This window comes from Choloepus didactylus, chromosome 22, assembly GCF_015220235.1.
Source record: "Choloepus didactylus isolate mChoDid1 chromosome 22, mChoDid1.pri, whole genome shotgun sequence".
NCBI classification, from domain to species: domain Eukaryota; kingdom Metazoa; phylum Chordata; class Mammalia; order Pilosa; family Megalonychidae; genus Choloepus; species Choloepus didactylus.
In genome coordinates this window covers 44488170-44632051 of record NC_051328.1, presented here as the reverse complement: position 1 = coordinate 44632051, position 143882 = coordinate 44488170, and the positions used below count along the sequence as shown (strand labels likewise).

The 143882-nt window shown below is 48.1% G+C and overlaps 4 protein-coding genes and 1 pseudogene across 6 annotated transcripts; 3 read left to right on the top strand and 2 right to left on the bottom strand.

Moving 5' to 3' along the window:
• Positions 1-43688: 43688 nt before the first annotated feature.
• LOC119518677 (5-hydroxyisourate hydrolase-like) lies at positions 43689-46502 on the top strand. 2 transcript variants are annotated; one of them, XM_037815972.1, is made up of 4 exons: positions 43703-43896; positions 44342-44481; positions 45700-45835; positions 46260-46502. In XM_037815972.1, the coding sequence occupies exons 1-4, from the start codon at positions 43837-43839 to the stop codon at positions 46347-46349; spliced, it is 426 nt and encodes a 141-aa protein (XP_037671900.1). In that variant the 5' UTR covers positions 43703-43836; the 3' UTR covers positions 46350-46502. The 2 variants fall into 2 exon arrangements, with proteins under 2 accessions (XP_037671899.1, XP_037671900.1); XM_037815971.1 differs by having other exon boundaries at positions 43689-43896; positions 45700-46502.
• On the bottom strand, positions 45557-81554 carry GAS8 (growth arrest specific 8). The gene is given in 11 exon segments (XM_037815973.1): positions 45557-46945; positions 48514-48579; positions 52306-52515; positions 74990-75076; positions 75395-75562; positions 75962-76099; positions 76101-76169; positions 78278-78484; positions 79042-79239; positions 81292-81378; positions 81536-81554. Coding segments are annotated over 10 exon segments (1308 nt in total). The 5' UTR covers positions 81307-81378; positions 81536-81554; the 3' UTR covers positions 45557-46795.
• Positions 81555-97164: 15610 nt separating this feature from the next.
• DBNDD1 (dysbindin domain containing 1) lies at positions 97165-105368 on the top strand. 2 transcript variants are annotated; one of them, XM_037816001.1, is made up of 4 exons: positions 97165-97258; positions 103071-103211; positions 103484-103624; positions 104377-105368. In XM_037816001.1, exons 3-4 carry the CDS (start codon positions 103552-103554, stop codon positions 104532-104534), a joined length of 231 nt encoding a protein of 76 aa, XP_037671929.1. In that variant the 5' UTR covers positions 97165-97258; positions 103071-103211; positions 103484-103551; the 3' UTR covers positions 104535-105368. The 2 variants fall into 2 exon arrangements, with proteins under 2 accessions (XP_037671929.1, XP_037671928.1); XM_037816000.1 differs by lacking the exon at positions 97165-97258 and adding an exon at positions 97502-97631.
• Positions 105369-114876: 9508 nt separating this feature from the next.
• LOC119518594 lies at positions 114877-140505 on the bottom strand (annotated as a pseudogene).
• On the top strand, positions 140070-142650 carry CENPBD1 (CENPB DNA-binding domain containing 1). Its single transcript, XM_037816223.1, is given in 2 exon segments — positions 140070-141083; positions 141086-142650. Coding segments are annotated over 2 exon segments (567 nt in total). The 5' UTR covers positions 140070-140605; the 3' UTR covers positions 141175-142650.
• The last annotated feature ends 1232 nt before the right edge of the window (positions 142651-143882 follow it).

Genomic DNA, 143882 nt, shown 5'->3' with positions numbered 1-143882 from the left:
ATCTCCCTGTGCAGGCCGTGGAGCTAGCCTCACTGGCCATGGGGACCAACACCCACTAACGAAGCTGATCTTGCTGTCTCTGAGAAAAACATTGCTTCACCCAGTGCCTGTTTGAGTCATGCTTTTGTTGGCGACCTCGACACCTGCAAACCGTGAAGTGGGTTGGGACCCTCAGATGGCTGCTCCTGGTGGCAGGCATCAGTGTGCTCTTTGCTGCCCTCCATGCAGTGAGACCCTCCCCTGGAGGTGATAACAGGTGGTTCTTTCTCTTAACAGTCATGCTGTAGAATTCTTTTTAACTATCGTTGGATTCTATTAGTATTTTCTTGAGGATTTTTGCATACATGTTCATGGGAGCTATTGGTCTGTACTTTCCTTCCTTGTGATGTCTTTATTTGGTTTTGGTATTAGGGTAATGCTGGCCTCATAGAATGAGTTAAGAAGTATTCCCTCTGCACAAAGCATTTTTAGGGCAGTGAAATTATTCTGTATGATATTGCAATGGTGGGTGCAGGACACTATGCGTTAGTCAAAACCCATAGAACTGTACAACATAAAGAGTGAGCCCTAATGTGAACTGTGACTTTAGTTAATAATGTGTCAATATTGGTCCATCAACTATAACAAATGTACACTAATGCAAGATGTTAATAATAGGAGAAATGGGGGGGTAACGACACAGGAAATCCCTGTACTTAGGGTGAATTTTTCTGTAAACCTAAAACCACTCTAAAAGATAAAGTCTATTTTAAAAACTAAATGGGTTTTAGGCTAGGAAACTAGAGTGAGGAGCTCAGGGCAGGGGTAGACAGAGGAGAGCTCAGCCAGGGGCAGCAGGCAGTAACAGAGCACTAGAATTGTTGGCAGCCTCCATCTTTTCACTTATTACTCACCTTTTAATTTTTTTTTATCTCAGGACACTGCCCCAGACAATCCTGTAAAAATGGGGTGGAGAATCACTGTGCAGGTATACACTAAACTAAGTTCTGGGTGACTTCCTTAATCTTATTTTTCCTACTGTCATGTATTTTCTTGTTTACTTTTTCATTTGTGATGCTTTCACCTTTCAGATTATGAGTATTCATGGAGTAATATATTCATATTTTTCTGTTGGGGCCTAGTTTTGGTTTTTGAAATTTTACTCTACTGTGGTGGCAATTTCAAGAGAACACTGTCATCACTAACTAGCACACATTTTTTCTTTCATATCTATACATGCGCACAATTCATTTATCTCCCATGTGGAATACTTTCAACATACCATCTTCTTTTAAAGAAATGCTCTATCACTGCTTCATGTGTGCTGTTTTCTGCCTGTTTGAGAAGCTGGACACTTTCCTAAGAGCTCCAAGGTTGGGAGCCCTTCCACACGCTAAGGGCTAGGTCAGATTATGGGTCATTTCCCTGTCCTGTTCTTCCTATGGGCAGATGTGTCGATTTGGATGTATTATGTCCCCCAAAAGCCATGTTCTTTCATGCAATCTTGTGGGGGCAGACATACTAGTGCTGATTAGGCTGGAATCTTTGGATTAGGTTGTTTCCATGGATATGTGACCCACCCAACTGTGGTAATATCTTTGATTAGATTATTTCCATGGAGGTGTGACCCACCCATTCAGTGTGGGTCTGGCTTAGTTTACTTCACCCCATAAGAGCTCAGACAGAAGGAGCTCAGTATTGAAGCCGAGAGAGACATTTTGGAGATGGCCATTGAAAGCAGACTTTTGCTAGCCCAGAGTTGGCTCCAGAGAAGCTAAGAGAGATGAAGCCCAGGGTTTGCCCTGGCATGTACTAAGACAGGACTCCCAGGTGTTTGGAGAGAAACATCCTGGGAGAAAAACCAAGAATGCACAGGAGCTGACAGAAGAGCGGAACACAACCCAGGTTCAGAAGACACCAGCCATGTGCCGTCCCAGCCAACAGAGGTTTTCCAGATGCCATCAGCCATCCTTCAGTGAAGATACCCTATTGCTGATGCCTTCCCTTGGACACTTTATGGCCTTAGGATTGTAACTTTGTAACCAAATAAGCCCCCTTTATAAAAGCCAATCCATTTCTGCAATTTTACATTCCAGCAGCATTAGCAAACTGGAAGAGCAGAGAATTTCAATTTTCTAATTAACTTTTTCTTGTATTTTCTTAGTGTTTTCCCTTTTTGCCCCCAGCTTGTAAATATGCCATCTGGATCCCTTGTCATATTCCTTTATTCTTCCTTCCTTTCTTTCTGTACCAATTTTAGTCTTTTATTCATACATTTACTGTAGGAATATAAGTATATGATTATTGCAACTAATTTCCATTTTTGTTTCTCAGTTTTTTGCATGTACATTCATATACTCAATTTCCATATTGTGTATGTGCTACTTCCAAAAGAGCATTTGAACCGAGCACTTATTTCGTTATCCTTGAAAGTTGACTGTTCTTTGGTCCCCAAGCAAATGGGAAGCACTAGGTCAGGAATGGAAGGAGTGGAGGGCAGGGACGCAAACACCACACAGACAGGCACCGAGGCAAGGGCACGCACCTTGCAAACGTTCATTTGAGGGCAGACTCCATCCTTCACTCCCGCTCACGGCCAAGCACGGTTTGGGGTGTGTTTCCTGATCCTGGTCTACCAAATGTGAGAAACAAGCACTATTCCTAAAAAGGAATAAATGCTCACCCAATTGTGGAGAAGAAAAGAAAAATGTGGTGGGCTGGTGCACAGAACAATAGACCCAGCAGTATTTATTCCCTAAACCTAACCGCAAGTCCCTCCCCTGTCTCTTCAGTGGCTGATACTTCAGAGGTTACTTTCTATTCCACAAGCCTAACTAGCCCACCCAAATTGGAAACATTTGAAACAAGTCTCCACCCCTCTTTCCTTTGTTCTTTAACTGCAGAGCCAGTCTGAGCTAGTTTGGTAACAACTTATGAAGCTATTTTAGGAACCTCTACCCTCCCCCCCCCCCAGTCTCCACCTTGCAGGGACAGTGGGCGGATAAACAGGAGGACCAGCCCTGATTATAGCTTGGCTTCTTGGCCCTCTGTCATTCCCCTGAGCTGCCCCCACCCTGTGTGAAAGCTCAACTTAATCTAATTCTCACAACTTCCCCCTTTTTCTTTTAAACTCTTTTTAGCTTTCACATTTTAGTCTCTCAAACCTCCGAAGAGCTTTCTCACATTCCTCGTCATAAAGATCCTCCTCCTTGAAGGGGTACAAATTGTTTTGCGTGTATTGAACCAGCATTTCTTTGGTTAGGGCCATCTCAGTAAATCTTGGAGTCAATCCCCGTAAGCATGGGATGATGTAGTACCTAACTGTTGTGAGTACTTCAGCTACAATGATAAGAGAGGTTAAGATGGACAATGTCACCCCTTTCCACTATCCAAACCAGCTTTCCAACCATCAGTAAGGGGATTATTAAAATCTGAGTTCTCTGTTAGACCTTGCAAAGCTTTGGTGATGGTTCCATCAGGTGCTGTATTATTTGGGATAAATGTACAACTACCGCCAATCATTACATAAACACCTCCTTTTTTAGCAAGCATCATGTCTAAGGCTATTCTATTTTCCCATGCCATTTGGCTAGTAGCATCTTGCTGCTTTGTGATGCCCTTAACTGCATCCTTGGTGTAATTGATAAAAGTTTTGTGGGTTATAATATATGTAATTAATTCAGTCTACATTCTTATTAATCATGACCCACAAGAAAAAAAATGACCCAAATCCTGCAGCTACTGATTTTTAGCCTTAAACTTATTTGGGATTCTCCGTGGAACTCCTATACTGTCTAAATAGGTTCGGTCACTGAAAGGACCAGGTAAGTTTTTTTCCTCCCTTTTCTCTCAGGTTTTCACATCCTCCCCTTTCTCAAATGCCAGGGTGAATGGGATGGCCAGTTGAACAGGGTGAAGTGGTCCCTTTCCACTTTTCAGGTAACACTGGTTGGAGGATGCCCTTCCCGCAGTACCACCAAAGGTCTGCTCGGGGTGTGGTTAGACTGGAAAAACTGCCAGCACTATCCTCAGTCACATCCCACACTTGGGTACACGAGGCCATGGTCCTGAGATCCTGGAGCCCCTCAACCCATCCAGAGAGACAGGCAGAGTGGTTTCCTGGACCAAGATGAGGAGCTAGCCTGGCCCTTGGTGTTTCCTCTCCTGATTGGAGGGAAAAGGGAGGACAACGTACTGCAGTTTTCACCAGGAGTAGTGTTCCAGAAAAGGAGAACCACACACTTGAACGCCTTTTCATGCTTTTGCACACCAAAGGGAAAGGGCACGATCCGAGCAGTGGTCAGCCCGTTGCACAAGCTTAGCAGTTACTTTTGTCTAGGCTCTGGACTGTATATTTAATCCATTCTACCTAGGCATTTGCATCTCTGTACCCTGTTTCTATTTCTATGGTTTGCTTTAAGTTTTCTGCTTTGATTATTCTAATTACCTTGGAATCATTCTGAACTGGGGAACCGGCCTCCGATTTGACTCCCTCCAGTGTTACTGAAAGGCTAACTGAAGAGAATGTTGTTAATGACAAGTTTAATAGAGGGGAAAGGACTCATAGATGGAATCTCCCCAGAGGATCTCTACCAGTAACCTCTACCCCTATGCCATATACCCCACCTGCTCCCCCACTGGTATTGGGTCATTTATCAGCTCCTTTAATAGTTATTACCACTGGGTTGCATTGAAGATTCCTGCAATTTGGTGGGGTATTACCTTTATAAAAGGTTATTTTATCCTTTAATTTCCAGTGGGTTGGGTGGATCCAACTCCTATCTACAGTCCGTCCCTTGTACTGGGTAGTCCACCATACATTAGCCCAAGAGAGGCAAGGGGAGACTCGGCTGAAAACATTCCTTACCGGCTCCAGGCATAGGTATTTATCCTTCCCACTCAGCCACCGCTGGTGCTCCAAATTCCCACATTCCACTACCTGACATGTGTCAAACTGCACTGTTTGAAACTCTAAGCCCTCGGTTATATTTCTTACTAGTTTGACAGAACTCGTTGCATTCTGAACTGGGAACAGTATGGCTAGCATAATTATCCCCAGTCCTAGTCTGAGCTTTAAGCTACCCATTCTTCAGTTTTCTAAAGCACCTGACCAAGTGGTATGGAGACACAGGGCTTGACCGGCCCCCCACCTTTTCCGATATTCCCTCCCAGCTATTGTCTTTTTACAGTGACCCTTAAGGGATCTGAGGTTGGAGTTATTTTCCAAGATTTGGGCGGAGTTGCTGGGTACTTAACATCTGGTTCAGATACTGATCCCTTCACTCAGGTGTAGTGAGTCTGGCCTTTCTCTGCCATCCAGACTGCTGTTTCAGTTGTTAACAAAACCTGATAAGGTCCCTCCCAGGCTGGTTGAAGTCTGGACTCCTTCCACGACTTGATGAGGACCCAGCTGCCAGGTTGGTGTCGATGGACAGCACACCCAAGGGGCGGAGTCTGGGCCAGCAAACGAGGGTGCCTGAGGGATGACAGAGTAGGAGACAAAGCCAGTACATAATTCTTAAGGAAGAGTTCCTTTGAATCTAAGGAATGGAGATCTCTAGTTTTAGCTGCCCACTAGGGGCATCTCAGTGTAATCAACTTGAATACTCCGAAATGGCCTGAGGCCTGGTTCCCTTCCCCCATGTACTTGTTTCCTTAGGACTTTCTTATTAACCCTTTGGCAAATTATACAGCATTTACATATTTGTTTAGCTACAGTATAAAGGCCCACATATCCAAAATGCTTAAGAAACAGATCACACATGATCTGTACTCCCCAATGACTCCCCTGGTGTAAAACTGCTAACGCCTCCCTCAGGTAAAGACACCCCTGAACTCATTTACATGAAGTGCAGCAAGAATTTACCAACATTTAAGGCTATTTACTGTTAAGAATGGAGCAATTAGACTAAAGGACAACAATAATTCAGAATAACCCAGGATTAATGAACAAGGCTCATCATTCCCGAACACCCACTGAAAATCCAGTCTTCAATACACCCAGTTCAGTGATGCCTGAATATACTTGATTCACATATATGTACACCTTGAACACACACACAAGATTTGCTGCCAGAAGAGTAATAACCCACTCTTCAGGGGGAGGAGGACAAGCCTTGGTGCGTGGCATTTGACAATATATGTGGTGTCTCTATTCCCACCAGAGCCAATTTCTGTTGGGGACGATTAAGGTAGCATGTATAAAATCCACCCTCAGCGATGCCGGAGATATGCAACATGACCACTAGGGCTGATGCAATAGCGGCTTAAGTTGCCCTCAGCCTTCTACGGAAGTGATAGCCGTTTGCGCCTAAGATTCACATCTAGAGTGCTAGCTTTACTACCTGCCTTCTATCCCAGCAACAGTAGCCACCAATCCTGTGCTAGCCTTACATCTGCCATCCGCCCTAGCAACAGCAGCAGCCAATCCTAGGCCGCCACCCATTCGTACTAGCCACTCCCTCTACCTTAGGGTATATATACCCTGCCTCTTCAATAAAGTTTTGCAGCTTGATCAGAAACCTGTCTTGCTGTCATTCCTCGTGTCTCTTGTCCCATACCATTCCTCCCTCACAGGACTCCGAGCTTCCGTTGAACGTCCCGCCGGCCGGGACAAACTGGCGCCCAACGTGGGGCTCGGAATTCTGTGAGAGACGGAACGCCGCACTCAAGGAGAGAGGTACCTCACACTCACCGCACCCGGGATCGCCGCGAATAAACTCGGTCGTGAGACAAATCCGTTCAGCAGTCAAAGAAAGAAAGAAAACCACACCAGGGATCACCGCGGGGAAGCGCGCTCGCGAGACAGATCCGTTCACCAGTTGATCAGTGTCGGCGAAAGGAACGAAGAAGAAGAAAAGAAAGCAACAAAAGGTAAGCCCCCCCACCCTTATCATGGGACAAGGAATTTCCCAACACGAATTGTATGTTAGTCAAGTTAAGCAATCACTCAAGGCACGAGGAACACGAGTTAAGAAAAAAGATCTCACGCGCTTTTTTAATTTTCTGTTACAAACCTGCCCTTGGTTCCCTCAAGAAGGTACTATAGATCACCAGTGCTGGCTAAGAGTTGGAGATTGTTTAAAAGATTATTTTCGAACGTTTGGTCCTGAAAAGGTCCCGGTTACTGCCTTTTCTTATTGGAACCTAATTAATGAAATTCTAAAAGTCCACTCTTCAGCTCCAGACGTTCAAAACCTCTGTAAATTAGGAGAGGAAGCTTTGAGAGAGCACTCTCGCCCTGCTTCAGCATGCGGCTCAGTAATTATTAACATGCCTGAATATTCTTTAAACGAAAATTCTGACAGGGATAGGCAAAATACCCCAACCAGTCAAGTCAGTTTGTCGCCCGATCAGCACGAAATCGACCCAAAGGCTAAAATTTCTCCCTCTTTGGAGGAACCAGAGGTTAAAATTTCTCCCTCTTTAGAAAATAACTCCCTTCCTCCGTTTCGGCCACCCCCTTATGCACCCGATTTTTTCAAACCATATTCTCATTTTTATCCAGTCATGCCCTTATCTCAGTTTCACGCTTTAGAAGAAGCCACAGAAAATCTCCGGCTACACGCCGATAATTTTAGAGAAACTTTTAAACAGGAGCGGCAGCATACCGCCGATCTGCTCGCCGACCTCCGGTCGGCAACTCAAAGCATTGCAGCCCTTTCGCTTCCAGAAAATGCCCGCTCATCGCGCCTCCATTGTACTCGCCGCGCCTATGCTTTTCCGGTTACGCGTAGTCAGACTCGAGATTCTCAAAATGGCGTCGCCGGCTCCCAAAATGGCGCTGCCGGTTCTCAACATGGTGTCGCGGGCTCCAAAAATGGCGATTCTGGTAGCGATAGCGAAGAGAGTAATAAATCAGATTCCCCCGACTCTAGCGAAGGAGAGCAGGAGGAAGCTAGTTCCACCTCAACAGCTAAATATAAAAAACTTAGTCTAACATATCTAGAGAAATTAAAAAAGGCAGTGAGTGATTATGGCGCTACCGCCCCCTTCACGCTCGCCCTGCTGGAGAGCCTTAGTGAAAAGGAACTTATTCCTAACGATTGGTTCCAGCTAGCCAGAGCTGCCTTGTCTGGCGGTGATTTCCTGTTATGGAAATCCGATTATGAGGAGCATTGTAAAAAATATGCCACCCGCAATGCCCGTAAGGCCACTTCTAAAACTTGGACCTTAAATAAATTTTTAGGTCAAAGTCCCTACCATCAAAGTGATAAGCAGGCTCAATTCCCCCTTACCCACTATCAACCAACCCCTATTACCGTCCTCTATTTGTCCCCGCTGTAAAAGAGGGTTTCACTGGGTGTCTGAATGCCATTCTCAGACAGACATAAATGGCCAACCCCTTACGCCTAGGCCTCAGGGAAACTTCCAATGGGGCCGGCCCCACAGACAATGGGCCTGGATATACTGGAAAAAATTTTCAAACCTTCTGTCAACAATTACAAATTAAGCATATCACGGGAATACCGTATAACCCCCAGGGGCAAGGAATGGTAGAACGAGCACATCGCACCTTAAAAAATGCCCTGTGCCGCTTAGCCGAAAGCACTCTCAATCTCACCAAACAACGACCTCGAGACCTTTTACATCATGCTCTTTTTGTTCTTAACTTCCTAACTCTGGATGATGAAGGACAATCTGCAGCTGACAGACATTGGCATCCCAAAACGCAAACGCAACAAGCCACTGTTATGTGGCGTGACCCCTTAACGTCAGAATGGAATGGGCCTGACCCCGTGATTATTTGGGGACGAGGCTCTGCTTGCATATACGATCAACAGAGGGAAGGTCCTCGCTGGCTTCCAGAACGGCTGATAAAACATATTAATTCTTCATTGCCGAAACAAACCCCTGAGACACTTCCCTCCCCTCCTCTTAATAATAACCTTTCCAGGGTAGAAGCCTCTCCCTGAGAAAAATGTCTTTCTTTTCTCTTCCAGCGCATCAATAACTCCTGCTATAACCCATCCGGAGACAACCAGTCCGCACACAACCGGAAGTGGAAAGAAGTCCTGCTTACAGGTTTATTCCATAACTAATCACATGAATTACCACTTGAATTACTATTGGCTTTTTTTAATTGGTCTTCTGGCTTTGCTGTTTGCAGCCGGATTAGCAACCGTTGCCCCGAAAGATTGGAATCCGTTAGAAAGATCCCTGCTTGCTATAGCATATTTGTGCGTTGTAGGGTGTATTACTTTGCTAGCTTGTCTCCCTTAACAGGGAAGAACCTATAGCCTCTATTAGTATGGCTTTCTTATGCCTACTGCCATTTAAAGTTGCCGCCTTATATTTTCTCCTGCAAAGTGTGCATGCCACCTTCGGCAACTCCAACCCCCATCAGCCTTGGAAATGGACCTTAGCACGATGGGAAGATTCCACAGTTATACAAACCCAAATTACAGCAGGACGCCCCTCCTTCCTTGTTTATGCCAGTGATCTAATTAAGTGTTCAGACGGCACACCATGCCTTAACAAAGCCCAATATTACATGTGCCCGGCCTCCAACCCCAGAAAACAATATTGTAATACTCCCAACCAGTACTATTGTGCATATTGGGGATGTGAAACATTAGCTACTAATTGGAAACCTTCCGCCCCTGATCACTACCTAACTTTAAAATGGTCCCCCCTTGGCTGCACACTCGGTAAACGCACCACCTTATCTACATTTGGTGACTCGAATTGTGAAAAATTAAATCTCACCGTACAACTCCCCACTGATAACTCTTGGTTAAACGGTCGGACATGGGGCTTTCGAATCTACTTATTTTCATCAACCGACCCAGGAAGCCTTATTCTAATAAAGAAGGAAACAGTACAGCAAAAACCTTCTGCCATTGGACCAAATGTAGTGCTCGCGCCTCCAGCTACCCCTCCTATCCCGAGCACGCCAAGCAAAAATCTTTCCAAAATTCACCCCACTACTCCCCCTTTTATTAGCATCCCAATATTGTCGTCCTCAAGCCCGTCCATATCATTTGACAGCCCGCTTTGGCCACTACTCCAAGCCACCTTTTTCTCTCTAAACTCCTCCCAGCCTAATTTTACTCATAGTTGTTGGCTGTGTTTCTCTGCCAAGCCTCCTTATTATGATGCTATAGCTCTTAATGTTACATTTAATACTTCTAATGAAGACAATCCTTCCCAATGCCCTTGGAATGCAAGAAAAATCGGTCTCACTATGCAATCCGTTCTTCACTCTGGGCATTGTATTGGTAATATTTCTGCCTCCTTAAAAACAGTCTGTGCACAGTCGTCCTTTCCATCGCCTGGTAAATTCTATATCCCCCCAACAGGGGCAAAATGGCTGTGCTCTTCCACGGGGCTTACTCCTTGTGTATCAGCAAAAGCCCTAATTGAAACAGGGGAAATGTGCCTCTTAGTGGCTGTGTTACCCCATGTCCTCCTTCATACAGAGGAAGACCTTTATCACCACTTAGTCGCGCAATCTCCAGCCACGCTGAGAAAGAAAAGAGAACTTGTTACGGTTGTTACTATTGCTTCTCTTTTAGGTATTACTGGCCTAGGCACCAGAATTGCCTCTATCGTTCTCCAAAACCAAGGCTTCTCCCACCTAAGAGCTGCTATAGATGAAGATTTAGCCCGCATTGAAATCTCCATTACCCATCTTGAAAAATCCCTTACGTCCCTATCGGAGGTTGTTCTCCAAAACAGGAGAGGCTTAGATCTGCTTTTCCTTAAGCAAGGAGGGCTTTGTGCTGCGCTGGGCGAGGAATGTTGCTTTTACGCTGACCATTCTGGCATAGCTAAGGATTCCATGACCAAACTTAGGGAAGGAATTGAAAATCGCAAACGTGAGCGAGAAACCCAAGGGGGTATCTCCTGGGGGCTTAATGGAATCCTCCCTTACCTCCCTCCTATACTAGGCCCCTTAGTAACCATAATCCTTATAATATCTTTTGCTCCTTGGGCCATAAAAAGAATAATACAGCTAGTTAAGGATCAGATTGACTCTGCCCTAAGCAAGCCTATTCAAGTGCATTATCACCGGCTTCACCTCGCTGACCAGGGTTTGGATCCAGATCATCTGACTGCTACCCACCCTTACGGGTAAGAAACCCCCTCCTACGGGAGCAGCATATAACTCAAAAATATGCTTCTAGCATATGCTATGATTGGTACCGCTGGGTGCGAGGCAAAGCACTGCAAAGGAGGGCCAAAGCAACTAAAGGCCATTTTCGAGCTCCTTGAGAAATATGCCTCATTTGCATAGGGGTTTTGCTCTGCCAAAAACTCCCCTCCCCAGAAAAACAGAGCCACAAACAACTTGGGGAATGAGGCCTCTATTTCCCCCAGCAGGTTAATGCCAAAAGAGTGCTTGATCAGCATTCTTCCTCCATCCTTTTGAAAAACAAAGGGAGGAGATGTTGGGGACGATTAAGGTAGCATGTATAAAATCCACCCTCAGCGATGCCGGAGATATGCAACATGGCCGCTAGGGCTGATGCAATAGCGGCTTAAGTTGCCCTCAGCCTTCTATGGAAATGATAGCCGTTTGCGCCTAAGATTCACATCTAGAGTGCTAGCTTTACTACCTGCCTTCTATCCCAGCAACAGTAGCCACCAATCCTGTGCTAGCCTTACATCTGCCATCCGCCCTAGCAACAGCAGCAGCCAATCCTAGGCCGCCACCCATTCGTACTAGCCACTCCCTCTACCTTAGGGTATATATACCCTGCCTCTTCAATAAAGTTTTGCAGCTTGATCAGAAACCTGTCTTGCTGTCATTCCTCGTGTCTCTTGTCCCATACCATTCCTCCCTCACAGGACTCCGAGCTTCCGTTGAACGTCCCGCCGGCCGGGACAAATTTCAAGCTAGCAACCTGGCATCACCAAAAGCAGAGCTGGGAAGAGATAAGCACCATTCACTGTCCCAAGTTTGTTTGATGCAGCTTCAGTGAACCTCAACCCCTTTTACAGAAACATGTGCATACAATCCACTTGCACTCTGATTATGAACCTTCTGCTTTTGCCCAAAATACATCAGCAAAACCATACTACAAATCACAAGAACACACAGCCCCTTATATATTTGGAACAGACAGACATACAACTTACAAGTACTCAAACCACGTCTACCTAAGGGAAAACACTGCACACGGTAAAATTCGTATATACACACCCATAACCATAAAAAACCACACATTATGCCTGTTTACAAGCATGTACAGCCAGTTTCTTTCATACTTTTAAGAGTTGTCTCATTCTCCACACTATTGTGAACCTGCACACAATTGCCCAGCTTTAGAGTACACACAAACCAGTATACGCTACAAAGACACAAAGAAGTATCTCCAGTCTACTATAGGTGAGTACACAGGAAATCTCTAAGTCCCAAACCATACACTGACGAACTCCCACAGCTTTAAAGACTCCTACATAATCATATCACATGCTTATATTACATACAAATATAATTATCCCACATCCCTGTGTAAATACACAACCCAAACTTCCATTAGATACACGAATCTTCAACTCTCAGAATGCATATGCTAAAACATGCAAATGTCTCCGCCAAAACCTATCCAGCCCCACATCACTTACGTATTCAGATAGAGACTCACACAAACCCCATGCCACAGAATCCTTAAATCTGAACATATATAACACCCCACCAAACCCAGAAATTTCCTTAGTTCCCTTTTTGTCCACAGAAGAAGCAAGCCAATCATGGCCTGAATTCCTTCCAGACAAATCCCCCCTCTTTCTTTCTAACTGGCCCCAACTACTTCTCTATCTCGCCCCTGACTGGCTCCTCCCTGCTTCACCCCTAATCTCTCCTTGACCATGAGGTCAACTGTGCTCATCATGACCTTGGCTTTCTGCTTCTGGTTTTTCTCCTTCTCACAAACTTTCTGAGACTCTCAGTAACTCCTCCAATGGCTTATTCAGCCATCCGTCCATTTTCTGGCTGTTTTTCTGAATATCAGGCCAAGATCCCTTTACATAGCTGACCTTTAGCATTCCCTGGGCCACAGGATCATCAGGGTCCATCCCTGAGTATTCCCTCACCTGGTCCCTCAAACTTTGCAAGTAGGCTGAGGGGGGGTCTCATCTGTTTCCTGATTTACCTCAAAGGCCTTACTTAGGCTCTGGGATTTGGGTTGTGAGAAACAAGCACTATTGCTAAAAAGGAATAAACGCTCACCCAATTGTGCAGAAGAAAAGAATTTATTCATGATCTTGCAAGAATGGGTGCCCAACCCAAATGTGGGGGGGTTAGTGCACAGAACAACAGACCCAGCAGTATTAGACCCTATGCCTAACCGCAAGTCCCTCCCCTGTCTCTCCAGTCGCTGATACTTCAGAGGTTACTTTCTATTCCACAAGCCTAACTAGCCCAGGCAAATTTGAAACATTTGAAACAAGTCTCCACCCCTCTTTCCTTTGTTCTTTAACTGCAGAGCCAGTCTGAGCTAGTTTGGTAACAACTTATGAAGCTATTTTAGGAACCTCTACCCCCCCCCCCAGTCTCCACCTTGCAGGGACAGTGGGCGGATAAACAGGAGGACCAGCCCTGATTATAGCTTGGCTTCTTGACCCTCTGCCATTCCCCTGAGCTGCCCCCACCCTGTGTGAAAGCTAAACTTTATCTAATTCTCACACAAAGCCAAGTCAGTTCTATCATTACTGAGATTCCTGGTTTCGTTTTGGTCATTTTCTTGATTTTCCCTTTTGCCTGTTCTGCCTGTGCCGTTTTCCCGAGCGCTCTCCCTGGAGGGAGAAATCTGACTCCAGCTCTGGGAAAGGTGAAGAGGAAGGCGGCTCAGCCACGATAAGGCCTGGCAGCGAGTCTGCCCTCCGACCGAGGCAGAAGGTCACGAACGCGCGGACGCCACAAGGAAAACGTTCCCGACGTCCGCCCCGCGGCACGCAGCTGAGGCGACGCCCGGGAAGCCAACCCAAACCCTGAGCGCCCAGAGACGCTGCCACTCACTCCGGACGGCGAGCGTCACACGTCACGCGTAGCGTCGCCCGCGCGCCCAGGGGCGGGGACCAGCGCCGGAGAGGCGGAGCTCTGGGATGTGTAGTCAGAGACAGAGGCATCGCGACCCAGAAGCGGATCCCCGGGGGGCCCGTGGGAGATGCAAAGCCGCATGCGCGCGCTGGGCCTCACGGGGACTCTGGGTAATGCAGTCCCGGCGCAGGCCTCGCCGCGGAGGCCTCTGGGATGTGTAGTCAGAGACAAGGTACGTGGCGATTCAGCAGCTCTTGCGTTCTTCCAGTGATACACCCTGCAAATTCCCCGAGTTTTGGAAAACTTTCAGTCCGAGCTCAAAGCTGATCACGTGCAAGAAGATCCGCACAGGTGCAAAACTTTCCGAATGCAGTAAGTGTGTGAGAGCGTCCCAGCAACGCTTAACTCTCCTTGTTCCGAGGGAATTCATGCAGAACAGCCGTGTGCGTGCCCTCAGTGTCAGCCGTGCTTCAGGCTGCGTGCACATCCCGGTGGACGTCAGAAAACCCACACTGGGGAGAAGCCTCGAGTGTGAGAAAAGTATCTAACAGAACTCTGACTATAAAAATTATGTATTTGTGTCTTGTGAGTGGCAGAAGCGTCAACATCAGCTGGAGAGCGTACTTGTGCGTGCACGCAAATAAAACCTAGTCGGGGGAAAGACCTTGCAAGTATCTGGAAGGATAAAGCGTCTGTCGATGATCAGCTCTCGTGGTTCACCAGGGAACTCACATAAGTGAAAACCCTGTAAGTATAAATACCTGGAGTCTGAAAAACGCTCTCTTAGAAGCTCCTACCTTATAGGGCCGGGAAGAACTCACCCTGCAGAGGATTGTGTTCCAATGCGAGATCTAATTGTGGATGAGAATTCGTGCACATATAATGCGTGTGAGAAGAGCTGTTCTCATAGTTAGGTGACCCATATGGAGGACACGACTTTAAATGGACTCAGTGTGGAAACCGTTTGTTAGAAGCTCATTCTGGGAGTTGCTAGGGCAGGTTAGAGAAGGCCTGATGGTTAATTTAGGGAAAGATGCTTTTTTATCTGAACTACTTAATGATTGCTTTACTTCCATTATTTTTTAACTTGCCTTATTACTTTAAATTTTTTTTTAAGTTCAGAAATCCAATAAAGGCAAGGACTGTAACCTTGTGGCATGTGTAACTGTTGGGGGAAAGCAGTACATTGACTTTGCTTCTGTTTGTTTTTTTAACTGGACTATGATGGAGACTAGTGTGTTGATAGTAGTTTGGGCAGTTTTTGCTGGTAGCAAAAAGAACTAAGAAGCTGGGTTTAGTCATCCTAAATCAAAACTCTCCCAGTAGTTTCCCCTTTGCAGGGTCAACCTCATAAAGATGCAGAATATTCAGCTTTTACTTCGTGCGAGTTGAGATATACCCTCAAAATCTCTCCTTTTCTCTAAAATATCCTTCAGATCATCCCTGGTGTTTGAATTTTCAGGCTTAGAGAGTCATTTCAACTGAGAAATGCAAATTCCAGTATAATATTTAACAATGCTGCTAGTATCTATACTTTCATTACTTCACTTACCATGTCTATTTCATTGATGATACTTTCAGTCAGTTTCTTGCAAAATGGTTAAAGTCTGAAAGGAAAAGACAGAGTGGGCATAGAGTAAAGGCCACACAATGGGGCAGAGTTGATGGAGGAGCTGGACTTTTTTGGATTTTGAGTATCCTGACCCTATTCCATTATCCTACTGTTTATAGCAAATCAAGCTCCATAATGATACACCTTGCATTTATTTCAGCTCTGCCAAGGGAAGATAGGATACCTTTTATTCCAAGGAAAAGATTGCAATCACCACAATGTAGGGTATATACTTGGCTTGGAATGCTAGAAGGGACAAGAAGTTGGCAGACTAATCTGTTGTTTAAGGTTAAACATTTATCTCCAACTTAACAGGATAACTGTGACTGTGTTTAACATTGTCTAGAAATACTGTGACTAATTCAGGAATCTGTAACTGGACACTTCTGGGTTTTTTTTTTTCCTCTCAGATTAAGAGACATTTAGTAAAAATACTTCAGATTCCTGCAGTTTGGGTACTCTGCAAACTGATGAATGAATATTTGTTGCTCGTCTGAGTCCTCTGATTTTGGTATACTTATCTTAACAGACCCCAGAGCTTCAAAGAGCATTTGCTTTGGATTCTTGGAATTGGCCAACAGCTACATTCTGCCATGATGATCATGATCTTAGGGCCAGTGGATATAGCTCATAGTGATAATAGGGAATCCAATTCTAGGATGTTTTCCTTTTTTCTTTTAGAAAACAGATCCTGGAATTTTGGTTGGTCTAATATGTTTTGGTACTATTTGTAAATACCTCTTGTACCTTGCAAAATTGCCCAACATGATAAAACACACAAGACATATTTGGTTTTCTTTGGTGAACATCATGTCTATCACTAGTGTATGTTTGACAATTGTAATACTTATAGAATTGGGGATCTAGCAGGGTGATGATGGAAATTAGTCCTTATGGCTAATTGTTAGATTTTATAGGGAACTTGGAGAAGGGGACATCACAGGATAGTGTCTCTCCATACTGCTGTCATATATCACCTGATGTTTTCTGTTCTGATGGTGAAAAACCAGTTACTCCTGATATAGAAGCATATTTAACAGAACTTTTACCTAAAAACACTCAAGTACAATTTCCAAATGGTAAAAAGTGGAGAGTCCTTGCTATAATAACTGGGACAGATGTTTCATACCCTGCAAGTCCCATGTTAGAAAATTACACTGAAGGAGAAGCTAAACAGTTTAAAGAACTGAATATTTTTCAAGAAAGCAGAAAGGTGTCTCAACCTTCTTAGATATAGATAACATTTAATCACCTGGTCCTCTGTGAAAATAGGATGGGCTGCAGCTGCTACTTTAATCACAGATAAGTCATAAATAATGCAGCAAGGTTGAATACAGTCCCAATCAAATGTATGTTTATCAATATGATGTAATGGCTAAACCAATCAATAGGATAAAATAAGAAAAACTATATTAACAAGATAGAGACACGTAAGATTACTATTAATTTTTTCTAATTTTTATTCAAGTAAATTATGTGATATTGCTATTACAGAACTCACAGCCTAATTAGTAAAAATAGAGTTTTACAAGCATTCAAGGCTAAGTCTTAGATAATGCTGTGGAACCCTTCTTTGATCTTGAACCATTTGTGTTCATGAAGCATCATCTAATGTAAAAATAGAACATGATTTGATTGAATGTAACTCAAAAATGCTGTAAATTCTCTGTAACTCAAATAAGGGGGAGCTCTCTGATCTCATTTCCAGCTGTGTCTGCAGGAGCCGGGGCTCCCAGGCTTGGTAATATGTGAATTAATTCTTACATTGTAAACTTGTTCCTTTTACCTTAAGTGCTCCTTTAGTAGAAAAGTGTTAAAGGTGAATTCTTGTCCTGAGGGCTCTTTACTTTTAAACTATTGTCTGGGTTTCAAAATGGCTTTCTCGGGTGTGGGGCAAGATGCAGAGTGGTGAGGGGTAGGTTTTAGTTTCTCCTCCAGGGCAGTAGGTAGAAAGTCAGGAACTGCGTGGACCGGACACTGCAGAGCAATTTGACTTTGGGCACACTTCATACAACACTCACAAACACGTGGAGCAGCTGAGACCAGCGAAATCTGTAAGATCTCGTGGCCAGGGGACCCGCGCCCCTGCCTGCCAGGCTCAGTCCTGTGGGAGGAGGGGCCGTCAGCGCTGGGAATGAGGAGGGAGAACTACAGTTGTGGCTCTTATTGAAACCTCAGGCTGCTGATCAAAACTCCAAACATAGACGGAGACCAGACACTGGAGAATCTGGGAGCAGTCAGCCTGGGGAGAGGAGATAGGGCTAGCAAAAACAGCAGTCAATCAATCAATCAATAAATAAATACAGAGACTTTTTGGAGTTCTGGTGAACATAGAATGGAGAAGAGCAGGGCTCAAACAGTCAGGCTCATATGCAAATCCAGAGGGTGAGTTTGCTTGTCTGAAGAGCTGGTTTCTCTGCTTTCCTGATTGTTCCTTAATGGCCCTAACCTCCTTGTCTCTTAGCATTTCAATAGCTCATTAGATCTGCAAGGAGGGCCCTTCTTTTTTTTTTTTTTCCTTTTTTTCTTTTTTATCTTTTTCTGTTTTTCTAAAACAATTACTCTAAGAAGCCCATTACAGAAAGCCTCAAAAACTGGCAATTTGGTCACAGACAAGAGCAGACTAAGAGAGCTCTGAGACACAAAGCAATAAGTCCAGTGGCTGGGAAAATTCACTAAACACAACTTCCCAAGAAAAGGGGGGTGTCCCCTTACAGCCATCTTCCCAGTGGGCTGGGAACGCTCCTACCCAGAGCCAGCACCACAGCCCAGAGCTGCCCCAAACAACCCAGTGTGATGGGACGTGTTTCCAACAACACACACACACACACACAACAATATCGGGGATGAACAATAGCTTTTCCTACACCCTCAGCCAATTGTCCCAGAGCTGAGAAGGTGGAGCTATGTGAAAAGGGGGAAATTAGCATGCCCCATTCAGCCATCCTTTCAGCAGACTGGGAACGCCCCTACACGGCCCTGCAGCCCAGAACCTCCCTTGGGGGACAGCGCTCACCTGTGACGTAGCACAGTCGTCCCTCAGCAGAGGACCTGGGAGTGCATGGCTTGGGAGAGGGACCCACTTGCAAGTCCCAGGGACCATATGCCAATACCAAGGACTTGTGGGTCAACAGCAGAGACAAACTGTGGCAAGACCGAACTGAAGGATTAGACTATTGCACAAGCTTTAAATCTCCAGGAACACCTGGGAGATTTGATTATTAAAGCCGCCCCCCTTCCCTAGCCGATCAGACACATGCCCCACATTCAGGGCGGGCAACACCAACTACGCACGCAAACTTGGTGCAACAATTGGACCCCACAAGACTCACACCCCCACTCACCACAAAGACAAAGTGGGGGAGAACTGGCTGGAGGGAAATAGGTGGCTTGTGGACGCCACCTACTGGTTAGTTAGAGAAAGTGTATGCCACCACACTGTAGATCTGACAAATTAGAGATAAGGGTTTGAATCAGTCTACATATTCTAAAAGAACCCTATCTAGTTAAGCAAATGTGAAGAGGCCAAAAACAACAGAAAATTTTAAAGCATATGATAAAACCAGATGATATGGATAACCCAAACCCAAACACCCAAATCAAAAGATCAGAGGAGACACAGTACTTGGAGCAATTAATCAAAGAACTGAAGACAAACAATGAGAGCATGGCACAGGATATAAAGGACATGAAGAAGACCCTAGAAGAGCATAAAGAAGAAATTGAGAGGTCAGGCAAGATGGCGGCATAGAGAGGAGTGGAAGCTAAGTAGTCCCCCTGGAACAACTACAGAAAACCAGAAACAACTAATAAATAATCCAGAATAACTGCGGGGGGACAAACAAGAACATCCACTCATCATTCACCAACCTGAATTGGGAGGAATGCCCGAGAACACAGCATAAAATCTGTAAGTAAAACCTGCGGAACCAGGTCGGGAGACCCCCTCCCACATAGCCCGAGCTGCGGAGCCGCATGGTGCCACAGAGAAGCTCTCTCCCAGCAAGCGAATACAGTTCAGCTGAGCTCCAACTGGGGTTTTAAGTAGCGAGTGTGAACTGCTCACTACAGGTACGCATCCCCAAAAAACAGACAGAGGCTTTGGGTGACGACTGACCTGGGAGAGCCGGAGGGTTGCCTTGGACTGGGTCTGAAGGGGACTATCTGTTTCTTTTTTGGCTCAGTGGAGAAAGCCCCAGTCATTTTCAGTTTCCAGGGCTGTGACTCTGGGAAGGGTGGAGACACCACAAGCAGAGAGCGAGACCATTGAAATGCTAATGACCTCCACCTGAGGGGTCTGTCTTCTCTAGGAGGAAAGGGGTGGGGCCATTTCCATTCAGAACCAGACCCCAGAGCCTGGGAGAACACGGCCATACCTCCTCACTCCAGTCAAGAATTATAGGCTAACAGGCATCACCTGCTGGGCAGAAAAGCAGTGACCCGAGGTATCAAAGGGTGGAGCAATTTTCTAAGACACACCCACAGGGAAACCAGATACTGAATATTTCTTCCCTCTGGGACCTGAGCCTGTTCTGGTCTGAGAAAACCCGATTTGGATAACCAAGGAAACCATGCCTAGACAACAGAAAATTACAACCTACACTAAGAAAAACAAAGTTATGGCCCAGTCAAAGGAACAAACGTACACTTCAACTGAGATACAGGAATTTAAACAACTAATGCTAAATCAATTCAAAAAGTTTAGAGAAGATATTGCAAAAGAGATAGAGGCTGTAAAGGAAGCACTGGACATGTATACGGCAGAAATCAAAAGTTCAAAAAACCTACTAGTAGAATCTATGGAAATGAAAGGCACAACACAAGAGATGAAAGACGCAATGGAAACATACAACAGCAGATCTCAAGAGGCAGAAGAAAACACTCAGGAACTGGAGAACAAAACACCTGAAAGCCTACATGCAAAGGAGCAGATGGAGAAAAGAATGAAAAAATGTGAGCAACGTCTCCGGGAACTCAAGGATGAAACAAAGTACAATAATGTACGTATCATTGGTGTCCCAGAAGGAGAAGAGAAGGGAAAGGGGGCAGAAGCAATAATAGAGGAAATAATTAATGAAAATTTCCCATCTCTTATGAAAGACATAAAATGACAGATCCAAGAAGCGCAGCTTACTCCAAACAGAAGAGATATGAAGAGGCCCATGCCAAGACACTTAATAATCAGATTATCAAATGTCAAAGACAAAGAGAATCCTGAAAGCAGCAAGAGAAAAGCGATCCATTACATACAAAGGAAGCTTAATAAGACTATGTGTGGATCTCTCAGCAGAAACCATGGAGGCAAGAAGGAAGTGGTGTGATATATTTAAGATGCTGAAAGAGAAAAATCACCAACCAAGAATCCTGTATCCAGCAAAGCTGTCCTTCAAATATGAGGGAGAGCTCAAAATATTTTCTGACAAACAGACAATGAGAGACTTTGTGAACAAGACACCTGCCCTACAGGAAATACTAAAGGGAGCACTACAGGGTGATAGAAGACAGGAGTGTGTGGTTTGGAACACAATTTTGTGAGATGGTAGCACAACAATGTAAGTACACTGAACAAAGGTAACTATGAATATGGTTGAGAGAGAAAGATGGGGAGCATGTGAGACACCACAAGAAAGGAGGAAAGATAATGACTGGGACTGTGTAACTTGGTGAAATCTAGAGTGTTCAACAATTGTGATAAAATGTACAAATATGTTCTTTTACGAGGGAGAACAAGCAAATGTCAACCTTGCAAGGTGTTAAAAATGGGGAGGCATTGGGGGAGGGATGCAATCAGCATAAACTAGAGACTGTAACTAATAGAATCATTGTATTATGCTTCCTTTAATGTAACAAAGGTGATATACCAAGGTGAATGCAGATAAGAGGGGGGGATAGGGGAGGCATGTTAGACACGACATTGGTGGTATTGTCTGATTCTTTATTCTACTTTGATTTAAGGTTATTTTTCCTTTTGCTGCTTCCTAGCTGTCATTTTTTTTTTTGTTTCCTCTTTCTTTTGCCTCTCTACCTTCTTTGACTCTCCCTCATGCCTTGTGGAAGAAATGTAGATGCTCTTGCTTAGTATGAGCAGAATGTTCAATTAGGATGAACTTAAATTTTGGAAATGAACAGGGGTGTTGGTAGCAAGATGTGAGAATAACTAACAGCGCCGAATGGTGTGTGAATGAGGTGGAAAGGGGAAGCTCAGAGTCTCATATGTCACCAGAAGGAAAGTTGGAGGTCAAAAGATGGAAATGTATAAAACTGAATCCTATGGTGGGCAATGTCCATGATCAACTGTACATGAACCAGAACAGATGTATGACAATACAATTAGAAGTTAATAATAGAGGGGCATATAGGGAAGAACTATATACCTATTACAAACTATATACTACAGTTAGTAGTATTTCAACATTTTTTCATAAACAGTAACAAACGTACTATATCAATACTAGGAGTCAACAATTGAGGGGGGTTGGTTAGGGATAGGGGAGGTTTAGAGTTTCCTTTTCTTTTTTTCTTTTTTCATCTTTCACTTCATTTCTTGTCTGGAGTAATGAAAAGTTTCTAAAAATTGAACAAAAATTAAGTGTGATGGATGCACAGCTGTATAAGGGTACCCAGGGGCAAGCGATTGTACACTTTGGATCTTTGGATAATTGTATGGTATCTGAACAATCTCAATAAAAATGGAAAAAAAAAGAAGAAATTGAAAGAGTAAATTAAAAAATAGACAATCTTATGGAAATAAAAGAAGCTATTGACTAAATTAAAAAGATTCTGGATACTCATAGTATAAGACTAGAGAAACTGAACAGTGAATCAGTGACCCAGAGGATGACAGAATGGAAAATGAAAGAACAAAAGAAATAATGGGGGAAAAAAGCAAAAAAAAATTGAAGTGGACCTTAGGGATATGATAGATAAAATAAAATGTCCAAATATAAGACTCATGGGTGTTAACAGAAAGGGACAAGAAGGGTAAAGATCTAGAAACAGTATTCAAAGAAATTGTTGGGAAAAACTTCCCAAATCTTCTAAACACCATAAATACACGAATCATAAATGCCCATGAACTCCAAATAGAATAAATCCAAATAAACCTACTCCAAGACATATTCTGATCAGACTGTCAAATATGGAAGAGAAGGTGCAAGTTCTGAAAACAGCAAGAGAAAAGCAATTCACCACATACAAAGAAAACAGCATAAGACTAAGTAGTGACTACTCAGCAGCCACCATGGAGGCGAGAAGGCAGTGGCATGACATATTTAAATTTCTGAGAGAGAAAAATTTCCAACCAAGAATTCTTTATCCAGCAGAGCTCTCCTTCAAATTTCAGGGAGAACAAATTTTTCACAAACAAATGCTGAGAGAATTTGCTAACAAGAGACCTGCCCTACTTGAGATACTAATGGGAGCCCTACCAACAGAGAAACAAAGAAAGGACAGAGAGAGATGGAGAAAAGTTCAGTACTAAAGAGAGTCAGTATGGGTACATTAAAGGACATTAAGAGAGAGAGGGAAAAATATATCTGACAAACATAAACCAAAGGATAAGATAGCTGATTCAAGAAATGTCTTCACATTTAATAATGTTGAATCTAAATGGATTAAACTCCCCAATTAAAAGATATAGATTGGCAGAATGGGTCAAAAAAAAATGAACCATCAATATGTTGCATATAAGAGACTCATCTTAGACACAGGGACACAAAGAAATTGAAAGTGAAAGGATGGAAAAAATATTTCATGCAAGCTACAGCCAAAAGAAAGCAGGAGTAGCAATATTAATCTCAGATAAAATAGGCTCTAAAAGCAAGGATGTTATGAGAGACAAAGAAAGCCACTACATACTAATAAAAGGGGCAATTCAACAAGAAGAAATAACAATCACAAATGTTTATGCACACAATCAAAGTGCCCCAAAATACATGAGACAAACACTGGCAAAACTAAAGGATGCAATAGATGGTTCCACAATAATTGTGGGAGACTTCAACACATCACTCTCTCCTATAGATAGATCAACCAGACAGAAGACCAATAAGGAAATTGAAAACCTAAACAATCTGATAAATGAATTGGATTTAACAGACATATATAGAACATTACATCCCAAATCACCAGGATACACATTCTTCTCTAGTGCTCATGGAACTTTCTCCAGAATAGATCATATGCTGGGACATAAAACAAGCCTCAATAAATTTAAAATCATTGAAATTATTCAAAGCACATTCTCTGATCACAATGGAATACAATTAGAAGTCAATAACCATCAGAGACTTGGAAAATTCACAAACACCTGGAGGTTAAACAACACACTCATAAACAATCAGTGGGTTAAAGAAGAAATAGGAAGAGAATTTACTAAATATATAGAGATGAATGAAAATGAGAACACGACATACCAAAACCTATGGGATGCAGCAAAAGTGGTACTGAGGGAGAAATTTATAGCACTAAACACATACATTAAAAAGGAAGAAAGAGCTAAAATCAAAGAACTAATAGATCAACTGAAGAAGCTAGAAAATGAACAGCAAACCAATCCTAAACCAAGTAGAAAAAAAAAGAAATAACAAGGATTAAAGCAGAAATAAATGACAAAGAGAAGAAATAACAATCAAGAGAATAAATAACACCAAAAGTTGGTTCTTTGAGAAGATTGACAAGATTGACAAGCCCCTAGCTAGACTGACAAAATCAAAAAGAGAGAAGACCCAAATGAAAAAAATAATGAATGAGAAAGGTAACATTACTGTGGATCCCAAAGAAATTAAAAAAATTATAAGAGGATACTATGAACAACCATATGCCAACAAACTGGATAATGTAGAAGAAATGGACAATTTCCTGGAAACATATGAACAACCTAGACTGACCAGAGAAGAAACAGAAGACCTCAACCAACCAATCACAAGCAAAGAGATCCAATCAGTCATCAAAAAGCTTCCCACAAATAAATGCCCAGGGCCAGATGGATTCACAGAGGAATTCTACCAAACTTTCCAAAAAGAACTGACACCAAGCTTACTTAAACTCTTTCAAAACATTGAAGAAAATGGAACACTACCTAACTTGTTTTATGAAGCTAACATGAATCTAATAACAAAACCAGGCAAAGATGCTATAAAAAAGGAAAACTATAGGCCTATCTCCCTAATGAATATAGATGCAAAAATTCTCAACAAAATACTTGCAAATCGAATTCAAAGACACATTAAAAATATCATACACCATGACCAAGTGGGATTCATTCCAGGCATGCAAGGATGGTTCAACATAAGAAAATCAATGTATTACAACACATTAACAAATCAGAAGGGAAAAATCAAAGGATCATCTCAATATTTGCTGAAAAAGCATTTGACAAAATCCAACATTGCTTTTTGATAAAAACACTTCAAAAGGTAGGAATTAAAGGAAATTTCCTCAATATGATAAAGAGCACAATGAAAAACCCACAGCCAGCATAGTACTCAATGGTGAGAGACTGAAAGCCTTCCCTGTAAAATCAGGAACAAGACAAGGATTCCCGCTGTCACCACTGTTATTCAACATTGTGCTGGAAGTGCTAGCCTGGGCAATCTGGCAAGACAAACAAATAAAAGGCATCCAAATTGGAAAGGAAGAAGTAAAACTATCATTGTTTGCAGATGATATGATCTTATATCTGGAAAACCCTGAGAAATTGATGATACAGCTACTAGAGCTAATAAACAAATTTAGCAAATTAGCAGGATACAAGGTTAATGCACATAAGTCAGTAGTATTTCTATATGCTAGAAATGAAAAAAATTGAAGAGACACTCAAGAAAAAGATACCATTTTCAATAGCAACTAAAAAAATCAAGTACCTAGGAATAAACTTAACCAAAGATGTAAAAGACCTATACAAAGAAAACTATATAATTTTACTAAAAGAAATAGAAGGGGACCTTAAAAGATGCAAAAAAATTCCATGTTCATGGATAGGAAGGCTAAATGTCATTAAGATGTCAATTCTACCCAAACTCATCTACAGATTCAATGGAATCTGAATCAAAATTCCAACAACCTACTTTGCAGACTTGGAAAAGCTAGTTATCAAATTTATTTGGAAAGAGAAGATGCCTCAAATTGCTAAAAAACACTCTAAAAAAGAAAAACAGTGGGAGGACTTACACTCCCTGACTTTGAATCTTATTATAAAGCCACAGTTGTCAAAACAGCATGGTACTGGCAGAAAGATGGACATATCGATCAATGGAATTGAATTGAGAATTCAGAGACAGACCCCCAGATCTATGGCCAGTTACTGATCTTTGATAATGCTCCCAAAGCCACTGAACTGGGACTTAAAAGTCTTTTCAACAAATGGGACTGGGAGAGTTGGATATCCATATCCAAAAGAATGAAAAAGGACCCTTACCTCACACCCTACACAAAAATTAACTCAAAGTGGATCAAAGATCTCAATATAAAAGACAGTACCATAAAACTGCTAGAAGATAGAGAGAACCTAAGGTGGCTGCTAGGAGAGACGGCAAAAAAACACCTCCGTGAAAAATACTAGATAAAAGCCAGAAAGTGACCCAGAACACCAGTTCCAGTGATGCACCAGCTGGACAAGGTCTGCTAAATCCACAGGGACCTTGCATTTGGTGAAACCGGGAGTCTGCATTCTGAAACAAATGAATAAGCTGCTGAATATTTGGCAGCCAAGCTGTGGTGTGGGGAAACTGAGGGTTGGCATTTGGAGGTGGACTAGTTCTTTAAAAAAAAAAAAAAAAAAAAAACCCAAAAGCAGCTGCAGATATGGCAGTGAGAACCACACAGTGAAGCGTGGCAGAACAGGCTGTGCAAATGCCTTAATATCTGGCATGGAAGATAGCCTTTCACACACCCGCTGCTAATTGTCTTGGAGTGAGGAAGGCAGAGGTTAGACGAAAGGGGAAAAAACACTCCCCTTACAGCCATCTTCCTGGTGGGCTGAGAATGCTCCTGCCTGGCACCGGAGCCACAGCCCAGAGCTGCGCCAAAAAACCCAGTGTGACAGGAAGTGTTTCCAGCTACACATGTACATGCCACAATATCGGGTGTGGACAATAGCCTTTCATGTACCCACAGCTAATTGTCCCAGAGCTGGGAAGGTGGAGCTGTGTGAAAAGGGGGAAATTAACATGCCCCATTCAGCCATCTTTACAGCAGGCTGGGAACGCCCCTACACAGCCCAGCAGCCCAGAACTTCCCTTGAGGGACGGCGCACACTTGTGACGTAGCACAACTTTCCCTCAGCAGAGGCCCTAGAAGGGCATGGCTTGGAAGAGGGACCCACTCAGAAATCCCAGGGACCTACGCCAATACCAAGGACTTGTGGGTCAGCAGCAGAGACAATCTGAGGTGAGACTGAAATGAAGGTTTAGACTCTTGCAACAGCCTTAAATCTCCAGGAACACCTGGGAGGTTTGATTGTTAAAACTGCCCTGTCTCCCTAACCACTCAGACACACGCCCCTCATTCAGGGCGGACAGCACCAACAACACACCCAAACTTGGTGCACCAATTGGACCCCACAAGAACCAGACCCCCACACACCACAAAGACAAAGTTGAGGAGAATTGACTTGAGGGGAATAATGACTCGTGGACGCCACCTGCTGGTTAGTTAAAGTGTACGCCACCAAGCTGTAGACCTGACAAATTAGAGATTGGTGTCTGAATAATCCTTCATATCCTAAAAGAACTCTATCAAGTAAAGCAAATGCCAAAAGGCCAAAAACTACAGAAAATTTTAAAACATATGATAAAACCAGATGATATGGATAACCCAAACCCAAACACCCAAATCAAAAGATCAGAGGAGACACAGTACTTGGAGCAATTAAAGAACTAAATACAAACAATGAGAGCATGGCACAGGATATAAAGGACATGAGAAGAGCATAGCACAGGGTATAAAGAACATGAAGAAGACCCCAGAAGAGCATAAAGATGAAATTGCAAGAGTAAATTAAAAAATAGATGATCTTATGGAAATAAAAGAAACTGTTGACCAAATTAAAAAGATTAGGGATACTCATAGTACAAGACTAGTGGAAACTGAACAACAAATCAGTGATCTCGAGGGTCACAGAACAGAAAATGAAAGAACAAAAGAAAGAATGGGGAAAAAATTGAAAAAATCAGAACAGACCTCAGGTATATGATAGATAAAATAAAACATCCAAATATAAGACTCATTGGTGTCCCAGAAGGGGATGAGAAGGGTAAAGGTCTAGAAAGAGTATCCAAAGAAATTGTTGGGGAAAACTTCCCAAACCTTCTACACAATATAAATACACAAAGCATAAATGCCCAGCCAACTCTAAATAGAATAAATGCAAATAAACCCACTCCAAGATGTATTCTGATCAGACTGTCAAATACTGAAGAGAAGGAGAAACTTCTGAAAGCAGCAAGAGAAAAGAAATTCACCACATACAAAGAAAACAATACAAGACTAAGCAGTGACTACTCAGTGGCCACCACGGAGGTGAGAAGGCAATGGCGTGACATATTTAAAATTCTGAGAGAGAAAAATTTCCAACCAAGAATATTTTATCCAGCAAAGCTCTCCTTCAAATTTGAGGGAGAGCTTAAATTTTTCACAAACAAATGCTGAGAGATTTTGCTAATAAAAGTCCTGCCCTACTTGAGATACTAAAGGGAGCCCTATCAACAGAGAAACAAAGAAAGGAGAGAGAGAGAGAGAGAGAGAGAGAGAGAGAGAGAGAGATGGAGAAAGGTTCAGTACTAAAAAGATTCAATATTGGTTCACTAAAGGACATTAAGAGAGAGAGGGAAAAAATATATCTGACAAACATAAACCAAAGGGTAGGATGGCTGATTCAAGAAATGCCTTCACAGTAATAATGTTGAATGTAAATGGATTAAACTCCCCAATTAAAAGATATAGATTGGCAGAATGGATCAAAAAATATGAACCATCAATATGTTGCATACAAGAGACTCATCTTAGACACAGGGACACAAAGTAATTGAAAATGAAAGGATGGAAAAAATATTTCATGCAAGCTACAGGCAAAAGAAAGCAGGAGTAGCAATATTAATCTCAGATAAAATAGACTCTAAAAGCAAGGATGTTAGGAGAGACAAAGAAGGCCACTACATACTAATAAAAGGGGCAATTCAACAAGAAGAAATAACAATCATAAATGTTTATGCACACAATCATGGTGTCACAAAATACATGAGACAAACACTGGCAAAACTAAAGGATGCAATAGATGTTTCCACAATAATTGTGGGCGACTTCAACACATCACTCTCTCCTACAGATAGATCAACCAGACAGAAGACCAATAAGGAAATTGAAACCCTAAACACTCTGATAAATGAATTGAATTTAACAGACATATATAGAACACCACATCCCAAATCACCAGGATACACATTCTTCTCTAGTGCTCATGGAACTTTCTCCAGAATAGACCATATGCTGGGACATGAAACGAGCCTCAATAAATTTAAAATAATTGAAATTATTCAAAGCACATTCTCTGACCACAATGGAGTACAATTAGAAGTCAATAACCATCAGAGACTTAGAAAATTCACAAACACCTGGAGGTTAAACAACACACTCCTAAAATAAATGGTTTGTAATGTAGAATGTAGGAGAACTAGCAATAGAGAGCAATTAATGAAGGGGGAATGATAACCCAATAAGAACAGATAAGCTATCGTGGGTAAATTTAACATTCTGGGAATGCCCAGGAATGACTATGGTTTGTAAATTTCTGATGGGTTTGGTAGGAACAAGTTCACAGAAATGTTGCTATATTAGGTTATTTTCTTAGGATAGAGAAAGAACATGTTGGAAGTAAAGTAGTTATTTTAGGTTAGTTGTCTTTTTCTTACTCCCATGTTATGGTTTGTTTGAAATGTTTTTTTTTGTGTGTGTGTGTATCTTTAAAATTTTTTTATATAGTTAATTTTTTTAAAAAGAGTTAATTAAGAGTTAATGACAATCAATGCAATATATGATACTGCAATGGATGTAAGCATGGAGGAGAAAAGCTCAAAGGGGGCATAAGGAAAAATTGGAATATAGAATTTAAGCTTTATATCCATATTAATTTTCTTGAATTAACTGCAGTTAATGACGTAAGTGAATATCCTTGTTCATAGGAAATGTACATGGAAGTGTTATGAGTTCAAGGAGTATGATGTATGCAACCTGCTCTCAAATGTTCAGAAGATGATAAATGGTTGGATAGATCATCGATAGAAAGATAATAGATATAGTTGAAAGAAAGAGAGAGGGGATGGAGGGAGAGAGGAAGAAAGGAAGGAAGGAAGAAAGGAAGGAAGGAAGGAAGGAAAGAAGGAAGGAAGGAAAGAGAAAGAAACATACTGGAAAGGTAGCAAAATGTAAAATTGGTAGATACTGATATCTGGGGGTGGGGGTGGTAGAGTTCTCTGTATGGGGTTTGTATTGTGTTTGCAACTGTCCTGTATGTTTGAAATTATTTCAAAATAAAAATTTAAAAAAAAGATAATGCAGGGAAACATCTTCAAGACCTTGTATTAGGTGGCCACTTCCTAGACCTTACACCCAAAGCACAAGCAACAAAAGAAAAAATAGATAAATGGGAACTCCCCAAACTTAGAAGTTTCTGTACCTCAAAGGAATTTGTCAAAAAGGTGAAGAGGCAGCCAACTCAGTGGGAAAAAATTTTTGGAAACCATGTATCTGACAAAAGACTGATATCTTGCATATATAAAGAAATTGTACAATTCAATGACAATAGTACAGACAGCCTAATTATAAAATGGGCAAAAGAGGAAAACAAATGGCCAAGAAACACGTGAAGAAATCTTCAGTTTCACTAGCTATTAGAGAGATGCAAATTAAAAACACAATGAGATACCATCTCACACCAATTAGAATGGCTGCCATTAAACAAATAGGAAACTACAAATGCTGGAGAGGATGTGGAGAAATTGGAACTCTTATTCATTGTTGGTGGGACTGTATAATGGTTCAGCCACTCTGGAAGTCAGTCTGACACTTCCTTAGAAAACTAGATATAGAGCTACCTTTCAATCCAGCGATTGCACTTCTCGGTATATACCCAGAAGATCTAAAAGCAGTGACGCGAACAGATATCTGCACACCAATGTTCATAGCAGCATTATTCACAATTGCCAAGAGATGGAAACAACCCAAATGTCCTTCAACAGATGCGTGGATAATTAAAGTGTAGTATATACACATGACGGAATACTACACGGCAGTAAGAAGGAACGGTCTCGTGAAACAGATGACAACATGGATGAAACTTGAGGATATAATGCTGAGTGAAATAAGCCAGGCACAAAAAGAGCAATATTATATGCTACCACTAATGTGAACATTGAAAAATGTAAAACAAATGGTTTATAATGTAGAATGTAGGGGAACTAGCGATAGAGAGCAATTAAGGAAGGGGATATGACAACCCAATAAGAACAGATAAGCTATCGTGGGTAAATTTAACATTCTGGGAATGTCCAGGAATGACTATGGTCTGTTCATTTCTGATGGGTATTGTAGGAACAAGTTCACAGAAATGTTGCTATATTAGGTAACTTTCTTGGGGTAGAGTAGGAACATGTTGGAAGTAAAGTAGTTATCTTAGGTTAGTTGTCTGTTTCTTACTCCCTTGTTATGGTTTGTTTGAAAAATTTTTTATTGTATGTTTTTTTAATTTTTTTTAATATAGTTGATTTAAAAAAAAAAGTGTTAATTAAAAAAAAGAAAACAATGAAAAAATATGCAGAGCCCCCTTGAGGAGCTGGTGGAGAATGCAGGGGTATTGGGCTTCCCCACCTGGATGGTTGCTGATGTGCTCACAGACATAAGGGACTGGTGGTTTGATGGGCTGAACCCTCTACCACAGAACTTGCCCTTGGCAAGACTGTTGCTGCAAAAGAGAGGTTTGGCTTTCCTGTAATTGTGCCTAAGAGCCTCCTCCCGAATGCCTCTTTGTTGCTCAGATGTGGCCTCTCTCTCTAGCTAAGCCAACTTGGCAGGTGAAATCACTGCCCTCCCCCCTACATGGGCTCTGACACCCAGGGGAGTGAATCTCCCTGGCAAAGTGGAATATGACTCCCGGGGAGGAATCTAGACCCGGCATCCTGGGATGGAGAACATCTTCTAGACCAAAAAGGGGGATGTGAAAGGAAATGAAATAAGCTGCAGTGGCAGAGAGATTCCAAAAGGAGCCGAGAGGTCACTCTGGTGGGCACTCTTACACACAATATAGACAACCCTTTTTAGTTTCTAATGAATTGGAATAGCTAGCAGTAAATACCTGAAACTATCAAACTACAACCCAGAACCCTTGAATCTTGAAGATGGTTGTATAAAAATGTAGCTTATGAGGGGTGACAATGTGATTGGAAAAGCCATATGGACCACACTCCACTTTGTCTCGTTTATGGATGAATGAGTAGAAAAGTAGGGGAAGAAAAAAAAAAAAGCACCCAATGTTGTTTTTTACTTTAATTGTTCTTTTTCACTTTAATTTTTATTCTTAACATTTTTGTGTGTGTGGTAATGAAAATGTCAAAAATTAATTTTAATGATGAACACACAACTATATAATGGTACTGTAAACAACTGAATGTACGCTTTGTTTTGTATGACTTCATGATATGTGAATACATCTCAATAAACATGAATTTAAAAAAATCTATTGTCTGTCCCTATACTCGTAATTGAGTGGGAAGTTGCTTGAAAGAAGCCCAAACCCACTAAATCACGACCTGATTAGGCTCAGGCCTTTTCTAACAGATCACAGGTTTGAAGTGTAAGGAGTTGAACCTGTGACAGGGACAAATCTTGGGATAATTAGCAGGGCAAAGGCCCTTCATTCAGGTGATCTTAGTGGTGATCATCTCTAGTCTCTAAGTTAAGGATGGACCATCCCTCGAAGAGAAAACTTTGAGGGTGTGAAACAGATCTGAGAGCTTTTAACCTGGAGAAAAAAGGCACTGGTATTATTCAGATAGCAGATCCCGAGGCTGGACCTAAGCAATGAGTATACTTAGGTGGAATTATTTTTCCATCTTTTCTGTATGTTTGAAAATTGTCCAAATAAAAAGGTGTGGGAGGTATCCTCAGCTCTAATTGTGCCCCTACCTATTTAAAGGCTGCTGTGGGCTGCTTCATGCCCCCGACAAAGACGTTCAAGTTCTCGCCCTGGTCCTGTGGCCATGAACTCATTTGTAAATCGGATCTTTGACAATGGTATTAATTAAGATGCTGCGAACTGAATCAGGGTGGGTCTTAATCAGCAGGACTGGAGTCCTAGTGAGCGGTGAAATCTGGACACAGTAGAGGGAGGAGGAGGCAGGTGGCCCTGTGACAAGGCAGATACTGAGTCACGTGTGATGGTGAGCCCCCCCCCCAGAGCCCTGCAGATCTTGGGGACAGCCTCACCCAGCCAATGCCTAGTGTGTGGACTTCCAGGCTCAAGACTGAGATAGTAGGTTCCTGTGGCTCCAGCCAGCCAGCAGGTGGTGTTTGTCACAGCAGTGCCAGCCAGCCAAGACAGACCGAATGCCCTCCATGGACAGCCCATCGACCTCTCCACCTCCCCGCATGCCCGACCTGCTGGCCTTGCATCCAGAGATGGTTGGATTTAAGGTCTTGGAGGAGCTGCCCCCCACCTGGAGCCACGCTCTCCTTCCCGTGGCCTGGCCACGTCCTCTCCCTCAGCACATGCCATCTCTGTCCCTCCAGTCTAGACTGGGTTCCCCGGACACATAAGCTCCTGGGCTGGCAAAATGTCTGTCTTTGGAAAGCTACAGGGGGGCCATGCAATAGTGCTCAAAAAAAAGTTGAACAAATGAATGAATGAAATTCCCCAGTTCCCAGTGCAGAGACCAGAGCTGGGTCTTGAGAAGACAGGGTTGGTGTGGGCAAGGAAGAGAAGTAGGGATCTTCATTACCCTCACCAGCTGCTGGGCAGAGGCTGCATGGAAATCTGGAAAACAGAGACTAGGTTTCAGGGTCACAGCCTGGTCCGGGCAGAATGTTCTTGGACAAGAAGGGAGCAAGTTTCTCTAAAGGAAATTTAATCTTCTTCTAAATAGAGTTGCTTCATCCATTCTGTGCTGGTTTGGGGCTATGTACCCTAGAAAAGGCCACGTTCTTTTAATCCACTCCCATGGGGGCAGACCTGCTGTGGGTGGGACCTTTTAATTAAGTTGTTTTTCTGAGAAGTGACCCACACCATTCAAGTTGGGTCTTAATCCTCTTACTAGAGCCCTTTATGAGAGGGTAAAAGAAAGCCCAGATTGTTTAGAGAGATGTCCCTGCAGAAGCTAAGAGAGGGCCCACAGAAACTGAAAGAGTCACTGAAGCCAGAACCTGAAAGAAACGAAACACAGGAGACAAGGACCAGTGGACATTGCTATGTGCCTTCCCCCACGTGACAGATGTGCCCCAGATGCTGGCAGCCTTTGCTCAGAGAAGATATCGTCCTGTTGATGCCTTCAATGGGACATTTCCATGGCCTTAGAGCTGTAAATTTGTATACTGATAAATCCCCATTGTAAAAGCCAACCCATTTCTGGTATGTTGCATTCTGGCATCTTTAGCAAACGGAAACACCTTAATTCATCAGTCTGTATTTTATCGGACACCAACTGCGTGGTCTGGTTACAGAAGCAAGATTCCCTATCCTGCTCTGTGGGGGGAAAGGTTGGCTTTGCCCAAAGGAAGGTTTGGCCTTTGCCCTCAGCCCCTGGGAGGTCATTCCAAGCCTCTGGAATGTCCTGCCTAAGACAGTGTCCGTTTACCAAGGGGCCTCGGGCCAGGCCAGCGGGTCTCTGTTAACAATGTGATTTACAGTGGGGGGCTTTGGGCCATGGACCATCAGCTTGACCTCTGGAGGGGCTGGAGACCAAGGACACCCAGTGAAACTGGGCACTGAGTTTTGGGGGCACCTCCATGGTTGGCAATATTCCACACCTGCTGTCACACATCGATGCTGAGGATAAGCTCTGTCCACGACTGGAAACCCACACCTGGCCTATCCTGGACCCTGCCCTATGTGCCTTTTCCTGTTGCAGACTTCAATTTGCATATATGTGTTGGGAAAAGCTGGAACCATGAATGCAGCAGCTCTGCTGAGTTCTGAGAGCCCTTCTAGTGAATTACTGAACCTGAGTGTTCCTCTTTGTTAATGCTGCCATTACGCGAAATTCCAGAAATGGATTGGCTTTTATAAAGTGGGTTTATTTGGTCTTCACAGTCTGAAGGCCATGAAAATGTCCAAATTAAGGCATCAACAAGCCTATATCTTCACCAAAGGAAGGCCAATGGTGTCCAGAAAACCTCTGTTGGCTGGGAAGGCACGTGGCTGGCATCTGCTGATCACAAGTTGTGTTCCAGCTCCTCTCTCAGCTCTTGTTTATTCTTCTAAATGTTGCTCTTGGGGCATTTTATCCTCTCTTAGCTTCTCTGGAGAAACTCAGGGCTAGCATTTCCAAAGCGTCAGTAAAAGTCTGCTTTCAATGGCCATCTTCAAAATGTCTCTCTAAGCTACTCTCCAAACTGTCCCTCTCAGCTGTTCTGAGGTTCTTCTGTAGTGAGCCCTTTATAGGACTTCAGTGATTAAATCAAGACCCACCTGAGAGCAGAGGGTCCATATCTCCACGGAAATCATTTCATCAAATGAAACACTCAGTCAAAGGATTCCAACCTGATCAACATTAACACGTCTGCCCCCACAAGATTGCATTAAAGAACATGGCATTTTGGGGGAAATAATACATCCAAACCGGCACACTGAGGATGGTCTTGGGGACCCCTGAACTTTGCACACCCCCTTTTCCTTGCTGGGCTAGAGCTCAACCGCCTGGTCGCCATGAGCCCTAAGCCCCCTCCCACCCATCCTAAATTCATGGAGCGTGAAGCCAGGGGCAGGGCAGCCAGCCAGACTTGAAGAAGAAACCTAACCTGCTGCAGCTGCCGGTGCGTGCACAGTTCAGCGGAAGAGCTGGTGCAGGGGCTGGGCTGTGACTTGGCTCTTTCAGGGGCACAGGACCTCTTGTCAGTCACCTCGCATACCACTTCCAAACTGCACCCCCGAGCCCCTCTGACCTCAGTAACCTCTGAGTGCGGCGAGTGTCACTGGCACAAAGGCCCCACATCCTGGCACTGTTTGTGCCCGTTAGACTCACCGACATCAGCTCTACTTGGCCAAAATGCCAGCATGCTCCCCTTCACACCACGAGGGTCACAGGAGTCAAAGCAGCCCACGAAGGCCCCTGTCTTTTTGCGGGAGATGCTGAAATATTCACAGACAAAATATCTAAAGAGAATTACAAAAAAAAAAAAATCAGCCTTGAGTTGTCAATTATTGGATCTGGGTGAAGAGTATATTCTTGCTACTTTTGTATAGGTGTGAAATTTTCCATAATAAGATTTTTTTTTTTTTAATCCTGCGTAGCTCTCAGCTTCTTCTCTCAACCTCGTCTTGTTCCACTTTCTCCTCCTGCAATCTTCCCTCCACCTATAAACACACTCCTGCTCGGCGGTGACTAGCGAGGTCCCTGGAGCCCGTGACCTACAGCTGCGCCCTCCAGACCCCTCTCTGGGGAGCCCCACTTCCCGGACTGTGACCCTGGTGCTGCAGCCCACGTGCACAGCTGGGCCAGACTTCAGGGCCCTCCTGGGGTCTCTGAAAACTCACCCATCACCAGCTGCTTTCATTGCCAGCCTCAGAGCGTGAGGCCCCCCCTCCTTGCTCGGGGCACAGCTGCCACAGGGGTGTGTCCCATCCAGGGCTGCCCTGGCCTGACCCCCATCCACGCCAAGGAAAGGGGGCCCCACCAAGTAACTCAGCTCAGAGCCCAGGGCCCAGAGCTGCTTTGCCTGAAAGGAGGGGGCATGGGAACCAGGAGGCGACAGAAACTGAGCATCTTCTTTTCCTTTTCAGTCTGCACTGCTTTTTCTTTTTATTAATTTGTTTTTATTTTTCCACGTGCAATGTGACATTTTAAATGGGAAGATTTTGTTTAAGTCATTGAACACGGGAATCACCCCTTCCCCACTCGGAGACTCCACATGACTCCAGAACCCCCACGGGGGTCCAAGCTGGGAGGAAGGTGGAGTCTGGGTGCAGGGGAGGAGGGGAATCTCAGGTGGGAGGGAGGTGTCTGCTGATCAGCAACACAGGCCTTCAGTGGGGGGGTGGGCGAGGTGAACACGGGCCCAGCCCTGCCTGGGGCTAGGGTCTGGGATAGTGGGCAGGACAGCAGGGCTGGGTGCAACAATGAGAAAAAGAACAATAACAGAAAGAAAACAAAAGGAAACACTGATCCATCAAAGAGCCTCATCTTACCCCAAATTTACAGTCCCTAAGGCACAGGGAGGTTAGGTTACATGTCCTCTCCAGGCAGACCTGAGGCCATATCTGCCCACAGACATTTATGGGGTTGAACTGAATACCTTCATAGCAATTGAGGGAGGAGAGCTGCTTCCAGAAGCTTCTCTTTCAGCAAAGAAAGGATGAAATGCAGATCTCAAGAATCACCCACAATAAAGCCTTTTCTTGCCATGTGACAAGCAGCATTTTCCAAAAGGAACAAGACGGAGGTCACAGGTCCAGGGTCAAGGAAGCTGAGGGGGTGGGAGCCAGTTCTAGGAGCAGAGGAAGGTCTCTTTATCCCACAAAATCCTCACCACAGTCCTGGGAGGCAAAGTTGTTCCAGTTTGCTAATGCTGCCAGAATGCAAAATACTGGAAGTGGACTGGCTTTTATAAGGGGGTTTATTTGGTTACAAAGTTACAGTCTTAAGGCCATAAATTGTCCAAGGTAAGGCAGCAACAACAGGTACCTTCGCGGGAGAATGGCCGACAGCGTGCGAAAACCTGTCAGCTGGGAAGGCACTGGCTGGTGTCTGCTTGCTCCCAGATTGCGTTTCAAAATGGCGTTCTCCAAAATGTCAGCTTCCAAAGGCTGTCTTCCAAAATTTCTGTTTTAGTTGCAGCTCTGAGGTCCTTCTATTTGTGAGTTTTTATAAGACTCCAGTGAACCAATCCAGGTCTTCCCTGAATGGACGGTGCCACACCTCCATGGAAACATTCAATCAGAGGTCACATCCCAACCAAAGGCGTCACTCACAGTTGGGTGGGTCACAGCTCCATGGAAACAAACTGATCCCAATATCCCACGAGATTGGATTAAAAGATCATGGCTTTTCTTGGAGGACATAATACATCCAAACTGGCACAGAAGTCAAAAGAGCAAGTCATTCCCTCGGGTGTGGCCCAGGGGATGCAGCAAGGCAGTGGGGAAGGGGCACAGGGAGGTGTCACCACAAGTGGTTTGAAGCCTGTGAGACTCAAGGCCAGCCAGGGCCACTGAGGAGGATGGCCTGGGGCACCATCCCACCAGCTGCTGGCTGGGCCAGAGGGAGGCTCCAGGGGGCTCGGGGGAGACTTTGGTGGGCTTAGGGGGGCTTGGGGAAGGCTGGGTGGAGGCTCGGAGGAGGCTCAAGGGGCTCCAGAGGGGCTTGAGGGGTTCCAGGGGGGCTTGGGGGGTGCTCTGGGGAGGTTCAGGGAGGTTAGGGGAGTTCGGGGGGGGGCTGGGCAGTCAGGAGGCTTGGGCAGGGCTCGGGGGGCAGTTGCTTGGCAGGGCCTGCGGCAGCCAGGATCCCATTTGAAGAGGCTCACAGGGTAAGTGCAGCCACGTCTTTCCCGGGGTGGCTGACACTGAGAAGCAGCAGCTGAGGCCACTAGTCCTGTCCGCAGATGTTCTGTGACACCAGCTGGGCCCCCACGAGGCCTTCCCACCACTCCCTCAGCTCCCCCGGTGGTCTCACTGCTGCTAGGAAGGGGGAAAGAGGCTGTAAGTGTGCTCACCCGCTGCCTTCCTGCAGCTGAGCCCCCACTTTCTGCTCTGCCTGCTGCCCAGGCAAGGACACTGCCAGCTTGCTCAGGAGCCAAAGCCAGGTGGAGAAAGCCTTGCTGGGGCTGGGCTGGCTTGTCCTTGAACTCCAGCTCTGCCCTGTCAGCCATCCATGGCACCAGGAAGCGTCTTCAAAAATCCGACTCCACACGAGAAGCCAAGTATGTGGGGGCCATAAGGTCCCGCAACCTCATCAGGGGGCATTTACTTGGAGGATCTGAGAGCAGGGACATGAATAGACATTTGCACACTGGTGTTTGTGGAGGCAGTATTCATGATCTGCAATGGGTGGAGGTGGCCTAAGGGTACACTGACTGAGGAACAGAATGGTGAACTGTGGTGTGTGCACACAATGGAATATTGAGCAACTACGAGAAGGAGTGAAGCTGTGAGGCATGCAAAGAGGTGAATGGATCCTATAGACAGCATTTTTAGTGAACTGCGCCAGAAACCAAGGCAAACACTATAATACCTCACCAACACGGACTAACCACAGTGTGTAAACTCAGAATTGAATCTTAGAGCACAGCCTATCAGGGGAAAGCCAGATGAGTGAGTTCTCGGCCGTGGGGCAGACCCTGCCCATCCCATGGTCCCATCTGAAAAGCGGGTCACAGGCAGCAGGTGCCTGAGATGCTGCAGAGGGACAAGGGGGGCAGGACCAGGAGAGCTTGGAGGGAACGGAATGCAGCAGAGCCCTGGCGCGGGTTTCGCCCGCTGGAGAAGGGAGGCTTCTCCGAGGAGCCGGGGGAGTCTTGGCCACGCCCTTGAGGACCTGCACTCTCCTGAGCAGCAGGACGGTGGGGCTGACGGCCCCTCCCGCCTCTGCTCCCCTTCCTGCTTTCCCAGTTGCTCCTTCACGCCGAGTCATCGATCAGGGGTGCTGTGTGGGACCCCAAAGAGAAGGGATGGCAGTGACGGAGCAGGACAACGAGCCCAAATTCACCCAGGAGGTCTCTGAGGGTCCGGGACGGAAGGAGCCTACCAGGTTACCTACAAAGATGGATTAGCAAGAGGTGGAGGTAGAATCCGGGAAATACGGAGCCTCCGGGAAGCTCACGGAGGGGCCTCAGCATGAAGTGGCCCCCGGGGTTCTGGGGCGGGGGTTGGTCACTCCCACAGGTGGACCAAGTCTCCACATGGAGGTTTGCATAAAGCTTTTAAATTTGTTTGGTTTTGAGCAACAGATGCCCTCTGGGGCTTGCTCAAGTAGGTTGGGAGTGGGGAGGACCCCAAAACAGGACCCCACAGAGCTGGACCAACAGGAAACATAATGCAAGAGGGTCCTTCCGGGCCCAAGGAAACCTGAGGGGTCGGTCCATACTCTGCTGTGATGGCAGCACCTCCTCGTCCCCCAGGCTGCCCCCGGCTGCCTTCTCCCAGGGAGGGGATGCAGCCGCGTGTGGCTGTCTGCACGGCTGTCCATGCGGCTGTCCGTGCGGCCGTCCCCAGCCACCCTCCTGGAAGCACCTGCTAGCATTGTGGGTGTCTGCACACGCTCCCTGACAGTTTGGAATGGACGTCGAGGCCCCAATTCTCTGGTGCTGAAAATAAGATAAAACTGGAAATTACAAGTCTCAGAGGCAGACGACAGCCATCGCTTACAGTGTCCTCAGCCAAGACCCTTCCCTGCCTCAGGGCAACAAATTTGCCATTGCTGGGACACAGGGTCATCAGTGTGCTCACCTCCGGGCTGGACCGAAAGGCCAGGGATCAGGAGGGCCCAGAAAGTGGTGCAGTCAACTGTGTCCCTCCTGCTAAGGCACCAACCAGCTCGGGGGTGACCACCTACAAGCCGGTGCTGAGCCCTTCCTGTCCCCGGAGTAAATCAGAAATTGCCAAACACAAGACTCCTTATTTAACTGGCAAAACAAACGGCTCTGTCTGCTGCAGAATGAGCATCCTGTGGTGAAAATAGAAGCACCTTGGCCATACCTGTCTCCCCTGTAAGTGCAGAACAGATAATTAAGGGCACGAGGACCCCACGGGTCCACAGGCGCTGGGACTGAGGATGCACTGGCCAGGTCACTCTGGGAGGCGATGGTCTGAGCTTCTCGAGGATCTGTGGAGGGCGGTGGGATGAGCTGCGCAGGGGCCCTGAGGACAACCATTTTACAGGCGACCGTCCTCTCGGAAGCCTGTGGGATTCGTCACGCTTGCTTTGGGGCTGGTCTTGGGCGGAAGAGCAAAACTTTCTCTGTACTCACCAGCCCCCGCAGCCACTGCCTCGTTGCAGAGCGCCCCGGCTACACCCCGAAGGCCAGCCTGCCGACCCCCAAGGCCATCATCAGTCACGGGCAGCAGTGCCCTCCCTCCCCACTGTAGCCGGGGAAGTCCCTGGAGCAGCTCAGCGTCACGAGGGCTGGGAAGCAGGCTCTGGTGGTCCCAGGACCCAACACTGCACTTGTCTCTCTCTCCCCCTCCTTCTCTCTCTCCCCCACTCTCTATCTCTCTCCCTCTGCTCTGCGTGTGCCTCTCCCCTCCCTCCCTTCTCCCCTTCTCTCTCCCATCCCTACAGGTGCTTGGTTTTCAATCTGCCACGTAACACTCCCTGCCCCTCCGTGCATATCTGTTTATTCATATGTCCATCCAACAAATATTTACTGAGCACCTAGTGTGTGCCAGGCCCTGTTCTAGACTCGGGGGCAGAACAGTGATCAAAAAGACAACACCCGTGTCCTCAGAGCGCTCACGGTCTGTGGGGGCCAAATGTGATTAGGAGGAGACCCAGACCCTCGGCGCAGCTCCCCAGCCTCAGCCCCGACCTGTCCCCCCCACAGCCTGCCCCTCGCTGCACCCCAGCTCCGCTGCCTCCTTGTAGAGCCAGCAGCTCCCCAGAGACCCCACCCCTCCCCGCGTCTCAGCACCAATGTCCACGCTCTGAAATCCCCACTAACCTGTTCCCTTCTCAGCACTTGGCGACCATCAGAGAAAATCTGTGTTAGTTTGGGTCTGAGTCAAAAGCACGATGGGAAGTGGGTCCTGAAGGAAACAATGACAACCCCCTGCCACTCACACTCTCTCCCCACCCAGGGGGCCCTCCTGGGGGTTGAAGGGTGCCACCAAAAAAAAGGTTTGTTTTGTGAGTTTACTCATGACATTTGAGATTTTTTTAAAAGCTGATTCATCAGCTAGATATCCCAAATGGCCACAGTATGATAAGCCCAAGTCAAAAGTAGTCCTGAAAACCCTGAAGAATACCCAGGTCCCTGTCTCAGACTCTATAAAAGTTTCACTCACTAAGTTTATTCTTCAGAAAGTTAAATCCTCCAGAGAACTCCCATGCCAGCTAAGTCCCAAAACCCAGAGGCAACAGCCTCTTCAAGAACATCCACTAGATGTGTCTCCCTTTCTCATAACGTGGACACCCCTTTTCAACATGAATAAGTTAGGGTGGCCACTGCCTAGACATCCCCAAAGATCAGGAAAGTGATTAAACTAGAGGAAGGAGTAAGAACAGACCAGAAGAATTTAACAAAGGATTATGAATACTGAATCTCTAAATAATTTTCTTTTTCCTAGTTGCTAGGGCATCAGAATAGCTAGAAGGTAAGAAGTGAAATGGTGGAAATGTAACCTGTTACATTCTTTTAAATTTGCTCTCAAATTACTTGTTAAATTGCACTTGGAAAGTTATCACCTCTATGTACATATGTCATATTTCATGAAAAAAAAAAAGCAAAAAAAGTGATTCAAGCCCATGTTCAAAAAAAATTCTAACAAATAGTTCAAAGGGTTAAAGAGAAAAAATAAATTTCCCTTCCACCTACCCAACCAACCCCATCCACAACTTCTTATCTCAGGAGGGGGCACTGCCACCTGGTCACCTCTCCCCCCAGAGAATATTCAGTCCGTGACTGTCCTGGGCCTTGGTTCCCCGGCCTGAAGAAGGGGATAATAATGATGACGACCACGTTGTAAGCTGTGGCAAGGGTAAGACAAGCGGATCTCGGTGACCTTGTGGGAGCTGCAAATCAACGTGCAAGCGGGAAGGCAGGCGCGTTCCCCTTTGAGGCTGATCTCCACGTGACTAGGCCTCACCCTTTTTAACCGCCTGGGGACCTCCTTTATCTAGTTGGTCCCCGGAGGGGACAGCCTGCTGGTTTCAGGCCTCTTGGGTCCACCGGCTTTGTCCTACCTGCTGCAGCTCTGTGGGCTTATGTCCTGGAAACAGAAATTGTATCAAACATTATGTGTGTTTTAACCCTGGGTAGATACTACTCACTTTGACACTTCCAACCTTGCTGAGAGTTGCTTACGCTCAAATCACTAGAACACGCATTTTAGCAAGAAGAACAGCTCTCCCAGGGCGAGACCACCAGGCAACAAGCACTGCGGCGCCTGCCTGTCCAGAGCCACATCTGGAGAACCCGGGCTTTGATTGATACAGGAACAGCACACGGGCTGTTCTGCGTGCACGCGGACCCGAGGCTAAGGCAACCCGCGGCTTCTCCACCCGCTGCAGCAGCTGAGGGGGGGCGGGTAGAGCAGCTGCGCCTGAAGCCAGCTCAGCAATCGGGAGTCGTTCCCGCCGGCATGTTGCAGACGGAGAAACTGAGGCGGGGGGCAGTCAGGACCCAGGCCTTCCCGGCCCCTGAGGGGCTTCCCGGCTCTGGGTCTCCGGAGCCACCCGCTGCGCGCCGCGCGCCCCTCGCGCCCCAGGCCCCGCCCCCTGCCCCGCCCCCGGCTCTTCCTGTTCCTGCCTCCGTCCCCTGGCCCGCCCCTCCCCGCCCGTTCCTGCTCCCGCCCCAGGCCCCGCCCCCTGGCCGCTCCGCCCCCGCCCCTGTCCCTCCCGTTCCTGGCCCCGCCCCGCCCCAGGCCCCGCCCCCGCACTGCCCTCGGCCCCGCCCCTACCCCTCCCGTTCCTGGCCCCGCCCCGCCCCCGCCCCCGGCTCATCCTGTTCCTGTCCCCGCCCCTACCCCTCCCGTGCATGGCCACGCCCCTGGTCACGCCCTCCGAGCCCCTCCCGCCCCCGGCCCCTCCCGTTCCCGGCCCCGCAGGTAGCGCCTCCACTTCCAGCAGCGGAGGAGCCGCGCGGAGCCCCGCAGGTGTGTGCGCCCCGTCTGCCCCCCGGGCGCCCGCCTTTGGGCGAAGACCGCCAGGCCCCTCCTGTGGGCGCCGAGGCGGGGCCGCCTCAGGGGTGGCGGCGGGGCGGGGCTGGGGGCCGCCCCCGCCCACCCACCGTGGCCGTGTTAGCCTTCCGGGCCCCCGGCCGGGAGATGCCCGGGTCGCGGGGAAGGACCTGACCGGGTGTTCGCAGCCCGCCCTGGGGGCCGGGGCAGAGGTGGAGGCGGCCAGGCATGGGCTCAGGGGCTGCCCAGCGACTGCGTGTGCTGCAGCTGCACCTGGGGAGCCCGCAGGTGTGGGCTGTGGGGTCCCTGCCCCCGGACCCCGGCCCTGCGGCGGTGCCTGCGGCGGGGGTGCGGGGGGGGGGGGGTCCAAGCTGCCTCCGAACGGGGATGCAGAGAGCCCCGGGAGAACAGGAGGCCTGTTTTGCGTAGGGCAGTGGCTTTCAGCCACTCCTGGTGGAGGGGAGATGGGCCCCCAGCAGGGCTGGGAGGTACTTGGGGGACCCAGCCAGCGGCTGTTTACAAACCGGGTGGCTAAACTTCAACATTAACAGAACTGGCGGCCGCCTTGGACTGACTCAGCAGTCCTGGCGGTCCCTGTGCCCCTTCGGCCAAGGGTCAAAGTTTGAGTTCCGCCTGGTCTCCACTGCGGGGGCTGTGGGCTCTGGTGTCTGCGCCTGCGAGGCTGGCCTGGTGGGACCCGAGCTTGCCCACCCGTCTGTGTCTCCTGGCCCAGGGCCGTGGCATGGAGCTGGGGAGCAGCCCGCTGACCACACATGTGCTGGACACAGCCTCAGGGCTGCCAGCTCGTGGCCTCTGCCTCTGTCTGTCCAGGCTCGAGGAGCACGGCCAGCAATGGACCGAGCTGAGGAAAAGGTACGAGAGCCCTGCGTCCCAGCCCTGGGGTGTGCAGAGGGTGGGAGGGTGACCGCTGCCCCCACCTTGTGCTCCCCCCCAGGGCTGCTGCATGGCATCTCTTGTCAGCACCTGCCATAGGCTGGGCTGGGCAGCACTGGGGGTCTCTGTCCTTCCCTGCCAGGCCCACACCTGTGAGGAGCTGGGTCAGTTAGGGCCCAAGGCAGGATTTAAAAGGTGCCAGCACTTTCTGTCCTTTTATTCTTACAACCTGGAGAGGGTGGACACCTGAGCCCCCTTTACAGATGGGGAGACCGAGGCACCAAGGGACAAGATAAAGCTGGGACTCTGAGGCAGATCTGATGCCAGAACCCCCCTCTTGAGCCCCTGAGCACACGGAGCCCAGCCCTCACCCCACCAGTACCCTCAGCCGCCCAGGTGAGGGTCTGCCCCAAGGTCCTTCTGGCTGCCTCTGCCCTGCTGGGTCCCTCTGCCACCCGGGTCAGGAGCCCAAGAGTGCTCCAGGCACCACTGGAAGGCGAGCAGGGCCTTTGTGGGGCGGGGGGGCTGAGCCCCAAGTGCAGGCCTGGCAGGTTCTCGCTCTCTCTCCCCCCCAGCCCTTCTCAAAAGCAGGGGTCCTGGCCCCACCCCCACTGGTCAAGCTGGCGTTGGAACCTCGTGCCACAGGACAGACTCCCCTAGGACATGGTCTGGTGGGGGTCCCGGGCACATCCCCAAACCCCACGCCTGCCAACTACTTTTCCACCTGAGACATCACAGCCCAAACTGGCACTTTCCTGTTACCGGTGGGAACGAGACCTGAGGTTCCCAGGGGGACTGAGGGGGTCGTGGGCCCCCAGGGGTCTGGCCAGGGCTCCTGGCTGTGGGCACCACGTGTGGGAGCCATGTCCAGGCAGCTAATGACCAGGGAGCCACACACACGTAAGCAAAGATGCAGCTTATAAAATAATAGAGGTCTAATCCACTTCATGCCAACAAAAGTTTCTAAATAAACAGATTCTTGTGCTTAGAGAAATCTGGATAATATGGACCAAATATGGTGATTATTGCTAGTGGTGTAGATTACAGGAGACGATTTTCTTTCTGCTTCTCTGTATTAGTGACTTCTCTAATATTAAAGACAAGTGCAGAGGTGTTGCCGGCTCCCTGGAAACATGGGCCTGAGGGTGCTGGGGAGGCGGAGAGCCCTCGCCGACCGCACCCTCCACCCTCTCTCAGCTACACCGACCCGGACGGACGCTGCCCCGGGCTCCTGGCGGCAGGCCAGATGAAGGCAGGCACCTACAAGCTGTGCTTTGACACCCAGGGCTACTGGAGCAAGAGGGGCCAGGAGAGCTTCTACCCGTATGTGGAGGTGAGGGCGCCGGCGGCTGCGGGCAGAACCGTGACTCAGCCCCGGGCGTGGCCCTGCCAGCAGCCAGACCTGTGCACTGGGCACAGGGCGCCTGCCGCCTCCCCCAGGGTGTGGCCAGACTTCACGACGACACGCCCGCCCCTGGCCTGCCTTTGGGAGGGCAGCTCCCCTTTACAGAGAAGCTTTCGTCTGAGCCAAGGCTCCAGCTCACCCCGAGGGTGGCCCTTCTGGAGCCGCCATCCAAGCCCCCGGCCTTTCTCGGGCCGTGGTGCCCAGGGGACACATCTGGACCTAATCCCTGCCACCCCTCCCATCCTCAGCCCCTACTGAGTACCACCTGGGCCAGGGGGCTTCTGCCCAGAGTTCATGACCCGCCAGGCCCCTCCCTGCCTTCCGCTGCCTTCTCTGTCTGCCCCTCTCCCAGGTCGTTTTCACCATCACTAACGAGACCCAGAAGTTCCACGTGCCGCTGCTGCTGAGCCCGTGGTCCTACACCACGTACCGGGGGAGCTAGAGGCCAGCAGGAGCCGTCTGTCCCTGCCACCAAGGCACTCAGTAGAGCGGGTTTCCTGTCGGCGGGTGTTTGCTTTCGCTTCTGGAGAGCTCTGGGGCCTCCTCCCAGCCCTTGGGGTTTCCAGGGCGTCAATAAAGTCAGCTGACACCTGGAGTTGCTCTTCTCACTGGGGCAGTGGAGGCTCTGCCCCAGCCTTCCTGGTGCTGCTGGCCCTGAGGAGGGCGGCTCTGGGGGTGCACACTGGACGTGCCCCAGGGGAGTGGCAGCTCACAGAGGTGGGAATGGCCCGGGGGCTTCTCCACGCGACAGGAGACAGGCAGGAGACAGGCAGGAGACAGGCCAAGGGAAAAGCTTTCATTTGCTGAAGCTGCCAATCTAAAAACCAAAACCTCTGTCCTTGGTGTGTGAAAGGGGGAGCCATCCAGAGAGAGGGGTCCTGGGCGCGGCTACGTGGGGGTGGCCACGAGACCGGCAGGGCCCTGCCCCAGCGTCTGCCTGATCACAGCCGTCTCCAGAGGCTTGAAGCCCACGTTGTCCAGGGGGACCCCGAAGGCCAGGAGCTTCGCCTCGTACGTGCGCAGGAGGTCGTTGTGTGCCTGCAGAGACAGGGAGTGTCAGGCCATGGGCCCGCGGTGCCCACTTGTGCCCACTTGTGCCCAGCTCTGCAGGAACCCCAATGGGACAGGTCCTCAGTCAGCCATGCATGTAAAAGCACTCCACTCACTGCACCCTGATACTACTCCCAGGGAACTGAGGGGCACAGTTTTGAAGGTCACCTCTTATGCTCTGCCCAGTTCCAGGGACAGTGCCAGCGGCCAGGGGGACAACAGGGCTGGACCCCAAGGCTGGCACCCGGCCAGGCCCTGTGCCAAGCGGGCACCAGGCCTGTACCCACGATGGGAGAAGCTGCCATTTCTCCTGCTTCTTGGCAGCTTCCCCCAGGCCCTGTTCCCCAGGTGACGGCTGTGGCCTGCGTGGTGGGCAGGCTGCCCCCTGCTTTCGCCCCATCCCCCCTACCTGCCCCTCCCACCCTGGGGCCGGGCTCTGCAGCCGGGGGACTGACCACAGAGGCCGCTCTGCCCTGTCCTCTCATGTGGAGGGTGATGTTTTGAAGGCCACAGGTGGGTGCACAGGGGTGGTGAGTGGACCCCACGCAGTGCTTAGGGCAGCCTGCCTCAGCTTGATGGACGGCCGCAGTCACCAGGGGAGAGCGGGAGTCGCAGGCCCAGCAGGAATCAGGCCGGCCTGGCCCTTCCCTTCCCTGGGGCCCCCGCCCCCCTGAGCTGTTTCCCCGAGGGGCTGCACAGTAAGGGACGGCCCTGGTTTCATGCATCTATGTATTGAGGAGGTGCTGGAAGCATCTAAAGGAACAGCCCAGACGGACGTGGCTGGGGGAGGTCCGGCCTTGGGTTTGGGGTGGAGGTGGCCACGGATCGGGCAGCAGAGGCCAGAACGTGATGAGCCGGCAGCCGCGACGCCCACCCATGGTGAGAGGCCTCGGTCCCCAGGGCAGCCGCTGTGGTCGGGGGTCATTTCCTGAGCGAGGTCTGGGGACAGCAGGGGGGCTGAGACCAGAGCACTCGGCACAGAGAGGGTTAGCTTCAGGCGGGGTCTGTGCAGCTGTCATCAGATTTGCAAAAAGCCCATAAGCCAAAACGGTGATGCTCCCCTGCTTGGAAGGTCCTGGGCGTCGGGTGGGGAGGGCTTGGGGGCACTCCTGGACTGAGGCTGAGTGAGAAAACCATGTTTCCTGGCCGAGCAACATCCCACAGGACCACCTGGGCGTCTGTGTGCTGCGGCCTCACTATGGGGGTGCAGGGCTGCCCTGAGGACCCACCGAACCCCACGAAACCCAACGCAGACCTGGGGGGTGGGCACGGCTGACAGGGTGAGCCTCAGGGATGGCATGGAGACAGAACAGGTCTCTGCCGTCCGGGGGACCCCGTGGGTGTGATGCCAGGAGGAGCTGGACCTGGGCCCAGCTGCTCACGCAGCCCCTCCTCATCCCCAGCTGGGGACACCGCCCCTCAGATCGACCAAACGTGGGGTCCCAGGAGAGTGGGCCCCGAGGCAGAGGGCTGGGCTGGTGGAACCAGTGGGGGTACAGGCGGTGAGGGGGTGGGCGCCCGGGACGAGGGCAGCAGGTGGGGGGGCTCAGCCTCACCTTGCAGACCCGGGCCAGCTCGTACTGCAGGTCCTTGATGGCACTGTTTTTCGATTCCAGGATGTCCTGGGACAGAAAGGCGGGTGTGAGGGTTGTGGCCTTTTGGCCAAGGCAGTGACTCAGTCAAGGGACAGCGGCTTAGCCGCAAGACAAGGTCTCACAGGACAGCCGGAGGAGAGGCCAGCACCGAGCTGACGCCAGCCAGGAGGTGGCCACAAGCCCCGGGGAAGCTACTGGGACTGGCGTCAGAGTCACTGGCCTGGGGGCCCCACCACGGGCCAGCCTTGCACCCGGGGGCCCCGCAGTCCTTGGGCCAGTGTGACTCAGCCCACGTCAGGAGCACCCAACACATCCTTTCTGGAAAGACCCCAAGCTCCAGAAGAAAAATCTTCCCTTCCATCAAATGCCATATTTGAAAACAAATACAAAAAACAAGCAAACCAAGGTCTATGCAGAGCTGCTCTGTGGACAAGGAAGAAATGACAAACAGAAAGAGCATCTTTGTATGAGGAAAAACAAAAACTTCCGCACGTTAAAAACTCCTACGACCCAACTTGGCAGGTGATCTTGCTGCCCTCCACCTACGTGGGACCTGACTCCCAGGGGTGTAAATCTCCCTGACAACGCAGGATATGACTCCCAGGTATGAATCTGGACCTGGCATCATGGAATTGAGAACATCTTGACCAAAAGGGGGATGCGAAATGAAATGAAATAAAGCTTCAGTGGCTGAGAGATTTCAAATGGAGTCGAGAGGTCACTCTGGTGGACACTCTGATGCACTATATAGATAACCTTTTTTAGGTTTTAATGTATTGGAATAGCTAGAATCAAATACCTAGAACTATCAAACTCCAACCCAGTAGCCTTGACTCTTGAAGACGATTTCATAACAATGTAGCTTACAAGGGGTGACAGTGTGATTGTGAAAGCCTTGTGGGTCACACTCCCTTTACCCAGTGTATGGATGGATGAGTAGAAAAATGGGGAAAAATTTAAATGAAAAATAGGGTGGGAGGGGGGGATGATTTGGGTGTTCTTTTTTACTTTTATGTTTTATTCTTATTCTTTCTGGTATAAGGAAAATGTTCAAAAATAGACTGGGGTGATGAATGCACGCTATATGATGGTACTGTGAACAGCTGATTGCATACCATGGATGACTGTATGGTATGTGAATGTATCTCAATAAAAATGAATTTAATTGAAAAAAAAAAAAAAACCTGTATGACCCTTGCTGGAGAGGAGGGAGGGTGCTGGTTAGAGGGTAACTTGGTCTAGCCTGACACGAGGCAATTCGGAAAGAGCTCTCCACGCCGAGCTGTGCAGCCCCCGACTCATAAAGCTACTTCCCTTCCAGGAGCCTAGCACGACATGAAGCAGACCATGGGGACAGGCTGCAGCTGTTCTTAGCTAGTCAAGACTAGAGACAAACCAAATGCCTTCCACAGCTGCAGGGGGGAAGGAGGCTGCTCTGTGTTCCAACAGGGATCAGGAGAAGCGGGCAAGAGAAGTGTGTGTAATATGCCACCTTATTGTTTAAAAAGGCAGCAGGTGTGCACCTGCTCGTGCAGAAACCAGAGGGGAGAAGCCACAGCCAGGCAGGATGGGAGGATTTTTTAATTCAGTGGGTGAATTATTTATTCAAAATACTGCATTTTTTTTTAAATCTTGAAAATTAAAAAGCAAACAAAAAACAGAAAAATCCTTGCACAAAAGAGGGCTGGCGACCACAAAGACACAGAATGTCCCCAAACACACCAAATCGGCAGCAGGAACTGCAGCGCACACCTCTGGTGAAGTCGGCCAAGCCTGCCCTCACACCTTCCTGGCAATTTCCTTTTTCCTCTTTATATTTTCCTGTGGTTTTAAACGTCCCTCAATAGCCATTTTTACCTTTTAACCTGGAGTTTTAATGGCCACATTCACTCTTTAAAGAACATTTTCTAATGCAGCTATTACTTCTGTAATCAAATAAAAATGATGAGTTTCCGTTTTTTGTTTTTGGGGGGAGGTTTTAAGAAGGGATAATCCACAGAGCCAGGGGCTGTGGGAGGCCCCCCTCTGGCTGCCATGAGTACCGAGCGGCTCCGCTCCAGGCCTAGCAGCGAGTGACACGAAGATGCACCTCCAGGTCCAGGGCAGACTCCCGGGGGTGTGTGTGTGGCAGGACCACCGCTGCCACTGGCTGAGACACTGTGGGGCCACACTGCCCCCAGCCCTGCACTCCTCCTCTTTGGCGGAGCTCTCCACAGCTCCAAACTCATAGCACAATGGGCAGAGCCTTCCAGAACCCTGCCCAGCTGGTGTCTCCCTCACTCAGGCTCAGCCCTCATCCAACGAAACACATGTGCTCCTAGCACAAGTTATATAGATGGACAGGCCGACAGGCTGTGGATGGTTGGGTGGACAAGTAGACAGGCAAATGGGTGGTGGATGGACAGGCAAATGGATAACTGGGTGGATAGGCAGGTGGACAAATGGACAAGTGGATGGACGGGCGGACAGCAGGTGGACGGGAGGATGGAGCAAGCCAGTCTGGAAGGTTTTTTGTTTGTTTGTAATCATGTTTTTCACTGTGGAACAGACATATATACATGGAAGTGAAATTAGGTGACCTAAAAAGGCGATCCTTCTGAGCCAGGCATCTGCATGAACAGAGGGGATTTAAGGTCATGCCTTTCTACTCAGCTGAACTGTGTTGAGAAATCACCTCAAAATGCTGTCCATGATATTTCTCAGGATAAAATACACCTCCACAGATAGTGAGGAAGCTTCAAACTGGACACAGAGCCTCCCTCTCTCTGCAAAGGATGAGCACAGCAGAAGCAGCAGGGCAAGTCGGGCACCCCCCACCCACGCCCCGGTGGGGTCTGTCCCTGTGCACAGCCCCCCTTGCTGGGCCTTCTGTAGGGGCGTCAAGACCAGCTGCTTCCAAGTTGAGGCAGGCGCCTCGTGCCTCTGTCTCCACCCCCCAAGGGAGCCAGTGCAGCCCCTGCCCCATCCCAGGGCTCGCCCAGAACCCCTTGCCAGGCGCTTGCCACGCCTCCAGCTCCCAAAGCTTGAGAAACAGGTAAGATGTGGTGGGGGGCACAGTGGATTGATGGTGCTCCCAGCTGACCCAGGGCAGAGGCCTGGCCTGGCCTGCTCCCCGCCAGCACCAGCACTTGGGGGAGCACCGTGGGACCTGGGGTGCAGCAAGGAACAAATGCTCTGGGCTCTGCTCAGATGCCAGCCCCAGGGATGCCTTCGCAGGCACCCAGTGCCAAGCTGGGTGAGGCTGGGGGCATCCAGCACCCCTGCAGAGGCCCCCTGCACTGTGGCTGACTGTGCCCTAAACCAGCACATCTTAGAGCCGCCTCAGAGCTGGTCTCAGACCCAGATGGAAGGTGCTGGTGCTGCCCAGGCAGAGCGCTCAGGGGACACGGCCTCCACCCCTGCTTCTGGGCCAGGTCTCTCAGATGACCACAAGCTCAGGACCCAGAGGGCAGCATCTGCTGCCCCAACCCCATGCCACCTGCTGACTGGAGGGCTGGAGGGCCCGCTGCGTCTGCCCCATGCCCGGCCCAGCCCCGAGCTGAGAAAGTAGCAGCCGATGCCTGGCCATGAGCCCTGAAGCAGGAAGGGGCCACATGCAGAAGGGGCAGCACACAGCGCTCAGGCCACGGCTGACCCCTGAAAGCCCATCCTAAGGCCATGTGAAGGGTCTCGGTCACGCAAACCCACCCTGCTAGTAAGACATGATGCCAGGGGCGGGACGGAGGGTGTCAACGGTGAGGGAGCAGGACCCACCTCAAGCTTACGGGACACAACGGTGAGGGCCCCGGCATCCAGGCTGGAGGCGGCCAGCACCTCGCTGAGCTGCGCCTCCTTCTTCTCCACCGCAGAGCTCAGCGCCTGCAGCTTGCGCTCCAGGACCAGGTTCTTGAAGCCAGTCTTCTGCTGTACCTCGTGGATGGCCGCCGTGAACTTCTGGTAGAGCTCATCCCGCTCCTGCTGCACCTGCAGGTACAGGAGGGGCTCCAATCGGACTTGTGGCTCCCACCCCTGCAGGGGGGTCAGCCAGCCATGCCCCAGTGAGGCTTGAGGGCTCTGGAGGGCAAGTTCCTGAGGGCCCTGAGACCTGGGCTCCCAGGCCAGAGATGCAGGACTTTAGTCTCCAGATCCCACAAGCTAGATCCACAGTGCATCCTGCGGCGGTATTCCCTTCTCCTACCTCTTAAAACGCATTAACTGCACATTTTTAAAAGTTAAAAAACTTTGTTGAAGCGTATGACGAGGCGAGCACCCCCTTAACCCCACTTCCCAGAGGCCACTGCAATGAACATTCGACGTGACTCCTTCCAGAATGTTCTCTACACAGGAAGACGCTGCCCAATTCCACAGATGCACCCACACCGGCCTCCCACTGACAGACGCACAAATGAAAGAGCACTGAGGAGTCACCGTGGATGGGTCATGAACCATATTCAGAGTCGAGAAATGCGGCAGAGGATGTGCCTCCCGTGCACGCCTGCTTCTCGCTCCGCTTTTCTCTCCCCACACACACGACGGGATCTCACTGGTTCCTGCCAGCCTGGCATGTCTCCCAACCTTGCCCCCTCTTGCCCCCTCTGTCTGTCATCTATCCAGGGCCCATGGCCGACAGCTGGGAGGTCCGGCAGGTTCATGCCTCGTCCACAGCGTCTCTGATGGTGACAGGCTGTTCCTGAGCAGCTCGTTAGGACAAATACAGCTCTTGCGGCACCATGCCACAGGCGTTCATTAAGCTCTGCACTCCATACGAAGAGGATCTCGCAGGACGGGCTGTGCAGGCCCCTGGAGACAGCTGCCACTCACAGGGGTCTCAGAAATGCATGTAAAATATTTTACACCCACCCAATCACATCAGCACAGGGTTAAATTGGTGAGATTGGGGCTGGCAAGGCAGGGCCTCTCTTGGCCGGAGGAAAATTCGGAGCAGTCTCTGGGCAGACTCTGAACCCAACAATGACTTCACTAAAACAGATACAGCTGTTCAAAGACAAATTTAAAAGGATATTTGTAGGCTTCTGGGAAGACGGCAGATAAGGGGAGACAGAGCGGAATTCTCCTCCGTGAAATACCCTAGATAAAGGATAGAAAGCGCTCCAGAACAGCAGTTTCAGGGTCCCACTGGCTGGCAGGGACTTCTACACCACATAGTGAGTGTGCACTTGGAGAAACCAAGAGGCTGTGTTTGGAGCGGTGAGCGCTTAGCCCAGAACGCCACTAGGGAATGGGTGGCTGCAGCTGGTTGACAGCTCAGAGGGGAGCAGCCTCCACGCCCTGGGCACCCTCCTCAGCACCTGGTGTGGGTGATAACCCTTTACAGATGCACGGACAAGAGCCCCTGTGCCAGGGACTGGCAGTTGGAGCAGGCAGATAAACGTGGAAGGGGCAGCTCTCCACGCTCCGTGCAGCCCTCTTTGCAGGTGGCTGGGAGATGACCCTTCGCAACCCTACAGCCGAGAGCTTCCTTGAAGGAATTCGGGATGCAGGGGGCTTGTGACGGCACCCACTCTTCCTCCTCGGAGGCCCATGGTGTGCACAGCCTAGAGGCTGGGGTGCCGCATGGAAGTGCCAGAAGCCCTCCCCCAATCCCGGAGACTCATGGGTGCCCGGCAGACAGGGACTGTGGGGTATTTAAGCTGGAAGGTGAGACACACAGCTTTGCAGCCCCAGGGCACTCCACCCACAGCCCCGGGAATGGCCGGGATCACTGTTTCCAGGAGCAGACTCCCTGACAAACTGCACAGGGCACACCCCCACCCACAGGGCTGGCAGTCTGCAGAGCACACGGAAAACTGGTGCACTCATTGGACCCCCACGTGGTTGGGGCCCCCACTCAGTACATACACAAAGTTGGGGAGAACTGGCTTTAGGGTAAGAGGCGGCTCGGGAGCACCATTTGCTGATAGGTCAGAAAAGTGCACTCAACCAAGTTGTAGCTCTGCCAAATTACAGATAAATGTTCAAATACTCCTGCATATCCTAAAAGAACCCTAATCAAGATAAGCAAATGCCAAGAGGCCAAAACAACAGAAAATCATAAAGCACATGAAGAAACCAGAAGATATGGATAACCCATACGTCCACATTAAAAATCCAGAGGAGAACAGATCTTGAAGCAATCAATCAACGAAGTTCACACAAACATCAATGTCATGGCTCAGGATATAAAGAACATGAAGAAGACCCCGGGAGAGCATAAAGAAGAATTTGCAAGAGTAAATTTTAAAAATAGTGGATCTTATGGAAATCAAAGATCCTGTTGATCAAATTAAAAATATTCTTGAGACACATAATACCAGATTTGAAGAAGTAGAGGAATGAGTTAGCAAACTCGAGGACAGACTGATGTACTTTTGAAAGCACAAAAGAAAAAACGGTGAAAAATACAGAAAAATTTGAAATGGAGCTCAGGGAAATGATGGACACCATGAAGCGCACAAATCCAAGAGTCACTGGTGTTCCAGAAGGAGAAGAGTAAACAGGGCTAGGAAGAGTGTTTCAAGACATAGCTGGGGAAAACTTCCCAACCCTTCTAAACAACATAAATATGCAAATAAAAGATACTCAATGAATTCCAAATAGAATAAATGCAAATAAACCCACTCCAAGACTGTCAAATGCTGAAGAGATGGAGCAAGTTTTGAAAGCAGCGAGAGAAAAGCGATTCACCACATACAAGGGAAACAAGACATAAGATGAAGTACTGGCTGCTCAGTGGGCACCATGGAGGCAAGAAGGCAGTGGTGTGACATATTTAAAATTCAGAAAGAGAAAAATTGCCAGCCAAGAATTCTTTATCCAGCAAAGCTCTCCTTCAAACTTGAGGGAGAGCTTAAAATTTTCACAAACAAATGCTGAGAGAGAATTTGTTAACAAGAGACCTGCCCTACAAGAGATACTAAAAGGGACCCTACCAGCAGAGAAACAAAGAAAAGCGAGAGAGGCCTGGAGAAGGGCACAGAACTGAAGAGTCTTAGTAATGGAAAAACTTAAAAGGAAAAAAAGAGAGGGAAAAAATAGATCTGACAACTAAAAACCAAAGGATAAGGTGGCTGATTCAAGAACTGCTTTCACAGGATAACATCCCTACTGAGGAATGTGATGACGAGGACGTGGACTCACCATGCTGTTCTCATAGACCGCCTGATGTTTTCTTTTCTGATGGTGAAGAACCAGTTACTCCTTCTGATATAGAAGCATATTTAACAGAACTTTTACCTAAAAACACTCAAGTACAATTTCCAAACGACAAAAGTGGAGAGGCCTTACTATAATAACTGGGATAGATGATTCATACCCTTCAAATCCCATATTAGAAAATTATACTGAAGGAGAAACAACAGTTAAAAAAGCTGTGAATATTTTCAAGAAAGCAGAAAGGCCCTCTCAGCCTTCTTAGATATAGATAACATGTAATCACCTAGTCCTCTGTGAAAACAGGATGGGCTACAGCTGTTACTTTAATCATAGATAAATCATAAGTAATGTAGCAAGGTTGAATACAGTCCTAATCAAATGTATGTTTATCAATATGATGTAATGGTTAAACTAATCCTAAAATAAAATAAAAAAACTATATGAACAAGTAAGAGACAAGTAATAGAAATCTCTTTTCTAATTTTCAGACTTCATGTAAGAAAAGGATGTTATATTGCTCTTACACAGGTCATAACTTAATTAGTAAAAATATTATCGGTAGAGTTTTACAGGCATTCAAGGCTAAGTCTCTGATGATGTGGACACCCTCCTTTGACCTTGAACCACGCATGGATCAAGACGCTTCGCTTCATGAGTCATTCATGTTCATGAAGCATCATTTAATGTAAAAATAGAATATGACTTAATTAAAGTCACTCTAAATCAAGATGCTACAAATTCTCTGTAACTGAGACAAGGGGGAGCTCTCTGATCTCATGTCCAGCTGCGTCTGGAGGACTGAGGGCTCCCAGGCTTGGTAATGTATCAGTTAATTTTTACATTGTGAACTTGTTCCTTTTACCTTAAATGCTCCTTTATAATGTGTTGGGGAACCTAAGATGGTGGCTAGGTGAGACGGGGCAAAAAAAAAACACCTCCATGAAAAATGCTAGATAAAAGCCAGAAAGTGATCCAGAACACCAGTTTCAGCAATGCACAAGCCGGACAAGGTCTGCTAAATCCACAGGGACCATGCATTTGGTGAAATCGGGAGTCTCCATTCTGAAACGAGTGAGTAAGCCGGCGGAAAGTCCGGCAGCCGTGCTGCGGTGTGGGAAAACCATGGGTTGGCGTTTGGAGACTGACTAGTTTTTTTTTTTTTTAAAAAAAAAGAAACAAATAAACCAGGAGCGGCTGCAGATACAGCAGTGAGAACCGCACAGTGAAGCACGGCAGGAGCAGGCTGTAGGCAACGCCTCGGTGTCTGGTGTGGAGGATAGCCCTCCCCACACATGCTCCTGATTGTCTCAGGGCCAGGGGGATAGAGGGCAGCCAAAAGGAGAAAGAAACCATGCTCCTTGCAGATATCTCCCCGGCGGGCTGGGGACGCTCCTGTCGGGCCGGACCCACAGTCCAGAGCCACGCCAAGAGTGTTTCCCACAGTGCCACGCACAAGCCACAGCATCGGCCGTGGACAGTGGCCTTTAGTGCACACACAGCTAACTGTCCTGGAGCTGGGAAGGCAGAGCTGTGCGAAAAGGGGGAAATTAACATGCCCCATTCAACCATCTTCATAGCAGGCTGGGAATGCCCCTGCACGGCCCAGCGGCCCAGGGCTTCCCTGGAGGCCGGCGCGCACTTGTGACGTGGCACAGCCTTCCCTCAGCAGAGGTCCTGGAAGAGCACAGCTGGGATAGGGGACCCACTCGGAAATCCCAGGGACCCTATACCAATACCAAGGACTTGTGGATCAGCGGCAGAGACAATCTGTGGCAACAATGATATGAAGGCTTAGACTCTTGCAATAGCCTTAAATCTCCAGGAACACCTGGGAGGTTTGATTATTAAAGCTGCCCTGTCTCCCTAACCACCCAGACACACGCCCCACATTCAGGGTGGACAGCACCAACAACACACCCAAACAGTGCACCAGTTGAACCCCACAAGAACCAGATCCCCACACACCACAAAGACAAAGTCAGGGAGAACTGACTTTAGGGGAATAGATGACTTGTGGACGCCACCTGCTGGTTAGTTAGAGAAAGTGTACGCCACCAAGCTGTAGATCTGACAAATTAGATATCAGTATTATATCCAGAAAGAACCCTATCAAGTAAATCAAATGCCTAGAGGCCAAAAACAACAGAAAATCTTAAAGCATATGATAAAACCAGACGATATGGAGAACCCAAACCCAAACATCCAAATCAAAAGATCAGAAGAGACATAGTACTTGGCACAATTAATCAAAGGTCTAAAATCAAACAACGAGAGCATGGCACAAGACATAAAGGACATGAAGAAGAGCATGGCACAGGATATAAAGGACATAAAGAAGACCCTAGAAGAGCATAAAGAAGAAACTGCAAGAGTAAATAAAAAAATAGAAGATCTTATGGAAATAAAAGAAACTGTTGACCAAATTAAAAAGACTCTGGATACTCATAATACAAGATAAGAGGAAGTTGAACAACGACTCAGCGTCCTCAACGACCACAGAATGGAAAATGAAAAAACAAAAGAAAGAATGGGGAAAAAAATAAAAAAAAACAAAATGGAACTCAGGGATACGACAGATAAAATAAAATGTCCAAATTTAAGACTCATTGGTGTCCCAGAAGGGGAAGAGAAGGGTAAAGGTCTTGAAAGAGTATTCAAAGAAATTGTTGGGGAAAACTTCCCAACCCTTCTACACAATATAAATACACAAAGCATAAATGCCCAGTGAACTCCAAATAGAATAAATCCAAATAAACCTAATCCAAGACATATTCTGATCAGACTGTCAAATACTGAAGAGAAGGAGCAAGTTCTGAAAGCAGCAAGAGAAAAGCAATTCACCACATACAAAGGAAACAACATAAGACTAAGTAGTGACTACTCAGCGGCCACCATGGAAGCGAGAAAGCAGTGAAATGGCATATTTAAAATTCTGAGAGAGAAAAATTTACAACCAAGAATACTTTATCCAGCAAAAGTCTCCTTCAAATTTGAGGGAGAGCTTACATTTTTCATAGACAAACAAATGCTGAGAGATTTTGCTAATAAAAGACCTGCCATACTTCAGAAACTAAAGGGAACCCTACTGACAGAGAAACAAAGAAAGGAGAGAGAGATATAGAAAAATTTAACAGACATATATAAAATATTACATCCCAAATCATCAGGACACACATTTTTCTCTAGTGATCACGGATCTTTCTCCAGAATAGACCATATGCTGGGACATAAAACAAGCCTCAATAAATTAAAAAAAAAAAAACAATTGAATATATTCAAAGCACATTCTCTGACCACAACGGAATACAAATAGAAGTCAATAATTTTTGATTTGTAACTCCACTATTTACTTCCTACAGGATATAAAATACATAAACTCTAATGACAAATCAGTGGCTTTGGACTCAATGTATAATAGGTAATTTCTGACAAGAGCTACATAAAGGTGGCGGAATGGAGGAGTATAGGAACATAGTTTATGTGTCTTATTGAAGTTAAGTTGGTATCAAAGAAAAACAAGATTGTTATAGATTTAAGAGGTTAAATTTAAGCCCCACAGTAAATACAAAGAAATTATCAGAGCGTATGACCATAGATATGAAAAGTAGAGTATGGGTTACAAGAAGTGCCGGAAGTTAAGAAATGAGTGTAGGGTTGCTGTTTGGGGTGAAGGGAAATTTCTAGTAATGGATGGTGGGAAGGTGATAACATTACAACATTCTAAATGTGATTAATCCACTAATGGAATGCTAGGGAGGGGTTGGAATGGGAAGATTTAGGCTGTATATGTTTCCACAATTGAAAAAAAAGAAAAAGACAGCCTAAATAGGCAATGACAATTAAATGCCAAGGATGATCCTGGATGGGATCGGAGGATGGAGGAGAGGAGGCTCAAAGGGACACAGGTGGGACATAAGGGGAAAAAAAAGTAAATATAGAATGTAAGCTTTGTATCAATGTTGAATTTCTTGAATTTCTTAGCTGTGCTTAATAGCAATGCATAAAAGAATGTTCTTGTTCATGGGAAATGTATATGTGAATTATATTGTTTGTTCAAGGATGTGTGCAGCTTGCTCTCATATGTTCAGAAGACAGAGCAATAGATGACGGATGATAATAGGGAGGGAGGGGGGGAAAGAAAGAAACGGTGGTGTGACAGGATGTTAAAGTTGGTGGATCAGGGTATCAGGGGAGGGGTGTCAGGGTGTGCTGGAGTTCTGTGTATGGGTTTTGTATTGTTTTTGCAACTGTTCCTGTAACTTTGAATTTATTGCAAAAAAAAAAAAAAGTGTTGAAGCTGAATTCTTCTCTTGACTGCTATTTACTTCTAAAGTATTGTCTGTCCTTATACTCTTAATTGAGTGGGAGGTTACTTGATGAAGCCCAAACTCACTGAATCACAACCTGATTAGGCTCAGGCCTTTTCTAACGGAGATCACAGGTTTGTTTGGAGACAAACCTGTGACACTGCCTTCACAGTAATAACATTGAATGTGAATGGATTAAACTCCACAATTAAAAGATACAGGCTGGCAGAATGGATTAAAAAATATGAATCATCAATATGCTGTTTAGAAGAGACTCATCTTAGACCCAGCGACACAAGGGATTGAAAGTGAAAGGATGGAAAAAAATATTCCATGCAAGCTATAGCCGAAAGAAAGCAGGGGTAGCAATACTAATTTCAGATAAAATAGACTTTAAATGTAAGGATGGCATACGAGACAAAGAAGGAAACTATATGCTAATAAAAGCAACAATACACCAAGAAGGAATAACAATCATAAATGTTTCTGCACCCAATCAAGGTGTTCCAAAGTACATGAGACAAACACTGGCAAAACTGAAGGAAGAAATAATGTTTCCACAATAATCATGGGAGACTTCAATACACCACTCTCTTCTATAGAGAGATCAGCCAGACAGAGGACCAATAAGGAAACTGAGAACCTAAACAATGTGATAAATGAATTAGACTTAACAGACATATATAGAGCATTACATCCCAAACCACAATACACATTCTTCTCTAGTGCTCATGAACTTTCTCCAGGATAGATCATATGCTGGGGCATAAAACAAGCCTCAATAAATTTAAAAGATTGAAATTATTCAAAGCACACTGACCACAATGGAATGCAACTAGAAGTAAATAACCATCAAAAATATAGAACATTCATAAATATCTGGAGGTTAAACAACACACTCCTAAACAATCAGTGGGTCAAAGAAGAAAATGCAAGAGAAATTGCTAAATATCTAGACCCGAATGAAAATGAGAACACAACATATGAAAACTTATGGGATGCAGCGAAGGTGGCAATTTATAGCTCTAAGTGCATACGTTAAAAAGGAAGAAATTGATAGCTCTAAGTGCATACATTAAGAAGGAAGAAAGAGCCAAAATCAAAGAACTAATGGAACAACTGAAGAAGCTAGAAAATGAACAGCAAACTAACCCTAAAGGAAATAGAAGAAAAGAAATAAGAAGGATTAAAGCAGAAATAAATGATCTGGAGAACAAAAAAACAATAGAGAGAATACATAAAACCAGAAGTTGTTTCTTTGAAAAGATTGACAAGATTGACAAACCTTTAGCTAGACTGACAAAGTCAAAAAGAGAGAAGACCTAAATAAACAAAATAATAAATGAGAGGACATTACTGTGGCTCCTGAAGAAATTAAAAGAATCATCAGAGGGTACCATGAGCAACTGTACACCAACAAACTAGATAATTTAGAGGAAATGGATACTTTCCTGGAAACACATGAACAACCTAGACTGACCAGAGAAGAAACAGAAGACCTCAACAAACCAATCACAAGCAAAGAGATCCAATCAGTCATGAAAAAGCTTCCCACAAATAAAAGTCCAGGGCCAGACAGCTTCACAGGGGAATTCTACCAAACTTTCCAAAAAGAACTGACACCATTCTGACGCAAACTCTTTCAAAACATTAAAGAAAATGGAAAACTACCTAACCAATTTTATGAAGCCCACATCACTCTAATTACAAAACCAGATAAAGAAGCTACAAGAAAGGAAAACTACAGGACAATCGCCCTAATGAATATTTATGCAAAAATTCTCAACAAAATACTTGCAAATCGAATCCAAAGACTCATTTAAAAAAATCATACACCATGACCAAGTAGGGTTCATCCCAGGCATGCAAGGGTGGTTAAACTTAAGAAAATCAATCAATATATTACAACACTTTAACAAATCAGAAGGGAAAAATCAAATGATCATCTCAATAGATGCTGAAAAAGCATTTGACAAAATTCAGCATACTTTTTTTGATAAAAACACTTCAAAAGGTAGGAATTGAAGGAAACTTCCTCAATATGATAAAGGGCATATATGAAAAACACATAGCCAGCATAGTACTCAATAGTGAAAGACTGAAAGCCTTCCCTCTAAGATCATCACCACTATTCAACATTATGCTAGAAGTTCTAGCCAGAGCAATCCAGCAAGACAAACAAATAGAAGGCATCCAAATTGGAAAGGAAGAAGTAAAACTGTCATTATTTGCAGATGATATGATCTTATATTTGGAAAACCCTGAGAAACTGACAATACAGTTATTTGAGCTAATAAACAAATTCAGCAAAGTAACGGGATACAAGATTAATGCACATAAATCAGTAATGTTCCTATACACAAGAAATGACCTAACTGAAGAGACACTCAAGAAAAAGATTCCGTTTACAATAGCAACTAAAAAAAATCAAGTACCTGGGAATAAACTTAACCAAGGATGTAAGAGACCTCTACACAGAAAATTACATAACTTTACTAAAAGAAATAAAAAGGGACCTAAAGAGATTGAAAGATATGGATAGGAAGACTAAACATTGTCAAGATGTCAGTCCTACCCAAAATGATCTACAGAATCAATGCAATTCCAATAAAAATTCCAACAACCTACTTTGCAGCACTGGAAAAGCTAGTTATCAAATTTATTTTCAAGGGAAAGGGTCTTGAATTGCTAAAAACATTCTAAAAAAGAAAAATGAAGTGGGAGGACTTACACTTCCTGACTTTGAAGCCTACTATAAAGCCACTGGTTATAAAAGCATGATATTGCCATAAAGATAGACTTATTGGTCAATGGAATCAAATTGAGAATTTGGAAATAGACCCCCAGATCTATGGTCGACTGATCTTTGTTAAGGCCCCACAACCCACTGAACTGGGAAATAACAGTCTCTTCAACAAATGGGGCTGGGAGAACTGGATATCCATATTCAAAAGAATGAAAGAGGACCCCTACCTCACATGCTATACAAAAACTCACTCAAAGTGGATCAAAGGGGAGGCTGGGCAAGATGGCGGAGTGGTGAGGAGCAGAATTTCGTCTCTCCCCTAGAGCAGCTGGCAATTACCCAAGAACTATATGAAACAGTGTTTTCGGGGTCTCCAGTAACCAGTCACACATTGGACACAAGTTTGGAATTAGAGGAAAAACTGAGATCACAGCAAACTTTGTAAGTTCCCCGGATCAGGGGTCTGGCGCCCCTCCCCACCCAGACCTCACAGACTGTCTTGCTGCCGGCTCCCTTAAAGGGGGGAAAAAAAAAACAAAAAACAGCAATCTGCTGAGGGCAAGAAGGGAGGCTCAACCCAGCCTCAACTGCAGAATTAATTAACAAATTAATTAACTAACTTTGGGAGCTGGGGTGCTAAAGAAGGGCTGGGTTCCGAGGAGTGGGGGGACGTAAAAGCGGGCACCCATTCCCAGACTCCAAAAAAGCCATTTTTTTTTCCCCTACATTTTGTCCTTTCTGGTTTCTCACTGATCCCTTATCTTTTTGCATTTCAATAGCCCCCGGCAGGGGTGGAACTGAAGCGGTTGGAGAGTAATTATCAGACAATAGCCCAAAGCATATCTTTAAATGCTCTATTCTGACACTGACAAAACTTCCAGGCTGGGGAAAGACTTTTAAAAGAGACTTTTTTTTTTTTTTCCCCTTTTTGCTTTTTCTTGATTTCTTTTCTACTTTTTTTTTTTTTTTAAATCTAAAAGTAATATATGTGGTTATTTTCTATCGGAAAGCCCAGGTTGGGGGACTGTGCTGGGCTTGGGGGAGACAGAGTACCCACAGTGTCTTTGAATTCCGTATTCACTACTGAAGGCCTCCACCCCGTCTTTAATTGGCAACTCAGGCTGACCAAGGAATCTACCTGGAGAGGCCCCGAAGAGGAGAGAGGAGAAGGGAATAGTGCCTCTGAGAGACAACTGGAGTTCTGAGGATTGGGAGAGTGGAGGGAGGTCCAGCTCAACTGGCAATCCTCCTTTTGGGAACTCAGACCCCAGGGGCTGGAATTCAGATTCCGGCTTCAGTCAGCCACGCCCCTGACAGGATCAGAGTCACCAGAAGAACTAAAGTCTCCACACCTTACACTGGTGGGGGAGCTGCAGGCTGGCCAGCGCCACCTGCTGGACAGGAGAGGAAAAGCACCAATTCTAAAGGCCTCATAGGAGAATCTCATTCTCAGGAAAACTCCATACCCTCCCAATGAGACCTGGGCCTCACTAGACTGGGAAAATCTGACTAGGGTCGACCATATCTGAGGAGACCCACTCACAAAAAGGTTACATAGAGGCAGAGCAAGAAACAGAAAAAAACAAGAGGGGAAAAATTCTGATCAACTAAATAGAACCTAAGTTAGAGGTCCAGAATAAGTTGAACTGAATAACAGAGGCCAGAGAACAAAGCCAACCAACAAGAAAACCACTAGGTAAAAGACAGAAAACAAGCTCCAAAATAAACTAATCAAGAAAATCAGATGCCTAGACAACTTAAGATAACAAGCCATACCAGGAAACATGAAAAAATGGACCAGCCAAAGGAACAAACTAATAGCTCAGCTGAGACACAGGAGTGGAGGCAACTAATGCTAAATAAATTTGATGAAATGAAGGAAGATATAGCAAAAGAGCTGAAGGATATAAAGAAGACACTGGCTGACCATAAAGAAGAATTCATAAACTTAAAAAACAAATGGCAGAACTCATGGGAATGAAGGCCACAATGGAGGAGATGAAAAACACAATGGAGGGACACAACAGTAGATTTGAACAGGCAGAAGAAAGGATCAGTGAACTGGAAGACAGGTCATTCGAATTCATACACACAAAAGAACAGATGGTGAAAAAAAATGGAAAAATATGAGCAGGGTCTTAGGGAGCTGAGTGACAACATGAAACGCACAAATATACGTGTTATGGGTATCCCAGAAGGAGAAGAGAGGGGAAAAGGGGCAGAAAGAGTAATAGAAGACATATTCACTGAAAATTTCCCAACTCTTATAAAAGACAGAAAATTAGAGATTCAAGAAGTACAACGTACCCCAAATAGAATAGATCCCAATAGACCTACTCCAAGACACTTACTGGTCAGATTGTCCAATGTCAAAGACAAAGAGAGAATTCTGAAAGCAGCAAGAGAAAAGCAATCCATCACATACAAGGGAAGGTCAATAAGACTATGTACAGATTTCTCTGCAGAAACCATGGAGGCAAGAACACAGTGGCATGATATATTTAAGATACTGGAAGAGAAAAACTGCCAACCAAGAATTCTATATCCAGAAAAACTTTCCTTCAAAAATGAGGGAGAGATTAAAACAGTTTCAGACAAACAGACACTGAGAGAGTTTGTGAATGAGAAACCGGCACTACAAGAAATACTAAAGGGAGTGCTACAGGCTGATAGGAAAAGACAGGAGAGAGAGAGTTGGAGAAGAGTGCACAAATGAAGATTATCAGGAAAGGTAAAAGGAGAGGAAAAAATAAGATATGACATACAAATTCCAAAAAACAAAATGGTAGTAGAAAGTACTGCCCTTACAGTAATAACACTAAATGTAAATGGATTAAACTCCCCAATAAAAAGACACAGACTGGCAGAATGGATTAAAAAACAGGACCCATCTATATGCTGTCTACAAGAAACTCACTTTAGACACATAGACTGAAAGTGAAAGGTTGGAAAAAGATATTTCATACAAACAACAACCAGAAAAAAGCGGGAGTAGCTATATTAATATCAGACAAGTTAGACTTCAAAAGCAAAACAATTAAAAGAGACAAAGAAGGACACTATATATTAATAAAAGGGTCAATTCATCAAGAAAACATAACAGTCATAAATATTTATGCACCAAACCAGAATGCCCCAAAATTCATGAGGCAAACACTGCGATCACTGAAAGAAGAAATAGATACCTCTACAATAATAGTTGGAGACTTCAATACACCACTCTCATCAATGGATAGAACATCTAGATAGAGGATCACTAAAGAAACAGAGATGTTGAATTGTATGATAAACGAACTAGACTTGACAGACATTTATAGAACACTACATCCAACAACAGCAGGATACACTTTTTTCTCAAGTGCTCATGGAACATTCTCTAGGATAGACCACATGTTGGGTCACAAAGCAAGTCTCAACAAATTTAAAAATATTGATATTAAACAAAACACTTTCTCAGACCACAATGGAATGAAGTTGGAAATAAATAAAAGGCAGAAGGTCATAAAATTCACAAACATATGGAGGCTAAACAACACCCTCTTAGAAAACCAGTGGGTAAAGGAAGAAATTACAAGAGAAATTAGTAAATACCTTGAGGCTAATGACAATGAAAACACAACTTATCAAAACTTATGGGATGCAGCAAAGGCGGTGCTGAGAGGGAAATTTATTGCCCTAAATGCCTATATTAAAAGAGAAGAGAGAGCAAAAATGGAAGAGTTAACTGCTCACCTGGAGGAATTAGAGAAAGAACAGCAAACTCACCCCAAAGCAAGCAGAAGGGAAGAAATAACAAAGATTAGAGCAGAAATAAATGCAACTGAGAACAGGAAAACAATAGAGAGAATCAACAAAGCCAGAAGTTGGTTCTTTGAGAAAATCAATAAAATCAATGGACCACTGGCTAGGCTAACAAAAATAAAGAGAGCAGATGCAAATAAATGCAATCAGAAATGGGAAAGGAAATATAACTACCGACCCTGCAGAAATTAAGGAGATACTGAGAAGATACTATGAGCAACTATATGCTAATAAACTAGACAACTTAGATGAAATGGACAACTTCCTAGAAAAGCATAAACAACCAACATTAACTCAAGAAGAAATAGATGACCTCAACAAACCAATCACAAGTAAAGAGATTGAGTCAGTCATCAAAAAGCTCCCAAAAAGGAAAAGCCCAGGACCAGATGGTTTCACGTGTGAATTCTACCAAGCATTCAAGAACGAATTAGTACCAATCCTGCTCAATCTCTTCAAAAAAATTGAAGAAGAGGGAAAGCTACCTAACTCTTTCTATGAAGCCATCATCACCCTAATACCAAAACCAGGCAAAGATACTACAAAAAAAAGAAAATTATAGACGAATTTCTTTAATGAATATAGACGCAAAAATCCTCAACAAAATACTCGCAAATCGAATCCAGCAGCACATTAAAAGAATTATACACCATGACCAGGTGGGATTTATTCCAGGTATGCAAGGCTGGTTCAACACAAGAAAATCAATTAATGTAATACACCACATCAATAAATCAAAGCAGAAAAACCACATGATCATCTCAATTGATGCAGAAAAGGCATTTGACAAAATTCAACATCCTTTCCTGATGAAAACACTTCAAAGGATAGGAATAGAAGGGAACTTTTTCAATATGATAAAGGCAATATATGAAAAACCCACAGCTAACATCACACTCAATGGGGAGAGACTGAAAGCTTTTCCTCTAAGATCAGGAACAAGACAGGGATGCCCACTATCACCATTGTTATTCAACATTGTGCTGGAAGTTCTAGCTAGAGCAATTAGGCAAGAAAAAGAAATAAAAGGCATCCAAATTGGAGAGGAAGAAGTAAAACTTTCACTATTTGCAGATGACATGATTCTATATGTAGGAAATCCAGAAAAATCTACAGCAAAGCTACTAGAACTAGTCAATGAATACAGCAAAGTAGCAGGCTACAAGATCAACACGCAAAAATCTGTAGTGTTCCTATACACAAGTAATGTGCAACAAGAGGAGGAAATCAAGAAAAAAATCCCATTTACAATAGCAACCAAAAGAATCAAGTATTTAGGAATAAACTTAACCAAGGACACAAAAGACCTTTACATAGAAACCTATAAGAAACTGCTAAAAGAAATTGAACAAGACCTGAAAAAATGGAAGAACATACCATGTTCATGGATTTGAAGACTAAATATAGTTAAGATGGCAATTTTACCTAAACTGATTTACAGATTCAATGCAATACCAATTCAAATCCCAACAACTTACTTTACAGAAATAGAAAAACCAATAACTAAATTTATTTGGAAGGGTAAGGTGCCCCGAATAGCCAAAAATGTCTTGAGAAAGAGGAAAGAAGTGGGAAGTCTCACACTACCTGACTCTGAAGCATATTACAAAGCTACAGTGCTCAAAACAGCATGGTACTGGCGTAAGGACAGATATACTGATCAATGGAATCGAACTGAGTGTTCAGAAGTAGACCCTTACATCTATGGACAACTGATCTTTGATAAGGCAGTGAAGCCGAAGCAACTGGGAAAGAGCAGCCTGTTCAATAAATGGTGTTTGGAGAACTGGATATCCATTTCCAAAAGAATGAAAGAGGATGTCCATCTCACACCTTATACCAAAATTAACTCAAAGTGGATCAAAGACCTAAACATTAGCACCAAGACCATAAAACTCTTAGAAGAAAATGCAGGGCAATATCTTAAAGATCTTGTGAAAGGAGGTGGTTTCTTACACCTCACACCCAAGGCACAAGCAACCAAAGAACAAATAGACAAATGGGATCTCCTCAAAATTAAACACTTTTGTACATCAAAGGACTTTGTTAGAAAAGTAAAAAGGCAACCTACACAATGGGAGATGATATTTGGAAACCACATATCAGATAAGGGTTTAATATCCCAAAAATATAAAGGAATCCTGCATCTCAATAACAGAAAGACAAACAATCCAATTAAAAAATGGGCAAAAGACATGAACAGACATTTTTCTGAAGAGGAAATACAAATGGCTCAAAAGCATATGAAAAAATGCTCAACTTCACTGGCTATTAAGGAAATGCAAATCAAAACCACAATGAGATATCATCTCACGCCTACCAGAATGGCCATTATCCAAAAAACAGAAAATGACAAGTGCTGGAGAGGATGTGGAGAAAGAGGCACACTTATTCATTGTTGGTGGGAATGCAGAATGGTGCAACCACTCTGGAAGACAGTATGGAGGTTCCTCAGGAAGCTAAATATAGATTTGCCATATGACCCAGCTATTCCATTGCTGGGTATATACTCAGAGGAACTGAAACTTAAGACACAGACATTTGTAAACCAATGTTTATTGCAACATTATTCACAATTGCCAAGAGATGGAAACAGCCCAAATGTCCATCAAAGGATGAGTGGATAAACAAACTGTGGTATATACACATGATGGAATATTATGCAGCTGTAAGACAGAACAAAGACATCGATCATGTAATAATGTGGATGAACCTTGAGGACATTATGTTGAGTAAAGTTAGCCAGAAACAAAAGGACAGATTCTGTATGGTCTCACTAATATGAACAGACATTAATGAACAAACTTTGGGAGTTAAAAGCTGACAACACAGGCGACCAGGAGATAGAAAGAGGGCAGAGATCAGCCATTTGATGCTGAAGGACTACAGAATGTTTAGGATTGATTGCATAGATCCAGAAATAGATAGCATAATACTGTGTGATGGCAGCACGGTATTGTAAGTACACTGAACAAAGATGTCTGTGAGTAAAGCTGAAAGAGGTGGGATAGGAGAATGTATGACACCAGACATAAAGATAGATGATAAAGACTGGGACTGTATAACGTGGCAAAAACTGGAGTGGCCAATGACTGTTACTAAATATACAAATATAAAAATGTTTTTGCATGTGGGAAAGCAAATGAATGTCAACCATGCAGAAATTTGAAAAAGGGATAGTATTCAGGAAAAAACATAATCAAAGCAAACTGGAGTCTATGGTCAACAGTAACATTGTAATATACCTCCATTAAATGTAACAAAGGCAATATGCCAATGCTAAATGTATATGAGAGGGGGATATAGGGGAGTAATATGGGATTCTTGATAGTGGTGTTATTTGCTGTCCTTAGTAGTATATTGTATTGTATGACATGTTATTTTTCTTTTTATCATTTTTTATTGCTAAAAAAAAAAAACAATTTTTCTTGTAGTAATCAGTATGTTCAAGTGCTGATTGTGGTGATAAATGTACAACTTTATGATGATACCATGAACAACTGATTGTACACTGTGGATAAATGTATGGTATATGAATATAACTATAAAATTTTCGGAAAATATATATATAGGAGTAAAAGTGTTGGAGAAAACATGGTGAGAGGGATGATGCCTCACCAATATGGACTAACTACAATGTGTAAACTCAGAATTGAATCTTAGAACATAGCCTAACGTGGACACAATAATTGTAATAGTCCCTAGATTGTAAGCTCTTACAGCAGTTAACTCTATCCCTGAAGTGTAAGGCCTGTCTCTAAACTTTGAGATGCTGATCCCCTAGCGTATAACCTGATTGGTCTCTGGAACAATGCATATCTCTGAGACACCTGAAACTCAGAGCTAGAGCTCGGCAGCTATGAATGTCAGTATTAGTGCATACAGCCACTGTCAAAAAAAAAAAAAAAAAAAAAAAAAAAGCTGAAAAAGAGCCCAGACTTCAATTAGTGATATGAATGAAGCAGGTCTGGTTAAGACCAGGGCAAGCCAGGCTAAAGGATAAAGGTTGAAACTGATTGTGTTTTAAAACTTCAAATTTCATATGAGACCAAGGGAATAGATATCTATTTGGTACAGGATCTAAATTTTCTAAATGGTACAACTCTACAGTCGATTTGTTCAAACACCACAACTGCATGGAACTTTGAATAGGAAGTGAGATACGGTAGGTTAGTATAGGCTGGAGTGAAATAGTGACACATCCTAGAGTAATTTGGGCAGATAATAAAAAATATATTTACAGCCTCCCCCCTCCCCAGCCCCGAGGATCTGGGGGAAGGTGCAGATGTATTGGACATCCTCACCTGGACTGGTGTTGATGTTGTCACAAACATTGGGACTGGCGGTTTGATGTGCTGAGCCCTCGAGCATGGGACTTGCCCTTATGAAGCTCATTACCACAAAGGAGAGTCTAAAGTTGTATGTAATGGTGCCTAAGAGTCTCCCCCTGAGTACCTCTTTGTTGCTCAGATGTGGCCCTCTCTCTCTAACTGAGCCATCTCAACAGGTGAACTTGCTGCCCTCCCCGCTACGTGGGACCCGACTCCCAGGGGGTGTAAATCTCCCTGGCAACGCAGAGTATGACTCCCGGGGATGAATGTGGACCCGGCATCGTGGGACTGAGAGTATCTTCTTGACCAAAAAGGGGATGCAAAATGAGACGAAATAGTTTCAGTGGCTGAGAGATTTCAAATGGAGTCGAGAGGTCACTCTGGTGGACATTCTTATGCACTATATAGATAACACCTCTTAGGCTTTAATGTATTGGAATAGCTAGAAGTAAATACTTGAAACTACCAAACTCCAACCCAGCAGTCTGGACTCCTGAAGACAATTATATAATAATGTAGATTACAAGGGGTGACAGTGTGATTGTGAAGACCTTGTGGATCACACCCCCTTTATCTAGTGTATGGATGAGTGCAGGAATGGGGATAAAAACTAAAGGACAAATGGGGTGGGATGGGGGGATGATTTGGGTGTTTTTTTTTTCACTTTTATTTTTTATTCTTGTTCTGGTTCTTTCTGATGTAAGGAAAATGTTCAGAGATAGATTGTGGTGATGAACGCATAACTATGTTATACTGTGGACAGTGGATTGTATATCATGGATGATTGTATGGTGTGTGAATGTACTTCAATAAAACTGAATTTAATAAAAAAAAAATAAAAGTGGATCAAAGACCTCAATATAAGAGACAGTACCATAAAACTCCTGGAAGATAATGTGGGGAAACATCTTCAAGACCTAGTATTAGGTCATTTCTTAGACCTTTCACCTAAAGCACAAACAACAAAAGAAAAACATAGATCAATAGGAACTCCTCAAAATCAAAAGCTTCTGTACCTCCAAGGAATTTGTCAAAAAGGTAAAGAGGAATCCAATACAGTGGGAGAAAATATTTGGAAACCACGTATCTGGTAAGAGACTAATATCTTGCGTATATAAATAAATCCTACAACTCAAAGACAATAGTACAAACAGCCCAAATATAAAATGGGCAAAAGATATGACAAGACATTTTTATGAAGAGGAAATACAAATGGCTAAAAAACATGTGAAAAAATGTTCATCTTCACTCTCTAGTAGGGAAATGAAAATCAAGACCACAATGAGATATCATCTGACACCAATAAGAATGGCCGCCATTAAACAAACAGGAAACTACAAATTCTGAAGAGGATGTGGAGACATTGGAACTCCTATTCATGGCTGGTGGGACTCTGGAAGACAGTTTGGTGGTTCCTCAGAAAATTAGATATTGAGTTACCCTATGATCCAGCAATTTTACTTCTCGGTATATAGCCAGAAGCTCTGAAAGCAGTGACGCAAACAGATATTTGCTCACCGATGTTCACAGCGGCATTGTTCATAATTGCCAAAAGATAGAAACAACCCAAATGTCCTTCAACAGATGAGTAGATAAACAAAATGTGGTATATACATAAGATGGAATACTATGCAGCAGTAAGAAGGAACGAGGGTCGTGAAACATATGACAACATGGATGAACCTTGAAGACATAATTCTTGGTGAAATAAGCCAAACACAAAAGGAGAGATATTGTATGTTACCACTAATGTAAACTCAAGAAAAATATAAAATAAGTGTCTTATAATGTAGTATATAGGGACCTAAAGACAGACAGAAGCTAGTGAAGGGGGAACAATAATCTAATATATACAAGTATGATAATGAGGGTGATCTTCTGGTATGGGAATAGACAGGTGTGACTATGGTTCATTAATGGGATCACAAGTATCAGTGACACACTGAAGGCAAACATGTTCGTAAATGGTTGTTTAAAAGGCGTGTAACCCACAAGAGTAGCACCGCAAACCTAAATGAGTGTTAACATGATATCATATGAGGTATGACACTGGTGCAGAGGGTTAACAACAGAGTGGTATATGGAAAAACTACCCATTACATATTAAAGACTATATTTAATAGGAATGTCTTACCAATATGCATTAATAAACAGCTGATAAGAATTCTGGGATGTATTATGTTATGATAATTGTTTAAAATTAAGAGTGATGACTGTACAACTAGGTGAAGATAATGTAACAAATTGACCATTTATCTTGGGATAGAATATATACTATGTGTAATTAGGAATCCACTGTTTAATAAATCAAGCCCTTGACTTGTGAAATTTAGGGTTATAAACGGGAGGCTGAGCCCTCCTATAATTATGCCTAAGAGGCACCTCCAGAGAACCTCTTTTGTTGCTCAGATGTGGCCTTTCTCTCTCAAAGCTCAACTGAGCAAATAAATTCATTATTCCACACACACACACACACACGAGGGACATCAGAGGAATGAATCTCCCTGGCAATGTGGGACATGACTCCCAGGAATGAGCCTGGCCCTGGCAGTGAGGGATTGAAAATGCCTGCTTGACCAAAAGGGGGGATAAAGAAAGGTAACAAGCTGAGGTCACAGCAGCTGAGAGATCCCAAATAAAGTTGAGAGGCTATCCTGGAGGTTTCTCTTATGCAAGCTCCAGCTAGACATCCCAAATGGCCACAGTACTCCATGCCCTCACACAAAATGTGGTATATATATATATATATATATATATATATACAATGGAATACTACACAGCAGTAAGAAGGAACAAGGTTGTGAAACATATGACGACATGGATGAACCCTGAAGACATAATTCTTGGTGAAATAAGCCAGACACAAAAGGAGAGATATTGTATGTTTCCACTAATGTGAACTCCACAGTACGCCATGCCTTATTAGTCCCCAAATACCTAGGTCCATACCTGAGATTCTATAAAAGATTCACTCACTACGTTTTATCTTTCAGAAACTTACATCCACCAGATTGTTCCTATACCAGACAAGTCCTAAAACCCAGAGGCAACAGCCTCTTTAAGATCAACCATCAGATGCAGACCCCTACCCTGTACTGTCAACACCCCTTTTCAATATGAACAAGTTGGGGTGCTCACGGCCTAGATACCCCTGAAGATGGAGAAAGAGATTAAGTGAGAGGAAGGGGTAGCAACAGACAAGATAGGATTTAACAAAGATCCATGAATACTGAAACTTTCAAGATATATAATATATTTTTAGAAGCTGGGGGTGTTGGAATAGCTGGAAAGGAGGTAAATGACACGGTGGAACTGTAACCTACAACATTCTTTGACATTTGCTCTATAGCTGCTCATTGAATTGTGCCTTGAAGGTCTTCACGTTTCTGTACACACCTTGTATTGCATAACAAGGGAAGAACTGAGACTGTGGAACTGTAACCCACAACAATTTTTGAAATTATCTACATAACTGCTTGTTGAGCTGTACATTTAAAGTTAACACCTTTCTGTACGTACATTTTACAATAATGGAAATAGCTGAAGTTGTGTATCTCTGACCCATGACATTCTTTGAAATTTGCTATTTGTTAAATCGTACTTTGAAAGTTATCACTGTTATGTATATATGCTAAAGTTCACAATAAAAAAATGCATTAAAAAAAGAACATTTGTGCTGCAATGGCTGGAAGCTAATTGGATAAATGACCACTTTGTGCACTGGGCACCATGGAGCCACTAAAAAGGAGGTGGTGTAACGTGGGCAGGTGGGCACTCCAAGAGAGGGAGACCAAGCCGCCTGTATGCTGTGATCCCATTTTTGTAAACATGAAGTCACATTCACGCTGGAATACATGAGGACACAAACCTGTTATCAGAAGCATGAGGAAGAGGACGGTGAGAAGGTCACAGCTCGGCCAGGCTATCTCGCGTGTCTCCAAGGCAAGCCCTCAGAGAGCAGAAGTGGGTGCTCCCGCTCTCCACAGGCCCTGTCGTGAGGCCCCCAGGGTTCTACAGAGCTCACCACAAGTGTGTTTGGTAAAAGCTGCGAAGAGCAAGGAGTAGGGCCTCCGCTTCTGAAACCAGCCCCAGACTAAGGCCACCGGGGTCCTGCTACTCACCTTGATGAATCGCTGCTCCAGCACCTCGTGCTCCCACTTCAGGTCCTTCAGCTCTTTTTCAGTAACTTTCAAACGTGCTTTCGTGCACTGGTGAGAAAACAGGGGGGATGGAAGACAAAGTATTCAAAACTCGCAGGCATCCCACCGGGCTCAGGCTCCAGGGAGCAAGAGAAAAAACTGGCTCAAGCCCCCAAGACAGATCAGTGGGGCACAGTGCCTCCCCCCACCCAACCAGCCTCTCGGCAGGGTCAGGGCTTGCCTCCCCACTATCCACTGACTTTACACTCCCGGGGGACACTGGGGAGAGAAAGGAGAGGGCCAGGCCCCACGCTCTCCCCACTTGGCCTCACAGTCTCTCCCATCTGGCCTGCAGGCCGTGTGTTCCAAGAGGTGGGGGGACCTCACCGTTAGCACCTGCTTGTCCCTCTCATAGTTCTCAAGCTTCTTCTGCATCTCGTTCATCTCATCCCGGGCCTTCTGCAGAGGGTCCGCCAGGCGCTTGTTCTGCACAGACACCTCCGCCATCTCCTTCTCGAGGTGGTCCTCCTTCTTCCGCATGTCCTCCATCTGCTCCTGTGGGCAGAGCACAGGTGGGGGCAGCTGCACAGGGAGAACAGGGGGCCACGCATGCCCAGGGCTGAGAACTGTTTTATGTATAAACATAGTTATTTTGCATGGAATTTTCCAGAAATGCAGCTTCCACGTAAACTCAGTTTGTGCTGTGCTCTGAGTGCCACCAAGAGCTGCTCTTTGGTTTGGAAAAGCCCCCGCTGGTGGCCTGTGAGTGTGCGGCTGCAGGTAAGGAGGGTCTGGTTTGCAGGCTGCATTACTGTCCGGACAACACTCTGGCTGTTTAAATCTCAGGCGCAGACGGGAAGTGCTGTCTGTGAACTTTAAGAGAGGGGCAGCAGGGGCGTCGAGGGGCGTGGTGGGGATGGGGTACCCTGGGCCCTACAGCCCCCAGTGTGGCACCTTCAGGGAGTTGATGAGGGCCAGGTTGTTGAGTGTGATGTCGTTGTAGTAGTTCTTGATGTCAGTGAAGGCCTCCTCGTGGCGCTGCATCAGCGTGTTGATCTGGCCGTTCTTCCTCTCCTCCACCTCGTGGATCTCGGGTCTTTCTCCGCAGGTCCAGCTCTTCCCTGAGCATCTTCATCTTCTTGTCAATATTTGGCTTCAATTTCTGAAAGGCAACAGCATGCAGCAGCTTAGCAGAGGAAGGATGGTGTCCCTGTGGTTGCAACAGCAGCTGGAGCCTCCAACGGGCTCCAGGGCTACCCGCCTGCAGCCGGAACGAGGGAGGCAGATGCGAGCCAGAGAGGAGCTGACGCCCGGAGCAGACGCCCCAGGCAGGGATCCCTCCCTGCCACACCTGGCTCTCGCACCTGCCGGGCCTCCTTGGCCCATGGCTGCCCTGGCCCCCTCCTGACAAGCAAGAGTCAGTAAAATCAAGCCGGCACTAACCAACCCGGCCCGTGTGGCCTCCAGGCCCAGATCAGAGGGTCTTGACAGCTACCCAGACAGAATTCTGCCAACCAGAGCCTTCCCAGGCCAGGAGTCCTGGAGACTATTCCAAGAATGCTGCTGGCGAGACGGGAGTAATCAACGCCAGCTGCTAACTGCTAATTTTAGCCAGGAGCAGGGAAGTATGTGGCAACTATGGCTCCCAAACTTGCCAGGAGAGAAGACTGCCCCGTGGCCCTGAGTGGGCCCACCCACCTTGGGAAAGTACCATGCTTCTCTGTGTACCCCTGGGTTGTTTTAGCCTGGTTTACGTGCCCCACATTAACGGCTCTGGGGGAGGACAATTCTCTGATGGTGATGGGGGTCTCTGGCCCCATCTGAACGCAGCGCACAGTGTGTGCGCAGAAGACATGACCTCGCGCTTGCCCTCTCAAAGTCATTCCCTCATCTTTGTGATCTCCTCGGCGTGTTTTCTGCAGAAGTGAAAGCACGCTGTCAGCAGGCAGCCCGCTGCAGACGCGCCAGCTCCCCACTGGCCCGATGCTCCCTGTGCTGCTTCTGGTGTTTGCTGGGTATCCCTCACCTCCAGATTCATGAAGCAAGCCCAGGATGGCACGGTTTGGGGTAGCCAGTAGGCTTCCTAACTCATTTGCCTCAGCTAAGCCCATCCCTGAGCTTGGGGAGACGTAAACAGGCCCCAAACCCTGCCTGACGATGCATCCCTGGAGCCGCCAGTAGCGCCTGCCAACCCTCCTCAGCTGTTGCTTAGAAAGGCATTTTACAACTATTTGAATAAACAATGACTATCTATTAACATTTTTAAATAAAATGTTTTAGTTATTTTAGAGCAGTAATTTTACCCAAAGGAGAATTCGGATCATATAGCAACACCGTATCCAGGCCTTGGGCTAAGCAGCTTGTGCTGCTCTCAGGAAGGACAGACCCCCTTGCAGGCCCCTCATGTGAGCTGCAGAGTCTACAGATGCAATCACGGCCCAGCTGAAAACCAGAGTCACACATGGCCCTCCACTGCCCCAGCCCCCAAAGGTCCCCATTGCATCAGGCCACACAGAGGGGTCGAACCCTCTCTCCTAGGATGCAGCCGGCCTCCAAGCCTTCCCACGGTCCCGTCTCCCCAGCCTCACTCACCCCTCACCTCCTTATGGCCCTGCCCAAGTGTCACTTCCCCAAGGACACATCCCTTGACCCTGCTGCAGTAAACTGCAGCCCACCCCGAATCCTGGCCCCTCCAACCCTTCCCTGCTGTGCTCCTACATGCCAGTCGCTTCCATCTCACACTTATTTCACCTTATATTTTGCATGCTGTCCCTCACCCCACACAGGCAGATGGACATTTGTCACTTTGTTCCCTGCTGTGTCCCTGAGCCTAGAACAGGGCCTCACACGCTACAGGCACTCAGCAAATGAACTTCCTCAGAAAGGATCAGCTCCAGTCCCACAAGGAAACCGAGTGTGCACTGCTGTGGCCACCCAGGGCTCAGGGCACTGGATGCTGGGATGTCTGTCTGCATTTTTCTAAAAGTGCCTGACTGTGCTCTCCAGGAAAGTAGCTGGGCATCATGTTCCAACAGCACATGAAAAAAGTCCTGGATTTTCCTCTCAGGAAGTATTTCAACACTCAGGTTAAAGACAGAATTCTGCACATGGCCCCCAAATAGGTTTTTATTGGCTGCATGCAATTATGTTAAATATTTCAATTAATTGCCCAGAGGGGGAGTCTTTACAGCAAGTCAAGCATCCCCAGCTGCCACTGACAAACGAGGAGCCCTGCTCCTGCTGGCGCGGTCTGCGCTGCCCGGGACTTACCAGCCGCAGGTTCTTCACCACCACCTCATTGGACAGCTCCTGCTCCTTGAGCTCCACCTTCAGGGCACGCACGTCCCTGCACAGCACCCCCTCCTGTGCACGGTGCTCCTTCTGTGCCAGCTTCAGGGCCACCGTGCCCTCGGCCTTCATCTCCGTCAGGTTGTTCTGATGCTCGTACAGCAGGTGCTTTACCTTCTGCTTGTAAACCTGTGAGCAGGGAGGTGCCACCTGCACATACTTGTACCCCCTGTGCACAGCTAACAGGCCTGTGCACCTCACACACCTGCACGCACCTGTGTACCTTATACACTTGTGCACACCCATACCCCTTACACATCTATACATACCTGCACACACTTGTGCACCTTGCATGCCTGCACAATCTGCACTTCTTACACATCTGCACACACCTACACACACCTACACACAACCTACACTTCTTACACACACACCTGCACAGGTCATACACCTGTGCCCACCTGCACCCCTTGCACACCTGAATATGCCCACACCCCTGCATGCACCTTACACATCTGCACACTGAGGCACAGAGAAGGAGGCTGAGGTTGGCAGGCAAGACCCTTTCCCAGCCCACAGGGTGTTAAGGGGCAGAGCCACATCACAACATGCAGGCCTGACCTGAGGGCCTGAGGCTACATTTCAAACGCATGAAGGACACAGAAAGGAGAAGTGACCCCCAAAGCCAGGAGGAAAAGTGCCCCTGCGTGCCAGCCTAGCCCCTCTGCCCCACAGTGCTGGCTCACCTTGATCTCCACCTGGTGCCTCTCCTCAGCCTCCTCCATCTCCCGATCCTTGTTGCGCAGCTCCGCTCTCTTCTCCTCCAGCTGCCTCCTCGTGATCTCCCAGAAGGTGTGGATCTTGTCCCGCTCCAGCTGGAAGTAGTTGCGCTCCTCCCGTTCACGGTCCAGCTCCTCCCTGATGCGGCTGACATGCTCCTCCACCTGTCAGGGCAGAAGGGCAGGGCGAGCGGAGGGGCGGGGCGAGCGGAGGGGCCGAGCTAAGATACCCGCGTTCACCCACAGCAAGGGGCATGTGAATGGAGAAATGCAAGAGAGAAATAGGGAGGGGCTGCTTTCACCAAAAAATAAATGAAAGCTAAAAGCAAACAAAATAGATAATGCTAGAAAGGTCCCAGGGACGTGGTTACAGTCTGTAAATGGAAGAATTCTCTTGAATTTGGACAGCAATCATAAAATGATTATATCTTTTCATCCATTTCTGAAACTTTATACTAATGAAATGTCTCAAAAGAAACACAAGATATTAGCCACATCGTTACTACAACAGCAATAGCCAAAAAAGAAATGATCTAAAATCATTTTAAAGTAAAAAATGGTTGAAAAATTAGAGTATCTCAATTAGAAGAAATAACATACATCCCAAAAAATACACAGGAAAATGTAGCAACCTGTAAATATGTCACAAAATAATGTTAAATGAAAGAACATTCATCTTCAAGGATATAAAGATAAGCAAAACCTACACAAACAACTAGACCCCTAATGTTCAAGAGGGCTCGATCCAGAGCAAACCGCAAGTCCACAAATATGTGCAAAGAAAATGTAGCCCAGGCCTCCAGCCTCCTTGGGGCCCCAGTTTCCTTTAGAATTGGTTGTCTCTGTGAACAGCCTCAGGCCACTTACTCTACAATTCTTTCTTTCCCCACAAAGAACTGCATTTTCCACTTTAAGAGGCAAGCAACCTGCCAAGGAGCAGCCAGGTGCTGAGGGTCTCCGGTCCCCTCGGAGCGAGCACTTTACACACCCACCTGGCCGGCCTCAGTCTCACTCAAACAAATCACCTAAGCTGGAGCCCCCACCTGTTCTGTGTGGTTTACACGGTGCTAGATTTGCCAGCATTCAATACTTAGAATTCTCACAAATATCCCAATTTCCTGCCTTTGTTGGAAGATCAGAAGACAGGCAGCACGGGAGCCTGTGCCCACAGGGAGCTGTCCTGCTCTAACGTGCTCTGGAGGCCGTGACTGCCAGCTCCATCTCCACTGGGCAGGAAAAAGATAGACAGACGTCTGCTGGGGCCACTCAGCTGCCCGAGCGCCCTTTCTAAACCACAAGCCTGCCCAAAGCATCAGCGGTTTTCCTGCACATAAAACAAGGCCACACTTCACTGCTGACCCAAGGCCTTCACCCGGCTCTCCCACCTCAGCTCACAGGACTTGGTCAATCTCTTTGCACCTGTTCGTTATCTTAAAGCTACAGAAGAAAGCACCTGAGTCACCACGGCGCCCTCACAGCCACGGGGCCTCTGCTCTAAGTGAGGTTTTGATGGCACAGAGGCCAACACAGGCACCTTGTTTGCCTCCATGGTTTTGCCGGATGTTGCAGTTTCCAGATGCCCTTTTAAGTGAAATTTATAATTATGTAATTATGTTGTCTAGCTCTTAACTCTAACAAAACAAACAGGTTGTTTAAAATAATTCCTACAAACAAATTATAGTTTAGACAGTAACACACACAAACACACACACCCAAATAAGCACAAGCAACAGGAAAAGGCCACCTGGCGTTGCTACCCCTTGTTGGAATTGTCAAAAACGACGAAGACCTGATTAATCAGATTGAGGCAAAGTTTCTTTTTCCAAACTTTCTTTTTGCTATGATGTTTAACAGAAAATAAAACAAAGGAGAACACATATGTATGTGTTATGATAATAGCTCTATAAAAACCAGGTGCATAAAAGGATAAGATTGAAAGAGAATGCAGAGAACTAAAAATAACCATTATATCAGAAAAACGTTTCCTTCCAAATTCCTGCCCATCTACAGAAATGTTCTTTCATCTGACTGTATTACTTTTTAAAATTTTGAGTAATGCATTTGAAAGACATGGGGCTGCTGGGAGCCACGGAGATGGGGAGGAGGAGAGCAGGTGCCGGACGGAGGATGGACTCGGAGGCTGAAGGGCCATCATTGTGGATCAGTGGTCGGGACAAACACAGGAGGAGGTTGGGAAGACTGGGGGCCCCCACTCACCTGCTCCTTGCTCATATCCTCTGGGGCGAGCCCGTCGACAATCGGGGTGCCTTTGGCTTTGTCTTTCTTCCCTTTCTTTTTGGGAGCCTTTGGTTAAAGAAGATAAGACCAAGTGACCAGCTCCGTCCAATGGCTTCCCACACCCGGCTGACTCGGGGTCCCTCCCAGGAGCCTTTGGGGGAGAAGCAAGCTCGCAGGCTCCCTGCCTCACGCCCCAGCAGAGAGCCTGCGCAGAGCCACACACCTGCACTGAGGTTTTCACCCTGAACTGAGACACACACCCATTTGGGCACATTTGGAGACGCAGGAAGGAGACATCTTCCTTTCCAGAAGAGACCATTTTATCTCTGAAGGGAAGGGAAGGGCAATCCATCCCAAACTCAGTCACTCCTTGGAACATGCCAAGGACCTCTTTGGGGTGGATGCAGAGTTTATGTGGCTCAAAACATAAGAACCCCAATACCACACTGAAATGTCACTAGCTTGTTACAATGCTTAGTAACCACCAGGGACAAGCCTGCAAAAAACTACCCAAAGGCACAAAGAGAAATCTGAAGTAAAGATCAGCGACAGCGACTTGAGGCTCCCTTTCTTCCAAGAACCCTGGTTTAGAGAGCTTGAGGGGTGGGCACCCAGGCGGAGCTGGTCACGGCATGGTGTATGGTTTTAAGAACTCGGACCAGGTGAACAGTGGCCCTTCCACCCGACCCGGCCCCTCAAGCAGACGCCACCCTCCAAACCCTCATCCTTGATCCTCTGCCCAACTCTCGCAGCCACACTGTTGTGTGTGTGCATGTGTGTATGTCTGTAACTTCACTATGGATACACAAAAATTTTAAGCAGAAATTTTAGAAAATGTGGAAAAGAAACAAACAGTAGGCGTATTTTGCTTGCCTCTTTCCAGTGTGCTTTCAAAAGGCACAACCATGGAAATCCTGCCCCCACCGTACTGTCCTTGAACCCTCATTTGAAAGGTCCATTCCAGGAAGTCTCCCCCCCCCCAATCCGGGGTCCCTAAAGGCCCTGAAGGTTCAGTGCCGTTCACAGCCAGCTGTGGGGTCCCCGCGGAGCTCGTGGGGTGCCCCAACAAGGAGACACCCTCCGGCCTGCAGCACTGTCCAAAACCATCTCCTGTATCATAACAGGGGCAGCTGAGGGCTCCACCACCCAAGAACACAAGCAAGGATGGGGGTCGGTGAGGCAGCTGGGCCCGACCCTCGGAAGTGACCCTGCCTCCGGAGGCCAGTCCTGGCCACCCTGTACTACCCCGGCTCTCCGTGCCAGGGAACGGTGGTCTTGGGGTGTCCCCCGCGGCAGCGCCCTCCCAGTGCCCCGGAGCCTCTGCGAGGAGGGCCCCTGAGCGCCCAGGACCCTGGAGGACCTGCGCCCTCCCCACAGGGACCCACGAGAGGACCAAGCGCTCAGCGCCCGGGCTCTCAGCGCGCGCAGGCCCCGGGGACCCCGCCCGGGCCCTCCTCACCATGACGCCGTCGGACCAGCCCTCCGCGGCCCCGGAGCCAACGCGCCCGCGGGCGGAGCAGACGGTCTCCGGGCAACCGCCGGCGGGTCCCGCGCGAAGTCTCGGGGAGCATCGCGAGACCCGCTCGTCGCGGCCGGCCGTGGCAACGGCGGAAGCGCGTCCCTAGCAACGCATGCCTGCGAGGAGCCGCCGGGTGCCTGAGCCCAGGAGGTTCACACCGCGGTCTCGCCCGCGAAGTTCCCAAACGCACTTAGTTGCCAGAATGGAGCGAGGGATTCGGGCCCCAACCAAGGTGCACGAGTCTGCGGCGGGGCCTGTCTGCTCAGTAGTTCCCTGCCCTGGCTAAAATCTACATTCTGAAAACTAAAGAAACTAAAGAACAGCCCCCTGCCCACTTTACTTTTCTCCATAATTCGTCACGCATTTATTTCACCACCACCCCCAACTTGGATGCAAGCTTCATGAAGTGTGAGGGGGTCTGTTTCCTTCACGTATGTGCCTCCAGCGCCTAGAACAGTTCATAGCAGGTGTCAGTAAAGATGCACTGAATCAAATAAATGAGTAAGTAAGTGGGCGAATCGCAACCCCAGGCGCTGGAACAGTGCCCAAATTAGATTCAAATCTGGATGTGAGACTGTCCCCTCCGAAGAGTCTCCAGTTCCAACGTAACTGATTTCCACAAACCCTCAGGAGAAAAAAATAGTAAAGAAAAAAAAAGTGTTTCAATTTAGCTCCAAAGGTTTGAAATCAGCAATTCTCTTGACCACCATCCCGTGTTGCTAAGTGACATGTTCATTGTTAGAGTAAGGGATGTTACCTGTCTTCAGGGGTGGAGGAAAACTAGAAACTTCTGTCAGAGGTTTCCAGGCAGGCACTGCACAAAACACCCACCACCAGGGAGAGTTCAGGGGCCCAGGGCCTGGGGTCCCCTCCCTGCACGACCAGGACAGAAGTTGAAGGTAATCAGACCTCCTCAGGGAAGACAGTGTGTACAGATGGTATTGTCAACTCGTACAAGCTGCCCTTTGCACTTCCGCCCTTGTGGAGCACTGCCTTCCATTTCCCAGTGTGCCGGTTTGAATGTATTGTGTCCCCCAAATGCCATTATCTTTGTGGTCTTGTGGGGCAGACGTTTGGGTGCTGATTAGGTTTGCTTGGAATGTGCCCCACCCAGCTATGGGTGATGACTCTGATGAAATGTTCCCATGGAGGCATGGCCCCACCCATTCGGAGTGGGCCTTGATCAGTGGAGCCATTTAAATGAGCTGACTCAAAGAGAAGGAACTCAGTGCAACTGTGAGTGATGTTTTGAAGAGGCACAAGCTTGCTAGAGAGGAACGTCCTGGGAGAAAGCCATTTTGAAACCAGAACTTTGGAGCAGACGCCAGCCACGTGCCTTCCCAGCTAACAGAGGTTTTCCGGACGCCATTGGCCATCCTCCAGTGAAGGTACCCGATTACTGATGTGTTATCTTGGACACTTTATGGCCTTAAGACTGTAACTGTGTAGCCAAATAAACCCCCTTTTTATAAAAGCCAATCCATCTCTGGTGTTTTGCATTCCACAGCATTAGCAAACTAGAACACCCAGCCAGCCGCCTCCGGGAAGAACTCTCTCCTGTTTGTGAGTCCTAATAAACCCACTTCTCACTCTGTGCCTGGCATGCTCTTTAGTCTTAGGGCTGAGTCAACACAAGCCCTTCTAGAGCTAGGTTAGAACAGAGAGAAGTTCGTCATTTTCCTTTTCTAACCTCTTGCTTTGAAAAATGCTAACCACTTTTTGATTTCCAAGGTGAATTTCCAATCCCATGATCTGTCATAAACAGGGGCCCATTTTTAAGCACCATTTGCCATCTTTTTTCCCATGCTCTCCATTTAGTATCTTCTTGAATAGTGGTTTTGTGGCCGGCCTTGTGTGCCCATCTGCTTTGTGATGGAAAAGATACCAGAATCTTCTCCACTGGAGAACAGCATGAGTGAGAGTGAGCAGTGAAAGAGGGCTCCGGAGGGCTCAGGCCCTCTTGCTCAGTCCAGGAGGAGCCTCATCACCTGCGCTTGCTCAAGCCCTGCACCCCGAGGCAGTACCCCCCAGCCATCCCGAGCGGCTGGTGCCACACTGTCCTAGAGCGGTTGCTGGCTGGCTTCTTTCCCCACTGCCCTGTGGTTTAGTTTCGTGTCCACGAGGTGTCAGAGGTAGCCACTCTGGAACCCAGGGTGTACCCCTCCTGATCACGAAATCGCCAGAGGGTTGCAAGCAGCCGTGGCTCTTTCTCATGAACTAGAGCAGAACAGCAGCTATCGGACCACCCGATCAATGTCGAGCTGCTGGTGCCTGTAGACTTGCAAGGTGTAACTGTACCCCTTACTCCAAGCCGATAACTCTGGGAACCCCATCGAGGCACTCACACCCTGCTGCATGTCCCTGGGGAAGCTGCCCCCAGTTGCTGCATGTCTGGCGCTGGCCAGGAGTATTCCCACAACCTGCTGAAATGCCAGCTGAGCCCCATCGGGAAAGCGGAGCCATCAGGCACCCACCGCACAAGGTCGTGAAGGTTAAATCCATCAAAGCTTGCCTAGAGCTGGAGGGGGTGCTTAAGGCACTGGATGGGGTCCTTATAACCTCCTCGACGCCCAGAACCAGTCCTGGGGAGGAAGTGGTATGTTGTTTCCATCTTGGAGACATGAACACGGAGTTGACCCAGATCCCAGGTGGCAGGGGCGGAGCTCAGCCTGCGTCTGTCTCATCCAAATTCTGACTCCGGGCAAGGGTGCTGCCAGCTCGGCCCAACGCACCATCACTATTTTTATTATTTGTTTTGTTTTTCAATGGGGTTTTACGAGGTTACAAATTTACAGTTCTAAGGCCATGAAAAGGTCCAAATGCAGGCATCAAGAGGAAGATGCCTTTGAGGAAAGGCTGCTGGCATCCGGGCTCCTCTGTCACATGGGAAGGCACATGGCAACGTCTGCAGGTCCTTCCCTCCTGGCTTTGGGTTCCTTGACTGTCTCCAAATGTCTCTTTGTGTTTCTCCTAAAGCTCTCTGGGCTTTGTCTTTTATCCTCTTCTACAGGATTCCAGTAAAGGATTAAGACCCACCTTGAATGGGGTGGGTCACATCTCAATTGAAACAACCTAACCAAAAGGTCCCACCCACAATAGGTCTGTCCCCACAAGAGTGGATTAAAAGAACATGATCTTTTCTGGGGTACATAACTGATTCAAACCAGCACACTATGGTGTTAAGATTCCACTAAAACAGTAATATAACTTTGTTCTAAAATATTTACAAAATGCCTGAATTGTATCTCCTCTAGTATTTTAACTAGGATGTAATAGTTTAGGTGTCAGTTTAAAAATGTGTCAGACATTATTTGAGCAGCAAATGTTGAAGGTCAAACAGATGAGCTGGGACTGGGTTGTGAAGGGCCTTTCGGGAATTTGGGCATTGTCCTGAGAGCAGCCACTGGGTACCGAGGAGAACTAAGACCAGGGGCAGGGGCCGGTTAGGCAATGTGGTGGTGGTTGGAGTATGACCCCGAGGATTACTTTGAGGATGAAATAATGAATATGAAAAGGATAATGCACAACTGGAAGCTTCTTATTGCTGTGATGACTCATACTGCTAAACCAAATTGCAAATAAAGAAAACAGATTTATAAACTAACAACAACAGGGCAGTATGTCATTGTTATAGATTAGAAAGATACCGAGGCTCCAGGCCCTCACAGGAGCCTAGGTTAGTGGAAAGAGACAACAACCCATCCAAAGACACTCAATCCACCCCTGGTCCAAGTCCTCAGCAGACGGCAGCTCACACTCCACCACAATGTCGTATGTGAATAAAATGCTCATATGTATGTAAAACAGATTCCCACTGTCTCTCTCACTCACTCACTGGCCGTGAAGAATCAAATTGGCATGAATCCTCTAACTATAAAGAATTGATTTATGTCAATACTGTGTGAGTGGAGGAAGGAAATCCTGGTTCAACTTCCATATGAGACCTTAGCCGTGGACGACACCTTGATTGCAGCCTGATGAGACACCAAGCAGAAGAACCAGAATACAAGATTAAGAGGATGAAATGGAATGCAATGGTGACCAACGGCCAGTGTAAATTCATACAGATGCTGTGCCTGAAAGACATGCTTCAAGACGTGGACGAGAGCATAAACACCGCTCCGTAAAGCCTCTAAGAAAGAAAAAAGCAGCCCTAACAGTGCTCAGTTCATACCTGGTCTCAAGACGAAGAATTCTACCGGCCTTTTTGAACAATGTCACTCTGTGAAGGTGCTGGAGCAGGGCAGAAACAAGGTCACTCTGTACTCACACCTGAGCCGGACAAGAACAAGAACACTGTGCAAACCACAAAAATGACCAAATAACGTCTCCCCTTGACTGTTCTGAGTGCATGCTGCTTCTTTACCAGTTACAACTGTAGAACCACCATACTTCCCCTGTCTCCTAGATAGCAATGTCCCATCAGCTATTGAAAAGACCATTCTTCACCACAGAATTGCAGTGGGGCTTTTTTTATAAATCAAGTGGCCATTTAGGTGAGGGTGTGTTACTGAGATCTCTGTTTTAGGCCAGTGTTCTCCATTCAAACATGACCCAACCATGTGCTGTCTAAGTTAATGTAACTTCATACAAACAGTTTAAACTTGATAATGTAAATTGTCTAATTTTAATCGTTTTCATCCAGATTGACTTGACTGTTAATGTCCTTTGAATTTCCATACATATTTTAGAATTAGACTGTTGATTCGCACAAATGAATGCAATACACACACACACACAACTGGCTGGCAATGTGATTGAGCTTCCACTGAACGGATAGATCAATTTCTTACAGAATTTACATTTCACCGTATTTAGTTTCCCAATCCATGAACAGTATATGCCTTCCTATTTTCATTTATTCTAACCTTTGTTAATTTTTCACATTAGTGTTTTATAGCTTTTAGCATAAAAAGTCATTTATATGTTTTATTAAATTAATTCTTAGGTATTAATGTTTTTGATGCTATTATAAATGGTATTCCTTTGTTTTTATTTCAATTTCAATATTTTTGCTGGTATATAGCAACAAAATAGGGTGTTTTTTTTTTATTAAATTCAGTTTTATTGAAATACATTCACACACCATACCATCATCCATGGTATACAATCCACTGTCCACAGTATGATGACATAGTTATGCGTTCATCACCACAATCTATCTCTGAACATTTTCCTTACATCAGAAAGAACCAGAACAAGAATAAAAAATAAAAGTGATAAAAGAACACCCAAATCATCCCCCTATCCCACCCCATTTGTCCTTTAGTTTTTATCCCCATTTTTCTACTCATCCATACACTAGATAAAGGGGGTGTGATCCACAAGGTCTTCACAATCACACTGTCACCCCTTGTAATCTACATTATTATATAATTGTCTTCGGGAGTCCAGACTACTGGGTTGGAGTTTGGTAGTTTCAGGTATTTACTTCTAGCTATTCCAATACATTAAAGCCTAAGAGGTGTTATCTATATAGTGCATAAGAATGTCCACCAGAGTGACCTCTCGACTCCATTTGGAATCTCTCAGCCACTGAAACTATTTCGTCTCATTTTGCATCCCCTTTTGGTCAAGAAGATACTCTCAGTCCCACGATGCCGGGTCCACATTCATCCCCGGGAGTCATATCCTGGGTTGTCAGGGAGATTTACACCCCTGGGAGTCGGGTCCCACGTAGGAGGGAGGGCAGCGAGTTCACCTGCTGAGGTGGCTCAGTTAGAGAGGGAGAGGGAGAGAGAGGGGCCACATCTGAGCAACAAAGAGGTACTCAGGGGGAGACTCTTAGGCACAATTATATGCAAGTTTAGCTTCTCCTTTGCTGTAATAAGCTTCATAAGGGCAAGTAATAGGGTGTTTTTTAATCTAACAACCACAGTACATTCATTTAGTGATTTCGTTTTAGTCTTAAAATTTATTTTGAGATAATTGCAAATTCATATACAGTTGTTAAAAATAATGCAGAGAAATAACATGAATCCTTTACTCAATTTCTCCCAATGGTAACGCCTCGCAAAACTATAAAGCAATATCAAAACCAAGATATTGACATTAATACAATCAGAATATAAAGTAATTCCATCATAAGGTGCAGCCCTCATGTTGCTTTTTTATAGCCAATCCTACCTCTGTCCTGTCCAACCTATCTGTAACCGCTGGCAACCACTAATCTGTTCTTCATTTCTATAATTTTGTCATTCAAATTAGGTTATATTGATGGAATTACACTGTATCTAAAATCTGGGAGTTTTTTTCCACCCAGGTTTCTATGTATATCAATAGTTTGTTCCTTTTTATTGTTGAGGGGTATTCTGTGGCATGTTTAACCATTCACCCATCAAAGAACATCTGAGTTATTTCTACTTACTGTCTATAATAAATAAAGCTGCTAAAGCAATCCTGTACAGGTTTTTTGGGAATATATGTCATTATTTCTCTGGGATAAATGCTCATGAGTGCAATTATTGGGTCATATGGAAGTTGCATGTTTAGCCCTTTTAAGATACAGTCAAAATGTTTTCCAAAGTGACTGTACCATTTTAATTCCCCCCAGCAATGAGTGTTCCAGTTTCTCTTCAATCTCATCAGCACTTGATATTGTCACTATCCTTATTTGAAGCCATTCTGATGCGTGTTTAGTGCTACTCCATTGTGGTTTTAGTTTGCATTTACCTAGTGTTTAAATTGGTTGAACATCTTTTTTGTGCTTACTAGTCATCTGTACATCTTCTTCAGTGAAATGTCTCTTCATATATTTTTCCCATGTTCTAACTGGATTGTTTTGTATTTTAACTGCTGAGTTTTGAAAGCTCTTTATATATTCTAGAAATTAGTTCTTTGCCAAATGTGATTTACAAATGTTTTCTTTTTCTAGGCTGTAGCTTGTCTTTACATCCTTTTCACATGATCTTTCACAGATAAAACATTACTTTTGATAAAGTCTAACTTATTAATTAAAAAAAAAAAGATACCAAGATCTTTCACGCTCCATCACCAGTTAAGAGGGCATTTCAAGTCTTTTATTTAAACTTGTGTATACTACTTAGAACAGTTAGAGGTTCCGTGTATTGTAGCCTTTAAGCACATCCCACATTCAAAATGCCATAAAAATTCCTTTGAAGTCTCAGAACCATTACTTGGATCAAGTCCATCCCCAACAAATTCTGTTTCTCCAGATGAAAAGTTTTTTGTTGTTGTTTTGTGATTTTTTTTATTTTTTTATTGTGAACTTTAACATATATATATAACAGTGATAACTTTCACCATTATCTTTTAAACAGTGAAAACAAGTGTGTCTCAGGAGGGTCACAGGAAATCCCCAAGGGCTTCTTGGGTACGGTGTCCCTGAGGCGGAGCATCTGGGGGCAGCAAGAGAGCTGATGGGAGGGGCTGAGCTCTGGCCCTGACCTCACCCAGGGCTTAATGTCACAGGTGAGGAGTGACTCCGTCCAGACGACTGCTCCGTAATAAGGACCGTCTCAAAGAATAGAAAGGTGCTGGCACTACTGGTTTTCATTTCTGTTTTGTTTTTAAAGTAATAGATTTCTTTTTAAGAGAAGTTGTAGGTTTACAGAAAAATCTTGCAGAAAACTGGATTCCCAAATACCCCCACAAACACAGTTCTCCCTATTATTGACACTTTGCATAAGTGTGGTGCCTTTGTTGCAACTGATGAAACAATATTATAATTATACTATCAACTACTGTCCATGGTTTACATTAGGGGTTACTGTGTTGTAAAATCCTGTTTTTTAAAAAATTATTTATTCTATTAACATATCTACAACCTAAAATTTACCCTTTCAACCACATTTAAATATGTAATTTAATGCCGTTAATTGCATTCACAATCTAATGCCACCGTTGCCACCATCCGTTACCATCTCTTCCATCACCCCAGACAGAACTATGTTCCGACGAAGCATAACTCCCCATTCCCTACCTCCACCCCAGCCCTAGGTAACCTGTGTTCTGGTTTCTGTTTGTGAATTTGCTTATTCTACATATTTCACATCAGTGAGATCCGGCAGTATTTGTCCTTTCTGTGTTTGGCTTATTTCACTCAACATGATGTCTTCAAAGTTTACGCACATTGTAGCATGTACCAGCACTTTACTTCTTTTTAAGGCTGAATAATATTCCATTGCATGAATGTTCTACTTTTGATTATCATCTGTCGATGGATGCGTGGGTTCCTTCTGTCTTTTGGTGACTTTGAATAATGCCGCTATGAACAATGCTGTGCAAATATCTGATCGAGACCCAGCTTTTGCTCCAAGTGCACCTGGATGTGGGATCCCAGGTCACGTGGTAATTCCATACTTAACTTTCTAAGAACCGCCAGAATGTTCTCCACCGAGGCTGCACCAGTTTACATTCCCACCGACGATGAACAAGTGTCCCTATTTTTCCACATCCTCTCCAAAATTCATTTTCCATTTTTTTGTTAGTAGCCTTTCTAGTGGGTGTGAGATGGGCCTCATCGTGGTTTTGATTAGCATTTCTCTAGTGACTGATGATGTTGAACATCTTTTTCTGTGCTTGTTGGCCATTTGTATAGCACATTTGGAGAAATTTCTATTCAAGTCTTTTGCCTATTTTTTAATTGGATTGTCTTTTTGTTATTGAGATGCAGAGTTTCTTTAAAGTCTTGTCAGATGTGTGGTTTCCAAATATTTTCTCCCATCTGTAAGTTCGCTTTTTACTTTCATGATGAAGCCTTTTGATGCACAAAAGTTTTTAATTTTTATAAAGTCCCATTTATCTACTCTTTCTTTTGTTGCTTGTGCTTTTAGTCTAAAATTTAAGAAACTAATGCACAACACAAGGTTCTGAAGATTTTTCCCTGTTTTCTTCTAGAAGTTGTATAGTTTTGGTTCTTCTACTTAGATCTTTGGTTCATTTTGAGTTCATTTTTGCTTTCTGTGTGCATTCTTTGCATACAGAGATCCAGTTTTCCCATTTGTTGAAGTGACTATTCTTTCTTCATTGAGTGGATGTAACACCCCTGTCAAAAATCAGTTGGCCACACAATGTAATTTAACTTGTATGGTCAGTTTATTCAAACAAAATAATTACATGGAACTTTGAATAGGGAGTGAAATCTGGTTGGTTTGTACAGGTTAGCGTGAAACCCTGATACATCCCAGAGTGATTTGGGCAGAGAATAAAAATGTATTTGCAAAGCCCACTTGAGGGGCTTGGGGAAAATGTGGAAACATTAAACTTCCCCACCTGGGGAATTACTGATATTCTCACAAGCATTGGGGGCTACCAATTTAGAAAGCTGAACCCTCAACCTTGGGGCTTGCCTTTATAAGGCTTGTTACTGCCAAGGAGAGGCTAAGCCTACTTAAAATTGTGCCTGAGAGTAACCCCCAGAGAACCTCTTTTGTTACTCAAATGTGGCCTCTCTCTCTGTCTCCTCGGCAGGTAAACTCTGTCTTACACCCTACATGGAACATGACTCCCAGGGGTTTAAATCTCCTTGGCAACTTGGGACATGACTCACAGGGACGAGCTTGGCTCTGGCATTGTGGGATTGAGAAAGCCTTCTTAGCCAAACGAAGGAAGAAAAATTAAACAAAAGTCTCTCAGTGGCTGAGAGACTTCAAATAGAGTCGAGAGGTCATTCTGGAAGTTATTCTTATGCTTTATATAGATATTCCTTTTTAGTTTTTAGTGTATTGGAATAGCTAGAAGAAAATACCTGAAAACTGTTGAACTGCAACCCAGTAGCCTTGATTCTTGAAGATGATTGTATAACTATACAGCTTACGCTGTGTAACCGTGTGATTGTGAAAACTTTGTGGCTCTCACTCCCTTTATCCAGTGTATGGACAGATTAGTAGAAAAATGAGGACAAAAAGCAAATGAATAATAGGGAGAAGTGGGGGGTATGGGATGTTTTGGGTGTTCTTTTTTACTTTAACATTTATTCTTATTCTTTTTTTGTGTGTGGTAATGAAAATGTTCAAAAATTGATTGTGGTGATGAATGCACAGCTATAAAATGGTACTGTGAACAATTGTATGTTTGTGAATATATCTCAATAAAACTGAATTTTTAAAAAAAGATAAAAAAATCAATTGATCAGAGATGTGAGGATTGATTTATGAACTCTCAATTCTATTCCATTGTTCTATATATCTGCTATGTCTGTATGTCTATAGAGATCTGTTCTTGCCATATTGCTCTGGCTAGAACTTCCAGTACGATGTTGAATTCCAGTGGTGACAGCGGGCATCCTTGTCTTGTTCCTGATCTTAGAAGGAAAGTTTCAGTCTTTCACAACTGAGTATAATGTTAGCTATGTGTTTTTCATTTATGGCCTTCTATTCCCAGTTTTCTATGTGTTTTTATCAAGAAGCAGTGCTGGATTTTGTCAAATGCCTTTTCTGCATCAATTGAGATGACTATGTGGTTTTTCCCCCTTCATTCTATTAACGTGGTGTATTATTTAACTTATTTTCTTATGTTGTACCACCCTTGTGAACCTGGGATAAATCCCACTTGATCATGCTGTATGATTCTTTTCACATGTTGTTGGATTCAGTTTGTTAGTATTTTGTTGAGAAGTTCTGCATCTATATTCATACAGCATATTGATCTGTAATTTTTTTCTTGTTGCATCTTTATCTGGCTTTGGTAAAATTAAGGTGGTGTTGGCCTCACAGAATGAGTTGGTAAGCGTTCCCGCCTCTTCAATCTTGTGGAAGAGTTTCAGCAGGATTGGTGTGAATTCTTGGAACGTTTGGTGAAATCCACCAGTGAGGCCATCTGTTCCCAAGCTTCTCTTTGTTTAGAGGTTTTAATTACTGATTCAGTCTCTTTACTGGTTATTTGTCTGTAGAGATCTTCTATTTTTTTCTTGAATCATGCATATTCATGTCTTTCATTAAATTTGGGAAATTTTCTGCCGTTGTTTCCTGGAATATTCCTTCTGCCCCTTGCTTTCTTTCTTCTCCCTCTGGGATCTCATAGCATGTATATTAGTGTGCTAGATGCGGTTTCACAGGCCTCCTGGGCGCCGCTTGCTCTTGTTTGTTCTTTTTTCTTTCTGCTTCTCAGCCTGAATCATTTCAATTATCTTGTCTTCCAGTTCACTGACGCTTTCTTCACCCAGTTTCAATCTCCTGTTGAAAACGTCAAGGAAGATTTTTAGTTTCCGTTATTGCGTTCTTCTACCACAGTATTTCTGTTTGTTTCCTTTTTAAAATTTCTATCTCTGTATTGAAATTCCCACATTATTTATTCATGGTTTCCTGATGTCCTCTAGCTCTTTCTCTGTGTCTCCCTTCGTCTCCCTGAGCTTATCGGGGATCATATTTTTTAAGTCCTTGTCCAGCGTGTTCACAGTCTGGTGTTGTTCGCTGATTTTTATCCTCTGCCTTTGGATGGACCATCATTTCCTGTTCTTTGTTTGTCTTGTGATCTTTTGTCACACACTGTACATTTTAATATTTTAACCTGTTGATTATGGGATTCAATCCCCAAGCTGTCTGTTCCTTAAATTTGTATCCAGCTAGTGATATGACAGATTTATTTGGGTGCTGGGAGCTAAGAAAAAAAAAAAAAATACAAAAAACACCATTCACAGTCTCTGCACCGTGCTCTGTGTGGGCTGGGGCTTCCCTCCAAGCCCAGCCCGAGGCGAGTGTGAAGCGCAGGGTCCTCTCCGAGCCTCCTGAGCCTGCGTCTCGTCCTGGGCTTGTGACCTTAGGAATCCCGAGGCCCCCTCCTCTCCCCAGGACACGGAGCTTCTCCCCATCCTGGGTGCGCCACTGTGTGACAACGCAGCTAAGCCTTTTCCCCAGGTCACTTTGACTTAGAACTTCCTTACGCTGCTTTAGCTGTTCGCAAGCCCCTTCTGTTTGCAGGGCAAGTGCTGGGAGGTCAAGACGGAGCATGTTTCCTGGTTCAGTCTTTCAGGCTTTGACGTGCAGCCACCGCAGAGTGTAAACAGGGTTATCTGCTCCCTCGGGAGAGTGGCCAGGAGACAGTGGCGCCGGGGCCCACGAGGGACCCATAAGCTTCTCCGACTGCTTTAAAAGCTTCGTTTTCTTGATTCAGCACTTGCCCAGTTCTGCAACCCTTTAACTGTTTTCCGGAGTTCTGAGGAAGACGGCTCTGCCAGGTTTTGCTAGTTGTTCCAAGTTTCTGTGGGAGACGGACTCGAGAGTCTGACACAGCCGCCTTCAGTGCTGGGTTTTAAAGAGGCAGATGAGCAAGCAATCGTGTGCGACCCTGGTGGGGTGGTGAAGAAGGGCAGGCTCATCCAAGCCTTACGGGGAGGGTGGTTCTTTGTGGAAAGCAGTTTCCGGGAACATGAGGTGGGGACAGAGAGCTCTGGTGAGGCCCCAGGTTGTCACAGACTCACCGCCCCATCCTGCACCCCTGCCCCTTGGCCTCCATTTCCACGCCTGGCCAAAGGGGTACAGGGCATTCACCTTGAGATTCCTTCCAGAGCTGGGACTCTGACAGCACATTCTGGAAACCCGCCTTTCTTGTAGAATCCATCCCTCTGAAGCAAGCGGACAGCTGCACCCACGACAGGGCGGGCGAGCAGCCAGAGGGTCTGCACCTGCCCGGACTGCGGTCACAGTCGGTCCCCTGACAAACCGTCCATCAAGTCCCGCCCTGTCTCTGGGGCGCCCGTCGCTGCTCAGGCTGCCCTTCCTGCCCTCTGACCTTCTCTGCTGAGCGCCTGCCTCCCGCACCCACTGGGGAGATGGGGGTGGAGGAACCAACCCGTGCTCGACCCCAAAGGGCTCACAGGAGCAGACAATAATAACCTCACGCTCTGGGAGCGAGACCCTGGTGGGTCCTTCCTCAGGGCCTCAGTTTCACCGCCTGTGACATGGGAGCAAGGACCAGGCATCTGGGGGGAAGCAGAGCCAGCACCCCCCAGGTGTCCATCGGCACCTGCTCGGCAGGGCGGGAGTGTCGCCGTGTGCTCACGTCCTGCCTCTCCCTGGAGGAGCTTCTCCAGATCTCTGGGAGCGCCTCTCCTGCTGGTGCCCCCTGAGGCTGCGGCCGTGGTCTCAGCCCACAGTGGGTCTCTCACCTGTCCCCTCCTGGCTCAGAGGCCACTGGGAAAGCCACTTCTGTCAGGTCGTCCCAAGCATGAGGGGCCTCGGCAGGAGCGAGGGGTGGGGGTGTTTGGGGTGAAGCACACACTGTGTTCCCAGGAACCCACCTTCTGAATACATCTGTGTCCTAGCCCCGTGCACAGGGTCCACAGACCCTCAAACTGTGGGGTGGTCTCTGCTACAGAGCTAAGGCAAGGAGCCAGCACACCCACCTGCCTGGCCTGGCTTTCCAGAACATTTTTTCTATGCACATAGTTTTTCCTTGCAAAATGGGGTCATGCTTGACAAACCATCGTGCAATTTGCTCTTCTCTCTGCTTTCCTTTCCTGGTGATGGAGGCAGACACAGGGCTGTGTCAGTGACTGCACAGTGTCCACTCAGCTGTTTGCCTAAACCGCATCATGGGACATTTAGGCTGTTCCTGGTCTTTTGTGGTTAGAAACAATGGCTCATTACATTTCTTTGCTATTAATACAGATCTTTTACTTCCTTAATAAAGCCCTAGAAGTGGGAATTGTTGAGGCAGTCCATACAAGCACCCTGACATCCTGCCCAAGGAGGGGGCCCACTCAGAGAGGATGCCTGGTTGGGGGGGTACACACATGGGTGAAGCACCCAGCCCACCTCCTGCTTTCTGTCTTCCTCTCTCCACCTCTGCCAGGCTGTGGGCCTCAGCTGGTCCTTCTCACAGCCAGATCCCGCTCTGGGCCTGCAGCCCCCAGCCTCCACCTGCTGTCTGGGCCTGTGCACAGAAGCCCTGCTCTGGAGGTGCCTTCGTGCCCCCCACCCACCCACCCACACACACACCCAGGCCTTTTCCACCTCTGGCTGGGGAGGATCTCCTCCTCTCTGATGCTTTTGTTTGTTTCATTCTCATCATAATGCAGAGTCTGGTCCAAACCCTGACCCTCTGGCTTTCTAGTGCCTGGGCTGTCCCCGGGGAGTTTACCCCTCTCTGTGTCAGTGACTCCACCTGGAAAACCAGGTCAGCAGATCGTTTCTCCTTCTTAGGGCTTAGCAGAGCCCAAGCACACAAAAAGCACTTCGCAAAGTCTCCTCGGCACCCAGGGACTGAGCCCGGCCTCCTGCAGTGCTGGGAGGCGGGACCACTGCACCCTCCACGTCACCCCCAGCCTCACTGCTAAACGCTCCTGTGGCCCCGCACCCGCAGGGCATTTATCACAACCTGCAATCCAGGCTTCTGCGAGTCCTGACTCAGGGTCTCTGTCCCCAGAGCCACCACCTGAGGGTCTCGGCATCTTCTCCAGCACCCCAGAGCCTAACGTGGTTGGCTCCCCGCACACACCTGCGGTGAATCTACCCCGGGGCTGACCAGGTGCGTCGGGGCCGGCGGCAGCAGGGCTGGGTCAGCCGGGGAGGGGCCCACGATCGAGGGGTCCGGCCGCGGGGGGCGGCGCGGGGGGCGGGGCCGGCAGGGGGCGCGCGCGGGCGGGGCGGGGCGGGGCCGCACCTGTCCCCGCGGGCGCGGAGAGGGGTGGGGGCCCCGGGTGCAGCCGCGCCCCGCCCCGCGGGCTCCTCCCAGCCGCCGCGGCCCCCGGCTGCGCCCCGATGCGCTGCGCTGGGAGCCGGCCGGAGCTCGAGTCGCCGCCGCCGCAGGGGCGCCCGGGCCGGGGTGACGCCGCCGCCGCCCGCGACCCTCCCCGGCCCCGCCGGCAGCATGGAGCCCTCGGAAGGCGCCGGCCCGGCAGGTGAGCGCGCCCCCAGGCCCCCAGGCCCCCCAAGCTGCGCCTTCCCCGCAGCGAGTCGCAGCAGCCCCCATCGGCCGCTCCCATCGCGTGTGCCCGGCCCCGAGGGTCCCCGGCCCGGGAAGCGAGGGGCTGGGGGCGTCTGCCCGAGCGGGCCTGCCGCCTCCGCGCCGGGGCTGGGGGCGCGCAGACCCGTCCCCGCCCCTCAGCCTCTGCGCCCCCGGCCCCGGCGGCCGAGCCTGGTCCGCTTGGAGGTGGGCGGCCCAGAGCTTCACCCGACACCCCCGGCCCAGCGGAGCCTGCGGGGCGCCGGGGCGCGGGGCAGGGGCGGCGGCCGGACTAGGGTCCGCCACCGCCAGGCAACCGGCCGACGCCGCTCGCGCGTCCGCTTTGTTCCTCCGGCCAGGAGCGAGGGCTGGGAGGCCGCGGGCCGGGGTCCTGGGGGTCGCGGGGCCGGGATGGGGCGCCAGGAAAGCGCGGACTCCTGATGGGCGCGCACGGGCGGAGGGGCTGGGGGAGTCCTGCGAGCGCTACTGGGCTGCGCTTGGGGTCCCGCGGAAAGCTGGGTGACCGGCCGCGGCCCCAGAGGCACACACCTGGGAGGGCGCAGGCCGCCCCTTCCTCCCACGGGTGAGCTACCGCTGAAATCCCACCGCAGGGCTTACCCCTCTGGGTCCCCCAGGCAGGGTGGTGGCTGGTGAGGGGAGAACGCCAGGAAGGCCCGGGTCTTCTCATGGAACCCTTATCTGGAAGGGTTTGAGTCGGCCGACAGCCTTGAACTTGGGGCCTGGCTAGGCCAGGCGGGAGTCAGGCCTGCGTGCCCCATCCCAGGAGGCCCCTTCCCAGGGAGCCAGCAGGAGCTGGGGGCGGGCAGCAGGCGCTGTCTGGCAGGCTGGGGACTGTCAGCCTGGGCGATGAGGTGCAGTCGGGTGTCTGGGGGGGCCCTGCCCAGTGCCCCAAGCTCCACCACACACACCCAGGGGCCAGTGGCTTTGATTTTCTTTGTCATTTGTGGGAGGGGCCCAGGCCCTTTGTGGGACTGACAGAGCCGTGACGCTGGAGCAGCTTTGTGGGGACAGGGAAGGGGGTGGGTTGGAGAGCAAAGACTGGGGTCCCTGGCAAAGAGCCCTGGTCTGAGCCTCCACATGCACAGCCGTCGGCGAAGGCGGCCCCCGCCCCGCGTCCTCGGATTTCACAAGGTCGTGCTGGCGCCTGAGGTGACCAAGCCTCATCACCTGAATTCTCTTTGGAGAGTGTGGAGCATGCACAAAAGTAGAGAAAACGATACCCTGCCAGCCACCAGCAGGCACGGCCAGCTCCCTTCCAAATCCAGGATGTTATTTCATCCATCAATATTTCAGAAATCTTCTCTAAAAGATAAAAGCTTTACAGAGTAACCTAAAAGAATTAACAGATTCTTAGTACCCTAACATATCCTGAGGAGTACCCTATTATTTGGGTTGTGTGTGCGTCTGGCTCACTAGATGCCCTCTGGGCAGGGGCAGATTTCTGAGCTGAACCAAGAAGCAATTAGAGGAGAGTCGGAACTCGTGTGGGTCGGTGCTCTCCTAAAGGGCCTGAAATGCTGCTTTTGGGAAACCAGGGTTCTAGCCCACCCCCACCTGGGCCTCTGCCACCTGGACATCTGCCCACCTGGGCCTCTGTCCACCTGGATGTTTGCAAAGGGCATGTCCCTGACCGTGGGAGCTGACCAACTGGACAGGGTGGGGGCGGGGGGCAGGTACTAAATCGAGGACAAAGATGCTGGCAAACAGGGTGGAGGGGGGCCCCACCTCTGTGACCATCTCCCCTTCCCACAATGGTCATTCACTCACTTCATTCATTCATTTGTGCGATGGGTGTCTGCAGAGCACCTTCCTTCTCCAGGCAGGGTCCCAAGGGCACAGCTGGGGACATGCGATTCTCCCCAAGTCCTCAACACAAGTGTGCTGGAAAATAGGCCAGCAGCTCACACAGACGAGACCAGTGCATTTCCATCTGCAGTCAGCCCTGGGGAAAGCCAGGCTGGAGGGCAGCACTCTCCTCCCAGGCAGGGGCTCCCCAACTCCAGCCTCCTGCGCCCGCTGGTCGGGGCAGCGGCCACCGTGCAGGGGCCACATCCTGATCCGTGCCCCTCCTGGCCTTCCAAAAACACGCCCTCACCTCTGCCCGCGGCAGGCCCAGGTCAGCCGGCCTCTCACCTGCCGGGAACGGAGCTGCTTGAACACTGCGGTGTGCGTTTTTCAGTTCTCCTGGGAATATGCCCAGGAGTGGACTTGCCAGGCCAAGTGGTCACTCTAACGGCCTGAGGGGTCACCAGCCAGGGTCCACCTGCCCCCTTCCTGGGGCTCAGGACCTGCCAGTTCTCCCTGGCACGCTCACCCAGTCTCCTATTTCAATCACGTTCTTCCAGCCAGAAGATTAGTGACCTTGACTCCTGTCCTTGGCGGTGAGTGTTGTCTGCTTCTCTCTTCTCTTCCACTGCCTGGCACAAGCCAGGGCATCTGCGCTGCCGGAGGGAGATGTGAAGGAACCAGAACGTGAGGCGTTTTCCCAGTTCAGGGTAGCAAGTTCTGTCCACCCCGAGGCGCCACTGCTGTTTCCGGGTGTTAAAACGTGGGGAGACGGTGCTTTGTCGGCCGCTGCGGCAGAGCAGCGGTGCCTGCGGGCGGGTTGGGGCACCCCGTGGCCACAGCGTTTATGATGAGGAAGAGTGGTGTTCCCAGGCCCCGCTGCTCCCCAAAGCGAGACCGGGGGGGTCCCACATCTCACATGCGGGGAGAGAGGTTTCTGTGGGTCGGCAGCGTCCGAGCCTCGTGCTTCCTGCACACGTGTAGGCCCCGACCCGCGGGGCTCACAGCCCCTCACCGGCGTCTCCCAGCTCACTCGGAGCAGCAGCCGGAGGACCGCTGCCCCCTGCTCAGCCCCGCTGCTCCCTGAGGCTCCCCCCACCCCAGGGCCTCTGCACCTGCTGCTCCCTTTCTGGGGCCTCTCTCCCTCCTTCAGACCCCCTCTCAGTGTCTCCTCAGTCCTCCCTGAACCCCAAAATGGGAAACTGGCCTTCACACCCCAGCACTGCCCACCCCTCAGTGGGTGGGATCTTTGTCTATTTTATTCAGGCCCCAGGAAGGCTGGATGGATGGACGGACGGAATGATGGATGGACGGATGGATGGAAGGACAGACGGATGGATGGGTAGGCCGACAGATGGACAAACGGATGGATAAACGGATGGATGGAAAGGTGGATGGATGGATGGACAAGTGAACAGATAGATGGGCAGATGGATGGATGGATGATGATGGTGTCTTTTGTCTTGTGAGCAGAAACCCCACCTCTGTCCTGCCTTCATCCAAGTCAGGGTCCAGGGAAACTTCACCAACTTCCTCGTGGGTGGGTGCCAAACCAGGACCCTTTCCTCCCTCCACTGGGCCGTGACCTCAGATGGAGGTGGGGGTAGGCTGGGGGACCTGGCCCAGTGGACCTGAGCTGTGGGCCTGGGTAGTTTTCTCAGTGTCCGAGGCCCCACCTCAGCCATGAGGATGGCATCAGGTGATAAATGCAGCGTGCAGAGAAACTGCTAGAAAACCATGAGCATGATCAGAGTATCGCCGTGAACCCTGTTTCCCAGAGGAGGCCCCTGCAGAGCTGCCTTTGCCCCAGGTGTCTGGGTTTGGAGGATGGTCAAGGGGAGTGGGCAGCCCTCAGGAGGGGAGGGGGCCATGGACTGAGGGCTGCCCCAGGGCCTCCCGCTCCAGGGTAAGGGTGCTGTGGGGGACCTAGCCTGGCCTGGGACCCCAGGAGGTGGCAGAAAGGGCCTTCCTCTGCTGGGGCCCGGGGAGGTGGGCGGGCAGGTGGGTTTGGGCTCCACCAGGCCGCCTCAGTCTCCCCCACCCCCACCCACACTGCCCTCTCATGGCTGTGGTACAGGGACTGAAAGGAAGCACAGACCCCAGCCTTGTGGGTGAGACAGAGTCTCCGGTCTCGTATCCCCTCCCCTGAGGGCTGAGTGCTGGACACCGCCCTGCCCTGGCCACACATCCATTTTTGGGTGACTCAGCTGAGGCCTCGGGGCTGTGGCGAGGATGGACAGCATCCCCTCCTGGTGGGGCAGACCCTGCTCGCCTGCTTGTGCTCTCTGCATGCAAAGATGCCCTTGCCAGCTGGGGGAGCAGCCAGGATGCCCGTGAGTGCCCCTCTTCCAGCCTGGCGTCCTCCGGCCGCTGGAACCAGCCTGTGATGACACCGGGCAGCTGTATCGGACCCCTGTGTAGGAGCTCCGGCCAGGGGCAAGTGGGGGCCGGGTCAGGCCTCGGGGTGCCCGTAGGCAGAGCCCTGACAGCCCACCAGCCAGCAGGACCCTCCACTCTGCCCCTCGGCCTTGGGGCCCCCAAGGGGAGCCCAGGGTGGCCCTGCCGGCTCCAGGGTGCACTGATTCATCTTCCTCCTTGCTCAGCCGGGGAAGGGAGTGAGGGCTCAGATGTGGCCGCCGCGTCCCCTGCTCCCAGCCGGCAGCTGTCGCCAGGAAGCCCAGCAGACGTGCCTCTAGCTGCTCTGATCGTCTCGTCCTCACCCAGCATCTTCCAGCGCTCAGGGCCAGGGCTACTAAAAATACCCCGTGCGCCCTACACATTCACCCCACACCCTCGGGAGGAGTTGCACTTGGGGGGCACGGCATGGCCCCTCCAGTCCCTGCAGGAGAGACAGGGAACGCTGTGTGACCCCAGCCCACTTGGAGGTCTCAGCCCAGCACATTCTTTCGTTCTGCCCCTTTCCACTGTGGGCCCCAAATGTGTGTGTGTGTGGGGGGCACAGACAAGGTCAGTGAGGCCCCTCCCGTGATGCACCTCTGACCCCACGAAGGGAGTTGGGGTGTCTGGGGGAGGGGATCCAGGGAGAGGCCCAGTGGGGCGCAGGGTCGCGGTGGGAATGAGGGGGACGTGGGGGGCCTGGTGGGGGAGTCCTGGAGGTGGAGAGGGGCGGGGATGGGTCAGGGTCTGAGGGGGGGACCCATGACTCTGGCTTCTGATGAAGGAATTGCCCATGAACAGGCAATTGCCATGAATTGGGCAGGGGGCTGCAGGGCTGTGGGGGGAGAGGGGAACTGGAGGGAGGGGAGGAGGCGAGGTAATATTTTTTTACAACAAGAATGTATTATTTTAATTCAAATTCAACAAGAAAGGTTTTTAAAGGAAAAGTCAGGCTGCACAATAAGGGACGGGGGCACTTTAACCTTTAGGAGAGAGACGAGCCGGGCGCAGGGACCGCCCCAGGAGGGCCAGGGGCCGGAGCAGGTGACCGGTGGGCGGCTGGAGAGGGGCTGCCTGTGCGCGAGGGGTCCTGTTGGCTCCTGGGGTGGCACCGGGAGTGCCACAGCAGGCCCTGGTTGGGGACAGGGAGGTGCTGGACCGTCTCCGAGGTGCGCTGTGTCTCTGGCCCCAGAGCACGCTGAGGAGGTGGAGGTGCCACAGACTGCCCTGGGGGTCCTGGCCCACGGGCCGGAGGACAGCTGCCACACACCCGTGGCTGAGGAGGAGGTGGGCATCCCAGCCCCGGGGCTGCTGCAGGTCACGGAGAGGAGGCGTAAGTACGGCCCCTGCCCAGCGCGTGCTGCAGGGCCACGGAGGCGGGCTCTGCACGGGGTGGGAAGGGGAGGCCTGGGGCAAAGCTGGGTTCAGGTCTGTTAAAGGGGGACCCCGGAATGCTCTTTAGTCTGGAGGGTCATCTGACCATGCAGCGCTTTGCGGAAAGTTCCAGACCACCTGGAGGCCTTGTGGGAGTGGGCTGTGCTCTTTCCCAGCCTTGAGGGGAAGGGTCTGGGCTGATGGTGCCCCCTGGCCCCTGCCCATCCCCAGAGCCGCTGAGCAGCGTGTCCTCCCTGGAGGTCCATTTCGACCTGCTGGACCTCACCGAGCTGACCGACATGTCCGACCAGGAGCTGGCGGAGGTCTTCGCTGACTCGGATGACGAGAACGTTGCCAGCGAGTCCCCGGCAGGTGAGGGGCTGGTGTGGGGCAGGGGCTGAGGCCGGCTGGGAACCCCAAAGGGCAGCAAGGGCAGTTGTGGGTCACAGTCCCCAAACACCGCCCCCCACAAACCCCCATTTTTGAGAACTCCTCACCTCAGATGTGTCCTTTAAGAAGTATTGGTCACTGCTGCACCATCTCCAACACCGTTTCTGCGTTCTTGGTGCCTCTGATCCAACTCTAAGGCACCTTCTCTGTCAGGGCCACCCTCCTCAACAGCAAAAGGCCAAAGTCCCATCTGAAGGTGGAATTTACTGACTGAATTTACATCGCAAGTTAGGCACCAAGTTGGGGGTGGGAGCCTTGCCCCTCCTGCCAGCTCAGCCTCCACTGAAGCCACTGCCCTGACTCGGTTTCCCCTTCTGTTCCCCTGAGTGCCCACCCCCATCCGCACAGGGCCTGCCTGGGCCCTGGCACCGAGCCCACCCAGGGGTTGTTTCCGCCCCTGCTCATGGCCAGGACAAGCCACTGCCCAAGTCCCAGGGCTCCCACCAGCATGAGGGGCTCTGGGGGAAGCTTGGGGCCCCGCTGGGGGCCTGGGGTCACAGTCTGGGAATATCACGGGTCAGCTGCACACACCTCGGCCCCCGGCACCACTGTCCGGGGCCCCAGCAGTCTCCCGGAGGCAGGACACACACACACACGCTCATGCACACGTGTTCACACACACTCCGTCACCGCACGGTCGGCCGCTGAGCTGACCCCCTTCATGCCCCCCGCAGGCCTGCACCCGCTGCCCCGGCCTGGCTGCCTGCGCTCCCCCTCCTGGACCCGGGCCAGGGCCGCGCAGAGCCGGGAGAAGCTGCCCCTGGCCGACCCGGAGCGGCAGGCCGTGCTCGTGGACACTTTCCCTGCTGTGGAGAGGCCCGAGGAACAGTAGGCGCCTTGTCCACCAGGGCCCCTGGGGCCAAGGCCAGAGCCTGGCGACACCCCCGGGACGGCCTGACCGCAGCCCTGGGTCAGAAACGCTGCCGCCTGGGAGCCCACGACCAGGAAGATGGGGCTGTCGGCTCTGCCTTCCGGGAAGTCCTGCCTGCCGGACGGGAGCGTGTGTGTCCGTGATTCCTGGCGAGCTCAGGGTGCAGGGACCAAGCCAGGGAACCCATTCTGCACACGGGGACGTGAATCTCCGTGGAGCTACCGTAGCGTCTTCCTCGTGTCGTGACTGACCAAGGGCATCTCAGTGGACAGAGGGCTGCACTCACAGACCCTCCACACCCAGTGATGTGGGGCTCCACTCTGGGTTCGAGTCTTCCCCCTTCCTGCTGCCCCAGGTGGTGCCGTCGATCACCGGGTCCCTGTTTGCCCCCCGAGGGTCCATCTCCTATTAGCTCAGAACACCAAAAATTGCCACCACTGCCTCAGAACTCAGCACTGCCTCCCCGACTGCTTTGGGGGGTAGGGGCTGGGGGTCCCCTCGCCCTGGGCCTGGGACAGAGGCGCGCACGCTTCTGTTCTCCGCATTCGCACTGGCTGCACCCCCACCCGCAGCCCATCACACGCACCTGTGCACGCACACACCTGTATGTCTTGTCACAGGCTGCCCTGTGTCCACCGTGGGTCTGTGTTCGAGGAGGGTGAGGGAGGCCCCACAGGGGATGTGGGGGGACCTGGGCACAGACCCTTCCCCTCAACTTATGGACCGGCTTAGCTGCTCCCTGTGCTGCTTTTTGCGTGCTGAGGGGCAGGTCTGACAGCAAGTTAAAGAATGGTTTTCAAATGGAAGTTTAAGTCTGCTTTTATTCCCCAAGCCAATCTGCCCTGCCCATCCCCACTTAACTGCCTCTGGGACAGGAAAACGGGCTCCTGGGGGAGAAACGCCCCAAGCACAGCCTGGACCCCCCTGGACCAGCCCCCCACCCCGACGGTGCTTCCTCCCAGCACAGGGGCACCAGGCTGAGGCGAACCCTGTCCCCACTCGGGTCACATTCGGGGGCGAACACCCTGATTTCGGTCCCCAAGTCACATGAAATGAATTAGGGAGTGGGGACGGTGCCCTGTTTTGGCGGCCCAGGTCCTGCCTTCCCGACGCAGGGCCCCGTGAAGGGGCAGCCGCACCCCTCCCCTCGGGCTGGCCGTGGACATTGGAGGGGAAGCAGTTAGTCCGTCCAACTGGTTTCCTGCTTTGGCCCAGACAGCAAAGGGCCAGACCCCAGGAGCATCTCAGCCAGTCGCCTGAGCCGGGGGTCTGACGCAGAGCTGGGGCCCCAGGACGTGTGCAGAGGGAGGTGGGCAGCACAGAAGGCAGGTGGATGGCGGCTGCGGGCCTGCTCAGACAAGGGCAGCCAGCCCGGCCTCCCACCTGCAGGTCCTGGGGCACACACCGGGGCCAGATGGGTGGGCTGCCAAGCTGCCACTTGACTGTGGTGAGGGGTGGGGGCCCCCAGCCCCAGGGAAGTTCAGGGCACAGGGTGGGGCAGGGGCAGAGGGGACAGCCAGGTACAGCCGAGGCGCTGACAGACAGACGGAAGAACAGAAAGGAGAAGGCGGCAGCTGAATCCCAAAGCAGAGGGGCTGGTGGCCCTGGGGTCGCTCGGCCTGTTGGAGGTGATGCCACCCCAGGTTGGGGTGAGAGGCCAAGGCAGGGGCTCTCCAGGGTGTCCTCAGGGACCAGCCAGGTTGGCCATGGGCAGCCCCATGGCTGAGCCCCAGGAAAGAAGCTCCCCCAGGGAGACAGCAGAGAAAGTTCCAATCATGGTCGCACATGGGCCCACTCGGCACCTCCTTCTGCAGAGACAGAGAGCAGAGACCAGGGAGAGAACCGCAGGAGGTCGGTCCCGCTTCAGGCCGAGTGCGGCTCCCCTCACAGGGTCCCGCAGCAGATGGCACCCACCTCCTGTGGCCCTACTCCCAGAGGCCACCTAGATATGCAGCTGGACAGAGAGCGAACTCCAGATCTGCCCCGAGGAAGCATTCCCATCTCCGACCCCCCACCCCACCCCTACTGCAGCCCCCAGCCCCTCCCAGTGGGAAGATGCCTGGTGTCCTCGGTGACAGCCCTTCCCTCCCACCCCCCAGCGACCCCTGCACCCTAGTGGGGGGAGGTGCTGGCGGCTCTGCCAGATGCTGGGACATCAAAGGGCCCTTCTTGGGGGCTAGAAACGCCCCTGACGGGGGAACCTCAACAGGATCCCAAGCTGCTCAGCTAATCCGGGTTTGGAGAGGTTGCCACACTTGTTCAGCATTGGAGATTTTAACAATTCAATAATGTACATTTTACACACAGCAAGAGTTGAAGGTGCTTGTCCCAAAATTGGAAACTGTTTTGAGTCTCGGAGGCAAGTATAACAAACAGTTTGGAAAATTTAGGGCAAAGTTCCCGCATCTGGGGTTGGGCCACACCCTGAGAGGAGAGGCGGGCGGGATGGCGGGGAGGGGGCAGCCTCAGGCCCCGGCATCCACCACCCCCAGCGGCGAGTGGGCGGGGCAGGCTCCTCAGCCCCGCTCTGCACAGGGGCCGCTCCAGGGGCAGCTCAGCGCCCGAAGCCCCTTGGTCCTTCCATCTGGCACGGCGCCCTCGGGCGTGGGCGGTCCCAGCACAGAGGGGCGGGTCCCTCACCACACTCCAGGGACGAGAAAAGGGGAAGGCGCTTCCGTCCCAGGCATCACAACAGGCACAGCTGGGCTTCCTTTTCCATCTGGAAGCTTCCTGACCCTTGGAGGAGGTTAGAAGGTGGTGTGGGTGCAGCACCAAATCCAGGGGCTGGACCTTCACCTCCCCCAGCACCCCTGGGCCCTGCGGCCTGCAGACCCTCCCTCGGCAGCCAGTTCAGCCCAGGACCCCTCCTGGGTTCTCACAAAGGGGTCCTGGGGGGACACACCCTGGTCAGGGCCCAATCCCGAGGAGCCTGCTGCCATCACACTCACGGTAGGTGCCCTGGCCCAAGTGTGAGACCCAGATCCAGGTGTGCAGCCCGGTCCCAGGTGTGCGGCTCGGATCCAGGTGTGCGGCCCGGTCCCAGGTGTGAGACCCGGATCCAGGTGTGCGGCCCAGTCCCAGGTGTGAGGCCGGATCCAGGTGTGCGGCCTGGTCCCAGCTAGGCCTCCCATTTGGGTTTCCTTTGTAATGACAGGAGGGTTTTCTACCAATCCGAATGGTTATTTAAAACACTCCTAAATCCCCAGATTACTTGCTTACACCTCCGTTTTCTAACCATACAACCTCACCGAGAGCGCCATGTCCTTGTGCCGGGCCTAAGGCGGCCTTTGAGCAGTTCCCAGATAACCCACATCACACTTCCCCAAGAGGGGGCCTGCCAGGGACACCTGCGATCCTGTTCCCGCCAATCCACTGCCTCCAAACTTGCTCCTACTTCCGCGGAAGGCCAGACCCTTCCCCCAGGAGCCGCCTCCCAGGGAAGCCAAGGGGCCTGTGGTCTCTCAGGCTGAGCCTGCCTGCGCCCACGTCTACCTCCAGGAACAGGTGCAGGTTTCTCCGAGGCCCCTGCTCGGCCACCCCTCTGCCTGGCTGTGGCTGAACCCTCGGCCCCGTCTCCGGAAGGGCATGTTTTGGGAACAGCAAACCCCTATGGGCTCAAGGGCCTTATCTAAGACGCCCATTGGCAGTATCAGCTATTTTAACCTGTTCTCCAGTGATGCTGGCAGTTGCTTTGCACAGGGTCTGGGTGAGTGTGGAAATGCCCATCCTGGTTGGCAGGGTGGGGTGTGGCTGAGTGCTCTGGCCAGGCAGGCGCCACACAGGACCCTCCTGCAGGGACCCCTACCCCCTGCGCAGGTTTCTCCACACTCTCCAGGGATATGTCCTCCAGGCTGCCAGGGCCTCCACAAGCTCCTCACAGGTGGACTTACCTGCAAAGGGCTGGGCCCACAGCTGCACCATGTCGGCCTTCTCGAGGACTCACTTGCCCACCTGGAATCCTAACTGGCCATTGGCCCCAGATGTACCTCTCCCCAGGACACAGACGTCTCAGTTACCACAAGGCGTCGACGAGGAGAGCATGGCAGCCCTGCAGCGAAGGCCCAAACCTGAGCAGTTCTGCAGCAGCGGGTGCAGCCTGACCCTGGCCTGACCTGGTGACCCAGGCTGTGTCCCCACTCACCTTCACCTGCTCCCTGCGTCACGTCAGGAGGTGCAGGGCCATTTGCGGGCAGAGCTGATGAGCTTCGCACCTCCTCATCGATGGCCGGGCTGCCACCTCACATTACAGCTTCTCCACCAGGGTCTCACCTTGTCGGGGAAGGTTGAACGACACCTGGCCCACCTTCTCACTCATCCCAAACCAGGCAAACTGGAAGTGGGCAGACAGCCCCAGGTGAGCCTGCACCCGAGACATCAGCACCAGGGGACACCTGAGCACCCCGTACCTGTGCACCCCGTACCTGTATACCCCGTACCTGTGCACCCCATACCTGTACACCCCGTACCTGTACATGTGCCTGTACACCCCATACCTGTACACGTGCCTGTACACCCCGTACCTGTACACCCCGTGCCTGTACACCCCGTACCTGTACACCCCGTGCCTGTACACCCCGTACCTGTACATCCTGTACCTGAGCACCCCGTGTACCCTGTACCTGTGCACTCCGTACCTGTACACCCCGTACCTGTACACCCCATACCTGTATACCCCATACCTGTATACCCCGTACCAGTGCACCCCCTGCCTGTGCACCCCATACCTGTATACCCCATACCTGTACACCCCATACCTGTACACCGCCTGCCTGTGCACCCCGTACCTGTACACCCCGTACCTGTACACCTCATACCTGTACACCCCCCGCCTGTGCACCCCATGCCTGTGCACCCCATACCTGTACACCCCGTGCCTGTGCACCCCGTGCCTGTACACCCCGTACCTGTACACCTCGTACCTGTACACCCCCTGCCTGTGCACCCTGTGCCTGTGCACCCCGTACCTGTACACCCCATACCTGTACACCTCGTACCTGTACACCCCCTGCCTGTGCACCCTGTACCTGTGCACCCCGTACCTGTACACCCCGTGCCTGTGCACCCCGTGCCTGTACACCCCGTACCTGTACACCTCGTACCTGTACACCCCCTGCCTGTGCACCCTGTGCCTGTGCACCCCGTACCTGTACACCCCATACCTGTACACCTCGTACCTGTACACCCCCTGCCTGTACACCCCGTACCTGTACACCTCGTACCTGTACACCCCCTGCCTGTGCACCCTGTGCCTGTGCACCCCGTACCTGTGCACCCCCTGCCTGTGCACCCCGTACCTGTACACCCTGTACCTGTATACCCCCTGCCTGTGCACGCCGTACCTGTATACCCCGTGCCTGTATACCCTGTACCAGTGCACCCCCTGCCTGTGCACCCCATACCTGTATACCCGTACCAGTGCACCCCGTACCTGTACACCCCGTACCTGTGCACCCCGTACCTGTACACCCCTGCCTGTGCACCCCGTACCCGTGCACCGTATACCTGTGTGTAGCCATTCTGGGTGACTTTCTTCAGACATCCTGAGCACCTCTGGTGACCCGTCCAAAAAAGAGCTGTTGCTCCTTGGGCAGGTCCGGGCACAGCCAAGCCCCTTTCTTCGGGGGATGATCAACACCTGCAAGACATGCAACACTGTCCTGAAAGGAGTCACCCCCACGCTGTCTCCCACCACCTCCCTGCGACTCCCTCTGGGTGCCCCAGACCCAGCCACCTTCCCCTTTCTGTAGCAAGTGGGAGAGAAAATGCCCCTGGACCAGGATGCTCGGAGGCTCTGCGGGCAGGTGAACGTGGAAGCCACTGCCTCCCAGCCCAGCCCACGGGCCCTGTGAGGTCAGCTGGGCAGTGCCTGAGCCCCACTCAGGACCGACACAGCTCTGCCTTCCACCCTCTCCCCGGAGTCTTCTGACAGATTCTACACCAGCTGGTTCTGTGAAAAGCAAACACACCGCCGCTTTGCATCGTATCCCACAGGTCAGCATGCAGATGGCAGGGGTTCTGACCATCAGGAAGGCATCCGCGTGCTCCAGGAACCAACCACCACCGACACCCGCCCTCGTGGAAGGCTACGGCCATCTTCTCACCAGGCTGCAGGACCTGTGCCTTCTTCTCAAGGCCTGGAGAGCACCTTCCAAGGAGGCTGAGGTCGGGGAGAACGGGCTTCAGGCCCGTCTGCGGCTGGTGGGGTGGGCACCAAGCCACGCCTTGCTCTCCAGCCCCCGTGCGGTCAGGGCAGGTGCCAGCCTTGGCTGCATACCTGCCCGGGCCTCCCCAAGGCTGGGGCCCATCCCTGCCGCGAGTCTGCGGAGCTGGAGCAGGGGGGCCAGGGCAGCCCTCCCCAAGCGGAAGGGCAAGCACCAACTCTGTCTCCGGAATAGCAGCGCCCGCCCAAGGGAGCCCGAGCATCAAGCACCTCCTCAGCGAAGAAGCCTCCTCTACCTTCATCAGCTTCTGACCCTCCCCATACCCTCCAGGGCCCGGGAAATTCCACGCCTTTGAGGTTCTAACTGCAGCTCCCAGAAGGAAGGGGAAACTGCTGGCGAGTTCTGGTTTGGAAATCTGGCTCTAGTTCCTGTCCTAAAGGGGACGCTGGAGCCCTAGGGAGTGTTCACGGGTCAGCGGGCAGGGCAGGGCAGTCAGAGCTCACCGCCGACAGCCCTCTCGATGGCCTGCTCAGGGGACGCAGAACTCAGACGGCGGGCGGCCCTCAGGCCACGTCCTTGCAGACATTGGGAATATCAGCATGTGACCTGGAGAGGAGAACAGTAGGAAGCTGGTGGTCCTGATGAGTTTCATGGCTGGCAAACCTCCAGCAGAGAGAACAGGTCTAAACCTCAGCAAAGGATTTGATGGAAACAGAACTGCCCATAATAACTTTATTGAGGTGTAACTTATGTAACATAAAATCCATCCATTTTAAGTGTACAATTCAATGATCTTTAGTAAATTTACCAAGCTGGGCAACCACAAGAACAACCTAGTGTCAGAACATTTCCGTCACCCCAATGAGATGCCCCAAGCTCCTTTGCTTCCATTCTCACCCCCGGCCAAACACCAATCTTCTGTCTATGGATTTGCTCGTTCTGGCCTCTCTTATGCATGGAATCCTACCACATGTAGCCTTTAGCATCTGGCTTCTTTCAGGTAGCATCATGTTTTCAAGATTTTGTAGTATGTATCATCACTTCCTTCCTTTTTATGGATGAGTTACTATTCCAGTGCATTAACATGTCATACTCTGTTCATAAATCAGTCTGCTGGCAGACATTTCGCTGTTTCCATCTTCCAGCCCTCATGAATGACGCAGCTTTACATTTAGGCACAAGCCTTCGTGTGGTTGTATATTTTCAATTCCCCTCAATTGTACCTAGAAGTGGAGCTGCTGAATCGTAGGCGAATTCTAGGTCTAACTTTTTAAGCAATTGCCAAACTGTTTTCCACAACAGCTGCAACATTTTACATTCCCACCAGCATTATACAGAGGCTCCTATTTTTCCACATCTTCACCAAAAATTGTTTTGTCTTTTTGATTATAAACATCCTAGTGGGTGTGAAGTGGTATCTCACTGTGGTTTGGGTTTGCATTTCCCTAATGATTAAAGATTTTGAGCTTCACGTGCTTGTCAGCCTTCTGTGTATCTTCTTTGGGGACATGCCTTCAGGTACTCTACCTATTTTTCTTTTTAATTGGGTTGTTTATCTTTTTGTTCTTGAGATATAAGAATTCTTTATTTACTCTGGATACTATACCTTATCATATATATGATTCGCAAATATTTTCTCCCAGTCTGCGGATTATCTTTTCACTTTCCTGATAGTGTCCTTTGATACACAAAAATTTTTAATTTTGACGAAACCCAGTTATTTATTTTTTCTTTTTGTTACTTATGCTTTTGGTGTCATATTTATGAAATGAAACCATTGCCAAATCAAAGTCATGATGATTTACCCTATGTTTTCTATCCAGTTGTGAGACGCTGTTGACGGCAGCTTGTCCGGGACCAGTGCCCGGGGTTTCTGCCGGGGGCTGTCACACACCGAGACTCCCGGTGTGTGGAGGAGGGAAGCAGGGGTTCAGCGCAGACCACAGCGTTGGCTTCAGGAGCCACCCCCACCACTCCCCCAGCCCCCGTTCCCGGACACCTGCTGCGCAAGGCCGCGAGACTTTCCAAGGCCTTCTCCGTGCCTGGAGCCTCCAGTAGTCCTCGTCCTCACAGCTGCGTCCTGACAGCTCACGCCTGGGGCTGGGCTGGCGGGAGAGGGAAGTGCAGCCTCCTCTTACCCTCCCCACTGCCGGGCAACCCTGCTCTCCCCCTGCAGCTCCTCACCTGCCCCTGCGCACCCGGGACCAGCGCACTTTAGCAGTGGAGCGGCAGCATGTGGCCTCAGCGGCTGGCAGGAGCAGGGCGGGTCTGAGCCCTGGGAGCCAGGCTGTGGGGCTCCCCACCAGTCGAGGAAAGGCCACAGAGCCCTGTCTGTGCGTGTCCGCCAGTGGAGACACGTCTCCCCTGCAAGTGCCTTGGGAACAGTGGTGGCTGAGGGACAGACGTCTGTGACGACAGCGATAGGGGCGCCGCCTGGTTCCTCTCCACAAAGGCAGAGGGGCAGGGTGGGTGGAGCAGCAGGAAACGGGCATTTCAGATCCGCCCTGGGAGGGCACCTGCCCAACACCAGCTCCCTCCGTGTCCCCATCTGTAAGAGAAGAAAAAGCCATGCGTGGGCCGTGGAGCGAGCAGAAGGAAAAGCCGGAGCCAGTCCAGGCCTGACCCACAACGGGCAGTGACTGTAGACAAACAGGGTTAGGTGTGCAGGAGGCCACAGCACGGTGGATTCCGCTGTCAGGGCTGGGGAGAGGAGAGTGAGCACTGGCAGCACCTGCGTTTCTGTCAGGGTTCAGCTCCTCCACCACAGCGTGGGGCCAGCCGCCACCAAACGCCCGGACGTCAGACCCGGCCCTCCTGAGGCCTGGCCACTGCGACCACCAGCTCCACGTTGGGAACCGCAGCTTGTCTTGGGCACTAAGCTTTGGTCTCTGTGAACCCTTTGCCCAGGAGCTCGGTTGGGTCATTAACTGTGTGTTTGGAGGAGCTTTTGATGGGGATCCTGAAGCGATTAACTTGACACCTTGAAGAGTGGGGGTGCACAAGTGTGAGAAGCCATGGGGGCAGGTGTCCTGGCAGCCTGGCCGTCCCCTCTTTGGGAACCATAGATGTTGTCGGTCCTTCAGGAATACAGGTGGGAGTAGCGTAACAAGCTTGTTTTCTGCAGCTTGTATTTTTTGTACAGTACTCCACAAACTTAATGGACACTTTAGAAGGGAAGCCACCATCAGTCTTCCTTACCCATTCTGAGTCATATCCCTATTTGTTAGAAACTTCAGTCCCGCCTTGACCTTGCCTTGACCTTGCCTTGCTGCAGGCTCGGCCCTCGTCTTTCTTGTCGTTGAGTGGCATGGTCCTGGGAATGCAAATAAGTTAAATACTGTCCAAAGGCAGTGCTGTTAGGAAGATGCTTTACTGTGTCCTGGAGCCACGTTAGTGAGCTCCAGCTTTGCTGCGTTAAGTGCGGCCATGGCCTGGGCGTCCCCTGGAACCCCAGGCTGTCCTTGCTTCGGAAGGCCCCTGGCGTGTCCTCTGGCTTCTGTGACATCAGCTCAGCCAGTTGTTTGTTTTATTCTTTTTCTTTTTAGGCCCCTGACATCAAAGGCAGGGCCACCAGCTTCAGCGTCCACCTGCAGCCACTGAAGGTTGATGGAGCCGCAGGAAGCTGGCCGCTCCCTCCAGGCTTCACGGGAGTGTCCACTGGGAGCGCCCGCCTGCCCGGGGCAGCAGCCCTGCACATCACACGGGTTAAACTGTTCATGGCTGGAAGGTGGTCACTGGTTGCGTCCTTTGGCTCCAGCAAGTGCTCACCCTTCTCTTCAGAACTTTGACTGTGTTGAGACATTTTAAAAGTCTCAGAGATGAGTTTTCTTAACCTAAAAAGCTAATTTTTACTAACGTGAGTTTCTGTTTCAGTTCTTGTTACACTTACCAAGTCTTTCTTACTGCAGAGAACCCAAGTAATGTCTGCAGTGGTGCTGAGGTGAAAACACTTGTTGCGGTTTCTAGAGCTCCCAACTACATTTCCTTTGCTCTTTTCTCATCATTTTAATTAAAACCCAAGATCCTGTACTAGGAAACGGACTTTCCTTCCTGGGTGTGCTCTAAACCCAGGGTTGGGGATGGGCGGTTCTCTTCCAGGGGTCTCCCTGAACCCCTGACCCCCACTCAGCACTTTGCAAGCCTCAGTACGTCGTCGTGGTTGCTGTGACGACCCCACTGGGCAGGGCCTCTGGCTGTGCCGGCTCCTGCCGCCCCTGGGGCTGCCTGGCCACGTCTCGGCCCCTCCAGCCTCTGTGGCCACTCCCCATCTCCTCAGAGTGTCCTGCCCTGCCTGGGCAAGGGCTGGACCCAGGGCAGGGGCAGTTGCCCACCATGTAGACCCCACACGTGTGTTTGTTTGCTGCGGGGTGAGGAGTGAACAGTTAACCCTCGTCATCCTGCAACATGCAGGACCTCATCTGTCTCATGCCAGGAAAGTACTTCCTTGCCTTTTGTTCCCTCCCTCTTCCAGACTTCACGTGTTCACTTCCACACCAAAATTAAGAAACGAGAATAAATTGCCCAGACTTTGGTTTTCCTTGATGAACGGTAGACTGAGCCTCAGCAGAGATGACTCGGTGCTGCCCAGGACTCAGGCTCAGCCCCAGGGGACCCAAGGAAGACACAGTCTCGCCAGGCTGCCCTCTTCTCTCGGCTGAGTCTGAACATTTGAGGTGCTGCAGACAGGGAACTGTGTGTAAGGGGACGTGTGGACTTCCTGCAGAAAAAGAACTGTCACTGTGTTTTCAAAAGCCACAAAAATAACCACTAATTGTGGAGCACCTCATGTGTCTTCTGTTGAGACACTTCTCTCATCATATAACCAATAGGCCCCTTTGGATAAGATCCAGCCATTTTGAAGCTGGGTGTTCCCCAGGAAACCTGGAAGCTTAAAATTCTCTTTTTTGGTTTTTCCTCATTCTTTGTACTACAATGTATTAAGAAAGATGAAAGGAAAAAAAGCATTTAAAAACTTGGCTAATGATTCAACAAAAAGTTTTGATGGATGCAAAGAAACAAAGTATGGCCCATTTATGGGAAAACAGAAACCATGAACAAAGAACTAAAGAAAATCAGGAAAGTGATGTATGAACAAAATAAGAATATCAGTAAAGAGACAGAAATTATAAAAAGCAATCAAATAGAAATTTGGAGCTGAAAAGTATAGTAACTGAAATGAAAAATTCATCAGAGGGGTGCAGCAGCAGATTTGAGCAGACAAAAGAGTCAGTGAACTTAAAGATAGGACAATTGAAATTACCAGCCTGAGGAGAAGAAGTAAGAAAGAGAAAAAAAAATGAAGAGAAGTGAACAGAGCCTATAAGACTTGTGGGGACACCAGTAATCGGATTAGGGGAGGGCAGACAGAAGGAAAGGAGAGTGAGGGGATGATAGAAAGGACATTTGAAGAAATAATGGTTGAAAAACTACCAAATTTGATGAAAGACATGAATCTATACATGCAAGAATTTCAGTGAACTCCAAGTAGGATAAACTCAGAGATCTACACCAAGATACATTATTATCCAACTGCTGAAAGCCAAACATAAAATCTTGAAAGCAGCAAGAGAGAAGCAACTCATCACATACACGGGACCTTCAGTGAGGCTAACAGTCTCACCACCACTCGTTGCCACGGACTCAGTGTGTCCTGACTCCATGGGGAGCCTCGGAGACTTTGCCCCACACACCCACCCCCCACGGCTGGCCTTTCCCGTGGAGACCTCAGCTGTAAGGATGGCCGGCCTGCCAGGCCAGGTCCTGTGAACCCCCCTACCTGGGAGCACCTTGGGAAGCTGGCATAGTCCGAGAGCCAATGAAGACTAAATCTGCTCTAGGTCCAGGGAAAATGTCTCCAAATTGGAAAACAGGCACAAAGACCATGTCTCCTGGATGCCTCTCGGTGGCATCAGCAGGGCTACCCAAGACCTTGGGTGTGGACTAGAAGGAGGGAGGGGACTGCTGGAGCAGGAGGTAGGCCTGGGAACACGTCAGCCCCCGGCAAAGCCCGAGCCTCCTCTCCCCATCCAACGCCCCTCCTGCCAGGGGTCCCCTGTGTCCCCACTGCTGGCGCTTTTCTCTCTGGGACCGTCTGCATCTGTCGCCCTCTCAGCACAGAGGGGCGCGTGTTCTCTAGTTTCATACTGACTTTGAAGCCCCCCCCCCATCTTCCTTAGAAATAGGATAATTAGGGATTCACTTCTTCCTAGAGCTTACATACAGGTGGGGGGCGCACAGGACCCTGTCCAGTCACCATCCATCTCCTCGAGCACCTGGTTCAGGGTGTTCTCCTGCTCACTCTGGCACCCGAAGTGCCCGAAGCCCCGATTCCTGCCTGTTGCACTGATCTCTTCAATGAATACGATACAAGGGGCATTTTTTAGGGCCTTCACAAACATGTCACAAACCTAAAACGGGAATCCATGAAGGTCTGCCTCCTGACCTGTATGAAGACGGAATTTCAGTTCATCTCTTTGACCCCCACTCCTCTCCTCCAAGATCACTGACCCTGAACCACAACTGCTCAGGGTCAACGGATGTTTGTAGAATAAGGTCAGGGATCCCCCCAAAGTGGCCTGGCTGCATCGCTACCTCCAATGTCTAAGCAGCCCCTTGCCATGAGGGCCCCACATAGCTGTCCACCTGCCCTCGCGGGCCCGATGCCGACAGACATCTCCAGGACCCTGGACCTGGTCATGGCGACGGGCACGCCAGCCTCCCCTGCAGCCGTTTGGGTAAGGAGTGTTCTGCCAGTTCAGGAGGGCCCGTGAGCACGGCTCCCTGGGGCAGAGATGGTGTCAGTTTCTCCAAAGGAACAGGGCGGAGGCTGGAGGAATGAAATCTGCTTTTGCTTCTGCCCGTCTAAGACCCTATTTTCTTAAACAGGTGACTTATAGGATTTACTAACAAGAATCCCATCAGATGATGCACCACTCTCACAGCCTGAGGTTCTGTTTTTCTCTTTTCTGCTTATAAAATTAATGCACGCTCCCTGTAAAAGTTCCACTATCATGGACATAGCACGGAAAACAAAAGCCTCCATTTGCCTCCATTCAGCTGAACATGTTACATCTGCAGGAAAAACTCCCAGGATGGAATGCTGGATCTAAGACAGGAGCGTTTAACAGCTATTGTCAGCTTGCTCTCCAAACAGGTGAGCCAATTACCCCCAGGCCAAGAAGGCACAAGAGCCCGTTTCCCCACCTAGGGCGGCAGTGGGCTCTGTCCCGCCTGCACCTTGCGGGCCTAAAGGGCGAGGGTCACCATCTCATTTTAATGTGCATCTCTTCAGTTACAGAGTGAAAGCGCCTTTCCGGGCTCCCTGTCCTGTCTCACCTCCTTCTATGCATCCTCGTCCACACCTTGGTTTTCACTGTACAGACTCTCATCATTTCTGAAAATTGGAAGATGTTAAAAAGGGAGGTTGCACGGCTCTACTTCCAGTCAAGGACATGGGTTAATATCTGATTATCTCAAGGGAGACCATAAGTCATCTAAAAAAAAAAAAAAAAAGACTTAAAAAACAAAAACAACTTTCGCATAGAGGAGGGGGGAGGGCCCCCAAATCAAATCCACAAGGAGGGGCTGGACCCCTACATGCCCAGGCAGGCTCCCACAGCACAGGCTCCCTGGTCTCACAGACACGTCTCGGCCCACTACGTGGTCGAACTGCTCCGTGGATGCCAGTGTGCGAACCCTCCAGAGGGCAGGAAGGGGTAAGGAACGTGTGGATGGCTCGCCATGCCCTGCACCCACGTGTGAGGGAAACACCAGCTGTTGAGGCCACATTGGCCAATTTCCTGACAGATTGCTTAAAACAAAGCTATCAAATTGTATAAACTATAAAAGAATAAGAAAAATTCATAGAAGTACAAAGGATTCTGCAATCGATTGCTTCTAAGTCTGAACCTCAATCTGGAGAATCAAACTTGCAGACAAAATGGGGCGAATGCAGGAAGTTTAACAAAGGCGCTTGATCACTGGCGCCAAACCCAATGGAAAGGGCCGACCTCCAAGTGAAGCGCAACAGGGGATGCACGAAAGGCTGAAGCCAGGGCAGATGCTTCACAGGGATGGACTGTTCCTTACGAAGCCACGTTCCATAGAATCTTCAAGATTAACTGTGATCTCCAGGTGATCAGGAAAGAGGCTTCACTCTTCTACGCTGCAGGTGCCACGTGTGTTGTGTGAGGAACAAAACATAAATCGATTACAAAAAATTAAGTTGCCAGGTATCTGTCAACTCTGAGTCATAGTGGCCCCGTACTAGGACCCAAGCTCAGAGCACTACAGTGCTTTCTGAAATCAATACCTTTGGAATTTTGGCTCCTAAGTCCTGATACTGCTTGGGATTCTTCAGGAAATTCACAAACTCCATAATTTCCAATTTGGCTTCTTCACAGCTAGCTACATCTGCAAGCAGCACACCGACACTGTCCGTCACGACCTCATCTCGCCAACGCTGAAGAGGCCCCTGCCTCACCCAGGGCCCACCGGGCCCTCCCTCAGAGAGTACAGGAGGGTCCCACCCAGGAGAAGAGAGGGCACCAAGCTTCCCAAGACAGAGCTGGAAAACCAAGACAACTAGTAGTTACTTCCACTTCGGAGAAGGGCTAGCCCAGAGCAGACAGCTCAAGAATTCTATCTGGCTGCACAAACAGCGGTAGTTTCTTTCGAGAAGCACTTCAGTTTGCACATAGAATTCAGCTTTCCGAACTCTGAAGGCTCTTGTGTGTTTGATTTAACCCATGGCCGGCTGGGAGGCAGGAGGGACGGTGTGACTTTGGTGTGACCCTTAGGGCACCCTGGCCATGCTCCCCTCCCTCCAGAGCCCCCCAGGCAGACCCAGCGTGGCCTCCTCTCAGCTGAGCTCAGAACCTGCCGGAACCACAATGGAATTTCTTACTCCTCTGCCTACTTTTCATTGAATCTCATTCTATTCCATGTCTATGTTATCTTTGCTCTTATAAATGGAAACAGAAAGAGCAGCAAAAGGGTGACTACAGAGGGCTGGCCATGGCCCCAAAAGGGAGGCAAACCTCCTGAGAACTCGGCTGTTACTTTTATCCCCCAAGTAAATCCTGAATTCTGGAAAGACAAAGTCCACATCGAACCAGCATTCCTGACAACTCAGCAAGTGATAAAAGAAACCAAGCCAGCAACGGACAGCCCCCCACTGACACTCAGGAGGTCTCGAGGCCCGGCGGGGGCACCACAGATGTCTCGGGCCCCAGCACTGAATTCTGAGGGCCGGTGCCCCGTCGCCGTCTAACTGACCTTCACCCACGCCCACAGCAGCCCCTGCTCTGCCCTTCAGCGAGTCTGCGAGTGAAAGAAACAGCTTGGCCACCGTCGTCCGACGCTCACTCCTTCCCCCCCAGGGCACTGAGCTGGTGGCTTTCCCCGTTGGAGGGCCGGGGAAGCAGGACCCAGGGTGGCGCTGGAAGTTCTGGGACAGACAAAGAAGCACTTTACTTGGGTTTTACCCTCAAATCCATAAATCATTTGGGAGATGGAAGTTCAAATAAGAGCACAGATGACACAAAAGCTGAGGAGAACAAGCACCTTTTGAGGGCAGCCGAGCTGCAGGGCTGCAAGCAGGGACCCGCCAGCCCAGGGCAGGGGTTCTGGAGGCCCAGACATCTGCATCTGAAAGGCACTTGCAGGGATTCTGCTTGCACAGCCAGAGTTTGGATGGCTTCCCAAGGAGGTCTCGGGGAATTCTGGCTACAAGGATATCGATATCCAACAAGTTTGATTTTTCCCATCCAACACTTTTTTTAGGCTGCCTAGCTAAATATTTTCCTGCTTCAATCATCACAATAAAAACGGAGCTCACAAACTTGATTTTTCCTGACATTTTAAATATTAGTGAAGGCTTCTAACAGGCTTGGAAGAAGCACACTCCAAAACAGGTCAAGTACTGAGCTTCCTTTTGTTTTCAGAACAGGAAATCCCAGACTGGCGCCAAGCACTGCCCCCACCCCTCCTGCCACCCCCCTCTTTCTGCCGGTCATTCTCCGTGGTGTAAATCACTGAGGCCTGGCTGGTGGGCTCGATCCCCAGCTCCCCGAGCAGACTCCAGGTTTGGCTCAAATGTGTCGACACTGCCAATACCAAAGTACACGAACTTCTGCAGAAACTGCAACACCGAGACGGGTCTAGGCCACCAAGCTCCACACAGTCCCTCCATGGCCAGCTCCTTCCACACCCACAACTCCTCTGCCAGTGATGCCTCCTTCACAGTCTGGAGCCCAGCTCCGAAGGCCACCGAGCTAACAATGGGAGGCCTTCTGCTCCTGCCCACAGAACGCAGGCACAAGCCCAAAACAGCTGCAGCAAGGCCCAAGCCTGCCTACTGTGTCCTCCCTTCCTCCAAGTCTACACCCTTCTCTCTCCCCACCCCTGGGCAGGTGGTTCTTAAACATTACTTGGCAAAGCAAGCCATGCCTCTCCACTCACAAGGGACCTGTGCCCACTGGAAGGTCTCCACACTGACACATGACAAGGAGAGAACCATTATATTAAGGGGTTGCTTTCTGGAGAGTGAGACTTGAGGAGGCATTTTACTGAAAAAATAAAATGCTACAGTTTCCATTAAAAAATATGTCATGGGAGAACCTAAGATGGCGGCTAGGAGAGACAGGGCAAAAAAACACCTCCATGAAAAATGCTAGATAAAAGCCAGAAAGTGACCCAGAACACCAGTTCCAGCGCTGCACCAGCTGGACAAGGTCTGCTAAATCCACGGGGACTGTGCCCTTGGTGAAACCAGGAGTTTGCATTCTGAGATGAGTGAGTAAGCCGGCTGAAAGTCCCGCAGCCATGCTGCAGTGTGGGGAAACTGTGGGTTGGCGTTTGGAGGCGGACTAGTTCTTTTTTAAAAAACCCAAAAGCGGCTGCAGATATGGCAGCGAGAACCACACAGTGAAGCGTGGCAGGAACAGGCTGTGTGAACGCCTCAATATCTGGCATGAAAGATAGCCTTTCATGCACCTGCTGCTAATTGCCTTGGAGTGAGGATGGCAGAGGTGAGCCAAAAGGGGGAAATAACCACATCTCTTGCAGCCATCTTCCCAATGGGCTGGGAACGCTCCTGCCTGGCACCGGAGCCACAGCCCAGAGCTGCACCAAAAAACCCAGTGCGATAGGAAGCGTTTCCAGCAACACACACACACACCACAATATCGGGCGTGGACAATAGCCTTTCGTGCACCTGCAGCTAATTGTCCCGGAGCTGGGAAGGCAGAGCTGTGTGAAAAGGGGGAAATTAACATGCCCCATTCAGCCATCCTTACAGCAGGCTGGGAACGCCCCTACACGGCCCAGCGGCCTACAACTTCCCTTGAGGGACAGCGTGCACTTGTGACATAGCACAGCCTTCCCTCAGCAGAGGCCCTAGAGGGGCACGGCTTGGAAGAGGGACCCACTCGGAAATCCCAGGGACCTATGCCAATACCAAGGACTTCTGGGTCAGCAGCAGAGACAATCTGTGGCAAGACTGAAATGAAGGTTTAGACTCTTCCAACAGCCTTAAATCTCCAGGAACACCTGGGAGGTTTGATTATTAAAGCTGCCCTGCCTCACTAACCACCCAGACACACACCCCACATTCAGGGCGGACAGCACTAACAACACACCCAAACTTGGTGCTCCAACTGAACCTCACAAGAATCAGACCCCAACACACCACAAAGACAAAGTCGGGGAGAACTGGCTTGAGGGGATTAGGTGACTCGCGGACGCCACCTGCCGGTTAGAGAACTTGTACACCACCAAGCTGTAGATCTGACAAATTAGAGATCGGTATTTTATAGACCCTGAAAGAAACCTATCAAGTAAAGCAAATGCCAAGAGGCCAAAAACAACAGAAAATTTTAAAGCATATGAAAAAAACAGATGATATGGATAACCCAAACCCAAACACCCAAATCAAAATATCAGAGAAGACACAGTACTTGGAGCAATTGATCAAAGAACTAAATACAAACAATGAGAGCATGACACAGGATATAAAGGACATGAAGAAGACCCTAAAAGAGCATAAAGAAGAAATTGCAAGAGTAAATAAAAAAATAGATGATCTTATGGAAATAAAAGAAACTGCTGACCAAATTAAAAAGATTCTGGATACTCATAGTACAAGACTAGAGGAAGCTGAACAACAAATCAGTGACCTTGAGGGCCACAGAACAGAAAATGAAAGAACAAAAGATAGAATGGGGAAAAAAATCGAAAAAATTGAAACGGACCTCAGGGATATGATAGATAAAATAAAACATCCAAATATAAGACTCATTGGTGTCCCGGAAGGGGAAGAGAAGGGTAAAGGTCTAGAAAGAGTATTCAAAGAAATTGTTGGGGAAAACTTCCCAAACCTTCTACACAATATAAATATACAGAGCATAAATGCCCAGCGAACTCCAAATAGAACAAATCCAAATAAACCCATTCCAAGACATATTCTGATCAGACTGTCAAATACTGACGAGAAGGAGCAAGTTCTGAAAGCAGCAAAAGAAAAGCAATTCACCACATACAAAAGAAACAACATAAGACTAAGTAGTGACTACTCAGTGGCCACCATGGAGTCGAGAAGGCAGTGGCATGACATATTTAAAATTCTGAGAGAGAAAAATTTCCAACCAAGAATACTTTATTCAGCAAAGCTCTCCTTCAAATTTGAAGGAGAGCTTAAATTTTTCACAGACAAACTAAATGATGAGAGATTTTGCTAACAAAAGACCTACCCTACTTCAGATACTAAAGGGAGCCCTACCAACAGAGAAACAAAGAAAGGAGAGAGAGAGATAGAGAAATATTCAGTACTGAAGAGATTCAATATTGGTTCATTAAAGGACAATAAGAGAGAGAGGGAAAAAAATATATCTGACAGACATAAACCAAAGGGTAGGATGGCTGATTCAAGAAACACCTTCACAGTGATGACATTGAATGTCAATGGATTAAACTCCTCAATTAAAAGATATAGATTGGCAGAATGGATAAAAAAATATGAACCATCAATAAGTTGCATACAGGAGAAGTCAATAACCATCAGAGACTTACAAAATTCACAAACACCTGAAGGTTAAACAACACACTACTAAAATAAATGGTTTATAATGTAGAATGTAGGGGAACTAGCAATAGAGAGCAATTAATGAAGGGGGAATGATAACCCAATAAGAACAGACAAGCTATTGAGGGTAAATTTAACATTCTGGGAATGCTCAGGAATGACTATTGTGGTAAACTGAGTCTTCCATGTTGCCTGAGGCATATCTAGGGTGGTGGCTTAGAACGCTAAGCCTCAGGCCTGCATGGAATGCTGTGTGGGCCCACCCTGTAAAGATATGTCTTGTGACTATAACAACGTTTACTATTGTCCTAAACCAAGATTGTTCCTTCTGATATGCAACAGGATGTAAACACAGGTATCTGGTGTGCTCTCCCGAGCCTGAGGACATTTAGCATATACTCCCTGATCTTCTGAAATAAATAACTGGAGCAAAGGTGCATTATCGTCCACTTAGCATGAGATGCAGTGGGCCCCCTGCTCCCTTAATTCTTAACTTTGTGTCAGTGTCTCATTCCTGCGCTGCCCTGTCAGCAACAGACTATGGTTTGTAAATTTCTGATGGGTATGGTAGGAACAAGTTCACAGAAATGTTGCTATATTAGGTTATTTTCTTGGAGTAGAGTAGGAGCATGTTGGACTCCTTTGTTATGGTTTGTTTGAAATGGTTTTTTTTATTGTATGTTTTTAAATTTTTTTTAATATAGTTGATTTAAAAAAAATGAGTTGATTAAAAAAAAAAACAATGAAAAAAATATGCAGAGCCCCCCGCGAGGAGCTAGTGGAGAATATTGGGCTCTCCCACCTCGATGGTTGCTGATGTGCTCACAGACATAGGGGACTGGTGGTTTGATGGGCTGAGCCCTCTGCAACAGAACTTGCCCTTGGCAAGACTGTTGCTGCAAAAAAGAGGTTTGGCTTGCCTGTAATTGCGCCGAAGAGCCTCCTCCCGAATGCCTCTTTGTTGCTCAGATGTGGCCTCTGTCTCTAGCTAAGCCAACTTGGCAGGTGAAATCACTGCCCTCCCCTCTACATGGGCTCTGACACCCAGGGGAGTGAATCTCCCTGGCAAAGTGGAATATGACTCCCGGGGAGGAATCTAGACCTGGCATCCTGGGATGGAGAACATCTTCTTGACCAAAAGAGGGATGTGAAAGGAAATGAAATAAGCTACAGTGGCAGAGAGATTCCAAAAGGAGCCGAGAGGTCACTCTGGTGGGCACTCTTACAATATAGACAACCCTTTTTAGGTTCTAGAGAATTGGAATAGCTAGCAGTAAATACCTGAAACTATCAAACTCCAACCCAGAACCTATGCATCTTGAAGATGTTTGCATAAAAATGTAGCTTATGAGGGGTGACAATGTGATTGGGAAAGCCATATGGACCACACTCCCCTTTGTCTCGTTTATGGATGGATGAGTATAAAACTGGGGGAAGGAAAAAAACAAAAAACAAACAAACAAAAAACCACCCAGTGTTCTTTTTTACTTTATTTGTTCTTTTTCACTTTAATTTTTATTCTTATTATTTTTGTGTGTGGTAATGAAAATGTCAAGAATTAATTTTAATGATGAACACACAACTATATAATGGTACTGTGAACAACTGAATGTACGCTTTGTTTTGTATGACTGCATGGTATGTGAATATATCTCAATAAATATGAATTTTTTAAAAAATATGTTACATCTAAAAAGACACCTCACCTCTGATGATGTCCCAGGGGTAGGAACAACGCGCACAAATTGTTTATTCACAACTTCAGGGAGATCCACCCAGGAAACAGAGAAAACCGCCACAACAGCTCAGAGAGTGAGGAGGACGTTCAACAGCAAAACCCAGGCCTCAGAGCCCCGGACACAGAGCAGACAGGGCCTCACACTCACTCCATCCAGGAGGCTGTGCACACTCTGTATACCCAATCCATTCTGTTCTAACAATGTGGACATTTTTAGCCTGGGTATGAAGCGATTTCCATTTTAATAAGCAGGAACAAACTCAAGAAGAGGGATTAAAATTTGGTGCATCTGAGCAGCAAGATTCTACACTGGCTTAAAAATCCAAAAGGAATCCCAATTCACAGGTGACATGATCCTATATGTATGAAATCCCAAAGAATCTACAAGAAAGCTACTAGAACTAAGAAATGAATTCAGCAAAGTTGCAAGATACAAGGTAAACATGCAGAAGGCAGTTGGGTCACTAAACACCAGTAATGAACAATCTGAAAAGGAAATCTAGAAAATAATTCTACTTACAATAGCATCTGAAAGAATAAAACACCCAGGAATAAACATAACCAAGAAGGTGAAAAACTTAAACACTGACAACTACAAAACATTGTTAAAAGAAATTAACGAAGACCTAAATAAATGGAAAGACATCCCATGTCTACTGACTGGAAGACAATATTTTGTTAAGATGTCAATTCTGCCTGAAGTGAACTACAGATTCAACACAATCCCTATCAAATTTCCAGCAGCCTTTGATGCAGAAATGGAAAAGCTGATCCTCAAATTCATATGGAATTGGGAGGGGCCCCAAATAGCCAAACAATCTTGAAAAAGAACAAAGATAGAGAACTCACACCTCCTGATTTGAAATCTTACTACAAAGTTAATAGCAACTAAAACAGTGCCGTACCTACGTAAGACCAGACAAACAGGCCAATGGGAAAGAATGGCAGAGATTGACACATCCATGACCAACTGACTGTCAGAAAGGGTGCCAAATCCATGCAATGGGAAAGAACAGTCTCGTCAATAAATGGTATGTGGATAATTGGAAATCCACATGCAAAAGAATGAATGTGGACCCCCACCTCTCACCATAAACAAAAATTAGTTCAAAATGGATTAAAAACCTAAAGATAAGACTTAATGCTATAAAATTCTTAAGAGAAAACATAGGGAAGTATCTTCAGGACCTTGTAGTAGGCAATGGATGTTTAGATTTTACACCAAAAGCACAAGCAACAAATGAAAAAATAGATAAAATGGACTCCATCAAAATTAAAAACTTTTGTGTATCAGAGAACATTATCAAGAAAGTGAAAAATAGCATACAGAATGGGAGAAAATGTTTGGAAAACACAAATCTGGTAAGAGTTTTAAATCCAGAGTATATAAAGAACTCCTACAATTCAACAACAGAAAGACAAACAACCCAATTAAAAAATGGGCCAAGGATTTGAATAGTCATTCTCCCAAAGAAGAGATTCAAGTGGCCAATAAACATACAAAAAGATGCTTGATATCATTAGCCAATAGAGAAATGTAAATGAAAACCACATGACATCACTTCACACCCACGGGGGCGGCCCGGGGCAGATGCTGGAGCGAGATGCTGCGGAGCTCCAGCCCCCACGGGAGCTTCGAATGACCAGCAGGAACACAAAAAAGGACAATGCTGCTCAGCACAGGGTGGTGAGGTCAGGGGTTTTCTATTTATTTGCCAAATGCTTTTGTAATAAGCATCTATTATATTTGTTATCAGGAAACACGATAAGCAGTTTGAAAATAAAGATTACTACTGAACTTCTAAGATACTGGCACTCAGAGAACGTCTGCTCCAGCCACAGACCGTGAGGAAGTAGCTGCTCCGCTTGGAATCGTATTTGGGCTCAGGGGCAGCTGTGTGTCAAGTTCACTCCTCTCTGACACCCCAGAACGGGGTCAGATGCTGTCCCTCAGGATAACTCAGGAGAGACACGCGCACCTTCCCAGGGTTCTTCCCCCACGAAGTTCCTGGCCGACAAGGACTTCTGAAGTCCAGGACAAACCGTCACCCAACGAACCATCAGCTGCCTTCTGTGGACACCACTACCTCGAGGGAGGTGAGCCAGGGCTGGGGGCTGGCCACGGGAGCAGAGCTCTGTCCCCACAGGGCACGAGGTGCGGGGGGTGAGGAAGCAATGAGGAAGCAACGAGCACCCGGGAGAAGTAAGACCCACAGGCACTTGGGCTGCAACCTACCAACTGCCGATGGCTGCCCAGACCTCTCCCGAGGCGACCCCAGCCCCTTCTCAGAGCCCACCTGCAGGCCACAAAGGCCTCTCTGAGGACAAACCCCACTGAGACTGGACATATAAAGGGCTGGTCACAGACCCTGGTGGGAGAGGACGGTTCCCATGGAGTCCAGATTGTAACCACGCATTCTTTAGCAACACATCTCACTGAGGACAGCTGGGGAGCGGAGGCCCCTGCTCTTTTCCCCTTAACGCCGACCCCTCCATGGCACCTCACCCAACTCCATGTCCTGACACAGCAGAGCCTCGCCCCTGAGGTCAAGCCGGCATCTCAGTGGCACAACCCCCAGGTGAGAGCTCTGAAGCAGAGGTAAGACTGGACTCTAAAGATAGGTGGACAAAAAGAACCAATTCTTAGAAGTCAAAGCTAAAAAAAGATGGAATGGAGCCAAGATATTAGGGGTTTTCCCCCAGCAAGACAGTGGGTGATGGTCTGTGAGCAAAGCTACCAGAAAGAGAGACACTGGGTTTTGTCTCTGTCCAAGACACCAGTTACACAACAGAGCCTTGCATGGCTGCTTTAGGGTCCCAGCACCACCCCCTCTTTCCACAAGTATAACTAGGATCACTCACCAGACCTGGGCCAAGTAATACTGTACAAAGTGTTCCCAGGTGATTTCTCTTCCAGGATCTAGAAAATATAAGTAGAAAAACCCCACAGCAAAGCCTGCCCCCAAGACAGCGAGATTACGGAAATCCCTGTCATCCCAGGGGAACTCACCCTGTGGAAGAAAAAGGAACGTGTTTCACTGAATGAGAGAGGTTCCTTGAATTCTAAATGAAAATGAAGTCCATCAACAGATAAACGAATGAACAAAATGTAGTGTATCCACACAGTGGAATAATATTCAGCCATAAAAAGAAGAGAAATGCTGGTACATGTGACAACATGGATGAGCCTGAAGAAAGCACAGCAAGTGAAGTGAGCGAGACACATTTCACATTTCATTTCAGGACAAATATTGTAGGATTTCTCTTATATGAAGTAATTAGAATAAGCAAATTCATACCAACAGGAAGCAGAACAGTGGTTACCAGGTGTGGGAGGAGGGAATGAGGAGTTATTGCTAAATGAGTATGAGTTTTGGTTTGGGATGATGAAAATAGTCTGAAAATAGATGGTGGTAAAAGTTATGCAGTATTGTCAATTTATGTCAAAGAATTGTCCACTTAAAATGGTTAAAATGTTCTTTATGTTAGGCATTTTTTACAACTAAAAGATAAATTATTTTTTCAAAAAGATAATGAAAGCAGCTACTGCTTTCCTCAGATTTTATCACAGAAGTCCAATCCCTCCACTCTGACTCCCCAGGACATGGCTTGTGCACACTCTGAGGCTGCAGCCACTCCCGCTGGAGACCTCCCACCGCATGTAAAACACACCAAGAGAAGCAGAAAATCCACCAGAAAGTTCTCACCCTGGAGCCGTGGTTCTACATGCTGAGGCTATTTTTTACCCAAATCTTTTAAAGTTAAGATGTGAGAATTCAACATATTTTTATAAATTAGGTCATTTCTGAGCATCTTTGAACTCGTCCATCAGCTTGCTCCAAAACAAGCAGAGCCACCTCACGGTCTTGTTTTTGCAGCAGCTGAGCCGTATGGGGAGAGGGCCGGCTCTGGGCCGCGGCACTGACGATGTAAGTGCTCACTGCATGTCTCTGTGATGGTTTGGAGGTTTTACCAGGCTCAAAAACCATGTCTTTAAAGCTCATACATTCCTGGGGTGTGGACCCATTGTAAGTAGAATCCTTTGGTGGTAGGATCTTAAGTTGAGATGTGACAACGTCAAACAGGGTGGGTCTTAATTCTCTTACTGGAGCCTTTTATAAGAGCATAAAAGACCAAAAAAGGCTCACAGAAAAAAGCCCCAGAGGAGGATGCAGCGGTGTTGGACTTCCTCACCTGGATTGTTGCTGATGTTCTCACAAATGCTGGGGACTGACAGCTTGATATGCTGAGCCCTCTGTCTCAGGGCTCACCCCTATGAAACTCATTATTGCAAAGAAGAGGCTAAACCTGCTTATAATTGTGCCTTTCCCCCGAGTGCCTCTTTGTTGCTCAGATGTGGCCCCTCTCTCTAATTAAGCCACCTTGGCAGGTGAACTCACTGCCCTCCCCACTATGTGGGTACCTGGCTTCCAGGGGTGTAAATCTCCCTGGCAATGCAGGATATGACTCCCAGGGATGAATTGTGGGATCGAGAACATCTTCTTGACCAAAAGGGGGATGCAAAATGAAACAAAATAAAGCTTCAGTGGCTGAGAGATTTCAAATGGAGTCAAGAAGTCACTCTGGTGGACATTCTTATGCACTATATAGATAACACTTTTTAGGTTTTAATGAATTGGAATAGCTAGAATTAAATACTTGAAACTACCAAACTCCAACCCAGTAGCCTTGACTCTTGAAGATGATTGTATAACAATGTAGCTTACAAGGGGTGACAGTGTGATTATCAAAACCTTGTGGATCACACTCCCTTTATCCAGTGTATGGATGGATGAGTAGAAAAATGGGGACAAAAACTAAATGAAAAACAGGGTGGGATGGGGGGGATGATTTGGGTATTCTTTTTTATTTTTAATTCTGATTCTGATTCTTTCTGGTATAAGGAAAATGTTCAAAAATAGATTGGGGTGATGAATACACAACTATATGATGGTACTGTGAACAGTTGATTGTACACTATGGATGACTGTATGGTATGTAAATATATCTCAATAAAACTGAATTAAGAAAAAATTACCATGTGCACAGGAGGTGCTTAATAAATGCTAAGAATTGGGAAAAAAATAGACTGGGGTGATGAATGCAGGACTATATGATGGTACTGTGAACAGTTGGATGACTGTATGTTATGTGAATATATCTCAATAAAACTGAATTAAAAAAAAAAAAAAGCCCCAGAGAAGCTAAGAGATGAAATTCAGAGAAGCACACAGAGAAGTTAAAAGAGAGAAAAGCCAGAGCAACTGAGAGGACACATAGAAAACAGAGAGGAAGGCACTGAAGCCAGAAGCTGGAAGCAATGAAACCTGGGAGAGAAGGGAGAGACCAGCAGATGTCACCATGTGCCCGGCCATGTAGCAGATGCGCTGAGGGTCGCCAGCAGCCAACTTTCAGGAGAAGGTACTGTCCTGCTGATGCCTTGGTCTGGACATTTTCATGGCCTCAGAATGTAAACCTGTAAGCTAATAAATCCCCATTGTAAAAGCCAACCCATTTCTGGTGTACTGTAATTCATCAGCTAGAGCAAACCAAAACACACATTTTGGTAATTCTCACATTATTTCAAACATTTTCAACATTATTGTATTTTTTACAATGTCTGATGTCACTATTGTAATTGTTTTGGGGAGCCACAAACAATGTGGCTGTGTGTTTTGACTGCTCCACCGACAAGCCATCCCCCATCTCCCACCCCTCGAGCCTCCCTATTCCCTGAGATACAACAATATTGAAATTAAGCCAATTAACAACCCTACAGTGGCCTCTAAGTGTTCAAGTGAAAGGAAGAGTCCCATGTCACTCTCTTTAAATCAAAAGCTAGAAATGATTAAACTTAGTGAGGGTGCCACATTGACAGTCAAGATAAGCCAAAAGCTGGGCCTCTTGTGCCAAACAGTTAGCTAAGCTGTGAATGCAAAGGAAAACTTCTTGAAGGAAATTAAAAGTGCTACTCCAGTGAACACATGACTAAGAAAGTGAAACAGCCTTATTGCTGACATGGAGAAAGTTTTAGCATTACAGATAGAAGATCAAACCAGCCACAACAATCCCTTAGGCCAAAACCTAATCCAGAGCAAGACTACAGCTCTCTCCAACTCCATGAAGGCTGAGGGAAGTGAGGAAGCTGCAGAAGAAAAGTCTGAAACTAGGAGAGTTCATGAAGTTTAAGAAAAGAAGCCACCTCTATAACATAAAAGTGCAAGGTAGGGCAGCAAGTGCTGATACAGAAGCTGCAGCAGGCTATCCAGAGGATATAGCTAAGATAATTGATGAAGGTGACTACACTAAATAACACATTTTCAATGCAGATGAAACAGCCTTCTACTGGGAGAAGATGCCATCTAGGACCATCACAGCTAGAGAGAAGTCAGTGCTAGCTTCCAAGCTTCAGAGGACAGGCTGACTCTCTTGGGAGGGGCTAATGCAGCTGGTGAATTTAAATTGAAGCCAATACTCACTCACCATTCCAAAAATCCTAGGGCCCTTAAGAATTATGCTAAATCTACTCTGCCTGTGCTCTATAAATGACAGCACATCAGTTCACAACATGGTTTACCGAATATTTTAAGCCCACTCTTGAGACCTACTACTCAGAAAAAAAAAAAAAAAGATTTCTTTCAAAATATAACTGCTCAGTAACAACGCATATGGTCACTCAAGAGCTCTGAGGGAGATGTACAATGAGATGAACGTTGTTCTCATGCCTGCTAACGCAGCCCATGGATCAAGGAATCATTTCGACTTTCAAGACTTTATATTTAAGAAATATCTTTTTTAAGGCTGTAATGGCAGTTACATGGATTGTGATTCCTCTGACGTATCTGCACAAAGTTAATTGAAAAGCTTCTGGAAACAATTCACCATGCTAGATGCCATTATGAATATTTGTGATTCATGGAAGGAGGTCAAAATATCAACATTAACAGGACTTTGGAAGAACTTGATTCCAACCTTCATGGGTGACTTGAAGAGTTCAAGACTTCAGTGGAGGAAGTAACTGCAGATGTGGTGGACTAGCAAGAGAGCTAGAGTTAGAAGTGGAGCCTGAAGATGTGACTGAATTGCTGCAATCTCACGATAAAATTTTAATGGATGAGGAGTTACTTCTTATAGATGAGCAAAGAAAGTGGTTTCTTGAGATGGAATCCACTCCTGATGAAGAGGCTGTGAACACTGTTGAAATGACAACAAAGAATTTACATATTACATAAATTTAATTAATAAATCAGAAGCAGGGTTTGAGAAGATTGACTCTAATTTTGAAAGGTCTACCGTGGGTAAAATGCTATCAAAGAGCATTGTATGCTACAGAGAAATATTTTGTGAAAGGAAGAGTCAATCGATGTGGTAAATTTCATTATTGTCTTCTTTTAAGAAACTGCCATACCCACCCCAACCTTCAGCAACCTCCACCCAGATCAGCCACCAACATGGAGGTGAGACCCTCCACCAGCAAAAAGATTACAACTTGCCGAATGCTCAGATGACGGCTAGCATTTTTTAGCAATAAAGTATTTTTAAATTAAGGCATGTACACTGGTTTTTTAGACACAACACTGCACACTTACTAGACTACAGTATAGTATAAGATAACTTCTATATACAATAGGAAACAAAACAATCCATGTAACTCACTTTATTGTGGTATTTGTTTATTGCAGTGGTCTAGAACGAAAGCCACAGTACCGCTGAGCTATGCATGTACAAAAAAAAATTCCTCTCATTTCACCTCACTGGCTTCAAACCTAAGCTTTAATAGCAACTATTTTCTGACTAATCAATGTCACCTCTCAGAGCCAGTGATTGGGGTAAAGACAGACAGACCACACTGAGGACGACGGGGCCCCTGAGGGGTCCCAGAGAACCCACACGCATACCAGGCCCTCAGCTCCCCTCTCCTCAGAGCCACCTGGCCACTGGTCTGGTCACTGAAGCCTCATGGAAGGCAGGTATATGGTACAGGGAGCACTGCAGATTACTGAAGCCAGTTCCACCAGCTTTCCAATCCCCACCACCACCACCACCACCTTCTGTAGGGTGTATGGGGGAGGTGGTCTGTGATTCAGGACGCATGTCCACCGTGAGCTAAATGCCCCGCTCCTCATCTCCTTCACGTACAATCTGAGGATCAGGATGTGTGAACGGTCCTCAAAACACGGGCACATCTAAGCAAAACTAAAACCCTTCTCACAATCATATTTCCAATGAAAATCCCTCAAAGGTACTTTAATGTACACAAAATAAAAGTAAATTATTACTATCACAGACATCTAGCTTTCTTTGACAGGGAAAACTAACCCAAACGTAAAAGACACATCTCCCTAAGTGAGGCCAGGCAGGGAGGGGGCTCCCCAGCCAAGGGACCCACCACAGGCAAACATGACAATGACGCGCTTGAGGGACTGGACAGCACACAAGGGCCTGAGCAGTAACCACACAGACTCCAGACAAACAGAGCCATGGAGCTGCCTCAGTTTATCCAAGGCTGTCTCTTACATATGACCATTCCAACCTCAAAACAATACACAGAAGCCTGGCGAAGGCCAATGAGAGTCTGGGAAGGGCCAAACAAATACATTATGGAACAGGGTAAAAATGTGCAAATACCTGAAGGGTCACAATGAGCTAAGGACACAGCGAGAGTGAAGAGGGAGGCATGGGACAGCCTGGGTGACAGGCAGCTGCAGGACGGGGAGCGCAACACACGCAGGCCCATCTGCCATCACCTCCCACAGAGATTAACCCAAAAACGAGGGAATGCTTTGCAAATACTCAAATCAGAACTTGATGATTGGATTTTTCCAATCAGCCTCCTTACATGTTTTTACAGCTGTTGACTTTTCTGCATCTATGCCGCTGCTTCTTCAATTAAAGTATTTCTCAAAACCTTGGGGACAGAATGATGAGGTTCTTAAACTTTACAAGAATGAATCACATTCAAGAGAAGCAGCCATAAAGTCAAATCAGGACAGAGGTGGAGACAGAGCCAGTTTTCTGTCCTGTCGTCCTGTGTGCTTGGTACAACCAGCACATGCTTCCCATTTCCAAAACTGAGAAGACAGGATGGGGCTTCCACCTGTGCATGTGCTGCTGCCGCGGGCCCCCAGAAGCCTGGAGCCTGCATGAGGCTTGGGGGCCTCAGAATCAGACATGGAGAAACAGGGCTTTGACCCCAGGCCGTCAAGACGCTGACGCGGCCACTTCCTCCTGAGTCTCCCACTGTCCTCACTAAGATGAAACCATAAGGACGTGGAAAAGGCACCACTGGGGCCTGGAAACAGGAAACCCTAAGTGTGGCTCAGCGTGGAGTTCCAAAAGGGGGGAGGGCCTTCCTGTAACCCTCATGCAGCTGAGTCGTGGACGAAAGGTAGGCACCTCTGGGTGGTTCTGAACCAGTCACCAGGAAGGTGACAGCCATCACGCCCGCAGAGCCAGCCGCTGAGATCGGATCCGCTGCAGGCACTGAGACAGAAAGCTCACGGCTGTGCAGCGAGACACAGCATTTCTCACTCTGGAGATTCAGGCCGGAAGGAGTCGGGGATGCAAGCTGACTTTTTAATCCCATCAAAAACATGATTCAAATAGGATAAGCAGGAACTGAGATCACTTCAGAAATGCTCAAAGAATTTTATACTTCCAGCCACCAACAGCAAAAAATAATCTAACCATTTCTTGCTTGAGGCACTTTTGGCCACTGAAAATATTAAGCCTAAAAAACAAACACAATTCTAGGACTGAAATCACGTAAAATTTAAAAACTGAAAGATACTATGATTCATCTTTGGTCAGCTAAGAGATTAATGTTTTTGTTAGGCCAAAAAAGAAGCAAATGCTTGCCCAGACCTGTGTTTTCTTCAGTCAACAAGGACAAAAGCTGCTAACAATAGGTTACTTCACATCAGCTAAGGACAGGATGAGGGAGATTTAGATTCTTAGCTATTACCGGTCAAAAGCGATTACAGCAAACACTACTGCAATAAAACCAACACATTAAAAAAATCTAAGCACACTCACTAGCCCACTTATTTCTAGCAGTGTTGGTCATATTCAGCAAAATCCAACATAACCCAAGAATCCAGACCACTCACCACATTCTGTTCTCACGAACCTGGGCCAGTAGGTTGTGACACCTGTCCTTAAGCTGAGCCATTACTCGTGCAATTAGAATTCTGTTAATGAGCGAAGTTGTTCAAAAGTCACTGTTCTAGTTTGCTAATGCTGCAGAATGCAAAACACCAGAGATGGACAGGCTTTTATAAAACGGGGGTTTATTTCACTACACAGTCACAGTCTCAAGGCCACAAAGCATCCAAGGCAACACACCAGCAATCAGGCACCTTCACCGGAGGACGGCCAATGGTGTCCGGAAAACCTCTGCTAGCTAGGAAGGCAGCCGGCATCCGCTCCAAAGCTCCGGCCTCAAAATGGCTTTCTCCCAGGACGTTCCTCTCCAGCAAGCTTGCTCCGCTTCAAAACATCACTCACAGCTGCACTCACTGAGTTCCCTCTGAGTCAGCTCATTTATATGGCTCCACTGATCAAGGCCCACCCCAAATGGGTGGGGCCATGCCTCCATGGGAACATCTCATCAAAATCATCACCCACAGCTGGGTGGGGCACATTCCAAGCAAATCTAACCAGCACCAAAATGTCTGCCCCACAAGACCACAAAGATAATGGCATTTGGGGGACACAATACATTCAAACCGGCACAGTCACTATCAGAGGTCACAGTGGACTAAAGTAAGTTACTTAACAGACAGATACTAAAACTAGGGAAACACACACACAGGGAAGCTCAGAAAAGAGCTGGTGGCAATGATGGCCCACCACCAAAAACAAAAACCCACAGGCACCAGCAGGACATGGCACCCAGGGTGACTGGGACGGCAACGGGCGAGAGAACTGCTATGAGGAGAGGTCACGGGGTGGGTGTGGAAGCCAAGGTGCGAGTCAACAGGAAATCCATGCAAACGAGAACAGGAGATGGTAGTTAGCAGGCACTGGCTCAGGGCAAGGGGCTTCTTACAGGCACCTCATTCTCTCTCCAAGCTGAGAAAGGAGGTGCTGCCATCCCCTCTGCAAAAGTGGGAAAGCAGAGGTGGAGAGCTTAAGGGAAGGCCTGAAATAAGAGAACCAAGAGCTGTGCCATTGGGCTCCTGGTACGAGGAGAACACACTTTTCCAGGGCCATCCCAGTGACAGGGCAGGCTGGTGCCAAGTGGCTGACACACATTTGGTGGCTCAGAGCCCTAAAGGTAAAAAGTACCATTCTTCAGGCCTCCAAAACTCAATAAAACACCCAACTCCTTTAATTCTGGATTTAGTTCTTTCTGACTGATTAGGGGACACAACTACCCACCAGCAGAAAAAGGGCTTGACCCTGAACATGAGGTAGATACACCTCTTGGGGTGAATTTAAAAGCTGAGACATAGGTCTGCCAATCCCTTCTCAGTGTCTGATTTCTGCAAATCGAATCAATTCACAGATCACAGTGGACAAGCTTGTTAAACTGGCTTTTTTTAAAGCATGTTTTTATTGTGAAATAAAACATATATGCAGAAAAGTGATAGAGTTCAAAGTACAGTTTAACAAGTAGTTATAGAACAAATTTCAAAGTATTAGTATGGATTACAGTTCCATAATTTCAGGTATTTCCTTCTGGCTGTTCTAATACACTAGAAACCAAAAAGAAATATCTATATAATGATTCGCTTATCATAATCATTTGTTAAATCCTGCCTTCTCTGTTACAACTCCTCCCTCTCATTTGATCATTCTCTCATTCTTCAGGGATATTTGGGCAATGACCATTTTAACTGCTTCATGTTAAAAAGGGGTGTCAACGTTATGGGGTAGGGAAATACAACTGGTTTATATTCTGAGAGAGACTGGTACTTCTAAGTTTCAGGGTTTATCTGGCATAGGGACAGTCTGGAGGTTTTAAATTTCTGAAAAATAAATGTAATAAGTAAAACTTTTATAGAGCATTAGTTAGAGCCCTGAGTTTTCTCTGGGGTTTTCAGGAATACTGTAGGTTGGGGCTTGGCATACTGTGGCAATTTGCAATATCTGGCTGAAGCCTGCATAAAAGTAACCTCCAGAATGACCTCTAGACTCTATTTGAAATCTCTTAGCCACTGAAATCATATTTTGTTACATTTCTTTTCTCCCTTTTAGTGAAGAAGGCATTGTCAATCCCACGATGTCAGGGCCAGGCTCATCCCTGGGAGTCATGTCCCACATTGCCAGAAAGACTTATACTCATGGGAGTCATGTCCCAGCAGGGGGTGGGTAGTGAGTTTATTTGCAGAGTTTGGCTTAGAGAGAGGCCACATTTGAACAACTAAAGAGGTTCTCTGGGGGTAACTCAGGTATGTTTATAAGTGGGCTTAACATCACCTTACACTTATTACACAAGTCAGTTTCATAAGGGCCAGCCTCAAAATTGAGGGCTTGGCTTATTAAATTAGGAGTCCCCAATGCCTGAGAGAATATCACTTTTTTATTTTCTGCCCAAAATACTCTGGAATGTATCAGGGTATTATACTAAGCTGTACAGAATCACCAGATCTCATTCCCTATTCTAGGCTCCATGTATTTAGGTTGAAACTGATTTTTCATACGCACAGGCACACCAAGGTCTCTCTTTGACGGGACAAAGCACCGCAGTCCTCTCCCAGCCAGACTGAGTACCAAGCAACCCCTTGCGTGCACCAAACCACATACAACCCAGTTCCTCCCTGGCCTCACCTGCTGGCAGTCTGCCCCCCCCCCCACTCCCCGCTCACTCCCACCACACAGGTCTCCTTGCTCTTGTCTAACACACCAAACCTGTGCCCATTTCGGCTGCACCTCCCAGGCAGGTGCACTTCTAACCCATCTGCCTGGCAAGCTCTTGCTCACTCCCTCTGGGCCCAGACTGATGCATTTGTCCCCCTCCATTCCCTTCTCTTCACTTCCTGGTTCCTTTATTCTGCTTCCTTTTTCTCCATAGCTCACACAACCAGCTCACGTGCTACACACTCACATTTTTACTGTCTGGCTCCCCTTACATGGCATGTAAACTCCAGGAGGGCAGGGACAGTGTAGGTAGCCAACCATTATTGTTAAATGAATGAATGAAGGATACCTACATGGAAACTTCCAGGACATAAGCTTTCTGTGAAGGCTGCTAGGGTACACCTTTTAACTGTAACGCTTCCACCTCTCCAGCCTCCGCACACCCCCTCAGACCACACAACACTCCCAGAGGAGCAGGCAGGGCTGGACCCTTGCTCACCATAATATCCCCTAGCCAGAAAAATCTCAAAAATTTGACTTAAGGAGAAAGGATGACTGACAGCCTAGAAGCAACACAAAGACCATCCAATTTGTCCCCCTTCATAAAGACAGAAGTTCAGAGGCTACACCCAAGATACTACTGACTTTCAATAGGTGTTGATCACAAGAGCTCTCTCCGCAGCCCCAAGGTACATATCGCCACGAGGGAAACAAATAACAACTAAAACCAGCATCTGCACCAACTCCAACAATGAAAAAAGATTAAAAGGTAAGAGTTCATTCTTGAATATAGGAAAGAAAATAAACCCCACCATTTCTCCTGGTCTGCTACTGCCTGGACACAATGCCTTTACGGTAACAAAACGCAAAAATACTACATCAGTGCATTTTAAAATGGTCCACTGGGATGTATTAACGAACAAAATAAGGCAACCCTAAAATATGGAGTAATATTCCGTATCTAACCCTGAGGAAAGCGGACAACAGAACTAGTTAAGAGGATTCTGGAGGCGAACCGATCGGAATTACAAGCCTAGCGGAGTCAATGACCAGCCCTGGTCTTATGTTTTCTCTTCCATAAAATGGGGTTACTAACAGCACCAGCCCACCGGATGGGTGTTAGGACTTCAATGACATAACCCATGCAAAGACGGCAGCACGGAAGCCTTCGGGCAAGAGTAGCTGGTTCAGGTATAGCAGGGTTGGGTGCAACGTATGGTCGTTGAATAAAGAACGCATAACCCTTTAAAAAGCTCGTTCACGTCTAATACCCTGTTGAGTTCCCAGGAAACCTACAAAGTAGAAAAATCAGGTATTATTCGTGCTGAGCACAAGAGGAAACGCGCTAGCACTCGGAGCCAGGTGCCCGGGACCACACGCTCGGTTCGCAGCGCGCCGGATTTCCGGCTCCTCACAGCGGAAGACACTCCTTCCGTTTCCCGGAGCGGGGCGGGGGGCATCCGGGAGGGAGCGGGAACTTGGCGGGAAATGGCGGAAGGGGCCGCGTGAGGAGCTCGGGAGGCGACGGGAAGCGCGGGGAGGCACCGCGTGGCCGGAGGACCGAGCCACAGCCAGCGCGCCTCAGCCGCCGGATCTCGGAGGGAGCACTTCCGGCCCGCACCTGAAGGCGCCAACCGGCGCACCCGGATGGCGTCACCGCGACGCCGCGCGCTGTTGGCTCCGCCCCCGGCGCGCGGGCTTGGCGGGTCGCGCCTCCCGCTCACCTACCGAGCGCTGCCCGCTGCCATGCGGCTTGCGCCGGCCCCTTGCTCCGCCACCTCCGCCGACTGTTGGCCGCTGCTCCGGGCGTCCCGCGTTCTTCTGCAGTCGGCGGAGACTTGCTTGGATGTGCCTCCTGAACAAAGGCAGGGATTCGTATGTGTCATGCGCATCACTGCCCCTAACGGGCTGTTTTTTTTTGGGGGGGGGGGGGTTTGTGTTCCCAAGCCACAGAAACCCACGGCAGTGTTGAGGCGCCTGCGGTTATGCGGTCAGGAATTCGGACACTGATCCACACCGGAGAGGCCTAGGTTGCCGGCCTTGGAGACGAGGATGAAACAGCCTGTACCTGGACAGCGGGGCTGGACCAGCCCGTGGTGACCCTTCCATGTCTCCAGGGACAGCGGTCTGCACCTCCTCACAGCTCATTTTCTGCCCCTCAAGTTGTGCAGTGGAACACACAGTAGCCACAGGCCACAGGACTTCTTGCACCTGAGACTGCTGTGATTTCATTACATTTGGAGCAAAAATGCCTGGGAAAGGGCTCCTAAATGCAGCTGTCATCCCAAGTGCCAAAAGAGAATGGAAGGCAATTACCCTCGACACCAAATTAGAAGTTTTAAGATGATTTGAAGTGGGTGAAAAGCTCAGCCAAATTGCAAAGGCCTTGGGCCTCGCTGTCTCTACAGTGGCTACAATCCGAGATAATAAAGAAAAAATCAAAGCAAGTTCACAAATAGCTACGTCCTTGAGAGCCTCTCAGTTGACTCACCATCAAAGTGCAGTGATGGAAAACATGGAGCAATTTTTGAGTTTGTGGCTCGAAGACCAGAGCCAGCGGAACGTGCTCCTGAGTATCACCATCATCCAGGAGAAGGCTAAGAGTTTGTTTGATGACTTACAGCATGAGCAAGCCGAAAGTTCTCAGACAGAAAGGTTCAGTGCAAGTAAAGGCTGGTTTGTGAGATTCAAGGAGCACCACTGTTTGCCCCATTTCAAGATGAACAGTGACACAATACGGGCATATATCCAGGAGTGCTGAGATGTATCATCAAAGAAGGTGAGTACACCCCACAGCAAGTTTTTAACCACAGATGAGACAGGGCTTTATTGGAAGAGAATACCTGAAGGAATGTTTATTTCTGTGGAGGAGAGAGCTGGGCCAGGGTTCAAATCATCCGAAGATCGCTTAATGCTGCTTCTTGGTGGCAACACTGCTGGGGACTGTAAGTTGAGTCCCTTATTGGTGTACCACTCGGAAAACCCCAAGGCTCTGAATGGTTTTGGTGCTCAAAGAAAAAGGCTTGGGCAACCAGGAGCATCTTCCATGAATGAGTCACATACTTTTTTGCCCTGCTGTTGAAAAATTCTGTGCCCAAAATAAGCTCACCAACAAAGCATTGCTCATCCTAGACAAGGCACCATGCCACCCAGTCAATCTGAGTGATCTGTCTGATAAGAGTAGAATATCTCCACGATGGCACCACAGACTCAGTCCAGCCCATGGGTCAAGGTGGCCTCCTTTTAAAGCTGATTACCTGAAAAGGACTTCTGAGCACATGCTGGAAGCCACAGGTGGGGAGGATGAGGCTGCCATCAGGGGTTTTGGAGAAACTACATCATGGATGCTGTGGACATCACAGTGGCTTGGGACGAGCTCAAGCCACTGACGAGGAACAGTGTGTGGAAGAAGATTTCGCTTGAGTGTGTTTAGTTCCAGAGTTTTTCCCACACAGAAAACCTGGCAGAGCTTCAACAAAACACTGTGGCCCTTGCCAAGAATGTGACCTTTTGAAGCAGCTGTAGAAGCTGACGTAGACCAGTTGCTGCAGTCCCATGAAGGAGACCTTTCAAATGAGGAACCGATGCACCTGGGACAGGAGTGGGCAGCAGGAGAAGAGAGTGGGGGTGCTCCGCCTGCCCTGCGTCACCTGACCACCGAAGAATTGTTGGTGGCCTTTTAACATTTTGAGGCTGGCTTGCACATCCTTACCAGCAACAACCCTAATGATGAGTGGAAACATAAGTTTTCAAGAGCAATCGATGATGCAATAAAGTGCTACAGGGAATTGTACAATGAAAAAAAAAGTGGCATTCAAAGCATCTATCTTAGGTTTTTTCCCCCCAGTGTGTGTAACTGAAAGTCTTCAAAATAAAACCAGAACCAGCAAGATGACAACTTCAGCCAGTGAGTCTCAGCCAAAACTCTGCCCTCATGGAAACCCTGTTTCTGGTACTTTCATTTTGACACTTGAGACTATTAAATTTTGTCATTGAAATTTTATTTATGTATGGGCAAGAATAGCCAGGAAAATACTTTAAAAGGAAAAGTTACAAAGGGGGACTTTCAGACATTGAAATACTATAATGCCTCCATATTTAAGCAGTGTAGACCTGACACATGAGTAGTCAGACCTGTAGAATACAATAGAATACTCATAAATACACCCAAGTTTGGATGGTAAAGTTGACTTTAAATTACTGGGCAAGGATGGACTTTAAAAAAAAAAATGGCACAGGGGGAGATTGTGGGAAAATGGCAGAGTAGGAAGTTGCAAGAATCAGTCCCTACACACACACACACACAGAAAATATTGCACTGTCAGGAACTGTCTGAATCAACTACTTTGAAACTCTGCAGCCTAGAGGGTCACTGTGCAGCATCCAGGGAAGAGCTGGAAGAAGGGTCTTGTAAATTGTGGTAAATATTGGTCAATTTTATGCTCCACACAGTGTTAACATCCCCAAGCCATGCGGCAGGCAGCAGTGGGACGTTAGCCAGCCTCCTAGTAGAGCTTGCTAATGCCAGGGTGAGCTATTATGAGGACCTTCCTCCGTACTATGGAGATGTGTGGTCAGATCATTGATCACTGCTTTTGATCAGCTACTTCACATTGCTGGGGGAGCATAACTAAGAGGGGGGCATTGTTTCAAACCTTCTCAGGCACAAGAATCTTAAAGATAATACCTATTTTTTTCTTTTTTTCTTTGATTCCTTATATGAGATCAATAGTAGTTTGGATAAGTCACAAATTGATGGCTCTAGCCTCCAAAAGCAACAAGAAAACACCTAGCAATCACAGAGGAGTGATAACAACATACTACTCAGAATGTCTAGTTCGCAACAAAAAATTACAAAACATACAAAGAAATAGGTAATAGGTAAGTATGGCCTGTACACAGGGAAAAAATGGATTTTCCAGAGGCTATCCCTGAGGGAGCACATACTTTGGAATTACTAGTCAGAGACTTTATAGGAATTCATATACAAAGAAATAGAGGGAATAAGGAAAACATATGGAAAAAAAAGATGGAAATTTTAAAAAGGAACCAAACAAAACTTGGAGCTACAAAAATATATAAATTGAAATGGCCAAAACAACAACAAAAACCTCTTTAGACAAACAGGCAGAAGAAAGGATCATCAAACTTGAAGATAAGACTATTGAAATTACTCAGTGTGAGGAGCAGAAAGAAAAAAAATAATGAAAAATATGAAGCGATACTGAGGGATCTGCAGGACGCCATCAAGCTTGGCAACATGCACATCACTGGAGCCCCAGAGCATGAGAGAGAGTGAATGGGGCAGAAAAGGTGTTTGAAAGAGTAATGGCCAAAATATTCCCCAATATGATGAAAGACATGAATACATATACCTCCAAGATGTTCAGTGATAAACTCTAAAAGATCTACACCGAGTCACAGAGAGAAACTGTCAAAATCCAAAGAGGATTTTGAAAGCAGCAAGACAGAAGTGACTTGTCACACACACACAGGCTCTCCAGGAAGATTAACAGTGGATTTCT

What these genes read in the sequence shown, in the direction of transcription:
- DBNDD1 (XM_037816000.1), top strand. Translation starts at nt 97,601, where the DNA reads ATGGAGCCCTCGGAAGGCGCCGGCCCGGCAG. An exon ending in GGAAGGCGCCGGCCCGGCAG is followed by an intron (nt 97,632 to 103,070) that starts GTGAGCGCGCCC and finishes CTCTGGCCCCAG; the next exon opens with AGCACGCTGAGGAGGTGGAG. An exon ending in TGCCAGCGAGTCCCCGGCAG is followed by an intron (nt 103,625 to 104,376) that starts GTGAGGGGCTGG and finishes TGCCCCCCGCAG; the next exon opens with GCCTGCACCCGCTGCCCCGG.
- LOC119518677 (XM_037815971.1), top strand. Translation starts at nt 43,837, where the DNA reads ATGGGCTCAGGGGCTGCCCAGCGACTGCGTGTGCTGCAGCTGCACCTG. An exon ending in TGCACCTGGGGAGCCCGCAG is followed by an intron (nt 43,897 to 44,341) that starts GTGTGGGCTGTG and finishes CTCCTGGCCCAG; the next exon opens with GGCCGTGGCATGGAGCTGGG. An exon ending in TGGACCGAGCTGAGGAAAAG is followed by an intron (nt 44,482 to 45,699) that starts GTACGAGAGCCC and finishes ACCCTCTCTCAG; the next exon opens with CTACACCGACCCGGACGGAC.